The 122,737-nt window shown below is 34.4% G+C and overlaps 7 protein-coding genes, 2 long non-coding RNA genes and 1 pseudogene across 56 annotated transcripts; 9 read left to right on the forward strand and 1 right to left on the reverse strand.

Annotated features, from left to right (window-relative positions):
• Window positions 1-4,874, forward strand: part of LOC129872747 (nuclear pore complex protein NUP98B-like) — a 10,084-nt pseudogene extending 5,210 nt beyond the window's left edge.
• Window positions 4,875-14,644: 9,770 nt separating this feature from the next.
• Window positions 14,645-16,609, forward strand: LOC129873722 (uncharacterized). 3 transcript variants are annotated; one of them, XR_008762765.1, is made up of 4 exons: window positions 14,645-14,796; window positions 14,887-15,191; window positions 15,631-15,690; window positions 15,952-16,609. It is a non-coding gene; the product is annotated as an uncharacterized LOC129873722 (long non-coding RNA). The 3 variants fall into 3 exon arrangements; XR_008762766.1 differs by having other exon boundaries at window positions 14,931-15,191; window positions 15,618-15,690; window positions 15,952-16,608; XR_008762764.1 differs by having other exon boundaries at window positions 14,931-15,191; window positions 15,952-16,605.
• Window positions 16,610-22,078: 5,469 nt separating this feature from the next.
• Window positions 22,079-39,315, forward strand: LOC129873710 (nuclear pore complex protein NUP98B-like). 28 transcript variants are annotated; one of them, XM_055948854.1, is made up of 15 exons: window positions 22,080-22,452; window positions 22,625-22,722; window positions 25,650-25,713; window positions 25,786-25,859; window positions 29,275-29,339; window positions 30,086-30,240; window positions 30,328-30,382; window positions 31,148-31,320; window positions 32,947-33,085; window positions 35,620-35,879; window positions 36,104-36,296; window positions 36,389-36,570; window positions 36,683-36,737; window positions 36,854-38,680; window positions 39,202-39,315. In XM_055948854.1, exons 8-14 carry the CDS (start codon window positions 31,300-31,302, stop codon window positions 36,889-36,891), a joined length of 888 nt encoding a protein of 295 aa, XP_055804829.1. In that variant the 5' UTR covers window positions 22,080-22,452; window positions 22,625-22,722; window positions 25,650-25,713; window positions 25,786-25,859; window positions 29,275-29,339; window positions 30,086-30,240; window positions 30,328-30,382; window positions 31,148-31,299; the 3' UTR covers window positions 36,892-38,680; window positions 39,202-39,315. The 28 variants fall into 28 exon arrangements, with proteins under 28 accessions (XP_055804836.1, XP_055804829.1, XP_055804825.1 ...); XM_055948850.1 differs by having other exon boundaries at window positions 25,786-25,838; XM_055948856.1 differs by having other exon boundaries at window positions 25,786-25,838; window positions 30,110-30,240.
• Window positions 39,316-47,344: 8,029 nt separating this feature from the next.
• On the forward strand, window positions 47,345-52,554 carry LOC129873716 (DNA mismatch repair protein MLH3-like). 3 transcript variants are annotated; one of them, XR_008762761.1, is made up of 7 exons: window positions 47,381-48,347; window positions 48,827-48,878; window positions 48,986-49,033; window positions 49,539-49,692; window positions 49,782-51,157; window positions 51,357-51,571; window positions 52,306-52,554. XR_008762761.1 is itself a non-coding variant. In XM_055948881.1 (4 exons), the coding sequence occupies exons 1-4, from the start codon at window positions 48,304-48,306 to the stop codon at window positions 50,350-50,352; spliced, it is 276 nt and encodes a 91-aa protein (XP_055804856.1). In that variant the 5' UTR covers window positions 47,345-48,303; the 3' UTR covers window positions 50,353-50,644. The 3 variants fall into 3 exon arrangements, 2 of the variants coding, with proteins under 2 accessions (XP_055804856.1, XP_055804855.1); XM_055948881.1 differs by lacking the exons at window positions 48,827-48,878; window positions 48,986-49,033; window positions 51,357-51,571; window positions 52,306-52,554 and having other exon boundaries at window positions 47,345-48,347; window positions 49,782-49,826; window positions 50,320-50,644; XM_055948880.1 differs by lacking the exons at window positions 48,827-48,878; window positions 48,986-49,033; window positions 51,357-51,571; window positions 52,306-52,554 and having other exon boundaries at window positions 47,347-48,347; window positions 49,782-50,644.
• Window positions 52,555-56,470: 3,916 nt separating this feature from the next.
• LOC129873715 (uncharacterized) lies at window positions 56,471-58,751 on the forward strand. Its single transcript, XM_055948879.1, has 3 exons — window positions 56,471-56,648; window positions 57,335-57,460; window positions 58,077-58,751. The coding sequence occupies exons 1-3, from the start codon at window positions 56,486-56,488 to the stop codon at window positions 58,310-58,312; spliced, it is 525 nt and encodes a 174-aa protein (XP_055804854.1). The 5' UTR covers window positions 56,471-56,485; the 3' UTR covers window positions 58,313-58,751.
• A 2,235-nt stretch (window positions 58,752-60,986) lies between these two features.
• Window positions 60,987-62,758, forward strand: LOC129873724 (uncharacterized). Its single transcript, XR_008762767.1, has 5 exons — window positions 60,987-61,067; window positions 61,692-61,973; window positions 62,098-62,152; window positions 62,233-62,407; window positions 62,547-62,758. It is a non-coding gene; the product is annotated as an uncharacterized LOC129873724 (long non-coding RNA).
• A 3,075-nt stretch (window positions 62,759-65,833) lies between these two features.
• Window positions 65,834-93,220, forward strand: LOC129873714 (uncharacterized). Of its 17 annotated transcripts, none has more exons than XR_008762753.1 (7): window positions 65,843-65,916; window positions 69,938-69,992; window positions 70,770-70,942; window positions 72,210-72,350; window positions 72,576-73,139; window positions 74,709-74,951; window positions 78,093-78,273. XR_008762753.1 is itself a non-coding variant. In XM_055948878.1 (3 exons), exons 1-3 carry the CDS (start codon window positions 90,675-90,677, stop codon window positions 92,499-92,501), a joined length of 525 nt encoding a protein of 174 aa, XP_055804853.1. In that variant the 5' UTR covers window positions 90,660-90,674; the 3' UTR covers window positions 92,502-93,220. The 17 variants fall into 17 exon arrangements, 1 of the variants encoding a protein (XP_055804853.1); XR_008762748.1 differs by lacking the exons at window positions 74,709-74,951; window positions 78,093-78,273 and adding exons at window positions 74,148-74,318; window positions 74,432-74,596 and having other exon boundaries at window positions 65,847-65,916; window positions 72,576-73,125; XR_008762746.1 differs by lacking the exons at window positions 74,709-74,951; window positions 78,093-78,273 and adding exons at window positions 74,148-74,318; window positions 74,432-74,594 and having other exon boundaries at window positions 65,847-65,916.
• A 6,991-nt stretch (window positions 93,221-100,211) lies between these two features.
• Window positions 100,212-100,877, forward strand: LOC129872748 (secreted RxLR effector protein 161-like). The gene has a single exon (XM_055947661.1). It carries the CDS (start codon window positions 100,212-100,214, stop codon window positions 100,875-100,877), a length of 666 nt encoding a protein of 221 aa, XP_055803636.1.
• Window positions 100,878-112,996: 12,119 nt separating this feature from the next.
• LOC129873578 (uncharacterized) lies at window positions 112,997-115,043 on the forward strand. Its single transcript, XM_055948699.1, has 3 exons — window positions 112,997-113,696; window positions 113,940-114,125; window positions 114,499-115,043. The coding sequence occupies exons 1-3, from the start codon at window positions 113,208-113,210 to the stop codon at window positions 114,784-114,786; spliced, it is 963 nt and encodes a 320-aa protein (XP_055804674.1). The 5' UTR covers window positions 112,997-113,207; the 3' UTR covers window positions 114,787-115,043.
• A 4,683-nt stretch (window positions 115,044-119,726) lies between these two features.
• LOC129873486 (mitogen-activated protein kinase kinase kinase 20-like) lies at window positions 119,727-121,015 on the reverse strand. The gene has a single exon (XM_055948590.1). It carries the CDS (start codon window positions 120,885-120,887, stop codon window positions 119,805-119,807), a length of 1,083 nt encoding a protein of 360 aa, XP_055804565.1. The 5' UTR covers window positions 120,888-121,015; the 3' UTR covers window positions 119,727-119,804.
• Window positions 121,016-122,737: the final 1,722 nt, after the last annotated feature.

Below are 122,737 nucleotides of genomic sequence, written 5' to 3' on the forward strand. Positions count from 1 at the left end.
TAGAATAAGAATAGGTTTCATTGAAATTTGTTTACTTAGCTTTGGGATGTGGGGCAGCTGCATTTCTTTGTAAGTTTTCATTCCGCCTTTACTAAGAATAGGCAATTTTGAATTATTTTATAGTCGAAATAAACATAAAGTTAATTTTATTATTATTATTATTAATTTTTTCTCGATTTATTTCAAAAGTTATATTAATATGAGTGTTATTCAGAGGTCCCTTGTTTGGATGATCTCTGGTGAAAGACAGGCTTCTCAAATAAGGAGTCTCTATCTGAAACTATTTAGCAGCAAGAATTAGCTTTCTGTGATAAGGAAACCAATATGGGAGAGGTGGTGGGGCGGATGTATGGTGACACTATTCTTATACAAGACACAATGGGCGAGTAGGTACTCATCCTGAAAAGCAACTCTACTAAGCCCTTCTTTGTGAAACCACTACATAGTAATTTGCTTTCTACATAAAAGATCCTTTGTGAGGATATGATTGCTCTTTCTATACTTGATGAAGACAAAATATAATATAGATAAATCGACTGAAACATATGATAATTTGAATGCTGAGATTCTTAATGAATTGCTTGCTTCCTTGTCAAGATTGGACAAAAAATGTGTAGCACTTGAGAATAATATTTGTTTCTCACACTTTCTCCTTGATTTTGCCATTGTATGTCTATTACTAATTTCTTTGTTGTAGTAATTTCTCGCGTTTCTTCAACTTTTTTTGTTTCCACGTCAACTACTATTACTTTTGTTGCTTTTTTAGTTTCATGTTCTTTAATTCAGTTTTTTCTCCAATTTGTGGGAGTTTTATTCCTGCGTCTGTACAACATGTTGGATACTTATTCGCAAGTAACTCCTATTGGATTTCTTTATTTCATACCACTCTTTCAATTGTCTTCATCTTTTCAAGGTATCACAATATTACGTATGATTTTCTTGCACTTTTTGCACAAATCTTCTTCAAGCTCAAACTGGGTATCCATTTTTCTTAAACCTCTTCGTCTCCTTTTTGCTCAACCTGGGTATCCGTCTTTACTATCAATTTGTATGCCAAAGTGGGTTGCTTAACAATTGATGATAAAACCCTACAACTATTTAGACATATGTGTGTACATATATATACAGACACTTGATGCATGTGCCTTTTCATGTTTTCTTGTTCCATTTCCGTTTGTGGGTCTGCAACTCTGTGTAGAATGTAAACATGCTTGATTTTGAAGATTCAATTTATCTTTTTGGGAACCTTTTATGTAGTTGATTTTTGTATTCTTCTCTGGGCTAACTAACAGGAATTGCACTAGAACATAGATTCAATTGATCAAGATGTCACCTACAACTCTAAGAGTAACTTCACAATTGTGGAGGGGAAGGTAAATTTGCACTTCTATGAATAAATATAACTTCTAAATTGCAATTAAATGTGTTCAATCAATATGAAATGACTACATTCATCTACTTTTATGTCTACTTTTATAGCTATGAGTTTTGACAGTGCTTCTGACATTGAGAAGCGAAGTAGATCTCAGATATACCACTGTTTTGGTTGAACCTAAACTGTCCTAGATCTTTATATGATTTGCCTTTGGAGACTTCAAAGACCTTTGTGGAATTTAAGGTGAGATTTTTTATTGGAGTTTATGATTTAATTTGTTTTCGGGTTGGGAAACGAATGTGAGGCTTTGGATTTATTTTATAGAATTGAGTTTGTGTTAGTGTTTTTGTTTTGTGAGAATTGGTTTGGGTATTTTTTCAAAACACCTAATCATTTTTTGGAACTTCAATATGGGGGGAATTAATAAGTTAAAACTGGCTAAACATCATTATTTATTACTAATCATATAGGATTTCAAAGTATAAAAGAGGACCTCCTGATCGGCAAGGTTGTTGCATTACAGTTGCTCTCGTAGAACAAAATAATCTCCCTTTTTTATATGGGAGAGCAATACAAAACCACATTTCTAGCTTCTTTTGGTTGCAAAACCAAACAGGGCCAATGTTTACAAGGATGTGTCATACTTATTTGTTTTGCTGATTGGAGTATTGTATTTCGTATTACAATGTGTTTGCTGTTTTCCAAGACTGACAATTCTTCCAGTGTGAACTTAGTCTCCTGGTTTTTGCTTACCCAATCATTTCTGCTTCCCTTTAAATGGATTTTGCGTTTTTTCTGAAAATTTATGTCAATTATCATAGATCAGGGTACAGAGGTGGCTCATATTCTCAGATTGAAACATATCATCGACAATGAGCCTGATATTTGAGTGGGATCAGGGTAGAGAGGTGGCTCATATTCTCAGGTGACAATAGAATATACGGTAAATCTATAAGTAGGCGAAATACAATTCGCATCTCTTATTTAATAGGTCAGGGACTATCTTGATACTAACAGCTAGCATGATCTAATATTGGACATTAGTCAAGCACAGAGTGGGGAAACCACCTTAGTTTGCTTATAGTGAAAACATAAGAAACTGAATAGCACTGGAAGATTAGGCTAGAGAAGTTCCAGTAGATTGGAATCTTACCAGGAAAGTTGATGTTGTTGTTAGAAAAATGACCAGAAAGAGGCACTTCACTACAGGAATAATCACAGATAAGAGGCATGATGTTGTGGGAACGCTCCTCGGAAAGAGGCACGACCAGAAGATCATCGGAAAAGAGTCACGACTCTGTCAGAAAGTTATAGGAGAATGATTGTCGGAGAGAGGAACATCGCTAGAACTGTTACTGGAAAGAGGTCTTCTTGACCAATTGCCAAAAAGAGGCATGCTCTCTCTGGAATGACCACTGGAGAGAGATGTGATACTGAAGAGAGAAGGGCACCGAAAGTAAAGGGTGCCGGTCTTTGATGGGTGAGAGGGTGGGTTGTTGCCTGTTGGGGAGCAGTAACGCTAGTTGCCAGTATTGGCTAAGGCTGCCTGCCAGTAGGTGTAACCTGTATTAGATACAGTCCACATCTTAGAGGAACTAGCTTTGTTTGAACACTTTAACGCTACTCTAACGTTCTAACTGTTTTAATAAATACTAGCAATTATTTAATAGAATGTTAAACAGGTCTTAAATCAAAGGTCTCCTAGAGGCAGGGAAACATATTTTGAGAACTTCTCCAGGTGCAAAACTCAGAGCAAGGCATAACAGAGGTCAATTTTTTTGTCAGGAGATTCAGAAAAATCTTCATTAACCAAGGACATTCTAGATGAAGACGATCATCTTATGGACTTCGTTAAACAGACTTTAAATTATGGTTCTGGCCTGCTGTCCTTTAGTCCAGAACTGTATCCTCTGCCACCAGATCCTTCCGCGGGACCAGATTTTAAGATGTTAATCCTTACATCGCTAAAAATGGGATTGAAACTTCTGTTAAACATGAAGTTGGTGTCACGTATAATTTTGGAAAGATGATACATAATCTCTTGGTTCCTTTCATAAATAATTTAGAACAAAAGGACTGCTTGTTCCCAAATCCTGCAAAATTTGATCTCAATTTTTATGCTTGTTCTAGAGAGGATATGGGCATTATAGGAGGACTTGATCTGTGCGACGTTTATATTTCAGGTCCTTCTGAATTCAATTATGATGGAGATGATTTGTCACATATACATTCTCATGGTGAAGAAAATTTTAATAATTATTTGATACCACAAGCTATGCTCTCACCTCTAGGATGGGGACACGCATAAATGAATTGATGCTGGAAATCGAGGTAATACAGATGGGCTTATAAGGAAGAAGGAGAGTAGAAGGAGTCATTCAGCTCCTCCATTTTACCAAGGCAAGAAGAACTTCGCCGCGAGTGAGTCTACAAAAAAGGCAGAAGTATTAAGACTGCTCATGATGTGCCACTCATGCCAGGTAATTTGTCCTTGAGTGCTTGTTTGTGTTAAATAATTAACGACGACAGAAAATGTGTGCAACTAATTTATGTTCTTGTCCATCATGCAGAAGTTAAAGCTGTAAGGAGATTGCATCATTCTGCAGAAGCTTTCTGCTCGGAGCTTCCTCAGCAGTCTTCCCATTAATGTGATCAATCTTCCACCCCAAGTTGTGGTGACGGTGTATTCTCTGATGAAAGGTAATGTTATCAAATATCTTGGGAGGGTTAGGTCTCTTTCTGATATTATCTCAATCAAATATGTTAGTAATTCACACGACCTGATGTTTCTCTCTTCAGGCCAAGTGTTATAACATCTGGAATAGCTAATTACAAACTCAAGTGGAGTGCAAAGGTACACACGATGGGGCGTCAAAAGAAAATAAACCTTCCTGCCATTTGTTCCTGACCTGAATAGGAGCTGAATATTTCTTGAGCATGTTTCAGCTATTTAGCTTCATTTCTTTCACCCACTTTGCAAGATTATCTTAGACTGCATTCTTATTAATCATGAAAGCATTAGAGATTACAATGTCTCTTTCTAAGTCTCCTAGGCCACATAATCTCTTTCAAATTCCATGTTGCTTATGTTCTGATCTTTTAATTCATGCCTAACATTTTTTATTCATATTTTTAGAATTTGCACCAACAAAAACTCAAAGTTTCTTAGATTCTAGGACAAAATGGAGGGACTTCCGTCCAGAGGTTACAGTTGAGTACCTTAGCTATATATATCTCAGATGTTTTTGCAAAATCTTCTCTATTTTGTTAAGATGGACTTTTACCTTTTCCAATATGAGATGCATAGTGGTATTGGAACACAAAATCTTAAGAATCAAGATACTATACTTAATGTCACTTCTGGCGTCTTGCATTTTGTTGGTGACTCATTGGTTCCTGATACCATTGATATGATACCACAGATAAAAACTGCCTGGAGGGTGCCAAAGTTCTCCAACAGGTTGATAAGAAGTTTATTCCAATGGTGAACTTGCTATGATTGATCAGGTCTATTATGGCCTTTGCATAGTCCATGATGGCCATTCTTGGTTTCTCATGAATTTCCTTATAATTCATTTACTTTAAACGATTTTTTCTCTTGGGATTGTTTGGTTGGACTCATTAGCTAATATAAATCTTAGCATAAACTTCCGTATAAATAGTATCACATCTATTGGTCGCGTAAGGAAAAGTAATATCCGCATAACTTTATAGCTTTCAATTAGCCGCATAAGAAAAAATAAGCTTGACATAACTAATGCAACATTTTATTGGCGGTATTTAACTGTCGTTATTAATATCCTTATGACTTATGCAAGAATATATGTATTATTTTATGTGGGATAGATTATGGAATAAAAACACATTTGTCAACAATGCAAGGATATGAGCATTTACAGGAAAAAATCCCCTGTAATGTAGATAGTCCTTGCATAGCATTATTTATTATTCACCACGTAACAATCCCCACATTGTTATTTGAGTCTTGAAGCTTTTTATAATAAGTAACATTGATTTTGAGTGTTTGACCACCCTTTTGAAGGTCATGCCTGAAATTGGTTACCGATCACTACACAACTATGCTGACCAAATTCAAAACTGGGGTTGGATCTGCAACATTCCTTTCTCAAGCTTCAAGATCACTTTACACGTAAGTTACGATCTTTGTTTAGATTTTTATCACACTACCAGTCTATGGAACTTGATAAAAATGTCATTTACCAGAACGTCCATTGCACTAAATTTTGCAACGTTCATTAAAGTCAAACCTAGCTCTGAGCATGAAGTTAAATGTTTTGGTTAAAGCTGGAATTAAAATCTGATTCACAAGTAGCCAACGTCTGTCACACTTCTTGCAGTAACATTCTCTAATACTTGTCTCTGTCATATTATACATTCAAAAAGTTAAGTACATGTAAACCATTTGCAAATCAGTCTTAGAAAGGAAAAGTATAGTACTGATTGTAGTTGTTAATACAGGATTAGTTGCTCACCTACATTCTCAAACCTTTTACTACACTTTATAGCTTATTCTCTTCAACATTCATATTCCTCCATCTGATGGATATATGTCTGTCTAAATGTGGAAAACAAAGCATGACAAGCTCTTCTTCTTCGGCTACTTATTCCTTTTTGAGGAATCAATAACACAATTTATATCAGTTCTGTGCTCCATCTCATTGATAGCAAGATGGATTTTTGAGGGTTTAAGGCTTTCAAGTGTCATTTTGCCCATTGTTGCCCATTGTCTCTTAAGGTCCATTTTATGTTTTAATTGGGTTGATTATAGCAAGTGAATTATGAAATGTAACTTTTAAGGAAAGAGGTTTTTGTTCTTATACCATCAGTAACAAGACAATGCTAGAGGTTCTCTCTTTTTGTAGCTTGAATAGCTTTGAGCTTAATTTGGAAGACTGTTCATGACGTCATTCATGTTTTAGGAATACTCTACTAGCTAACAAGATTATCTTGCACGTATTTCATAAGAAAAACGGTTGTTTTCTTAATAGTACCGTAAAATCTCTATAAATGCATATGCTTGGGACCGGAAAAAAATATTCATTTATCGAGATTATTAGTTTATCGATAAATGCATAAAATATTTATTTATCGATAAATAAATATTTATTATTTTAGAGAGTATTTTGCAGTATGTGCCATAAGAAAGAAAAAAAATTGAATTAAGAATTTCAAAAGTTTAAATCTAGGAAATTAAAAAGTGTAGTCTTTGCATATTTATTATTTAAATCTAGGAAAGCTAAACGAATTTAGTGAAGTTTAATGTTTCTAATTGTATTCATGTATATAGAATATGAAGAGATTTTATGTTAACTATAAAAGGAAAAATCTAGGTGTTTAAAAATCATAATTCAAGTATAATGTCTTTTCATCATTTGAAAGGCGTACAAAAATCATCTTTAACCAATAAAATAAGAAACGCAATATGTGAGCATAAGAAAGAGAATTCAACTATTAGCTAAAAAGATTTGCAAGCATGGATGAAACAAAAGTTTGATTTGACTATTAGTCAATCAACAATATCGCATACTTTCAAAAGGTCGGCAGAGTATTTGTCAAATGAGATGAAAAATAGCGATGCCAAGAGGCATAAACCGGCAAAATACCCTGATTTCGAGAAAGTTTTGTACGAGTGGTTTCTTTAAATGCAAGAGAAAGTAAACATGTCAGGGGAAATTATCCAAGGAAAAACAAAAGATCTTTTCCTGAAAATGTATGGTGAAGTTAATCCAGAATTCATCTTCTCTTCTGGTTGGTTAGAACGTTTCAAGTCAAGATACGGAATCAAGTCTCACAGACGAAGTGGTTCAGTTATCATGGTGAATATTGAAAACGAATTGCCTAGCATACGGTCAAAACTAGATCAGTTTGAATTGAAGGATATTTATAATATGGATGAAACTGGACTATTTTATCGATTGAAAGCTGATCATTCACTTGCTACGAAGTAGCTTGAAGGTCGCAAAAAAGACAGAGATAATTACTCTTACTCTCTGTTGCAATGGTGATGGATCCGACAAAGTACCATTGTGGATTATTGGTAAGTTTGCAAATCCTAGATGCTTTAAAAATGTGAACATGAACGATTTTAATTGCATGTATAGATCCAACAAGAAAGTTTGGATGACTGGCTTGCTTTTCCAAAAATATGTTGGCTGGTTTGATAAGAGAATAAATGGCAGGAAAGTTTTGTTAATAGTAGACAATTGCCCAGCTCATCCAAAGATAGTTGAAGGCCTAAGAAATGTAGAGTTGTTTTTCTTACCTCCTAACACAACGTCTAAGATTCAACCATGTGATGCTGGAATTATTCGAGCATTCAAAGCTCATTATCATCGTCTTTATTTCAGCATCCTACAAGGCCTTGAGGTTGAAGCACCAAATACTGAAAAAATTAATGTTTTGAATGCTATTAATTTTTCTAACTTGGCTTGGAATTTTGATGTGAAAGAAATAACAATTGAAAATTGTTTTCGGCATTGCAAGATCCGATCGGAAGAAAACAATGTTCCCGAACCACAAGTTGGTGAATTACTTGAAGGTATCCAAGAAGTTGGTGAATTAGATGAAGGTATCCAAGAATTAAATGATGTCATCTCTAATTTAGCCTACAGAAATGTAATGGATGTTGAACATCTTTTGAACTACCCTAATGAGAATGATACAATTATGGAACCACCTACAGAGGAAGAGATTATTCAATCTGTAATGAATAATGATGATGAGAATGATCCTGAACAAGATGATAGTAGCATTGTCTCACATGTATCGTCAAAGGAGGCATTTCAAGTAATGACTACATTGTCAAACTATTTGGTACAACACGAACAAAATATTCCAGAAATTGTGTTCGCTCTTGAAAAAGTTAAGGATGAGATTAATTTTGGTTTTGATGGAAAGAAAAAACAATCAACTATAGAATCATATTTTAAAAAGAAATAGTTATTAGTCTAGTATTATTGACTGATTTAATATATATAAATTTTTGATGTATTCTAGTAATTACTTTATATTTTTCTGGTCCTTTAATACTTTATTTTTAATTATTATTTAATGCATTTAACGAGAATATTACCTTAATATAACTGGCCCAAGTCGGGACCAGAGAAAAATATTCATTTAGCGAGATTATTACTTTATCGAATATTACTTTGTCGAGGTTTTACTATACCGATTTCGTGTATTTTGGGTGTTGATCTAACTGATGTGGACACTAACTAGCTCTCATATTTTACTCCTTCATTTAAATGTAATCTTTCTCATGGAATCTTGCTTATGTTCTTGCTTAAATGCCATTTCATGTATAAATAATGTATTTGCAACCAACACCTTACTGATACAGATGGATCATAAATAGTACCCCATCAGTGTATCGGGTCCTGAATAACAAGTCTTGCAGGAGTAAATTAATCTTTAATTTTTGAATTTGGAGCCACCTTGATGCCCCCCTACACATGAAAAAGAGAAAGAATAGCGAATTAGAGCCAAACGTGATTTAAGATATTTTTCTTTATACCTAATGACTTTGTTTTCATTTGTGTTGGAACAATAACTCCGATATTGTTGGAGTGGAACAAATGCAGAGGAATGAGGATCAATATATCAGGCCAACTAATTTTAGGGGTGAAGAATAGCTGATGGATTGATTCATGATGTTGCCATTCTATTTATTTATTTCGTAGGTACAATTATGTTTCGAGATGCATAGTTGCCTTCAGAATGTTTTGTCATTGTTGAGGAGTTGAAGCAGACTTCATTGTGCAGCAAAGCGACTAAGATCAATCATATCCTAGTGTTAAAAAGCTCTCGAGGCTTTTGAGTATACCTAATTTGGTTCTGCTTGCTTAACTACCAAGCAATAATTTCGTTCTGAAGATACCCTGTTTGCGATCACCACATTGAAGGACAATCTGGATCCGAAGCACGGTACATCTATACATATTCAATATATAAATGTATGTACTAAATGTTACACTTGCTTTTGGTGGAATCATCTCTCTCTCTCTCTCTCTCGACACACACACATGCACATACATACACAAAAATTAATTTCCTTATATCACATTTACTTTAAACGATTGTTTCTCTCAGCACAAACTACCGCATAAATAGTAAAACATTTGTTGGCCACATAAGAAAAAATAATATCCGCATAACTATGTAGCACTCAGTTATCCGCATAAGAATAAATAAGCTCGACATAACTAATGCAACATTTTGTTGTCCGTATTTAACTGTCCATTATTTATATCTTCATGACTTGTGCCAGTATTATTTAGATAGGTTATGGAATAATAACACGTTTGTCAACAATCCATGGATATGACTATTTACAGGCAAAAATTCCATTTAATGTACATAGTCCCTGCATAGTATTACTCATTCATTATTCACCGCATATTAATCCCCACATTATTATTTACCACATAACAGATTTAACATTATTATAACCACATAACTAATACTTTAACAAATAATGTCTTACTCTCTTGTATTTGCAATTTTGTGATATTACTGAAGAAATGAAGAGTGATGTACAATGCTTTATCTTTTGCTTCATCACTTTGTGACCGTTTGGTGGAGTATATTCTTGTGTAGAAACCTAGGTCCATGGCAAAATAAATGTGTGTTCCTTTTTACATAGTCAAGGTTTATGATATTTCTTTTAATCCTGGCATTTATCTTCGTTTAACATTACAGTCATTGTCATGTTCTACAGCATGCTGCAGATGAGCGAATTCATTTTGAAGAACTGCGTGATAAGGTAATGATTGTGTAAAAATTCATTGAAGTTTCATTTCAACTTGGAATCTGTAACTAATTGAATTGTACGATTATTTTGATAATAGATAACATTGATTTTAAGTCTTGTGGGGATGTCTTGAAACTCTTTATCATAGGTAACATTGATTTTTGAGTGTTTGACCATGCTTTTGCAGGTCATTCCTGAAATTGGTTACCAATGACTACACAACTATGCTGAACAAATTCAAAACTGGCGTTGGATCTGCAACAATCGTTCTCAAACTTCAGGATCATTTACCAGGTAAATTATGATCTTTGTTTAGATTTTCATCACACAACCAGTCTATGGAACTTGATAAAATTAACATTTACCAAAAATTCCGTTGCACGAAATTTTACAGCATGCTTTAAAGTTAAACCTAACTCTGAGCATGAAGTTATATGTTTTGGTTGATGCCGGAACTTAAATCTGATTCACAAGCAACCAACATTTGTCACACTTCTTGCGTTACCATTCTCTAATACTTGTCTCTGTCATATTAAATTTGTATGTCTCAGTCTCTATCCCTTTCTTTTTTGATCCATTGCGTAACAATGGAGTAATTTTTTGGATCAAATTATTGACGGCGACAACATTTTTAAATCCAACTATTAATTGAGTTCATTTTTTGTTCATTTTTTAACTAGTTTAAGGATATTTTTGATCGTTTTCTGAATATAAAAAGATATTATTTTATTTGATTGATTTGAACTATAAGATTGGTAGGGGAAAGAAATATAAGATTGTCACATGAATTGAGAGAAAAGTGCAATAATTAACATTTCATGAAACTAAAAAGGAAAAGAAACGTTTTCCCAATTTGGTTTTATTTCATGTGCCAAATACCCATATAATATATTTAAATTATACATTTCCTTGCTATTTTGGCAATTAATTTCATAATTGACTAACGAGATGGAAGAATCATCTAGGATCAAATATAATACTAATTAATTTTTTTTTGTGAAATTTATATAAATAGATTGTATGATATTGATGGCCTAAGCACTCAATAGATTGAATGACTTTATTTGTAAGTGCTAAGATCAAAAGTTAGTAGGGAAATAATTTACGCTAAGGTCTCTAAGCAATTATTTAATAAAAAAGAAAATGACTGAACAATGACAATTAGGAAGTGTGTGCTTCTGTGATCGAACATTAGTTTTGGATGTCATACAAAAATTGTAAATTTATTAATATTTAAGTTAAATAAAATAATATTAAATATTTTAAAAGTTTTAAAATGAGATTATGATTGTTAGAGATAGATGTACAAATCAAGTGCGAATTCGAAATAGAGTTACTTGAGCTAAATTGTAGAAAGTCTTCCGCTGATCTGTCTGCATTTTTCCAGAAAGAACTTGTTGGCTTTTTGAAGTTACATACATTGGTATTCTCAATTTTCCCACCGATCAATCTGCTCAAGTAATGCTACTGTTCTTCCCACCCATTAAAAAGGAATGAAGGAAAATTTGAGAACTCGTTGAACCCTAAATCAGATTATCTTGGAATTCTTGGAACTCGTTGAACCCTAAATCAGATTATCTTGGAATTCTTATAAGTAGTGTACTCCTAGTTTGAACTTAACCCACTTTCCACCAGGTATCTATTGCTATATAGGCATTGGGACCTGCTATGTAAAGGTGGATGACAATGGTAAGTTTTAGTTTCTTTAACATTGATCTAATACATTTTGATGTGCAGAAAGTTCTGCTCAATTTATTATTTAATTCATCATCTGAAGTTGTACTTTCTTTTGAAGGATGTGGTGTTTCACGAGATGGACTGGTGGTGATTGGAGAAAAATATGGTGATCTTTTTGCAAAATGTTGGACTCCCACCAACTTTTCTATTGTATTGATGTTGCTGTACATTATTTCTTTTGCCTGACAACTATGATGTTCATAACTTGGACTGATTGTTGTAGTCTATAGGATTTCATTCATTACTCAACTGTTTGACGGTTTGTGTTCATTAGTTTTTTTTTCCGCAGATGTTCTTTTATGTATTGTTTTGTGGTTTTACTTGTATTGGGCAAAACTTGTATGGCTGTACACGACACAAAATATTGATGCTTACATTTTGGTTTTGCTTTTATTGTAAGATGTTCATGTACATCTCTTTCCTGGTGCTTCATTTGCAATAAAATACTTTCTTTACCCATACCGCCTCCCAAAAAGAAAAGGGGTAGCTTTGGGGGGGGGGGGGGAGAGGAGAGAGAGAGAGATGAAATATATTTTGGTTCTTAGGTACTTTTAGCCCAGCTTATGGAGACATTGACGGACTCCATGTTCTATTGTAATTCAGGTCAGTAGTACCTTCTAATCGATCTGCTCTGCTATAAGTAATATGCTCATGAAACCAAAATACAAATATAGATGAGCCCTTCTTATCTGTCTTCCAATAAAAAATATGTACTCGAGATTGAGCACATATAAAAACCAAGTTGTACGTGTTATCATTTAACAAAACCTTTAAATGTAATTGTGTTCCTTATGTCTTCAGGAGTCAGAAAAAGGATACTGGCATGTACCAACTGCCTCACAACTTGAATCTGAAGAGGAAAGGATGTGGTTGTACATTAGGTGTGCTAATTCACCTATGGCAAATCAAAATTCTGCCAGTGTAAACATATGTAAGTGCCTTTTACCCAAAAAATGGTAAATGGATATAAGATAGTCTTTTGTGAAATCTGACAGAGTGACCAAGTGACCTAAATGCCAAATTTGGCTCAAATATCCTCCAAAAATTCCATGTACATGTTGAGAATATCATATTCTCAATCTTACTGATCCCCATTCCTTGTTCTTGTTTTCTAGCTAAAAGAGTGAGATATCAAAAAGGACACTGTATATAGGATTTGAATGAGTAATTTGAACTCAAAAAATTTCAGACTTGTTGTATTTTCAAACTTCCCCTCCCCAACTTTATGAAATCTCAATTACTTATAAACTGATGTGTCATATACACCTTTCTATTTGTTGTCGGTTCTTCTGTTTTGTTGTATATGCAATATTGCGTGAAAGAATAGTTGGAGACTCTCTAATAAACAACTTTTGAGATGGAATGTTAAAAATAAACTTCATTTTAAGGTATCAATGTATTGGTAAACTGTTGTCTAAAAATCAACAACTTATGGGAGCTGAATCAGGTTCCACCCACAGGTATTTCCAATCAGCTAATTAATGTGAAATCAAATCCATGACCAAATCAGCAATAAAACACCGACGTGCACTTCAGAAATCAAGCAGAAAACTTCCCAAAATTCAAGATGTGGCAAAATCTATTCTGAAACACATGAACGGCTGAAAAAACAAAGGTAATTCCAGTGAGCTTCGTGATTCCAGATTTCTAGCAAGTTCAGTTCCTTATCTTTTCTGAATTTCATGAATACCTGTTAATTTTCATATGCAACCAATTGTGCAGTGGCTATGTTCTTTGTTATTTTTTACAGACGGTGGCTATGTTGCTCAAACTTCCAAACAATGTTTTGCTCACTTTCTCTAAATTACTTCCATTTCTCATTCCTTTACTTGCAATCTGCTTGGTTGATTTACTTCACTAATATCATCTTTTTACAAGTTTTCAGTGGTAAATTGGTGGCGCTTTTGCATCTCATATTAATGACTACTTTTAGGATTTGATCCACAAGGTATTCTTGGATTAGAAAAAATTCTGTAGTCACAAGATATTTCTCTTTTGGACACATGTGACATGCTTAAATCTGATCCAGGTTTTGCAGCAATTGGTTAGATTGAGAAATAGAGTTCTGACGGCGAGCAATTAATGGAAGTGTTATAGCTGCGTATCATAGTTTCTGTAAACTATACACAGATTTGAATATTTTTTGTCATGTATTCTTCTATATATTCATATTATTATAAGAATGCCCCCGTGATTGTTCTTATCTATTTTTTTGCATTACAGGAGTTACATTCTTAGAAGTTGGTCTATCTAATATTCTACCATCCAAACAACTGATGTGCAACATCTTCGAGGTAGGTTCTCTTTTCATTAATATGGAGATCCAGATTAGCAATGATGTGGCCTACTAGAAGTTAAATTAATATGAGTGTTGTTCAGAGGTCCCTTGTTGGATGATCTCTGGTGAAAGACAGCCTTCTCGAATAAGGAGTCTATCTGAAAACTATTTTGCAGCAAGATTTAGCTGTCTGTGATAAGGAAACCAATATGGGAGAGGTGGTGGGGCGCATGTCTGGTGACGCTGTTCTTAAACAAGACGCAATGGGCGAGTAGGTAGTCATGCTGAAAAGCAACTCTACTAAGCCCTTCTTTGTGAAACCACTACATAGGAATTTGCTTTCTACATAAAAGATCCTTTGTGAGGATATGATTGCTCTTTCTATACTTGATATTATTTCCTTAACTGCGGCAGGTAGGGAAATTTGTACAGCTGATATCAACATTCTTTGCGGGCTTTGTCATTGCATTTACTAAAGGCTGGCTTCTCACACTTGTTATGTTATCCATCATTCCTCTACTTGTCATCTTTGCTGGAGTGATGTCCCTCATCCTATCTAGGCTGGTGTCCCGTGGATAAGATGCTTATGCCAAAGCAGCAACGGTGGTTGAACAGACAATTGGCTCCTTTAAAATGGTATGTCATAAGTTTAAATCTTTGTGATGCCCATGCTCTGATGAAATTTATATTGGGAGTAAAACAATCTTTGTTTCACTTTCATTTCAGAAAATAACCACCAGTAGATGAGATGTATCTTGTTTCCTTCTCAGGCTGCATCTTTTACAGGGGAGAAGCAAGTTGTGGCCAGCTATAACGAGTCCCTAATTAAAGATTACCATTCGGGTTCAAATGAAGGGCTGGCAAGTGGATTAGGTCTTGGGTCACATTTTGCTATTATGTACTCCAGCTATGCGATGGCTATCTGGTACGGTACAAGGTTCATCTTGGAAAAAAGATATATTGGTGGTCAAGTTCTCAATGTTTCCGACGCGAAGCTTCTCCACTAAGTAGCAAGGGATTTACTTTTTAAGGTACACTAATTTAACTAAGCATAAATTTGAGAGTGATTATACTAGATGCACTTAGTGTTTTATAATAAACTAATAATAGTATAAGTGTACTAATTCGACGGGGCTCCTCAAAGCTTGCAGTACTGTACTTAACATGTGCAATGAGGATACTGTACTTAAAAAGAGAATAGATAAACCAGAGTAATACTTATAATTCTTTCTATTTCTCCTTTTGATCGATTCGTCCCTTCCCTCTAAGGACGTTAAAATAGGCGGAGCTGGAGAGTTAGTGAGAATTGAGGAGCATAAAATGATTTTTTTTTATTAATCCCTCTCCCCTTTTTTAATTCTTCTTTTCAATGTTGTAGTTTACAGATTCCTCCTTTTAGTAGCTTATTTCTTGAAATGTATTTAGCTTGAAACCATAACTCAAAATTTTATGATAAGTAAATTTATGTAGGGAGAGTTTTCTGCAAAAAGGTGTGATGCTGGTGGCGAATTGGCGATGCATGAGAGGAATGTAAGTTCCAAATTCTTTTTGTATGAACTATATTGATTTCTAAGACAGCCCGACGAACATTGCAAGTGCATGTGTTCTTTATTCTTTAACTTGCTTCCATTCAATTGTTATTAGAGTACGTCCACATAATATTATAGTCTCGTAAGTTCCGTAAAGCAGTTGCCAGTTTTTCAGCTTTTTCTCTTTGGGAACTATTTCTTTTCCAATTTTTTCCCAGAGTACTTGGTTGGATGAATAGGAAATTCTCGATCCATCTTTCAGGTTGAAGCCAAAGGAACTTTCTGTTTAGACGGCTTTTGCTGCAGGATGTAGAACTCCCGAAAATTGGAGAAGTGTAAGAGCAATGGGGGCAGTTAGGCTTGTTTTCAATTTGAAGCTGAAGTGCCAGAAAACAATACTACAAGAAAGGCTCTATGCCTATTCCTAACTTCTGATGTAAGTGCTTAAAAGTTGAAACTGAAGAAAGTTGAAGAGATGTGGAACCCCTATTCTTCACGGTTCAGATCATTTACTTATGTATTTGAACATTTGGAGAAGAGAGCGTGAAGGTGACATGCAAGAAGAAAGAAATAAGAATAAAACTGGAAATAAACCTGTGTTCTCTTTCAGTTTGATAGTGAGATTTCATTTAGTTTGTACCATAGTGCTATGTTTTTTAAAAAAATGAGAATACATAAAGGTATGATTAGCACTCCCTAAATCAGCACCATTTTTTTAAGGGTCACCAATTGGTTTGATCTATGCTATCTTTGTTTATCTCGTTAAATATATACTGACTTTAAGGAAGTTTTATGTTGTGCTTGATTGGTGGGACATCACAACTGATATCTTCTTCTCAGTTGGGAAAAACTTGGTCCATATAGTTGTATGCAACCAATGTGCTAAATGAAACTTACAGGATGACTGATTTATTACTTCAAAATAGCGTTTTTAGTTTACTCTTCTAAAATCTTCGTTCTTTTAAAGTGCATCTCCGTTCTCCAGGTTGTATGTACAGAAGGACCTGAGAAAATTAGAGAACTGGGTGTTTCGTTCGATCATGGGGAGGATGACAATCTGCATCTAGCCCGAGAAGGGGGCCACTCTCATCACCGAATTGTCTATGCTGCCGATATGATAGGTAGAGAGATGGAACGGGCCCTATTAGAGGCAGTTGTTAAGGATTTGAAAACCATTTTGCTATAGTTTTTTCACTAAAGAGATTTTGCATATTTTTTTTCTAAAATAAAATTGAGTTTTATTTTACATGTTCTAGGAATTTGCAAGGATGAGGTATATTGGAATGGTTTTCCCTTAATGCATTGATAGGCAACAACTCTTCAGTTGCATCTGCATTATGAAAGTCGGGTTCTTGATTAGCTTTGGTAGCTCTTCATTTGTATTTTTCCATTGCAAGATGAATTTATTGCAACTTGTGTGAGTATAGTGTTATAAATTATTGTTTTTTTGACCAAAGGCAAATTAATGAATAGAAATTGCACGTGTTTGTTCACTTGATAATCTTGACTAGGGTAGAGAATCTTTTGTTCGTGATCCAATTAGAAGTTTTTTCTCGGGAATTACATATTGTGGCTATTATGCTTCTTATATCCTACTTGACGTTTTGTGTAATGTACAATTTTAAGTTGAAGCTCTAAAGAACTAAAACTTAAGATTGAGTTCATCTTGAAATTGACCTTTTCATTGCAGTTTGAATAATCTTATACTTTTACAAATAAACAAAATCTCTGAAATAGTTGGATCCATGTTTTTTGGATTAAATTTATATTTAATTAAGAAATCTATTTGATATGTATAAAATATTAATTTATAAACTTTGGAATGAAATTTAAAATGATAAATTTCATATTCTGAATCAAACTATGAAAATTGCACAAGTTCATGATGATAAGAAATTTCACATTATCAATGCAAGAAACTCTTTTTATTTTTAATAAATAAGTACTAGAATAAAAATTTACAACAAAAAATATATTTTGTATGAATTAATTTTTCTTTTTCCCGCGTGTATTAACTAGAAAACTATAAAAGAGTCCGCTTATCATATACGCTAACGGCGCATCTTAGAGCACTCCGCGTTATTATGTAATTTTTTTCCGCGTGTTCGAAAACTATAAAACCGACAACACCTGTGCATTTTAGAAATCACCACCATCATATACGCTACCGGCATCTCAAGAGTATGCCACTGGATTGTTCCGGTGACGATGTCCGATCAAAGAGACACCATCTGCTCAGGTAATGCTACTGCTCTTCCCATTATCTTGCTATTCTTCCATCCATTTTAAAAAAGAAAGAGGGAAAATTCGAGAACTCATTATCTTGGAACCCTAAATCAGATTATCTTGGAATTTCTTGCATGCATATTTTAAGGAAATTGTAGTTTTCAAGAATATATTGGCATTGCACATATTAAGGAAATTCAAGAAATTCTTTAAAGAAAATTATGTTGTTATTCTTGCAGTGTGTGTTAAGGATGTTCGAGAATTTGTTTTTATTTTTTTAGGCTCACTCTCTCAGGGGTCATCTTGTATGATTCCACAAGGGTTGTTTAGGGGTTGGTTTTCAACAGCCATCGAGGTACAACCTTAAATCTGTTGCTATTCTTCCATCCATAAAAAAAAGAAACAAGGAAAGTTCGATAACTTGATATTATATTGTCACATTTTCTTGGAACTCTTTAAGAAAAAATACCCTTTCAAAGTTTCAATACTCTCTATGATTTTACTACGTATTGAATGGAAAGATGTGGAGTTGTTCTTGATTTGTCACTAAATGAACACACTCAATTTGACAGACTTTCGTAAACGCCCTCACTGGCCATTTTCCTTTACATGGTCTAGACTTTTTGACTTTGTTTGTTTCTTAAAATTGGAAGATAATACCATGTAAGAGAATGGAGAATTATATGGTTTTTCTTTTCTGATTTTGTTAATGTTTTGAGGATCAGTAGAGGTGGGCTGCTGAGAACATCATAGCTAAGTGACTAACGATGGCAAGTCGTTCTTTCACACAGTTTCAATCGTTTAGACTAATTGCACCTGCGAATTTTTGTGTTGCTTGCAAAAAAGGCAGCGACCGGTGAGGCTCTTCAATGAATTCTTATGTTCCCTTGTTTGCTGCTTCTGATGATGAGGGCGTATGCTTTATTCCCTTCTGATGACGTGAGCATATGGTTTAAAGAGGCGATGATGATTTTTGCCAATTTTATTCCCTTCTGAGCTGATTATTTGGGCATTTGAGGTTATCCGACCTGTATCTTGGCGGGTCATGCCACCAGATTTTCTGGTGATTTTTGCAGCCATGGCGTTGTTGGACTCTCTTTTTGCCTGAGCTTCACACAGATCTGAGCCTAACATTCTCTGTCAGTTTAGGGAAACTAACCGGTTGGGAAAATGAATAAAGAAAAATCTCAAAAGGGAAAGAATAAGGCTACAGATAGTTGATGATTTTTCATTGAATGGGTGATTGCTTCTCTCTGTATTCAGCCAATGATTTTTGCATTACTGTAAGAATCCCAACTATCCTTCTATCAATTTTATTGCAGGGAGTATATTATTAACAGCTTGCTTGGTTTGTTGTTATATATCGTCAAAGGGTTTCTATACCCTTCCACCCTTTTTTTTCTTTATTTTAATGCTTCCGCCAGAGCATTGAATGTTGCCAGTGGATCTGGTGGAAGCGATGAGGGTGATTATAATCAGACGGCTTGAAAGAGGTGATGATGATTTATGTCAATTTTTATTCCCTTCTGAGCTGATTAGTCGGGCATTTGACGTTATCCAACCCGTATCTTGGCGGGGCATGCCACCGGATTTTCTGGTGATTTTGCAGCCATGGCGTGGTTAGACTCGCTTTTTGCCTGAGCTTAAGCACAGATCTGAGCCTCAATTTACTGGACTCCCTTACTGTAAGAAACCCTATAACCCTTTTGTCAATTTTAACGGACGGAGTATTCTAACATCTTCAGGGTACTATATTAACAAAAGTTCTGGGAAATGAATAAAGCAAAAGCGCATAAGCGAAAGAATGAGGCTACAGGGAACTGAGGGTTTTGTTCCAATGGTGGTTGCCTCTCACTGAATCAACCAATGATTTCTCCATTATTGTCTCCTTTTTTGTACCTGATTTGATGCACTTGAGCCGAGGGTCTTTCGAAAATAACCTCTCTGCCTCCACGAGGTAGTGGTAAGGTCTGCGTATATTCTTCTATATATTCATATTATTATAAGAATGCCCCCGGGATTGTTCTTATCTATTTTTTTGCATTACAGGAGTTACATTCTTAGAAGTTGGTCTATCTAATATTCTACCACCCAAACAACTGATGTGCAACATCTTCGAGGTAGGTTCTCTTTTCATTAATATGGAGATCCAGATTAGCAATGATGTGGCCTACTAGAATGAGCAAAAGTTGTATGGGGACAATCCCTGTTGCATCAATATGATTTTCTTTGCATTCGCTCTGATAACTTTTATCTAGGACTACCTGTATTCCCTTCTTTCTTTAGCTACGGTGAGCAAAGATTTGAAATACAAAGTTCCATTCTCTGTTTTTTTGGTACGTTGGACTCATATTACAGGTTGCTACCAATGAAACATTTCATGTCTTCTTGTAATGTGCTATGGTGTGATATCTCCAGAGGTGTGACATATACCTTACTCACATCTAACTCCATTGGGTTGTTATACAATACCAAACACATTTAGAAGAAATGGAATAAGTAGAAGCTAAAATGATTGATATTTCAAATCTTACAAATTATATCATACACATTAGAGTTATGCCCTTGATGAGTTGCAAACACCCAATAGAAGCTATTCTGATACTGTCTTCCTTATATTGGCATTTTGTGGTATAGCTAAATATCCAATGGCTAATTTATGTCTTTTTTCTCGTTTTGCTTGCAATTGGACTCGCTAATGTAAATAGACCCGGTGGTGGAGTAATTCAATCCATTTATGGAATGCAGACTTATCAAGATAAAAGCCAGGAGGAGTTGAGGTTTGAGGACTACCATAAAGGTATCCTTAACATGTTTTCTTATCTGTAGATAACAAAGAAATCTACCTTGTATTTCATTAACACTTTTTATACTTCATGGGTGAATTTGCAGGTCAGAATTGTGGTTCTTCATTTAGTGTTTCCGGCACACAGGGATTTGGTGTCATCGACAACACGAGGCCTTTCAAATCACCAGTATTTAACCAATCAACTGTTGATCAACCTTTTTATTCCCATTTTCCGAGTACATTTGCAGTGGAAAGAACAGGGAATGACACTATCAAATGAAAATTCTACAGCAACTGCATCTACCCCATTTCCGAAGTCACAGCAGTCCATTTCCCATATATTTCTCCCCAATACATCATTGTTAAACTCCTGTGGCACTGGAAGTAGAGTGTAATCTAATGCCTCAGATGTTTCTTTTTCTCTGTGGATCCATTCAGGTCCGTTTGCACCTTTAAAACCAGCTTCCAATTCTTCCACTACCTCCACCTTTTCTCCATTAAGGAATCCATGGTCTTTATCAACATCTGCCCCTCTATCTCCATGTTCAGTCTCACCTTCCACATACCCTTTGTTAGCAAAACCATCCGCCCATGTTTTTGATCAAAAGAACTCTTTTTCTCCCATTCCTGTTTTAACTACAGGAGGCGCTCCACAATCCACATCATGCTTGAATTGCCTAAAGCAGTCTCAGCCTACTCCACCAGGACTTTGTAATGTTTCAAGCACTCCACTTGCTGCGAGTCAAAATACTGTAAGTGTTTGTGAACGTATATGCAATTAGATCTCTTTTATATATCTCTCCCATTTGCTTTCTGTCATAAATAATATAAAAGGCACCTTGTGGTCTATAAAATCGGTGAACCACTTCTATTTTGATGTTGTACATCTAAGTTGTTGCTACTCTGGCAGCCTCTGTTCTTTGGTCCTCTGCTTCCAGAAATGATTCCTAAAGTTGGAACAACATTTCCAACAACCAACGCTTCTCACCCATCAACTGGTACTTAGTGCAGTATGTTTTACTCTTTTTGAAGTTGATAGTATGTTGGATTGTAATCCATGTAACTAATCCTCCTGAATCCTGTTTTTTTAAGAAGGTGCTAGTTGCTCAAAAATTGGACAATGAGTTTGTCAGCCAAGTATCAATGACCAACAGTGAGTATCAAACTTAACCATCTATTGTTTTACTTTACTGCGTCTGTTATTAAATGACTAATTTTGACTTCTAGACTTTCCTGACATTCTCTTTATTTCCGCTGCCTCAGTTATTACTTCACAGTCCCGTTTTAACCTGATCGTTTTTTTTTGTTTTTTTTTTAAGTAAAAGAGTAGCAGGGTCAAGGCCCATCTATCTATAAGATAAATAAAAGAGTCTGTACATGGTCAGGTCCAAAAGTGACCCAGCCCAAATGAAATCAAGAAAAAGTAACAAACAAAACTACAAGAGGAAATGAAAGGAAAGTGAGCAGACAAAGGGTCTTCTCAAATCCTCATCTTCTAAGTCTTCCCATTCAGCTTCGATATCATCAGCTACAATCTAAGTTTCTCCAATCTCGATCTAAGCTATCAATTTCGGAGTTCATATCTCCAATTGCATCAGCTGAGCTCAAAGAGGAAAGAAAAATGAGCAGAGAGGGTCTTCTCGAGTCCTCATCTTCTGAATCTGCCCGTTTAGCTTTGACTAAGCTTCTCCAATCTCGATCTAAGCTTCTTTATTATCAATCTCGGAGATTAGAGCTTCCATTTCATCAGTTGAGCATAAATCGCAGAAACTCTCTCTCTCTCTCTAAAGCATAATCTTTCCATTTTTCCATAGATCAATGGGCTGAACCTCAAATGGGGTTAATACCACCATCAAATCTACAGATAAATGAAATTCATTGCTATTTTAGAGATGAATTAACTCTGTCCATCTTGATGCAGGTGATACTGAGATTCCAGAGCTGGGTTATGACAGGAAAGAGGCTAGATGTACCCATGACTTGGTTTGTTATCGAAGGAACACCCAGAAAATCTCACAGGTGCGGATACACAAATCTTATGAAATGTCTTCAGTCTTGAGTAGCAATCTAGGAGGTAAAACTGTTTTAACTTCAGTCTAGAGCATTAAATAGACCTGCACAAATATGTGAATCTGCTAGCTGTTAGATTTTGATATTACTTCAGAAAATTTTCTTATGTTAGGAGTTCCCACTTTATCTAGTTGAAGGATCCTTCTGCCTGTGTTAGGAATATCTTGATAATGATTAAATTGAAAATCACCTGCAAAACAGGAAACAAGATTAGCCAAAAAAATCAGCTAGAGTATTTCCTTCCCTAAAGGAATGTTGTACTCTTGCTGATATTATAGATCTTATGTTGTTAATACAGTTCACCTCCACTGAGATGCGCCAAGGGATTTCCCAATTTCCCTCTAACCTGATCGTTTTATTCTTCCCTCTAAAGCTGTACTCTGATCTAATCTGGTTTCAGATATGAAGCAATGTAAAATAAACCAAATTTGATACCTGAATATTCGGTTTGATACCCTGCTACTAATTCTTCTTCTGCTTTTGGTACATCAAAAGGTAATCTTTCACACTCGGCGAGAGAAGAAATTAGAAAAACGATAAATCCGACGGGAGAATAAATATAGAATAAGTGGAAAACAAAACTACAATTTACTTTAATTTACTTAGGTTTATTGAATCGATAATGGATTCAATCAAGTTAAGTGAGATAAAATCATTTTTTTGAAACTTTAATGTGGGTGAAATAAATAGGTTAAAACTGGCTAAACATCACTATTTATTACTCATATAGGATTTCAAAGTATTAAAAAGGACCCCCTAACAGTTATAAGGCCCTTGCGTCACAGCTATTCCCGGAGAACAAATTACTCTCTCCCATTGATTATGGGAGAACAATGCAAAACCACGTTTCTAGCTTCTTTTTGTTGCAAAACCAAACAGACCAATGCTAACAAGGACATGTCGTACATATTTGTTTTACTGATTGTGGTGCTGTATTTCTCATTACAACATGTTTGCTGCTTCTAAGACTGACAACTCTTCATGTTTGAACTTTGACTCCTGGTTTTTGCTTACCCAATCGTTTCTGCTTACCTTTAAATGGAATTTTGCAACCTTTTTTCCACATTTACCTCAATTTTCATAAATCTAGATATTTGCTACATCAATCTTCTTGGAGCCTTGCTATCTTTCGGACATGGTGACATCCAGCTGTATGTTGATTTTTGAGTGGGATCAGGGTAGAGGGATGGGTCATATTCTTAGAAGTTTCTAACTTGTAGGTCAATCTGGACCTTCTATTCTGATTTTGTTAATGCTTTGAGGATCAGTAAAGGTGGGCTGCTGAGAACATCATAGTTAAGTGACTAACGATGGCAAGTCATGCTTTCATGCTGTTTTAATCGTTTAGACTAATTGCACCTGCAAATTTGTGTGTTGCTTGCAAAAAAGGCAGTGATCGGTGAGGCTCTTCAATGAATTCTTATGTTCCTTTGTTTGCTACTTCTGATGACGTGGGCATATGCTTTAAAGAGGCAATGATGATTTTTGCCAATTTTATTCCCTTCTGAGCTGATTATTCAGGCATTTGAGGTTATCCGACCCGTATCTTGGCGGGGCATGCCACCAAATTTTCTGGTGATTTTTGCAGCCATGGCGTTGTTGGACTCTCTTTTTGCCTGAGCTTAACACAGATCTGAGCCTAACTTTCTCTGTCAGTTTAGGGAAACTAACGGTTGGGAAAATGAACAAAGCAAAAGCTCAAAAGGGAAAGAATGAGCTACAAAGAGGCAACAGCTTGCTTGGATTGTTGTTATATATCGTCATAGGGATTCTATGCCCTTCCGCTCTTTTTTTTTCTTTATTTTAATGCTTCCGCCAGAGCATTGAATGTTGCCGGTGGAAGCGATGAGCGTGAGTATAATCAGACGGCTTGAAAGAGGCAATGATGATTTATGTCAATTTTATTCCCTTCTGAGCTGATTAATCGGGCATTTGACGTTATCCGACCCGTATCTTGGCGGGGCATGCCACCAGATTTTCTGGTGGTTTTGCAGCTATGGTGTGGTCAATTTTGTTGGTGATTCATTGGTTCCTGATACCATTGGTAAAAACTGCGTGGAGGGTGCCAAAGTTCTCCAACAGGTTGATAAGAAGTTTATTCCTATTGTGGCGAATACTATAATTGATTAGGTCTATTCTAGCCTTTGCATAGTCCACTATGGCCATTCTTGGTTTCTCATGAATTTCTTTACAATGCATTTACTTTTAACGATTGTTTCTCTTAGGGATCGTTTGGTTGGACGCATTAGCAAATATAAATCTCAGCATAAATTTCCGCATAAATAGTATAACATTTGTTGGCCGCGTAAGGAAAGTTATATCCGCATAACTATGTGGCACTCAGTTATCGGCATAAGAAAAAATAAGCTCGACATAACTAATGCACTATTTGTTGTCTGTATTTAATTGTTCATTATTAATATCCTCATGACTTATGCAAGTATTATTTTATGCGGGATAGGTTATGGAATAAAAACACTTTTGTCAACAATGCATGGATTTGAGTATCTACAGGCAAAAATACCCTTTAATGTAGATAGTCCCTGCATAGCATTACTCATTTATTATTCACCGCCTAATAATCCGCACATCATTTTTTACAACATAACAACTTTTACATTTTTATAACCTCATAACTAATACTTTAACAAATAATGTCTTACTGTCTTGTATTGCAATTTTGTGTTATCACTGAAGAAAAGAAGAGTGATGTAGGGTGCTTTATCTTTTGCTTCATCACTTTGTGACCGTCTGGTGGAGTATAATCTTGTGTAGAAACCTAGGTCCATGTCAAAATAAATGTGTGTTCCTTTTTACATAGTCAAGGTTTGTGATGTTTTTTTAATTCTAGCATTTATCTTTGTTGAACATTACAGTCATTGTCATGTTCTACACCATGCTGCAGATGAGCGAATTCGTTTGGAAGAACTGCGTGATAAGGTAATGATTGTCTAATAATTCATTGAGGTGTCATTTCAACTTGGAATCTGTAACTTATTGAATTATCATCAGGTCGTATCAGAAAAACGAGGACAACAACCTATCCTGATTCTGAGTAAGAATTGGTACGATTGTTTTGATAATAGGTAACATTGATTTTAAGTCTTGTGGGGATGTCTTTGTAATGCCCTATAAGTTCCTAGGCTTCCAATTTCAGTAACTACAGACTTAATGACGTAATAAGATGCTAGAAGGATACAATACTTACATAAGTAAAGTAACCAAATATTATTTCCGAAGATAATTAGGCTGTATACCCTTAAAGCCCAAACTGTGATTAAATGAGATCATGAAAAGAGGGTTTGGCAAGGGTGTTTTAAGTCTTTCAATTCCAGTAAATGGAGAAGAGGGTCCGAGAGACTAGGACACATCCTTCTGTTGCAATTTCCTAAGACGCCTCATAGCCTCCTACTCATAAGTATGGCGCGCTTCACACCCATGAATAAGACTCTATTTGACGTGGCATGTTGGACACCCTAGGACACTTGAACTTTGCGCTCTGATACCAAGTTTGTCACGACCCGACCTAGGGCCTAATTGTAACACGGCGATCGAAACCCCGAAGGGCTTCAACCAAGTCTCTTGTACGTATCATATAAGCATACATAAGGTAAATTAAAATTGAAAACATCATAAGAAAATCTAAACCATGAATAGCAAATGAAGAATGTCACATGACAACATAGACTCGAAACATTTGTCCAACTAGATGCCTCTACACATGAACATTGGCGGGGGCTAAGACATGTCCCCAGCTCACCCTCAATATGAAACATAACAAAAGGTCTTTGAAAATAATAACCAACTCGCTGACTAGTCCTCGATAAATGAGGACTCACTACAAACACCGCCGGATAGGAAAGTTTAACTAGCCATGTGAACGAATATGACCTTCAACCTCAACCTCTACTTTATGAGATAATGTAGGCAAAAAAATATGCATTAGTACATTGGAATGTACTAAGTATGAGGGTATGACATGCAACGTAAATCATGAAATGCAATGGTCAAGTAAAACACATGATAAGATGAGATAAGTAAAGTCATGAGAAAATCATAATGACCAAAGCATTTGAAAAACATTATTGACATCATGAAAATACATATGATATCGTACATATGTGGGATAGGAACCATAACCGACAATAAGACCATGCAAGCTATAACATGGAATCCCGTTGCCTCCCCATACAACGAAGAAAAAGGGGAATCTACTTGCCAAGGTAAACTCTACCTCGCTAAGCGGGTCATACATACGTTATATGTGGATCCAATAGCTAGGCCAAAAGGGGAAATCCTACGGTGGCACTTAGTTGTCACGACCCAACCTAGGGCCTAGTTGTAACACGGCGATCGAAACCCTGAAGGGCTCCAACCAAGCCTCTTGTACATATCATAAGCATTAATAAGATAAAGTAAAAGAGAAAACATCATAAGAGAGTCTAAACCATGAATAGAAATTGAAGAATGTCACATGATAACATAGACTCGAAATATCTGTCCAACTAGATGCCTCTACTCATGAGCATGAGCGGGGGCTAAGACATGTCCCTAGCTCATCCTTAATATGAAATATAACAAAAGTCTTTGAAAACAATAGCCAACTCGATGACTAGTCCCCGATAAATGAGGACTCATCACAAACACCGCCGGATAGAAAAGCTTAATTAGAGATTTAGGTTAATTTATAGAGCTAAATTAGGTCATAAGAACGTCTAGGTTCATTAACTATCAATTAGAGAAAAGTCTAAAGTGCCCTTACTTAATTAGAAATTTAGGTTAATTTATAGAGCTAAATTAGGTCCTAAGAACGTCTAGGTTCATTAACTGTCAATTAGGGAAAAGTCTAAAGTGCCCTTACTTAAAACTGAATTCGGACAAAAACCATCGCCCTGGTCTGTGATGTGGAGGTGTTCCCTAATAGGCCAATTTTGAGCGAATGAGATTTTGACCAGATTTTGACTCGGGAAAAATTGCACTAAACGGGAGCAAGTCCGCGTCGTTTTGCGCAGTTTCTTTGAAAAATGTATCTTTCGATATATGGGTCCTAAAAATCCACCGAGGGCATTTTCCCCCAGGTTTTGTCCCCCTGATCGATATTCCGAATTCGGATTTGCCAAAAAGATTAAGGATAATGTATTACGTGAGCGGCCTATTCCCAAGGCATTCTTAAGACACTTGTGAGCATTTTGAGGAATGTTACAAGGTTAATAAAAACACCAAAGAAATGGGGGGAAGATACTTCTTTTCTGTGTTGGACGAAGCCATCAAATATTTTGGCGAATTTCAGACCTTAATAGAATTTCTAATTAGTCGAGTATATCTTTTGGGATGTAGATTATTAAAATAACCATAAGTCATTGGTATTAAGAACGTTATTGAGTTTTTGAGAATGGAAACTAGAGTTAGATTAGAAACATAATCATAAAAGTGAATGAAGTTCTCAATTAAGCTTTGAAGTAGTTTCAGAACTTGCTATTGTTAGTTGAGTATGTCTTGCTGATCTTAGCTCTATATTCGTAGCCTGTGAGCTGTTGAATACTCTCGAAACTTGAAGAAAGGGAATTGAATTTAAAGCTTTCAGGTGAGTTAAGACTTGTTCATACTAAAGGTCTTCCCTTACGAAGTCATGCTCATAAAGTGTTTGATTAAATGTTTCTTAAGGTTAATGTGAGTTTAATTGGAACGAGTAAGGTCATATTTCCTTATTATTAGTCTATTTGGTGCACTATGTACTCCCTGTTCTAGACTCATAAATCTATGACCTGGGATGGTCGGTTATTATTAGTCTATTTGGTGCACTATGGACTCCATGTTATAGCTCACATGGTTTATGTCGGTTAACGATCGCTCTCACAAAGGTACAAGGTCCCTCTCTCCATGTTTAAGATATTTACTATGATGTCTACTATAACGGTTCATCTCACAAAAAGGTAAAACGTCTCTCCCAAGATGATTAAGGTATTTTCTTACTATAGCGATATCTCTCACAAAGTAAAGTATGTGCTCTCACAAGGTTAAAGGTTTCTCCCAAAGGATTTATTGTACACTTCGTTACGATTCATGGTATTTTCAAAGTATATGTTTTCTTATAATAACTCATGATTTCCATTATGGTGGTTAAGTTCTTTTATGATTCATGGTGGTTCCTATATTGCATTGGACAAGTCTCATGGTTTCAAATAGTATTTCAAATGGTTTCATAGTTTTAAAATGGCCTATTATATCACCTTTTTGTATCATGGCATTCTATAAGGAAAATTACTTCTTACTTTGACTTATGATTATCACTATAGTGTCTATATTTTCATGTGACTCCATTATGGTTTCCAAATTGCATTGAGGGTGTTCATGAATTACTATCATGATTTAATGATTTACTTAGTATATTTTCTAACTTGATCAATTGCACATTATTATGACATGCATTGCATTGCTCACATACTTAGTACATTCAAAGTACTAACGCATACTCTTTGCCTACGTGATATCACCATGTAGGGATCGATGTTCCTCCTCGTCCTCCTCCACGTGGCTAGTTGAGATTGCTTGAAGGTTTCTTTTGGGTGAGTTCCCATGTTTCGGGGACAATACTCATTTTCTTTTAGTTTATGCTATGTTGAAGAACTTTAGACATCTACTGTGGTATTGTATGGTCACTTTATTTGAGGGTTAGCTAGGGACATGTCTTAGCCCCCGCCAAGTCTAAGACTAGAGGTATTGTTGGACAAATGTAAGATAAATATTGACTATGGATGTTTGCTATGATGATTTCTTTTAGTCCCTCTTTTGTTATTGATTGTCATAACCTATGAAAGGCTAAATGAATGCTAAGAGGCTTGTTTGAGGTATCTCTGGGTTCCTCAATCGTCGTGTCACGTCTAGGCCCTAGGTTTGGGTCGTGACAGTATCTTTTTACAGATGTTCTTTTATTTATTATTTTGTGGTTTTACTTGTTATTAGGTAAACTGGTATGCCTGTACACAATACAAAATATTGATGCTTATATTTGTTTTGCTTTTATTGTAAAATGTTCATGTACATCGCATTCCTGGTGCTTCATTTGCAATAAGATACTTTCTTTTCCTGTACCGCGTCCCAAAACTAATATTTTTGTTGATCACTACTGTATGTTGAGTTATTTTGATTATTTATTCTAGCTGAAGTTGAGTTGGAACATACATATAGGTGCTTAGGTACTTGTAGCCCAACTTTTGGAGACAGTATATGTGTCTGTTTCTTTCATCTTCTGTTATGCTTCCGTTTCATCTGGTCACTTTAACTATGATTTCGAATGCTTTCTTTACACCAGTGACATCAAAATACTGCCATTCAGATGATATGCATGCTATCCCAGAAAGCTTTTGCCTTAAAGGAGAGGCTCTGAGCTCTACTTCTGATGGTTCTTCGTTGGAAATTGTTACTAAAACTCACGGGAGGCCAAATGGGTATCGTGAGGTTTTGAAGGTAATTTTTTTGAGTTTTAGTTGGTAGTATCCATTAGGATAGGTATAAAACTACTAATTTGGTCTTTGTTCTTGCCATTGTATACAGGGCAAGTGTTTGCACCTTGGAATTGATGATTGTAGACAAGATGTTGGTAAAACAGGTAATTCTGTTGATACAAGAGTTGACTGTTGTTTGCTAATAAGGAAATTTGTTGGGATTTTTCTTTCCGCATTCATTGTTCGTGATGTATTTTACAACCAACGAGTTCGAAGAAAGCAAATGCACTCCAAGTACTTCTAGTTTTCTCACAATTCAAACAAATATATTTCTAAAGCTGTACTCTGTCCTGATTGATATTTTGGTTTGCATATATAAACTGGAAGCCCAAAGAGGGTCTTGCATTCTATGAAAGAGTCTTTGCTAAGGATCTTGTGCATCCCAATGTTTCATACAATTTTGTTGATATTGGTAGGTCTGTCTTTGTTATTTCCAGCTAACTTAAGGATATTTCCTGTCTGGTTTCTTAAGTTTTGTTCATTTTCATGGCTTTGCCCATGTGCTACTCCTTCTCTGTTTCCGCTATTGTCCAGTGGGTTTAGGGATTCATCTGAGTTCCCTTAACAAATTGAATGCAAGTGATGGTTCATTCAAACTCTCAGGATACATCTCAGTTCTTGATGTTTACACAGTGAATGATATACAGGCCCAAATTGATGGATAGGAGATGTGACAAGCTATCTTTTCTGCACTTTGTTTCCCTAATAACCACTGTTTAATTTGCAGGTCCTTCAATATTTTTGTATCCACTTATTTTAGTGTATTTTCCTGAACAAAGAAAACGGAAAACTAATCTTTGGTTAGCATTTACTATATCTGATGCTTGTTTTTTACGGTGTTTTTGTTTTCCTTGACCTCCGTAATGCAGATATCAATTCAAGATTTGCTTCCAAAGGACCAATACATAAATATTACTTAATAACATAGCAATGAGCAGCGAAGTCGATCTCAGATATATCCACTGTTTTGTTGAACCTAAACTGCCCAAGATCTTTATATGATTTGACTTTGGAGCCTTCAATGACCACTGTGGAATTTAAGGTGAGATTTTCTGTTGGTATTTATTATTTAATTGTTTGGGGTTGGGCAACGAGTGTGAGTCTTTGGATTTATTTTTGTAGAATTGAGTTTGTTTGTGTTAGGGCTTTTTTTGTGAGAATCGGTTTGGGTTGTTTTCTGTAAAAAATATTTCAAAACAGCTAACCATTTTTTTGAAAGCTTAATGTGGGTGATATAAATAGGTTAAAACTGGCTAAGCATCATTATTTATTACTAATCATATTGGAATTCAAAGTATTAAAAAGGACCCCCTGACCAGCAAGGCTCTTGTGTCACAGCTGTTCCCGGAGTCCATAGAGCAAAATAATCTTCCGGTTGTTATGGGAGAACAATGCAAAACCAAGTTTCTAGCTTCTTTTGGTTGCAAAACCAAACAGGCCAATGTTAACAAGGACATTTCATACATATTTGTTTTACTGCTTCGAGTGTTGTATTTCTTATTACAATGTGTTTGCTGCTTCTAAGACTGACAATTCTTCCGGTTTAAACTTTGTCTCCTGATTTTTGCTTACCCAATCATTCCTGACCTGACGGGTTTAGAGTTAAAACGTTAGTATATCCAATGCAGAGTACAAATTTACGTGTAAAAATTCATTACTTACAACCTTAAAAGTTGAATTCATATAGTTTTAAATCATGAATTCGCCTCATTAAACACTAACAATAAACATTTCAAGAGAGCAAAGGGTTTTGCTACATATTAAACTTTCTCCTAAGTCAAACTCTGGCGATCTATCAAAAAGAATGGAGAAAAAATAATACATGTTAATTGCGTGTTCCCCGATAATACAGAAACGATTTAGAGGATAAGATACAAGAACATGACAAAAATGAGACTACAACTGATTAACATGTAAAAAACTTGAGCATGAGTATGAAGCTACTGCTTTGTTTGATGGGCGAGAATGTATTACAACCAATAGTCGTATGAGAGCCAGTAGTCTTCATCAATATTATATTCTTGAATGGCTACACCTTTACCTTTGTTGTTACTTTTGCCGGTAGGTGTAGTAGAATCAGGTGTTGAACGATTCTTCACAGCAGGTGCTGAACTATCCTCCGTCGCCTTGTATAATAGTACTGGACTCTTTTGGGGTTTAGTGGTTCTTTTCTCATAAGTGATTTCATAGTAATAGGAGTTATTGACAAGCTGAACATCTAATTTGCCTTTCAGACCTTTATCCAATTACATTCTGCGCTTGAGTTTAGCTCGTCATCGTTCACGGTTACCTTGTCAATGCAGATGATGTCAAGAATTAACAACTAGTGCTTAGCTACATATTCCTCCCATCCTTTCCCTCCAAGATATTATCCCTTCTTCTCACAAACGGCAGTGACCGGTGAGGCTCTTCAATGAATTCTTTTTTTGGGCGACTTAAATAAGGTAGAGTTGCAGAATACTTTTCACCTTTATAGTTGAATTGGATATCATTGGATTAAATTAATTCAATTTCCTTTTGCTTCGTGGCTATCGTGAAAGTTAGTTTTGTATAATTGTATATATGTAAGTTGCAGTGTTGGGCCCATGCTAAGCACGGGCACATGCCATGTAATTTGGAAAGAAAATGGCGTTAATAGTGTGGCTAATGAACCTCTCATGTGGTCCAGGGATATCAATGTCTCAGACTTCTCCATTCTTGGATATCCAAGACTGCATTTGGTGTTCCAAGCAACTCACACTTTGGCCCCCCAAGATTTGATTCCTATTCCTTTGGCCAACCAGCAGTATCCATGTCCGGGAGCAAAGGTTTACTTTATTGTCATTTTCTCATGTATTGGAGCGGATGATATAAGATTATATACTGTTCAATATGCATTACTATATGCTCTACATTGATCTGAAATCCATGTTGCTCTTTTGTTAAATATTAGTACCAATGACTGTTCTTATTTTATATTTTTGGATATCCTAAATGTTTAATCTTAGATCAAAATAAGTGGCTAGCAACTGGATATGTTCGAACAATTGATGGCGCCCTTAGTCTCCTGGAGTGGTAGGTCGATGAAGCTTTACAAAAAGCAAAGACACTCCTGGCACAATCATGTGTTCTAACATATCCATTTGCTAGAAATTTAATTGGTCTGATCATTCTTATGTGGTTTTTCTGTTTAAAGATATCTGACGTTCACCATGTCTTAGCTAGAAAGATCATACTCTATTAGGTAAAATTTGAAATTTAAGAACCTTTTTAGAAACAACTAAATTCATTGTACTATGATGCTTTCCTTCGTTACCAACTTTAAAGGGGATTGAAGTTGGTTTGTTCATGATTATTTTTTCACTCTGCTTTCATCAAGCTGAATAAATCAGAGAGTAATTACTGATTACCGGTATCGAAATGAGAGGCCTACTGGCAGTTTTGGTTTATAAATTTATTTTTGTGTTTTCTTTATGCTTTTAGTAAAATGCTACTGATCTCTTCAGGTCTGAGTATTAGCCTGCCACGGCAGGTCTAAATTGGTTTTGTGACAAAATAAATTACTCTTTAACATTGGCACAATTATGACTGAAGGGAACGGTTTGAAGGGAAATACAGGAGTCAATGAAGCCTCCTCATAATCAGGAGGGCAAATTCTGGCTGAAAACAATTCAGGACAACAGGATGCGGACAAGACCAAACAAACGGAGACAGTTACTTTTTACAAGCTCCTCCTTTTAAATAATCTAAATATAATACATTTTCTGTATTAAAAAAATAAAAAAATAAATTAAATATGTTTACTCATATATCAAACGGACATAATTTAAAAAGAATATCAAATAAAAAAAATTCAATCTGGCTTAAACGGTAAGCTACACGCTTGCGGTTAAAATCTGCCCAGAGATTATGCAACCGGCATCTCTTCTTCTCTATTTATACCACCATTGCCATTTATTCACACGTCGGAAAACAATAAATACTTCTCTTCTTCTTTGCTTTCTGTGTCTCAAAAATGTCGATATTTTCCTTATGCCTTTTATATTGTCCTGTGTTTCTGGGTTTTCTCAATGTAAGTAATTTTTCTTGATAACTGAATTTCGTGCTTCTCTGGAATCTTGCATGTTGGTTCTAGCATATCCATGATTCTTGACAACAAGAATTTTTTCTCATATATTGACAAACACACTTTTTTCTTGCATTCTTGCATATTCTTGATAACTGAATCTAGGCATGTTCCTCTTTTTTTTTTCTTGTTTCCGTGTTTATGCTTTCTTTGTGGGTCTTGCATATTGGTTCTAATTAGTTGATATATTGTTTATGTGGCTTAATTTCACCTTCTTATCTGTTTTTATATATTGCCAACTCTTCTTACTTTCAGCAACTTCCCATGTTTTAGTATCGCGAAGAAGTACGTTATTGGTAGTAATCCCTACACAGAGACTACCAGGTGGATAGATTATATTGGGTGCACTCGGATTACCCCGGAATACTAGTAGTAATCTTTATTTAACTGTTGTTGAAAAGAAAGAAGAAAAACTGTCCTTAGACGGTTAATAATTAAAGTTTTAAAGCTTGGTGCAATCTTTTGAAGTCCTTTAATTTTGACCTAATGTCCTAATTAAGAATTTGATAACCTATTGTCACGGTATTTAATTTAGTCATCTTATGTGTATTCAAATTCTCCTTCTTCAAATCTGTAATTGCTACTACAATATGCATATTATAGTTGTCTTCTTGATTCCTGTAATTTTCTCAGAAAAAAAGTCGCTATCATCAACATATTTTCTTTGTGCAACTTTCTGCAGTTAAAAACTGCCTCTGTTTCTAGGTTGATTTTGAAACATAGATGTCTTATCAATTGAAGTTTCCATAAAATGCTCTCTCATCTATGTCTAAACACTCTCAGAAGAAAAACCACTTAAAGCTATTTCATGGGAATAACCCATAGACACCATTTGAATAAGTTGTTCCCATGATTTCTCTGCCAAATGGATTAAGTACAGCTTTCTTTCTCGCCTGTGGTCCAGGTAAGGATTGGCATATAATATAGATGCTACACTTAATACTGCCAATTATATGAAAGAAGAGATATCATACTTACTTTTCTAGAGCAGCGTGGCGGCTTTGGAATTGGTTGAAAAGCTAAATCTGCTCCTTGTGAAAGTAGCTGTGCACATTGAGCTGTACTCTTCTCCAAAAATTTTAAAAGTAATAACTGCAATACCTCAGTGGGATTTCTTATGGTGTGCAGTGTTATTGCTAACTATTTCTGAAACCGATCTTGAGCCAGCTATTGATGCTTGTAGTTGTCTTTAATTAGCGATTAGGAGATCAATTTAATCTGCTTTCTGAACTGCAGGAACATTAGCCTTTAATGCAACAATGAATGCTACATCTGGTCAAACACAAAACGTATCTTCGAGCTCGTCCACTTTATCGACATTTGGAAAGAGATATGACGTTAATAGTGTGGCCAATGAACCTCTGGTGTGGTCCAGGGATGTCAATGCCTCAGACTCCTCCATACTTGGATATCCAAGAGCTCCTGAATTTGGTATTTCAAGCAACTCACACTTTGGCACCTCAAGATCTGATTCCTACTCCTTTGGCCAACCAGCAGTATCCATGTCAGGGAGCAAAGGTTTACTTTATTGTCCATTTTCTCATGTATTGGAGCAGACTAATCAACATTTTGAGGGAGAATTTTGTTCTGTAATCTATATGCTCTTATATTGATCTGAAATCCTTGTTGACCTTTTATTAAATACTACTAAGTACTATTTATTTCTACTTCATATTTTTGAATATCTATGTTTTCAATCTTGATTAAATTTGCAAACCAGAAAAAGAAAGTACACCACCTTTTCTCAAGAGCTCTGGTTTTGGAAACTCAGCATTTGGCATCATATATTGCAACTCCAGAGAACTATATCCCAGGAAGTGGTGGAAAAATTCAATCCATTTGTGGAATGCAGACTTATAAAGATAAAAGCCAGGAGGAGTTGAGGTTTGAGGACTACCAGTTAGGTGATAAAGGTATCCTTAACTTGTTCTCTTATGTGAATTCAAATTATGCCTCTTCAATTATGTTATTGCTACCTTTATATGTGCATATCTTCCTGTTACAGTTACCTTTTACAAGCCCTTCTCCTTTGTTGATTCCACTGATATAGTTTTGATGATCATTGGAACTATTGCAACTATCGGCAATGGATTGTCCCTGCCCAATATGACAGTTCTTTTTGGAGAATGGACCGACTCCTTTGGACAAAATCAAAATAACAAAGATGCGCTTGGGGTAGTCTCCAGGGTTATGCTTTGAACATTTTAAAAATATTCCAAGTCCTTATTTTATTTATTGTTGATTGAGTAGTACCCTCCTGAAAATGAGATCTTCTAATTATCTGTGTAATTTCATATAGGTTTCATTGAAATTTGTTTACTTAGCTTTGGGATGTGGGGCAGGTGCATTTCTTTGTAAGTTCTCATTCCGCCTTTACTAAGCATAGGCAATTTTGAATTATTATTTAAGTTATATTAATATGAGTGTTATTCAGAGGTCCCTTGTTTGGATGATTTCTGGTGAAAGACAGGCTTTTCAAATAAGGAGTCTCTATCTGAAACTATTTAGCAGCAAGAATTAGCTTTCTGTGATAAGGAAACCAATATGGGAGAGGTGGTGGGGCGGATGTATGGTGACACTATTCTTATACAAGACGCAATGGGCGAGTAGGTAGTCATGCTGAAAAGCAACTCTACTAAGCCCTTCTTTGTGAAACCACTACATAGTAATTTGCTTTCTACATAAAAGATCCTTTGTGAGGATATGATTGCTGTTTCTATACTTGATGAGGACAAAATATAATATAGATAAATCGACTGAAACATATGATAATTTGAATGCTGAGATTCTTAATGAATTGCTTGCTTCATTGTCAAGATTGGACAAAAAATGTGTAGCACTTGAGAATAATATTTGTTTCTCACACTTTCTCCTTGATTTTGCCATTGTATGTCTATTACTAATTTCTTTGTTGTAGAATTTCTCGCGTTTCTTCAACTTTTTTTGTTTCCACGTCAACTACTATTACTTGTGTTGCTTTTTTAGTTTCATGTTCTTTAATTCAGTTTTTTCTCCAATTTGTGGGAGTTTTATTCCTGCGTCTGTACATACTTATTCGCAAGTAACTCCTATTGGATTTCTTTATTTCATACCCTCTTTCAATTGTCTTCATCTTTTCAAGGTATCACAATATTACGTATGATTTTCTTGCACTTTTTGCACAAATCTTCTTCAAGCTCAAATTGGGTATCCATCTTTCTTAAACCTCTTCGTCTCCTTTTTGCTCAAACTGGGTATCCGTCTTTACTATCAATTTGTATGCCAAAGTGGGTTGCTTAACAATTGATGATAAAACCCTACAACTATTTATACATATGTGTGTACATATACAGACAGTTGATGCATGTGCCTTTTCATGTTTTCTTGTTCCATTTCCGTTTGTGGGTCTGCAACTCTGTGTAGAATGTAAACATGCTTGATTTTGAAGATTCAATTTATCTTTTTGGGAACCTTTTATGTAGTTGATTTTTGTATTCTTCTCTGGGCTAACTAACATGAATTGCACTAGAACATAGATTCAATTGATCAAGATGTCACCTACAACTCTAAGAGTAACTTCACAATTGTGGAGGGGAAGGTAAATTTGCACTTCTATGAATAAATATAACTTCTAAATTGCAATTAAATGTGTTCAATCAATATGACATGACTACATTCATCTACTTTTATGTCTAGACACTTATGTTGTTCAGATTCCACTCCCACATTCATGTCGGTATTTGATTAGGATGCAGATTTAGAGGTTGGATTGTTCATCACATAAATTTAGGACTGAAAAGTAAGGATTCAAGTGCAGATACGAGTGCTGGGTTAGGACAAATAAATGTATATTACGACATATAAATAATATTCTCATGAAACCAAAATACAAATGCCGCATGTTCTTGACCGAAGGTGCATTTCAGTTTTCACTGAAACAGGTCCAGTGTTTCTCATGCCACCTTCATGTTCTATTGTAATTCAGGTCAGTAGTACCTTCTAATCTATATGCTCTGCTATACAATAGGTAATATGCTCATGAAACCAAAATACAAATATAGATGAGCCCTTCTTATCTGTCTTCCAATACGAAATGTGTACTCGAGATTGAGCACATATAAAAACAATGTTATACGTGTTATCATTTAACAAAACCTTTAAATGTAATTGTGTTCCTTATGTCTCTAGGAGTCGGAAAAAGGATACTGGCATGTACCAACTGTATCACAACTTGAATCTGAAGAGGAAAGGACATGGCTGTGCATTAGGCGTGCCAATTCACCTATGGCAGATCAAAATTCTGCCAGTGTTAACATATGTAAGCGCTTTTTACCAAAAAAAGGGTAAACGGATATAAGATAGTCTTTTGTGAAATCTGACAGATTTGGCAAGTGACCTAAATGCGAAATTTGGCACAAATATCCTCCAAAAATCCCATGTACATGTTGAGAATATCATCTTCTCAATCTTATTGATCCCCATTCCTATTCTTGTTTTCTAGCTAAAAGAGTGAAATATCAAAAAGAACACCATATATAGCCTTAGGATTTGAATGAGTGATTTTGAACTCAAAAACTTCAGACTTGCTGTATTTTCAAACTTCTCCTCCCCATCTCTATGAAATCTCAATTACTTATAAACTGATGTGTCATATGCACCTTTCTATTTGTTTTCCGTTCTTCCGTTTTGTTGTATATGCAATATTGCATGAAAGAACAGTTGGCGACTCTCTAATAAACAGCTTTTGAGATGGAATGTTAAAAATAAACTTCATTTCAAGGTATCAATGTGTTGGTAAACTGTTGTCTAAAAATCAACAACTTATGGGAGCCGAATCAGGTTCCACCCACAGGTATTTCCAATCAGCTAATTAATGTGAAATCAAATCCATGACCAAATCAGCAATAAAACACCGACGTGCACTTCAGAAATCAAGCAGAAAACTTCCCAAAATTCAAGATGTGGCAAAATCTATTCTGAAACACATGAGCGGCTGAAAAAACAAAGGTAATTCCAGTGAGCTTCGTGATTTCAGATTTCTAGCAAGTTCGATTCCGTATCTTTTTTGAATTTCACGAGTACCTGTTAATTTTCATATGCAACCAATTGAGCATTGGCTATGTTCTTTGTTATTTTTATAGACAGTGGCTATGTTGCTCAAACTCCCAAAAAAATGTTTTGCTCCCTTACTCTAAATTACTTCCATTTCTCATTCCTTTACTTGCAACCTGCTTGGTTGATTTACTTCACTAATATCATCTTTGTACAAGTTTTCAGTGAACGCTCATGTGACTGGTAAATTGGTGGCGCTTTTGTATCTTATATGAATGACTACTTTTAGGATTTGATCCCCAAGGTATTCTTGGATTAGAAAAAGTCTGTAGTCTCAAGATATTTCTCTTTTGGACACATGTGGCATGCTTAAATCTGATCCGGGATTAGCAGCAAGTGGTTAGATTGATAATTAGAGTTCAGATGGCGAGCAATTAATTCAATCCATTTGTGGAATGCAGACTTATAAAGATAAAAGCCAGGATGAGTTGAGGTTTTTGAGGACTACTAGTTAGGTGATAAAGGTATCCTTAACTTGTTTTCTTATCTGTACCTAACAAAGAAATCTACATTGTATTTCATTAACTTTTTTTTTACTTCATGGATGAATTTGCAGGCCAGAAATGTGGTTCTTCATATGGTATTTGCGGCACACAGGGATTTGGTGTCATCGACAACACACGGCCTTTCATATCACCAGTATTTAACCAAGCAACTGTTGATCAACCTTTTTATTCCCTTTTTCCAAGTACATTTGCAGTGGAAAGAGCAGGGGTTGACTCTCTATCAAATGAAAATTCTACAGCAACTGCATCTACCCCATTTTCGAAGTCGCAGCAGTCCATTTCCCATATATTCCCCCCCAATACATCATTGTTAAACTCTTGTGGCCCTGGAAGTAGAGTGGAATCTACTGCCTCAGGTGTTTCTTTTTTCTTCGTGGATCTATTCAAGGCTGTTTGCACCTTTAAAACCAGCTTCCAGTTCTTCCACGACCTTCACCTTTTCCCCATTAAAGAGTCCATGGTCTTTATCAACACCTGCCGCTCTATGACTTACCCAATCTCCAGTTTTTTGGTTCTATGTTTATGCTTCTTTGTGGGTCTCATGTGTTGGTTCTAGTTAGTTGATATATAGTTTATGTGGTTTTATTTATCCTTCTCCATATCCATGATATATACTTGAGAACAAACATGAAGATCTGTTTCAATAAATTGAGAACACTTTTTACTTTCAGCAATTTCCCATGTTTATTATCGCGAAGAGTTCTTGGTATTATACTCTCTCCTTTTCAATTTGTTTTTTTGGTTTTGACTTGCTGCGGAGTTTAGGAAAGTAAGGAATACTTTTGAAATTTTGTGGTCTTGGACGAAAGATATATAGCATATACTGAAATGTCTTTTAATCTTTTGGTCTTAATCGTGCCATGTGAAAGTTGGAATTATAGAGTTTCCAAAACAGGATAGAAGCATTCTTGTTTAAACGAACTAAAAAGAAAAGTTAGACAAACAAATTAAAACGGAAGAGGTACGTAGACAATCATAAATGACCAGGTGGACAGATAGATAGTGTGCATTCATATTACTCTGGAATACTAGTATTCTTCTTATTAAACTGCCCTTTGAAAAAAACTATCCTTAGACTTCAAACAATAAAAGTTTTAAAGCTTGGTGCAATCTTTCGAAGTCCAAGTAACTTAATTAAAAAATTGACAACCTGTTGTCACGGTATTTATTCATCTTATGTGGATTCAGATTCTGCTTCTTCAAATATGTTAGTGCTACCTTTTTATGTACACATCTTCCTGTAATTAAGTTGATTAAACGAATTCTTTGGCTCTATCCAAGTAGACTCTGAAGAAAGACCACTTAAGCTATTGCATGGGAATGATCTACAGATACTCTTTGAATATGTTATTCCCATGATTTCTCTGCCAATTGGATTAAGTACAGCTTTCTTTCTTTCCTGTGGTTCAGGTGAGGATTGACATATATAGATGATGCACTTAATACTGCCAATTTAATGTAAGGAGATATCATATTTACTTTTCTAGAGCAGCGAGGCGGTTTTGGAATTGGTTGAAAAGCTAAATCTGCTCTTTGTGAAAGTAGCTATGCACATTGAGCTGTGTATTCTTCTCCATAAATGTCAGTAATAACTGCAATATCTCAGTGGGATTTCTTGTGCCAACTATTGATGCCTTGTAGTTGTCTTTAATTAGTAATTAGCAAATCAATTCAATCTGCTTTCCTAACTGCAGGGACATTAGCCTTTAATGCAGCACCGAATGCTACATCTGGTCAAACACAAAACATATACTGACTTCAAGGAAGTTTTATGTTGTGCTTGATTGGTGGGAAATCACAGCTGTTATCTTCTTCTTAGTTGGGAAAAACTTGGTCCATATAGTTTTGCTTCTTATGCAACCAATGATCTAAATGAAACTTACAAGATGACTGATTTATTATTCCAAAATAGTGTTTTTAGTTTTATTACTCCAAAATAGTGTTTTTAGTTTACACTTTTAAAATTTTCATTCTTTTAAAGTGCATCTCCGTTCTCCAGGTTGTGTGTACTGAAGGACCTGAGAAAATTAGAGAACTGAGTGCTATGGGTGCTTCGTTCGATCATGGGGAGGATGGCAATCTGCATCTAGCCAGGGAAGGGGGCCACTCCCATCGCCGAATTGTATATGCTGCTGATATGATAGGTAGAGAGATAGAAAGGGGCCCTATTAGAGGCAGCTGTTAAGGATCCTAATAGATATGTGTTTCAACACCATTTTGCTATAGATTTGTTGACCACTCAGGTAAGTTTATTCCTTTACAACAACTGTTTGCATTGGTTATTATGGTGAAAACTTTTCTGTTCTAGCATCAATTTGGTCCAAAATGAAAGGTTGTTGCTTTAATCTAATTAAACTTGGCATTATTCTTTTGCTTATGTGTCATAGTTTACTCAAATGACATGCATTCAAACAATTACTGTGTTGGTGATCTCTGGTTCTTTCACCATTAACTTTTATCGTTCTTTGGGCTTAAAGACATTCATGTATTTATGATGTATGAATTTGTGTAGTTGCATTGTTCATGATTCTGAAGATGTACCAATGGCATTTAACAAAGTTGCAACTTGACTACATTTGATCTGTATGTTGTGAATACTGTACAGAGATTTGCATATGCCAATGTTTGTGATACTTGACTTCTTATAGATACCTGAAAAATTTACTTTTAATTAATATGCCTTAAAAATAAGTTCTCATCAAAATGGGGATTTAATGAGTTGTTAAACTTGTGCTTGTCTTACATTTTTATTTTCCGATTGGTTTATCTTTTTAAAGATTCACTGTCCTTTTCTGATGAAAGTTGTTGTCAATAACTTTAAACCTGAAAACTTGATTCCAACAGATATACTTAGCACATGGTAAGTAACAGAGAAACTTTATGATTTTGGGAAAACTAGAGCTATTAGAGTTAGCAATTTCTATATTGAAAAACTGAAGATCTTCTCGAAATAGCTCTTATTCCTCTTGTTATTAATCAAGTGGAGTGCCAATGGTTTGAAGTTGTGAAGTCTGTCAGGGAGCCAAAGTTGTGCTTTTGTTGTAGTTATAACTTATTATTAATTACAGCTGCCTACAACTATGGCTATAGTATTATTGATGTAGTTACTTTGTGCAGAAGGCTATCATCCCACTGTAGTGATAATTAAACTAGTTTAATTACTAACTCTTTCTTTTTATGAAATCAACAGAATTTTTGGTGTAGTTGTACTTGGTAATTTTCAGGTTTTGTAAAATATGAAACCTTTATTTTTTTCTATTTTTGATTTGCTATTTAGATTTTATTTGTTAAGTGAAAAATGTTGCCGCATTTATGCTATGCTTAGTTTGTGGGCATTAGTTCAACGAAGCGTAGCAGTTGTCCCTATTCTAGAACTTGAATGGTAAATTCGATATTTTACACTGTTAAACTTATATATTATAAGCTTAGCTAAATAGGAGGATACCTGTTCATCATGTGGGAAACATAAAAACTAGAAATACTCAAGAATGAACTTAAGCAGAAAAATAAAGATTCCTCTGTAGAATGTAGCTTCATTCTTTGTTTCTTACATAAATATTTCTAAGTTAGGTCCCTGGGGAAGGCATCTCCCCCAGAGCTTGTTTTCATCACCTATTTTTTGTCAATTTGGCAGCAATGTGTGATACTAAAAGGAACTCAATGAGAATAGAAGGCTGATATGTGAACAAAATTCTCAAAGGTCATTAATGCATTTGTATTCTATCGTCTTAACATTTATCTTCTATTTTACTAAAAAAATCTCCATCTTTTGAGTTAGTTATGTTGAATATCCATTTTATTAACATGATATTAGAACTATACCAACACGTCCATGTTGTGATTATCAATGTTTGTCTCCCTGTTGTGTCGGTGTGTAGGGTGCCTCCATAGATTTTCAGAGTGGCATGTCGTCTACAAATGATAGATAATAATATCATTTAAACTTTAGTTGTTTATTAATAATTGAGAATGCTAATACTAAGTTCATACTTGCTTCACATGATGAGGCCTCAAGGACATTAGTAGTCTGTAAAGAGCTTGTTTTCATGATTTCTGGCTATTTCAGTGTCATCATCTTGATGGTACCCACAGGTCCTTGATAACACCAGTTTCTTCTCAAAGATTTATTTTTGAAGATATGCCAAATATCATTCTTTCCCTCTTTAATTGATCACTTTACTTGTGTTCTATTATCTTTTGCTCTTGTTATAATATGCAATGAATTAGTCATGAACAAACACATTATTTGAAAATATTGATGATTTATGTGTCAATTGAGTTGATGCATTAACTTAATTAGCTAGATCCTTTTAAAATTATGAGCAAACACATTCTCTGTAAAAAAACAATCAATGAACATGAAAAAAAAAATGTTTGTAAATATTTATGATTTATGCGTTAATTGTGTTAGTGCATTAACTTAAGCAATTTGATCCTCTTTGTTGACCATCAAAATTTTTGAGGAAAAACGATGAGATGGTACACCACTTGAAGGATAAGCAAGAGAAATTTCTTCCTCTTTCTTGGTCCAATATGATATTTTGGGATTTTGAGAGTAAGACATCATGTCTCTAGACCATGAATGATATGGAGCCAGTTGTCTTCTCAGATCCTCCTATTTAATGTCCATTCACCATTCTATCCAAAATAAAAAAATATTGTCACATATTTTAAGGTTTCACAATAGCCGCAATAATATAATATGGCTAAATCAACTGAAATATATGATTGAATGCTGAGATTCTTAATGAAATGCTTGCTTCGTTGTCAAGATTGGACAAAAAATATGTAGTACTTGAGAATAATATTTGTTTCTCACTCTTTTTCCTTGATTTTGCAATTGCAAGTCTATTATTAATTTCTTTGTTGTAATTTCTCGCATTTCTTCAATTTTTTTTGGTTCCACATTAACTACTATTACTTTTGTTGCTTTGTTAGTTTCTTGTTCTTTAATTCAGTTTTTTCTCTAATTTGGGAGACTTTTATTCCTACGTCTGTTCAACATGTTGGATACTTATTCGCAAGTAACTCTTATTGGATTTCTTTATTTCATACCACTCTTTCAATTGTCTCCATCTTTTCAAGGTATCACCATATTAGGTATGGTTTTTTATACATTTTTTGCACAAATCTTCTTCAAGCTCAAACTGGATATCTTTCTTAAATTTCTTCGTCTCCTTTGTGCTCAAACTGGGTATCCGTCAGTTCTATCAATCTGTATGCTAAAGTGGGTTACTTAACAGTTGATGATAAAACCCTACAACTCTTTATATATGTGTGTACATATATATACACACACTTGATGCGTCGTCTATTTTGACAAAACACCGTTTCTTATTTGTTGAGTGAAAAAGTTACTACCTCTTAATATATATATATATATATATATTGACAAAACACCTTTTTTATGTGGGAATAGAAATTTCCGAATTGGGAGAGGATATTCTTTCTACTGTGGGAGGTCGTGATGAGTGCTATTATTTTTCTACTCTCTATTGACTTTCTACTTAAGTTTATTCTTGAATTGTAAGTAAGTTCAAATAAAATTTGTGAATAGTTCATAATCTATTAGAGAGGAAGAAATCAGTTTAAATCCTTAGATAGTTGCAAAGGCGGATATTTTTAATCAATAAATAATATTATGGATTTCTTAGATTGGTATGTGATAACTTTTGGCGTTACTATTGATATTATTAAAAGTGAGTTATTTTTCATGCTTTGTATTCTCTGTACAATATACGCATTATTACAACAACACGACTAAGTTGAAATTATTCATTTTGCAATGACATATATAGACTAATTATTTATTTTGTTAAATTAAATCATATGTCTAAATTCACAAGTAGTTTATTATACTAAGGTCATGGTAACACAAATGGTCGTAGAGTATGTACATGGATTAGTGGTGGTATTATGTATGATTACTCAACTAATTAAGATTAGTTATCTTAGAAAATTACTCAATTATTGGTTTTATTGACCCTCCCAACTTGATACGTACCTAAAAAATTATATGGTCGAATATATTTACCAAGACCTTTTTATTTCAGAGAATTTTACATCATAAGCGTTATTCACTGTGTCCGTATGGAGTAATTCTTTATATGTTTAAGCTGATGTTTAACTTTACAACTATTCTTCATTTCACTTTTTCATGTGTACTATTTCAAATATATATTTTCCTTTTACTTGTCATATTTTACATATCAAACAATATTATTTTATCCATTACATTAATTGCACATTTCTCAAATTACCAAAGATATAATACTAAACAACAATTAATAGGAATGATCAAGTAAAGTCGTCTTATTGATTATTAATTTTTATAAATATATTAATTTAAATATGACAAGTAAAAATTAACCAAAAAATATTAGCAAAAAGGTGTATTAATGACAATGTACCTTCATTTGATGATGATTGAGAATACTAATGACATCTAGCACTTTAATTATCATATAAGTCTTTATATTTATTTGGACTCAAATTAGTCATAGACTTTTTTTAGTGGAGCCTTAGCACGTGAATCCATAGGAACAGGGCCCTCTTCTTTGGAGGTTTGTTAATTACTATAAACGACGCTACTTGGATGCTTAAAAGGAGTTGATTTGAAATATTAAAATACATTCGATTATTTTGTGTTTTCTTATCGCATTAAAAAACTTATTTGTAATTGTTATAATATATTACTCATCACGTACATGTTTTCATAGAATATTAATTATTCTAACAAATTTATAAAAAATTATATGGTGTTGCACCTGTTCATAAACTAATTGTTTTATATAAATACTACGTAACATTTAAAATGATTATAATACTTAATTAAATAAAAAATATTTAATTTGTTTTTGAGCAAATCGCTGACTATTTTACTAGTTTAAGTTAAATAAAATAATGTTAAATATTTTGAACGGAGATTACTGTCATCAAAGATAAATGTATGTCCGATTACAAATTTGAAATACGGATATTTGGACAAAAAATATATATATTTTTTAAGAAATCTATTTAATATGTACAAAATATTAATTTATAAACTTATAACAACAAAAACAACAACAACAACAACAATAACCCAGTGAAATCTCACAACGTGGGTCTGGGGAGAATAAAGTGTACGCAGACCTTACTCCTATCAAAGTAGGACGGCTGTTTTCGAGAGACCTCGGCTCAAAAAAAGCATAAAAATCGTCAGATAACTTAGGATTAAAATTTCGAACCATAAATTTCATATTCTAAATCACTATGAAAATTGTATAAGTTAAATAATTTAAATTATACGAAAGCCCTATTTTTTCCCTTTTTCCTCTGCTTTCAAATTACGAAAGCCCGTTTATCATATACGCTATCGGTGCATCTTAGAGTACTCCCCGCGTGTATTAACTATTTTTCTCCGCGTGTATTAAATAGTTCGAAAACTATAAAAGAGACACCACCTGCGCATTGTAGACTCACCACCATCATATTGGGGAAGCCCGCTTATCATAGACGCTACCGGCGCATACGCCACCGGATTGCTGGTCTTAACTGTCCGGGTGACGATGCCCGATGACAACCCTTAATCAATTTTACCGGCGATCAATCTGCGGAAGTAATGGTACTGTTCTTCCCATTATCTTGCTATTCTTCGAAGGAAAATTCCAGAACTTGGCACATGTAAAGGAAATTCAAGAAATCTTGGAATTCTTGCATGTATTCTTCTTAAGAAAAAATGTAGAACAGTAAGCGATTGGTATTCTTAAACGTATATTTTAAGGAAATCAAAGAAGTTGTAGGTTTCAAGAATATCAAGGAAATTCAAGAAATTCTTGCAGGGTATATTAAGAATTTGTTTTCTAGTTTTTTAGGGACCTCAATTCGGTCACAGGGGTTGTATTGACGTCCGATCAAAACCCTAAACCCTAAATCAATTTTCCTGCCGATCTATTGGTATTCTACTGCTCTTCCCATTATCTTGGTATTCTTCCATCCATTAAAAAGAAAGAAGGAAAAATTCGAGAGCTTGATATTGTTAGTTTTCTTGGAATTCTTGCATGCAAGCTTTTAAAAGAAAAGTTCAAGAACTTGTTGGCTTTTTGAGGTTATATATTTACTCTCATGGAACATATCCAGGAAATTCAAGAAGTCGTCTAGAAAAAAAACTTATGTTGTATGTTAAGGATGTTCAAGAATTTGTTTTACATTTTTAGGGAGATAGGAGCATTAAGCGAATGCCTAACGCTATTTGGAGTTCGGGGAGCGGGGAGCATTAAGCGAATGCCTGAGGCTATTTTAAGTAGTTTAATTAAAAGAAGTTGTGATTTGTAGTATATGAATGAAGACGCTCAATTGGACAGACTTTCGTAAACACCCTCACTGGTTAGTTTCTTTTACTTGGTCTAGACTTTTTCATTTTTATTGTTTCTTAAAAGTTGAAAATTGTTCCATGTAAGAGAATGGGGAATTATATTTTTATATCTGATTTTGTTAACGTTTTGAGGATCAATAGAGGTGGCTGCTGAGAATATGGCAAGTCGTGCTTTTATGCCATTTTAATCGCTTAGACTAGTTGCACAAAAGGCAGTGATCGCTGAGGCTCTTCAATGAATTTTTTGTTCCTTTGTTTGCTACTTCTGATGACGAGGGCATATGCTTTATATGAAAATTGATATACCTTTTCTCCTCTTAGTATGCTCCATTCTACTATCATAAGTAACTTTTTTCCAAATGAATATTCTTATATCGCAACTCTATTTCTTTTTTCCATGAGACTTACTTCCTTATAGGACTGTTCTTTTTATGTTTGTTATCTTATAAGTAGTGTACTCCTAGTTTGAACTTAACCTAGTTTCCACCAGGTATATGTTGTTATAGGCAGTGGGACCTTCTATGTTAAGGTGGATGACAATGGTAAGTATTAGTTTCTTTGACATTGATCTAATCCATTTTGATGTGCAGAAAGTTCTGCTCTGTTTATTATTTTACTTCATCATCTGAAGTTGTACTTTCTTTTGAAGGATTTGTTTTTTCATGAGATGGACTGGTGCTGATTGGTGAAATATATGGTAATCTTTATTCAAAGTGTTGTACTGACATCATCTTTTCTATTGTATTGATGCTGCTGTGCATAATTTCTTTTGCCTGACAACTATGATGTTCATAACTTGGAATGATTGTTGTAGTCTATAGGATTGCATGCATTACTCAACTGATAGGCTGTTTGACGGTTTGTGTTCATTAATATCTTTTTTCAAATGTTCTTTTATTTACGGTTTTTGTGGTTTTAGTTGTAATTGGGCAAACTTGTAGCTGTACACAACACCTGGTGGCTTCATTTGCAATAAAATACTTTCTTTACCTGTACCTCCCCACCAAAAGAGAAAGGGGGGAGGGGATAGAGATGAAATATATATTTTGCTTCTGAAGTTGAGCTGGAACATGCACATTGGCGCATAGAACTTTTAGCCCAGTTTATGGAGACAGTATATGCGCATGTTTCTTTCATCCTCTGTTATGTTTCCTTTTTGTCGGCCATTCTAACTATGGTGTCGTATGTTTCCTTTACACCAGCGACATCAAAATACGGCCATCAGATGATATGCATGCTTTCCCAGCAAGCTTTGGCTTCAAAGGAGAGGCTCTGAGCTATACTTCTGGCATTTCTTTGTTGGAAATTGTTATTAAAACTCACTGGAGGCCAAAAGAATATCGTAATGTTTTGAAGGTAAAGTTCTTTTGAGATTCAGTTGGTAGTATCCATTAGGATAGGTATAAAACTACTGACTTGGTCATTGTTCTTGCCATTGTTTACAGGACGGCAAGTGTTTGTACCTTGGAATTGATGATTGTAGACAAGATGTGGGTACAAGTATAGGCCTACCTGTGTTGACTGCTGTTTGATAATAAGGAAATTTGTTGGGATTTTTCTTTTTGCATTCATTGTTGGTGATGTATTTTACAACCAACCAGTTCAAAGGATCAAATGCATTCCAAGTACTTCTAGTTTTCTCACAATTCAAACAAATGAAAAATATTGATTTACATACTTTACTTCTAAATCTGTACCCTGTCCTGTTTGATCTTTTGTTTTGCATATATAATCTGGAAGCCCAAAGAGGGTCTCGTATTCTCTGAAAGAGTCCGTGCTAAGAATCGCCCTTGTGCATCCCAGTGTCTCCTTCAAAATTGTTGATATTGAGAGGTCCATCTCTGTTATACAAGCTAACTCAGGATATTTTCCTTCTGGCTTCTTAGATTTTGTTCATTTGCATGCAGTGAGGATGACTTGCTTCGCACACATGCTCCATTTATTATTTTACTTCATCATCTGAAGTTGTAATTTCTTTTGAAGGATCTGGTGTCTCACGAGATGGACTGGTGCTGATGGAGAAAGATGTGGTAGTCTTTTTGCAAAATGTTGGACTGACATAATATTTTTTATTGTCTTGATGCTTCTGTACATAATTTATTTTGCCCGACAACTAGGATGCTCATATCTTGGAATGGTTGTTGTAGTCCGTAGGATTGCATGCATTACTCAACTAATAGGTTGTTTGACCATTTGTGTTCATTAGTATCTTTTTACAAATGTTCTTTTATTTATTATTTTGTTGTTTTACTTGTTATTAGGTAAGCTGGTATGGCTGTACGCAATACAAAATATTGATTACATTTGTTTTTCTTTTATTGTAAAATGTTCATGTACATCGCATTCCTGGTGCTTCATTTGCAATAAGACACTTTCTTTTCCTGTACCGCGTCCCAAAAATATTATTTTTGTTGATCACTACTGTATGTTGAGTTATTTTGATTATTTATTCTAGCTGAAGGTGAGTTGGAACATACATATAGGTGCTTAGGTACTTATAGCCCAGCTTATGGAGACAGTATGTGTCTGTTTCTTGCATCTTCTGTTATGCTTCCATTTCATTTGGTCATTTTAACTAGGGTTTCAAATGCTTGTTTTACACTAGCGACATCAAAATACTACCATTCAGATGATATGCATGCTTTCCCAGCAAGCTTTGGCCTTAAAGGAGAGGCTCTGAGCTCTACTTCTGATGGTTCTTCGTTGGAAATTGTTACTAAAACTCATGGGATTTCAGTTTCAAGCGCCTCACAATTTGGCACCCCAAGATTTGATTCCTCTTCCTTTGGCCAATCAGTAGTATCCACGCCAGGGAGCAAAGGTTTACTTTACTGTCCATTTTCTCATGTATGGAGCAGACTAATCAACATTTTGAGGGAAAATTTTGTTCTGTAATCTTATGCTCTATATTGATCTGAAATCCTTGTTGACCTATTCTTAAATACTTCTAAGTACTATTTATTCCTACTTCATATTTTTGGATATCTATGTGTTCAATCTTGATCAAATTTGTAAACCAGGAAAAGAAAGTATACCACCTTTTCTCAAGAGCTCTGGTTTTGGAAACTTAGCATTTGGCATTTATGAGAAAGGAAGTAGAATAGCATCATATATTGCAACTCCAGAGAACGATATCACAGGACCCGGTGGTGGAAAAATTCAATCCCATCTGTGTAATATAAAGATAAAAGCCAGGAGGAGTTGAGGTTTGAGGACCACCAGTTAGGTGATAAAGGTATCCTTAACTTGTTCTCTATGTGGATTCAGATTATGCTTCTTCAAATATGTTATTGCTACCTTTATATGTGCATATCTTCCTGTAATTAAGTTAATTGAACAAATTCTTTGGTCTCTGTCCATATAACTCAGAAGAAAGACCACTTAAGCTATTGCATGGGAATGATCTACTGACACTATTTAAATATGTTATTCCCATGATTTCTCTGCCAAGACGCATCAAGTACATCTTTCTTTCTCGCCTGTGGTCCAGGTGAGGAATAGCATATATAGATGCTGCACTTAATACTGCCAATTTCATGAAAGGAGAGATATCATACTTGCTTTTTGAGAGCAGCGAAGCGGCTTTTGAATTGGTCGAAAAGCTAAATCTTCCTCTTGTGAAAGTAGCTATGCACATTGAGCTGTACTCTTCTCCAAAAATGTTAGTAATAACTACAATATCTCTGTGGAATTTCTTATGGTGGGTAATGTTATTGCTTACTATTTCTGGAACCAATCTTGTGCCAGCTACTGATGCCTTGTAGTTGTCTTTAATTAGTGATTTGCAAATCAATTCAATCTGCTTTCCTAACTGCAGGAACATTAGCCTTTAAGACCAAATACATTCAGAAGAAAGACCACTTAAGCTATTGCATGAGGATGACCTATAGACACTCTTTGAATATGTTTTTCCCATGATTTCTCTGCCAAATGGATTAAGTACAGCTTTCTTTCTCACCTGTGGTCCAGGTGAGAATTGACATATATAGATGCTACGCTTAATACTGCCAACTTCATGAAAGGAGAGATAATATTAACTTCTCTAGAGCAGCGAGGCGGCTTTGGAATTGGTTGAAAAGCTAAATCTGCTCCTTGTGAAAGTAGCTATGCGCATTGAATTGTACTCTTCTCCAAAAATTTCAGTAATAAACTGGAATATCTCTGTGGGATTTCTTGTGTCAGCTATTGATGCCTTGTAGTTGTCTTTAATTAGTGATTGACAAATCAATTCAATCTGCTTTCTCAACTGCAGGGACATTAGCCTTTAATGCAGCAACAAATGCTACATCTGGTCAAACACAAAACATATCTCCGGGCTCATCCACTTTACAAACATTTGGAAAGGAATATGACGTTAACAGTGTGGCCAATGAGCCTCTGTTGTGGTCCAGGCCTCCAGGGATGCCAATGTCTTAGACTCCTCCATATTTGGATCTCTAAAACCTACTTCATTTGGTGTTTCAAGCAACTCATACTTTGGCACCCCAAGATTTGATTCCTATTCATTTGGCCAAGCAGCAGTATCCATGTCAGGGAGCAAAGGTTTACTTTACTGCCCATTTTCTAATGTATAGGAGGAGATGATATGAGATTATATACTATTCAATGTGCATTACTATATGCTCTACATTAATCTGAAATCCATGTTGATCTTTTGTTAAAAATTAGTACTAAGTACTATTTATTCCTACTTTATATTTTTGGATATTTTAAGTGTTTAATCTTTAGATCAAATTTGTAAACCAGGAGAAGAAAGTACAACACCTTTGCTCAAGAGCTCTGGTTATGTAAAGTCCGCATTTGGTATTAATCAGAAAGGAAGTAGAACAGCGTCATACATTGCAACTCCAGATAAAGATAGCACAATACCTGATGGTGCAAAAACTCAATCCATTTGTGGAGTGCAGACTTATAAAGATAAAAGCCAGGATGAGAGAACTACTAATTAGGTGATAAAGGTATCCTTAACTTGTTTTCTTATCTGTAGCTAACAAAGAAATCTACATTGTATTTCATTAACTTTTTTTATACTTCATGGATGAATCTGCAGGTCAGAAATGTGGTTCTTCATTTGGTATTTGCGGCACACAGTATTTAATCAAGCAACTGTTGATCAACCTTTTTATTCCCTTTTTTCCAAGTACATTTGCAGTGGAAAGAGCAGGGGTTGACTCTCTATCAAATGAAAATTCTACGCAACTGCATCTACCCCATTTCCGAAGTCACATCAGTCCACTTCCCATATATTCCCCCCCAATACGTCATTGTTAAACACTTGTGGCACTGGAAGTCGAGTGGAATCTACTGACTCAGATGTTTCTTTTACTCCATGTTCAGTCTCACCTTCCACATATCCTTTGTTGGCAAAGCCATCCACCCTTAATTTTGATCAAAAGAACTCTTTTTCTCCCACTCCTGTTTTAACTACAGGAGGCGCTCCACAATCCACATCATGCTTGAATTGCCTAAAGCAGTCTCAGCCTACTCCACCGGGCCTTTGTAATGTTTCAAGCACTCCACTTGCTGTGAGTCAAAATACTGTAATTGTTTGTGAATGTATATGCAATTAGATCTCATTTATGTATCTCTGCCATTTGCTTTCTCTCATAAATAATATAAAAGGCACCTTGTGGTCTCTAAAATCGGTGAAGCACTTCTATTGTGATGTTGTACTTCTAAGTTGTTGCTACTCTTGCAGCCTCTGTTCTTTGGTCCTCTGCAGCCAGAAATGACTCCTAAAGTTGGAGCAACACTTCCAACAGCCGACGCTTCTCACCCATCAACAGGTACTTAGTGCAGTATGTCTTGCTCTTTTTGAAGTTGATAGTATGTTGGATTGTAATCCATGCAACTAATCCTCCCGGCACCTGTTTTTTTAAGAAGGTGCTAGTTGCTTAGAAATTTGACAAGGAGTTTGTCAGCCAAGTATCAATGACCAACAGTGAGTATCAAACTTAACCATCTATTGTTTTACTTTACTGCGTGTGTTATTAAATGCCTAATTTGACTTCTAGACTTTCCTGACATTCCCTTTATTTCCGCTGCCTCAGTTTTTACTCCACAGTCCTGTTTTAACCTGATCATTTTATTCTTATTTTGTCTCTTCTTTTTCTTGCCTCTGTCATCCTTCTATTTGTACTTTCTCATGCACCAGCTATACCCTAATATATTTTCAGGTTTTACTTTCTGAGAATCATGGAAAGCTAATCTGCCACCAATTATGCCTCCTGCTGAAACACAACCTTTAGTCCAAATCTTGTTTGAGCACCCGAATTTGGCAACATCCATCCAGTATGGACTTTCTAGTTTACCTGTAAGTTTCACATTTCTGAACAACTAATTATAATTAATGTTGCTGCTGGATGTGTTCATTGGTCTCGAACCAAGTATCATACTCACTAGCAGTTACATGATGTTACTGGGATTTCTCATTACTATTGCTATAAATGTTATGCACCTTGAAATATATTTATTACCTTTATTGTGTTGTAATTACTGATGCTTTCCTGTCAAGGATGTAACTGCGTCTAGTTGCTGGCCTTTGGTTTTATATTTGTTCTTTTTACTGCATCAAGTAGGTTTATATAAATTAATTCCAGTATTTCTCCAATAAGATATAAACATCAATATAGTTGTCCAAGTTCCAAACGAACTCTTCAAAGTATCAGGCATGATTATGTTTTTATAGCTTCACTATGATTTTTAAACTCATATTGTTTATGTTTAAGGTGAAAACAAAAGTTGTAGGCTATTATGAAAATTCTCCTGTTGTCGGTTGCAGTTTCTAGCAGCCCTTCTCCGATCAGACAAAGATCTTTGTTGATAATTCCACATTCATCTCTAAGTCAGCATAGGTTGCCACCTTAGAAATACAAATCAGACAATTTGCTCATTTTGAGACGGTTGCATAATCTCTACGCAAACTAGAACTCTCTCTCTTCTATGCACTTTGATCCCCGTTGATCCAAGTTGTTGTGGATCAATGTGGTTATAGTCTGCGTTGAGATTATGCAACCGTGTCTCTTCTTCGAGTGAACTAGCCAATAGATCCTCCAATTGAAAATATAACAAAATGCGTAAGTCATAGGAGGAGTTAAAATACATATACGTATGATATATCACTTAATTACCTTATTTACTATTTCTCATTACGGAGAAGAAAGAAAATTAAGGAACCTACAAATATTGGAAAAACAAAAATTATAGTTATCCAGGAAAATAATTAATCTTAAAGAAAAAATATAGGAAAATAATTGGTCGTAAAGGAAAAATATACTTGGAGCATAATAATAATAATTTTGTTAGTGATTCTTCAACTTAGGTATGTAGATTTGTAAATATTATTCTATAATTGAGGTATAATTTTTAAATAATTTAAATATAATACATTTTTTGTATTAAAACATGTATTAATACAAAACAAATTCACATAATTAAACAATTTCTGAAAATAGAACTTATGGTTTACTTCCTTCATACATCTTTACTTATTTATTGTATATTAAAAATAGTTATCCAATAATACTTATTTAATTTGAAAAATTAAGAGATAATTTACCTCTTTATATCTATTCTACCTTTGCTATTAAATAATATTCAATATCTAATACATTTTTTAAAGCATTAAATTTAAATTTAATATATTCAAAAAATATAGTAGAAAATAAAATGACCCATTCTAGGTAATTCTGATAAAAAACATCTATTTCTCTTATGTTTATTTGATTTTTTAATTTATTTTTTTTCGTTGTTTTGAATATTTTGTCTTTTTGCATTGTGGTTTGGTGAGCTCCTTTTTCTTCTACATATATTGTTATTTGCCTACATTTATCGATTTATAGTTTTTGTAATATTTAATTAATGTTAAATAATTTAATTTTTAATTAATCCACTTTTGATTTTTCGATTAATGATTCTTCAATTTAGCTATGTACATTTGTAAATGTTATTCTATAATTGAGGTATAATTTTTAAATAATCTAAATATATTTAAAAAAATAAATTAAATATGTTTGCTCATATTATATCAAAAGGACATAATTTAAAAAAATATCAAATTAAATAAAAAAAATTGGGGAGGAAAAAAAAGGTGTTTAATGTGGCTTAAACGGTAAGCTACACGCTTGCGGTTAAAATCTGGGCAGAGATTATGCAATCGGCATCTCTTCTTCTCTATTTATACCACTATTGCCATTTATTCACACGTAGGAAAACAATAAATACTGCTCTGCTTCTTTGCTTTATCTGTCTCAAAAATGTCGATATTTTCCTTAATCCTTTTATATTGTCCTGTGTTTCTGGGTTTTCTCAATGTAAGTATTTTTTCTTGATAACTGAACATCTGGGTACTTCTCTGGAATCTTGCATGTTGATTCTAGCATATCCATGATTCTTGACAACAAGAATTTTTTCGACAAACACACTGTTTAATTTCTCCACTTTCTTGCATTCTTGCATATTCTTGATACCTGAATTTGGGCATGTTCCTCTCTTCTTCTTCTCTTTTTTCTCGGTTCCGTGTTTATGCTTTCTTTGTGGGTCTTGCATAGTGGTTCTAGTTAGTTGATTTATTGTTTATGTGGCTTATTTTCTCCTTCTAATCTCTTTCTATATATTGCCAACACTTCTTACTTTCAGTAATTTCCCATGTTTTAGTGTCGCGAAGAGTACGTTCTTGGTATTAATTACTACACATAGACTACCAGGTGGATAGATAGTATTCTTTATTAAATTGTTCTTGAGAAAAAAAGAAGAAAAACTGTCCTTAGACTGTTAACAATTAAAGTTTTTAAGTCCTTTAATTTTGACCTAATTAAAAATTTGATAACCTATTGTCACGGTATTTAATTTATTCATCTCATGTGGATTCAAATTCTGCTTCTTCAAATATGTAATTGCTACGACAATATGCACATAGTAGTTGTCTTCTTGATGCCTGTAATTAAGTTGATTAAACAAATTCTTTGGTTACATAATTAATATAGAGATCTTTTGACAGCTTCAAGCCCGTCATGTAGCAACATAAACCTATTTGGTTCTACATCCGGAATTCAACAGACTAGCAATTCCAGTGTGTTTGGAACAATAACCTCATCTCCTTTTGGAAGCTCAACATCTTTTGGCGGTAAAGACTTTTTTTATGACATTTTTCAGCTTGCATGATCACATCCAAACCAAAAGGAATAGGGTGTACAATTTTTCAGCTGCCTCTGTTTCTAGATTTATTTTGAAACATTAATATGTCTTATCAATTGAAGTTTCCATAAAATGCTCTCTCATCTCTGTCTAAATATGCTCAGAAAAAAACCACTTAAGCTATTTCATGGGAATGACCTATAGACACTATTTGAAATAGGTTGTTCCCATGGTTTCTCTGCCAAATGGATTAAATACAGCTTTCTTTCTCGCCTGTGGTCTAGGTGAGGATTGGCATATAATATAGATGCTACACTTAATAATGCCAATTTCATGAAAGGAGAGATATCAAATTTACTATTCTAGAGCAGCGAGGCAGCTTTGGAATTGGTTGAAAAGCTAAATCTGCTCGTTGTGAAAGTAGCTGTGCACATTGAGCTGTACTCTTCTCCAAAAATGTTAAAAGTAATAACTGCAATACCTCAGTAGGATTTCTTATGGTGGGTAATGTTATTGCTTACTATTTCTGAAACCAGTTATTGATGCTTGTAGTTGTCTATAATTAGTGATTAGCAAATCAATTCAATCTGCTTTCCTAACTGCAGGACCACATGTCTTTAATGCAGCAACGAATGCTACATCTGGTCAAACACAAACGTATCTATGGGCTCGTCCACTTTACCGACATTTGGAAAGAAATATGACGTTAATAGTGTGGCCAATGAACCTCTGGTGTGGTCCGGGGATGTCAATGTCTCAGACTCCTCCATTCTTGGATATCAAAGATCTCTCCTGCATTTGGTGTTCCAAGCAACTCACACTTTGGCCCCCCAAGATTTGATTCCTATTACTTTGGCCAACCAGCAGTATCCATGTCCGGGAGCAAAGGTTTACTTTATTGTCATTTTCTCATGTATTGAAGCGGATGATATAAGATTATATACTGTTCAATATGCATTACTATATGCTCTACATTGATCTGAAATCCATGTTGCTCTTTTGTTAAATATTAGTACCAATGACTGTTCTTATTTTATATTTTTGGATATCCTAAGTGTTTAATCTTAGATCAAAATAAGTGGCTAGCAACTGGATATGTTCGAACAATTGATCGCGCCCTTAGTCTCCTGGAGTGGTAGGTCGATGAAGCTTTACAAAAAGCAAAGACACTCCTGGCACAATCACTTGTTCTAACATATCCATTTGCTAGAAATTTAATTGGTCTGATCATTCTTATGTGGTTTTTCTGTTTAAAGATATCTGACATTCATCATGTCTTAGCTAGAAAAATCATACTCTATTAGGTAAAATTTGAAATTTAAGAACCTTTTTAGAAACAACTAAATTCACTGTACTATGATGCTTTCCTTCGTTACCAACTTTAAAGGGGATTGAAGTTGGTTTGTTCATGATTATTTTTTCACCCTGCTTTCATCAAGCTGAATAAATCAGAGAGTAATTACTGATTATCGGTATCGAAATGAGAGGCCTGCTGGCAGTTTTGGTTTATAAATTTATTTTTGTGTTTTCTTTATGCTTTTAGTAAAATGCTACTGATTTCTTCAGGTCTGAGTATTAGCCTGCCACGGCAGGTCTAAATTGGTTTGTGACAAAATAAATTACTCTTTAACATTGGCACAATTATGACTGAAGGGAACGGTTTGAAGGGAAATACAGGAGTCAATGAAGCCTCCTCATAATCAGGAGGGCAAATTCTGGCTGAAAACAATTCAGGCAACAGGATGCGGACAAGACCAAACAAACGGAGACAGTTACTTTTTACAAGCTCTTCTCCTTTAAAATAATCTAAATATAATACATTTTCTGTATTAAAAAAATAAAAAAATAAATTATATATGTTTACTCATATATCAAAAGGACATAATTTAAAAAGAATATCAAATTAAATAAAAATGCCGAAGCTCCAACGTGCTGATTACTACATAGTTCCTCCTATGGAGGAGTTGATATCAAAGGAGAAGGAAGAAACTGGTTTTTGTTGCCACGTGAAGGACTTTATGGTAGGAAGACATGGGTATGGAAGCATCAAGTTCTATGTCCGGAAGCTTGATCTTGATTCTTCTGTCAATTTCAACTGTCGTGAGCTGATCACTCTTCTTAATATCTAATTAATCTATATGGATGAGAGCAAGAAACCTTCAGTTGGACAAGGCCTAAACAAGCCAGCTGAGATAACTCTTCTTAATGTCAGATGCATCAACAAATCGATTGGGAAGGAGTACAGAGATGGACCAATGGTCAATAAGTACAGAGGCTTATTAAGAAAACAGTAGAGGAAGATGCTGAATTTGTTTTTTATGATCCAGTGGAAGTGGAAATTTAGGGTGTCACACTTCTAATTGTGAGTTCAAATTTTCGTTTCTAAAAGCTCATTTGAGGCAAGTTGATTCTGTCACACGAGTAGTATTCTCAGGATTTTCTATCTTATGTGGAATATGTAGTAGTAAGTCTTCCACCTTCTCCTCGTCCATGAACATAAGGGTGTGGGCCATTAAACTTTCAAATAATTTTAAAAAGATACGCTCAGTCCAATAAATTAGTAATTAGTATTTGTAATATATACTATCTTTCTTTTATATGATACAGATAATCTTTTCATTTTGTTTTGTAAAATTTAAAATTTTGGGCCCTTTTTTTAATATAAAATATAGATTTATAGGATGTTGTGTGGTTTCGAATAAATATCTCAAATGATGTAATAAGTTTTATTGCTGGAAAATAATTATTTTTAATATGAACAAAATAGTGAAATAAAGAATAAAAAACTCAAATAATGTTAACCTATTTTAAAAATTATTAATAAAAAGGGCATTTTTTTATAGCTATTGTATTAGTTGAAGGATCTTTTTTAGCTAAAACTCTAATGACAAAAATATTTTGAACAAAAAATATAGTAAAGGGATAATGCATAAGTATTTTTGAACTATGACTGATTTGTTTTCTGTATTTTCGCGTACTTTTTGTACTGATGTACCGCCTTCAACCAAGTAAGTTAGATGTGTTTGTATACACGTGTTCGTCACAGCAGTAAATTTTATTTTATTTTTTAACAATTAATTTTTTAAAACCTTCTTATTTTCTTTATCTTGAAATTAATACACGTAAAAAAAATTTAAAAAAATTTCCTTGTATTTAAACTTCTTTTTAATTTTTTTTTTATCATCATTCATTGTCTTTTTATTTTTATTTTTCTATTGATTTTATTTACGCCTTTTATTTTCTTGAATAATATCGATCCTTTTTCTTCTACATATATTTCTATGCTGACTAATGTTAAATTATTTAATCTTTAATTTATTCACTTTTGATATTTCTGATAGTGATTCTTCAATTTAGCTACATATATTTATAAATGTTATACTATAATTAAGGTGTATTTTTTAAATAATGATATAATTTGAAAAGGGTATTAAGCTAAATAAACTTTGCCCAAAGATTAAACTCTATTTATATACCACCATTCCAATACATTGCCATTTATTTGCTTCCTCTGTCTCAAAAAAATATTGCTCTTCTTCTTTGCTTTCTCTGTCTCAAAAAAATGTCGATATTTTCCTTGAATAATACCGCTCCAAGTAAGTAAAATATTGTCTTGTGTTTCTGGGTTTTCTCAATGTAAGTAATTTTCTTGATAACTGAATCTTGTGCTTCTCTGGAATCTTGCATGTTGGGTCTCTCGATAACCATGATTCTTGACAACAAGAAATTTTTCTCATATTTTGAAAAACACATTTTTTCAATATATTCTTGCATATTCTTGATAACTGAATCTGGGCATGTTCCGTGTTTATGCTTTCTTTGTGGGTCTTGCATAGTTGGTTCTAGTTAGTTGATATATTGTTTATGTGGCTTAATTTCTCCTTCTAATCTGTTTCTATATATTGACACAACTTTTTATCTTCACCAATTTCCCATGTTTTAGCAACACAAAGAAGTACGTTCTTTGTTTAAAGATATCTGACGTTCACTAGGTGTTTGAGAAAATGTCTTAGCTAGAAAAATCATAATCTATTAGGTAAAATTTGAAATTTAAGAACTTTTTTAGAAACAACTAAATCCATTGTACTGATGATTTCCTTCAGGTCTAAATTGGTTTTGTGACAAAAAAAAATTACTCTTCAAGTCTGAGTATTAGCCTGCCACGGCAGGTCTAAATTGGTTTTGTGACAAAATAAATTACTCTTTAATTATGATTGAAGGGAACGGTTTGAAGGGAAAGACTCAATGAAGCCTCCTCATAATCAGGAGGGCAAATTCTGGCTGAAAACAATTCAGGATAACAGGATGCGGACAAGACCAAACAAACGGAGACAGTTACTTTTTACAAGCTCCTCCTTTGTTAGTTTACTGATATAGTTTGGATGATCATTGAAACTATTGCAACTATCGGCAATGGATTGTCCCTGCCCATTATGACAATTCTTTTTGGAGAATGGACCGACTCCTTCACACAAAATCAAAATAACAAAGATGTGCTTGGGGTAGTCTCCAGGATTATGCTTTGAACATTTTTTAAATATTCTAAATCCTTATTTTATCTATTGTTGATTGAGTAGTACCATCCTGAAAATGAGATCTTCTAATTATCCGTGTAATTCCATATAGGTTTCATTGAAATTTGTCTACTTAGCTTTGGGATGTGAGGCAGCTGCATTTCTTTGTAAGTTCTCATTCCGCCTTTACTAAGCATAGGCAATTTTGAATTATTATTGAAGTTAAATTAATATGAGTGTTGTTCAGAGGTCCCTTGTTGGATGATCTCTGGTGAAAGACAGCCTTCTCGAATTAAGGAGTCTATCTGAAAACTATTTTGCAGCAAGATTTAGCTTTCTGTGATAAGGAAACCAATATGGGAGAGGTGGTGGGGCGCATGTCTGGTGACGCTGTTCTTAAACAAGACGCAATGGGCGAGTAGGTAGTCATGCTGAAAAGCAACTCTACTAAGCCCTTCTTTGTGAAACCACTACATAGGAATTTGCTTTCTACATAAAAGATCCTTTGTGAGGATATGATTGTTCTTTCTATACTTGATATTATTTCCTTAACTGCGGCAGGTAGGGAAATTTGTACAGCTGATATCAACATTCTTTGCGGGCTTTGTCATTGCATTTACTAAAGGCTGGCTTCTCACACTTGTTATGTTATCCATCATTCCTCTACTTGTCATCTTTGCTGGAGTGATGTCCCTCATCCTATCTAGGATGGTGTCCCGTGGATAAGATGCTTATGCCAAAGCAGCAACGGTGGTTGAACAGACAATTGGCTCCTTTGGTATGTCATAAGTTTAAATTATTGTGATGCCCATGCTCTGATGAAATTTATATTGGGAGTAAAGCAATCTTTGTTTCACTTTCATTTCAGAAAATAACCACCAGTAGATGAGATGTATCTTGTTTCCTTCTCAGGCTGCATCTTTTACAGGGGAGAAGCAAGTTGTGGCCAGCTATAACGAGTCCCTAATTAAAGATTACCATTCAGGTTCAAATGAAGGGCTGGCAAGTGGATTAGGTCTTGGGTCACATTTTGCTATTATGTACTCCAGCTATGCGATGGCTATCTGGTACGGTACAAGGTTCATCTTGGAAAAAAGATACATTGGTGGTCAAGTTCTCAATGTTTCCGACGCGAAGCTTCTCCATTAAGTAGCAAGCGATTTACTTTTTAAGGTACACTAATTTAACTAAGCATAAATTTGAGAGTGATTATACTAGATGCACTTAGTGTTTTATAATAAAATAATAATAGTATAAGTGTACTAATTCGACGGGGCTCCTCAAAGCTTGCAGTACTGTACTTAACATGTGCAATGAGGATACTGTACTTAAAAAGAGAATAGATAAACCAGAGTAATACTTATAATTCTTTCTATTTCTCCTTTTGGTCGATTCGTCCCTTCCCTCTAAGGACGTTAAAATAGGCGGAGCTGGAGAGTTAGTGAGAATTGAGGAGCATAAAATGATTTTTTTTGATTAATCCCACTCCCCTTTTTTAATTCTTCTTTTCAATGTTGTAGTTTACAGATTCCTCCTTTTAGTAGCTTATTTCTTGAAATGTATTTAGCTTGAAACCATAACTCAAAATTTTATGATAAGTAAATTTATGTAGGGAGAGTTTTCTGCAAAAAGGTGTGATGCTGGTGGCGAATTGGCGATGCATGAGAGGAATGTAAGTTCCAAATTCTATTTGTATGAACTATATTGATTTGTAAGACAGCCCGGTGAACATTGCAAGTGCATGTGTTCTTTAATCTTTAACTTGCTTCCATTCAATTGTTATTAGAGTACGTCCACAGAATATTATAGTCTCGTAAGTTCCGTAAAGCAGTTGCCAGTTTTTCAGCTTTTTCTCTTTGGAAACTATTTTTTTTCCAATTTTTTCCCCAGACTACTTGGTTGGATGAATAGGAAATTCTCGATCCATCTTTCAGGTTGAAGCCAAAGGAACTTTCTGTTTAGACGGCTTTTGCTGCAGGATGTATAACTCCCGAAAATTGGAGAAGTGTAAGAGCAATGGGGGCAGTTAGGCTTGTTTTCAATTTGAAGCTGAAGTGCCAGAAAACAATACTACAAGAAAGGCTCTATGCCTATTCCTAACTTCTGATGTAAGTGCTTAAAAGTTGAAACTGAAGAAAGTTGAAGAGATGTGGAACCCCTATTCTTCACGGTTCAGATCATTTACTTATGTATTTGAACATTTGGAGAAGAGAGCGTGAAGGTGACATGCAAGAAGGAAGAAATAAGAATAAAACTGGAAATAAACCTGTGTTCTCTTTCAGTTTGATAGTGAGATTTCATTTAGTTTGTACCATAGTGCTATGTTTTTTTTTAAAATGAGAATACATAAAGGTATGATTAGCACTCCCTAAATCAGCACCACTTTTTTAAGGGTCACCAATTGGTTTGATCTATGCTATCTTTGTTTATCTCGTTAAATATATACTGACTTCAAGGAAGTTTTCAAGGAAGTTTTATGTTGTGCTTGATTGGTGGGACATCACAAATGATATCTTCTTCTCAGTTGGGAAAAACTTGGTCCATATAGTTGTATGCAACCAATGTCCTAAATGAAACTTACAAGATGATTGATTTATTACTCCAAAATAGCGTTTTTAGTTTACTCTTCTAAAATCTTCGTTCTTTTAAAGTGCATCTTCGTTCTCCAGGTTGTGTGTACAGAAGGACCTGAGAAAATTAGAGAACTGGGTGCTTCGTTCGATCATGGGGAGGGAGGATGGCAATCTGCATCTAGCCCGAGAAGGGGGCCACTCCCATCACCGAATTGTCTATGCTGCCGATATGATAGGCAGAGAGATGGAACGGGCCCTATTAGAGGCCGTTGTTAAGGATTTGAACTCCATTTTGCTATAGTTTTTACACTCAAGAGATTTTGCATATTTTTTTTTCTAAAATAAAATTGAGTGTTTTTTACATGTTCCAGGAATTTGCAAGGATGAGTTAATATTGGAATGGTTTTCCCTTAATGCATTGATAGGCAACAACACTTCAGTTGCATTTGCATTTGCATTATGAAAGTCGGGTTCTTGATTAGCTTTGGTAGCTCTTCATTTGTATTTTTCCATGGCAAGATGAATTTATTGCAACTTGTGTGAGTATAGTGTTATAAATTATTGTTTTTTGACCAAAGGCAAATTAATGAATAGAAATTGAACGTGTTTGTTCACTTGATAATCTTGACTAGGGTAGAGAATCTTTTGTTCATGATCCAATTAGAAGTTTTTTCTCGGGAATTACATATTGTGGCTATTATGCTTCTTATATCCTACTTGACGTTTTGTATAATGTACAATTTTAAGTTGGAGTTCTGAAGAACTAAAACTTAAGATTGAGTTTCATCTTGAAAATTGATCTTTTCATTGCAGTTTCAATAATCTTATACTTTTACAAATAAACAAAGTCTCTGAAATAATTGGATTCATGTTTTTTGGATTAAATCTATATTTAATTAAGAAATCTATTTAATATGTATAAAATATTAATTTATAAACTTAGGAATGAAATTTAAAATCATAAATTTCATATTTTGAATCTAACTATGAAAATTGCACAAGTTCATGATGATAAGAAATTTTACATTATCAATGCAAGAAACTCTTTTTATTTTTAATAAATAAGTACTAGAATAAAAATTTACAACAAAAAATATATTTTGTATGAATTAATTTTTCTTTTTCCCGTGTTTATTAACTAGAAAACTATAAAAGAGTCCGCTTATCATATACGCTTACGGCGCATCTTAGAACACTCCGCCTGTATTAAGTATTTTTTTCCGCGTGTTCGAAAACTATAAAAGCACACAACCTGCGCGTTTTAGAAATCACCACCATCATATACGCTACCGGCATCTGCCCAGGTAATGCTACTGCTCCGGTGACGATGTCCGATCAAAGAGACACCATCTGCCCAGGTAATGCTACTGCTCTTCCCATTATCTTGCTATTCTTCCATCCATTTTAAAAAAGAAAGAGGGAAAATTCGAGAACTCATTATCTTGGAACCGTAAATCAGATTATCTTGGAATTCTTGTATGCATATTTTAAGGAAATTGTAGTTTTCAAGAATATATTGGCATTGCACATATTAAGGAAATTCAAGAAATTCTTTAGAGAAAATTATGTTGTTATTCATGCGGTGTGTGTTAAGGATGTTCGAGATTTTTATTTTATTTTTTTAGGCTCACTCTCTCAGGTGTCATCTTGTATGATTCCACAAGGGTTGTTTAGGGGTTGGTTTTCAACAGCCATCGAGGTACAACTGTCCTGGTGACGATGTCCGAACAAAACCCGAAACCCTAAATCTATTGCTATTCTTCCATCCATAAAAAAAAGAAAGAAGGAAAGTTCGATAACTTGATATTATATTGTCACATTTTCTTGGAACTCTTTAAGAAAAAAATACCCTTTCAAAGTTTCAATACTCTCTATGATTTTACTACGTATTGAATGGAAAGATGTGGAGTTGTTCTTGATTTGTCACTAAATGAACACACTCAATTTGACAGACTTTCGTAAACGCCCTCACTGGCCATTTTCCTTTACATGGTGTAGACTTTTTGACTTTGTTTGTTTCTTAAAATTGGAAGATAATACCATGTAAGAGAATGGAGAATTATATGGTTTTTCTTTTCTGATTTTGTTAATGTTTTGAGGATCAGTAGAGTGGGCTGCTGAGAACATCATAGCTAAGTGACTAACGATGGCAAGTCGTGCTTTCACACAGTTTTAATCGTTTAGACTAATTGCACCTGCGAATTTTTGTGTTGCTTGCAAAAAAGGCAGTGACCGGTGAGGCTCTTCAATGAATTCTTATGTTCCCTTGTTTGCTGCTTCTGATGATGAGGGCATATGCTTTATTCCCTTCTGATGACGTGAGCATATGGTTTAAAGAGGCGATGATGATTTTTGCCAATTTTATTCCCTTCTGAGCTGATTATTTGGGCATTTGAGATTATCCGACCTGTATCATGGCGGGTCATGCCACCAGATTTTCTGGTGATTTTTGCAGCCATGGCGTTGTTGGACTCTCTTTTTGCCTGAGCTTCACACAGATCTGAGCCTAACTTTCTCTGTCAGTTTAGGGAAACTAACCGGTTGGGAAAATGAATAAAGAAAAATCTCAAAAGGGAAAGAATAAGGCTACAGATAGTTGATGATTTTTCATTGAATGGGTGATTGCTTCTCTCTGTATTCAGCCAATGATTTCTGCATTACTGTAAGAATCCCAACTATCCTTCTATCAATTTTATTGCAGGGAGTATATTATTAACAGCTTGCTTGGTTTGTTGTTATATATCGTCAAAGGGTTTCTATACCCTTCCACCCTTTTTTTTCTTTATTTTAATGCTTCCGCCAGAGCATTGAATGTTGCCAGTGGATCTGGTGGAAGCGATGAGGGTGATTATAATCAGACGGCTTGAAAGAGGTGATGATGATTTATGTCAATTTTTATTCCCTTCTGAGCTGATTAGTCGGGCATTTGACGTTATCCAACCCGTATCTTGGCGGGGCATGCCACCAGATTTTCTGGTGGTTTTTGCAGCCATGGCGTGGTTAGACTCGCTTTTTGCCTGAGCTTAAGCACAGATCTGAGCCTCAATTTACTGGACTCCATTACTGTAAGAAACCCTATAACCCTTTTGTCAATTTTAACGGACGGAGTATTCTAACATCTTCAGGGTACTATATTAACAAAAGTTCTGGGAAATGAATAAAGCAAAAGCTCATAAGCGAAAGAATGAGGCTACAGGGATCTGAGGGTTTTGTTCCAAGGGTGGTTGCCTCTCACTAAATCAACCAATGATTTCTCCATTATTGTCTCCTTTTTTGTACCTGATGTGATGCACTTGAGCCGATGGTCTTTCGGAAATAACCTCTCTGCCTCCACGAGGTAGTGATAAGGTCTGCGTACATTCTACCCTTCCCAGACCTCACTTGTGGGATTTCAGTTGGTATGTTGTTGTATTGTTCGTGATGTATTTTACAACCAACCAGTTCGAAGGAAGCAAATGCACTCCAAGTACTTCTAGTTTTCTCAAAATCAAACAAGTAAAAAATATTGATTTACATACTTTACTTCTAAAATATCCACTATTTTTGTTGAACCTAAACTGCCCAAGATCTTTATATGATTTGACTTTGGAGCCTTCAAAGACCTCCGTGGAATGAAGGAGTGATTTTTGTTGGCATTTATGATTTAATTTTTTTGGGGGGTTTGGGAAACGAATGTGAATCTTTGGTTTTGCTTATGTAGAATTGAGTTTGTGTTAGGTTTTGTTTTGTGATAATTGGTTTGGGTTGTTCTCTGTAAAAGTATATTTCTAAACAACTAAGAAGGGTTTATTCGACCTAATTGTACCACGTAATCTTTTAAAAAGCGTTCTGAGTGAGTTATTTAAGCTCCACGCCTTATTTATGCCAAATAACTCAGGAACAAATATGTACAGAATAGAAAGATTCTAACCTCCCAAATAAAGAACTGTTACAAATAATGAAGAAACTAGTAGATTTAGATATGAAGCAATGTAAAATAAACCAAATTTGATACCTGAATATTCGGTTTGATACCTTGCTACTAATTCTTCTTCTGCTTTTGGTACATCAAAAGGTAATCTTTCATACTCGGCGAGAGAAGAAATTAGAAAAACGATAAATCCGACTGGAGAATAAATAAAGAATAAGTGGAAAACAAAACTACCATTTACTTTAATTTACTTAGATTTATTGAATCGATAATGGATTCAATCAAGTAAAGTGAGATAAAATCATTTTTTTGAAACTTGAATGTGGGTGAAATAAATAGGTTAAAACTGGCTAAACATCACTATTTATTACTCATACAGGATTTCAAAGTATTAAAAAGGACCCCCTAACAGTTATAAGGCCCTTGCGTCACAGCTATTCCCGGAGAACAAAATACTATCTCCCATTGATTATGGGAGAACAATGCAAAACCACGTTTCTAGCTTCTTTTTGTTGCAAAACCAACAGACCAATGCTAACAAGGACATGTCGTACATATTTGTTTTACTGGTTGTAGTGCTGTATTTCTCATTACAACGTGTTTGCTGCTTCTAAGATTGACAACTCTTCATGTTTGAACTTTGACTCCTAGTTTTTGCTTACCCAATCATTTCTGCTTACCTTTAAATGGAATTTTGCAATCTTTTTTTCCACATTTACCTCAATTTTCATAAATCTAGATATTTGCTACATCAATCTTCTTGGTCCGAGAGACTAGGACACATCCTTCTGTTGCAATTTCCTAAGACGCCTCATAGCCTCCTACTCATAAGTATGGCGCGCTTCACACCAATGAATAAGACTCTATTTGATGCAGCATGTTGGACACCCTAGGACACTTGAACTTTGTGCTCTGATACCTAATTTGTCACGACCCGACCTAGGGCCTAGTTGTAACACGGCGATCGAAACCCCGAAGGGCTTCAACCAAACCTCTTGTACATATCATAAGCATACATAAGGTAAAGTAAAATCGGAAACATCATAAGAGAGTCTAAACCATGAATAGCAAATGAAGAATGTCACATGACAACATAGACTCGAAACATTTGTCCAACTAGATGCCTCTACTCATGAACATTGGCGGGGGCTAAGATATGTCCCCAGCTCACCCTCCATATGAAACATAACAAAAGGTCTTTGAAAACAATAACCAACTCGATGACTAGTCCTCAATAAATGAGGATTCACTACAAACACCGCCGGATAGGGAAGTTTAACTAGCCACGTGGACAAATATGACCTTCAACCTCAACCTCTACTTTATGAGACAATGTAGGCAAAAAAGTATGCATTAGTACGTTGGAATGAAAGGTTTTGAAGGTAAATTTTTTGAGTTTTAGTTGGTAGTATCCATTAGGATAGGTATAAAACTACTAATTTGGTCTTTGTTCTTGCCATTGTTTACAGGGAAAGTGTTTGCACCTTGGAATTGATGATTGTAGACAAGATGTTGGTAAAACAGGTAATTCTGTATAAGCCTACCTGATACAAGAGTTGACTGTTGTTTGCTAATAAGGAAATTTGTTGGGATTTTTCTTTTCGCATTCATTGTTCGTGATGTATTTTACAACCAACGAGTTCGAAGAAAGCAAATGCACTCCAAGTACTTCTAGTTTTCTCACAATTCAAACAAATATACTTCTAAAGCTGTACTCTGTCCTGATTGATCTTTTGGTTTGCATATATAAACTGGAAGCCCAAAGAGGGTCTTGTATTCTATGAAAGAGTCTCTGCTAAGGTTCTTGTGCATCCCAATGTTTCATACAATTTTGTTGATATTGGTAGGTCTGACTTTGTTATTTCCAGCTAACTTAAGGATATTTCCTGTCTGGTTTCTTAAGATTTTGTTCATTTTCATGGCTTTGCCCACGTGCTACTCCTTCTCTGTTTCCGCTATTGTCCAGTGGGTTTAGGGATTCATCTGAGTTCCCTTAACAAATTGAATGCAAGTGATGGTTCATTCAAACTCTCAGGATACATCTCAGTTCTTGATGTTTACACAGTGAATGGTATACAGGCCCAAATTGATGGATAGGAGATGTGATAAGCTATCTTTTCTGCACTTTGTTTCCCTAATAACCACCGTTTAATTTGCAGGTCCTTCAATATATCTGTAACCACTTATTTTAGTGTATTTTCCTAAACAAAGAAAACGGAAAACTAATCTTTGGTTAGCATTTACTATATCAGATGCTTGTTTTTTACGGTGTTTTTGTTTTCCTTGACCTCCGTAATGTAGATATCAATTCAAGATTTGCTTCCAAAGGACCAATACATAAATATTACTTAATAACATAGCGATGAGCAGCGAAGTCGATCTCAGATATATCCACTGTTTTGTTGAACCTAAACTGCCCAAGATCTTTATATGATTTGAGTTTGGAGCCTTCAATGACCACTGTGGAATTTAAGGTGAGATTTTCTGTTGGTATTTATTATTTAATTGTTTGGGGTTGGGCAACGAGTGTGAGTCTTTGGATTTATTTTTGTAGAATTGAGTTTGTTTGTGTTAGGGCTTTTTTTGTGAGAATCGGTTTGGGTTGTTTTCTGTAAAAAATATTTCAAAACAGCTAACCATTTTTTTGAAAGTTTAATGTGGGTGATATAAATAGGTTAAAACTGGCTAAGCATCATTTTTTGTTACTAATCATATTGGAATTCAAAGTATTAAAAAGGACCCCCTGACCAGCAAGGCTCTTGTGTCACAGCTGTTCCCGGAGTCCATAGAGCAAAATAATCTTCCGGTTGTTATGGGAGAACAATGCAAAACCAAGTTTCTTGCTTCTTTTGGTTGCAAAACCAAACAGGCCAATGTTAACAAGGACATTTCATACATATTTGTTTTACTGCTTCGAGTGTTGTATTTCTTATTACAATGTGTTTGCTGCTTCTAAGACTGACAATTCTTCCGGTTTAAACTTTGTCTCCTAATTTTTGCTTACCCAATCATTCCTGACCTGACGGGTTTAGAGTTAAAACGTTAGTATATCCAATGCAGAGTACAAATTTACGTGTAAAAATTCATTACTTACAACCTTAAAAGTTGAATTCATATAGTTTTAAATCATGAATTCGCCTCATTAAACACTAACAATAAACATTTCAAGAGAGCAAAGGGTTTTGCTACATATTAAACTTTCTCCTAAGTCAAACTCTGGCGATCTATCAAAAAGAATGGAGAAAAAATAATACATGTTAATTGCGGGTTCCCCGATAATGTAGAAACGATTTAGAGGATAAGATACAAGAACATGACAAAAATGAGACTACAGCTGATTAACATGTAAAAAACTTGAGCATGAGTATGAAGCTACTGCTTTGTTTGATGGGCGAGAATGTATTACAACCAATAGTCGTATGAGAGCCAGTAGTCGTCATCACTATTATATTCTTGAATGGCTACACCTTTACCTTTGTTGTTACTTTTGCCGGTAGGTGTAGTAGAATCAGGTGTTGAACAATTCTTCACAGCAGGTGCTGAACTATCCTCCGTCGCCTTGTATAATAGTACTGGTCTCTTTTGGGGTTTAGTGGTTCTTTTCTCGTAAGTGATTTCATAGTAATAGGAGTTATTGACAAGCTGAACATCTAATTTGGCTTTTATATCAGTGACCTTTATCCAATTACATTCTGCACTTGGTTTAGCTCGTCATCGTTCACGGTTACCTTGTCAAAGCAGATGATGTCAAGAATTAACAACTAGTGCTTAGCTACATATTCCTCCCATCCTTTCCCTCCAAGATATTATCCCTTCTTCTCACAAACGGCAGTGACCGGTGAGGCTCTTCAATGAATTCTTTTTTTGGGCGACTTAAATAAGGTAGAGTTGCAGAATACTTTTCACCTTTATAGTTGAATTGGATATCATTGGATTAAATTAATTCAATTTCCTTTTGCTTCGTGGCTATCGTGAAAGTTAGTTTTGTATAATTGTATATATGTAAGTTGCAGTGTTGGGCCCATGCTAAGCACGGGCACATGCCATGTAATTTGGAAAGAAAAATGGCGTTAATAGTGTGGCCAATGAACCTCTCGTGTGGTCCAGGGATATCAATGTCTCAGACTCCTCCATTCTTGGATATCCAAGACTGCATTTGGTGTTCCAAACAATTCACACTTTGGCACCCCAAGATTTGATTCCTATTCCTTTGGCCAACCAGCAGTATCCAGGTCAGGGAGCAAAGGTTTACTTTAGTGTCCGTTTTCTCAAGTATTGGAGCAGATGATATAAGATTATATAATGTTCAGTGTGCATTACTATATGCTCTACATTGATCTGAAGTCTATGTTGCTTTTTGTTAAATATTAGTACCAAGTACTATTTGTTCTTATTTTATATTGTTGGATATCCTAAGTGTTTAATCTAAGATCAAATTTGCAAACCTGGAAACGAAAGTACAACACCTTTGCTCAAGAGCTCTGGTTTTGGAAAGTCTGCATTTGGTATTAATCGGAAAGGAAAGTAGAATAGCATCATACATTGCAACTCCAGAGCTAGATAGCACCAGACCCGGCAGTGCAAACATTCAATCCATTTGTGGAATGCAGACTTATCAAGATAAAAGCCAGGAAGAGTTGAGGTTTGAGGACTACCAGTTAGGTGATAAGGGTATCCTTTACTGTTCTCATATATTAACAACATACTTTTTAATTTCCCCACTTCTGTGCATTCTTGATAACTGAATCTGGGCATGTTCCTCTCTTCTTTTTCTTTTTTGGTTCTATGTTTATGCTTCTTTGTGGGTCTCATGTGTTGGTTCTAGTTAGTTGATATATAGTTTATGTGGTTTTATTTATCCTTCTCCATATCCATGATATATACTTGGGAACAAACATGAGGATTTGTTTCAATAAATTGAGAACACTTTTTACTTTCAGCAATTTCCCATGTTTATTATCGCGAAGAGTTCTTGGTATTATACTCTCTCCTTTTCAATTTGTTTTTCTGGTTTTGAATTGCTGCGGAGTTTAGGAAAGTAAGGAATACTTTTGAAATTTTGTGGTCTTGGACGAAAGATATATAGCATATACTGAAATGTCTTTTAATCTTTTGGTCTTAATCGTGCCATGTGAAAGTTGGAATTATAGAGTTTCCAAAACAGGATAGAAGCATTCTTGTTTAAACGAACTAAAAAGAAAAGTTAGACAAACAAATTAAAACGGAAGAGGTACGTAGACAATCATAAATGACCAGGTGGACAGATAGATAGTGTGCATTCATATTACTCTGGAATACTAGTATTCTTCTTATTAAACTGCCCTTTGAAAAAAACTATCCTTAGACTTCTAACAATAAAAGTTTTAAAGCTTGGTGCAATCTTTCGAAGTCCAAGTAACTTAATTAAAAATTTGACAACCTGTTGTCACGATATTTATTCATCTTATGTGGATTCAGATTCTGCTTCTTCAAATATGTTAGTGCTACCTTTATATGTACACATCTTCCTGTAATTAAGTTGATTAAACGAATTCTTTGGCTCTATCCAAGTAGACTCTGAAGAAAGACCACTTAAGCTATTGCATGGGAATGATCTACAGATACTCTTTGAATATGTTATTCCCATGATTTCTCTGCCAATTGGATTAAGTACAGCTTTCTTTCTTTCCTGTGGTCCAGGTGAGGATTGACATATATAGATGATGCACTTAATACTGCCAATTTAATGTAAGGAGAGATCATATTTACTTTTCTAGAGCAGCGAGGCGGTTTTGGAATTGGTTGAAAAGCTAAATCTGCTCTTTGTGAAAGTAGCTATGCACATTGAGCTGTGTATTCTTCTCCATAAATGTCAGTAATAACTGCAATATCTCAGTGGGATTTCTTGTGCCAACTATTGATGCCTTGTAGTTGTCTTTAATTAGTAATTAGCAAATCAATTCAATCTGCTTTCCTAACTGCAGGGACATTAGCCTTTAATGCAGCACCGAATGCTACATCTGGTCAAACACAAAACATATACTGACTTCAAGGAAGTTTTATGTTGTGCTTGATTGGTGGGAAATCACAGCTGTTATCTTCTTCTTAGTTGGGAAAAACTTGGTCCATATAGTTTTGCTTCTTATTCAACCAATGATCTAAATGAAACTTACAAGATGACTGATTTATTACTCCAAAATAGTGTTTTTAGTTTACACTTTTAAAATTTTCATTCTTTTAAAGTGCATCTCTGTTCTCCAGGTTGCGTGTACTGAAGGACCTGAGAAAATTAGAGAACGGGTGCTATGGGTGCTTCGTTCGATCATGGGAAGGATGGCAATCTGCATCTAGCCAGGGAAGGGGGCCACTCCCATCGCCGAATTGTATATGCTGCTGATATGATAGGTAGAGAGATAGAAAGGGGCCCTATTAGAGGCAGCTGTTAAGGATCCTAATAGATATGTGTTTCAACACCATTTTGCTATAGATTTGTTGACCACTCAGGTAAGTTTATTCCTTTACAGCAACTGTTTGCATTGGTTATTATGGTGAAAACTTTTCTGGTCTAGCATCAATTTGGTCCAAAATGAAAGGTTGTTGCTTTAATCTAATTAAACTTGGCATTATTCTTTTGCTTATGTGTTATAGTTTACTCAAATGACATGCATTCAAACAATTACTGTGTTGGTGATCTCTGGTTCTTTCACCATTAACTTTTATCGTTCTTTGGGCTTAAAGACATTCATGTATTTATGATGTATGAATTTGTGTAGTTGCATTGATCATGATTCTGAAGATGTACCAATGGCATTTAACAAAGTTGCAACTTGACTACATTTGATCTGTATGTTGTGAATACTGTACAGAGATTTGCATATGCCACTGTTTGTGATACTTGACTTCTTATAGATACCTGAAAAATTTACTTTTAATTAATATGCCTTAAAAATAAGTTCTCATCAAAATGGGGATTTAATGAGTTGTTAAACTTGTGCTTGTCTTACATTTTTATTTTCCGATTGGTTTATCTTTTTAAAGATTCACTGTCCTTTTCTGATGAAAGTTGTTGTCAATAACTTTAAACCTGAAAACTTGATTCCAACAGATATACTTAGCACATGGTAAGTAACAGAGAAACTTTATGATTTTGGGAAAACTAGAGCTATTAGAGTTAGCAATTTCTATATTGAAAAACTGAAGATCTTCTCGAAATAGCTCTTATTCCTCTTGTTATTAATCAAGTGGAGTGCCAATGGTTTGAAGTTGTGAAGTCTGTCAGTGAGCCAAAGTTGTGCTTTTGTTGTAGTTATAACTTATTATTAATTACAGCTGCCTACAACTATGGCTATAGTATTATTGATGTAGTTACTTTGTGCAGAAGGCTATCATCCCACTGTAGTGATAATTAAACTAGTTTAATTACTAACTCTTTCTTTTTATGAAATCAACAGAATTTTTGGTGTAGTTGTACTTGGTAATTTTCAGGTTTTGTAAAATATGAAACCTTTATTTTTTTCTATTTTTGATTTGCTATTTAGATTTTATTTGTTAAGTGAAAAATGTTGCCGCATTTATGCTATGCTTAGTTTGTGGGCATTAGTTCAACGAAGCGTAGCAGTTGTCCCTATTCTAGAACTTGAATGATAAATTCGATATTTTACACTGTTAAACTTATATATTATCAGCTTAGCTAAATAGGAGGATACCTGTTCATCATGTGGGAAACATAAAAACTAGAAATACTCAAGAATGAACTTAAGCAGAAAAATAAAGATTCCTCTGTAGAATGTAGCTTCATTCTTTGTTTCTTACATAAATATTTCTAAGTTAGGTCCCTGGGGCAGGCATCTCCCCCAGAGCTTGTTTTCATCGCCTATTTTTTGTCAATTTGGTAGCAATGTGTGATACTAAAAGGAACTCAATGAGAATAGAAGGCTGCTATGTGAACAAAATTCTCAAAGGTCATTAATGCATTTGTATTCTATCGTCTTAACATTTATCTTCTATTTTACTAAAAAAATCTCCATCTTTTGAGTTAGTTATGTTGAATATCCATTTTATTAACATGATATTAGAACTATACCAACACGTCCATGTTGTGATTCTCAATGTTTGTCTCCCTGTTGTGTTAGGGTGCCTCCATAGATTTTCAGAGTGGCATGTTGTCTACAAATGATAGATAATAATATCATTTAAACTTTAGTTGTTTATTAATAATTTAGAATGCTAATACTAAGTTCATACTTGCTTCACATGATGAGGCCTCAAGGACATCAGTAGTCTGTAAAGAGCTTGTTTTCATGATTTCTGGCTATTTCAGTGTCATCATCTTGATGGTACCCACAGGTCCTTGATAACACCAGTTTCTTCTCAAAGATTTATTTTTGAAGATATGCCAAATATCATTCTTTCCCTCTTTAGTTGATCACTTGTGTTCTATTATCTTTTGCTCTTGTTATAATATGCAATGAATTAGTCATGAACAAACACATTATTTGAAAATATTGATGATTTATGTGTCAATTGAGTTGATGCATTAACTTAATTAGCTAGATCCTTTTAAAATTATGAGCAAACACATTCTCTGTAAAAAAATAATCAATGAACATGAAAAAAAACTGTCTGTAAATATTTATGATTTATGCGTTAATTGTGTTAGTGCATTAACTTAAGCAATTTGATCCTTTTTGTTGACCATCAAAATTTTTGAGGAAAAACGATGAGATGGTACACCACTTGAAGGATAAGCAAGAGAAATTTCTTCCTCTTTCTTGGGTCCAATATGATATTTTGGGATTTGAGAGTAAGGCATCATGTCTCTAGACCACGCATGATATGGATCCAGTTGTCTTCTCAGATCCTCCTATTTAATGTCCAAGTTTTATTCACCATTCTATCCAAAATAAAAAAATATTGTCACATATTTTAAGGTTTCACAATAGCCGCAATAATATAATATAGCTAAATCAACTGAAACATATGAATGCTGAGATTCTTAATGAAATGCTTGCTTCGTTGTCAAGATTGGACAAAAAATATGTACTACTTGAGAATAATATTTGTTTCTCACTCTTTTTCCTTGATTTTGCAATTGCAAGTCTATTATTAATTTCTCTGTTGTAATTTCTCGCATTTCTTCAATTTTTTTTGGTTCCACATTAACTACTATTACTTTTGTTGCTTTGTTAGTTTCTTGTTCTTTAATTCAGTTTTTTCTCTAATTTGGGAGAGTTTTATTCCTACGTCTGTTCAACATGTTGGATACTTGTTCGCAAGTAACTCTTATTGGTTTCTTTATTTCATACCACTCTTTCAATTGTCTCCAGCTTTTCAAGGTATCACCATATTATGTATGGTTTTTATGCATTTTTTGCACAAATCTTCTTCAAGCTCAAACTGGATATCTTTCTTAAATTTCTTCGTCTCCTTTGTGCTCAAACTGGGTATCCGTCAGTTGTATCAATCTGTATGCTAAAGTGGGTTACTTAACAGTTGATGATAAAACCCTACAACTCTTTATACATATGTGTACATATATATGCACACACTTGATGCGTTGTCTATTTTGACAAAGCACCGTTCTTATTTGTTGAGTGGAAAAGTTACTACCTTTTAATATATATATTGACAAAACACCTTTTTTAGGTGGGAATGGAAATTTCCGAATTGGGAGAGGATATTCTTACTACTGTGGTTGGTCGTGATGAGTGCTATTATTTTTCTACTTTCTATTGACTTTCTACTTAAGTTTATTCTTGAATTGTAAGTAAGTTCAAATAAAATTTGTGAATAGTTCATAATCTATTAGAGAGGAAGAAATCAGTTTAAATCCTTCGATAGTTGCAAAGGCGGATATTTTCAATCAATAAATAATATTATGGATTTCTTAGATTGGTATGTGATAACTTTTGGCGTTACTGTTGATATTATTAAAAGTGAGTTATTTTTCATGCTTTGTATTCTCTGTACAATATACACATTATTACAACAACACGACTAAGTTGAAATTATTCATTTTGCAATGACATATATAGACTAATTATTTATTTTGTTAAATTAAATCATATGTCTAAATTCACAAGTAGTTTATTATACTAAGGTCATGGTAACGCAAATGGTCGTAGAGTATGTACATGGATTAGTGGTGGTAATATGTATGAATACTCAACTAATTAAGATTAGTTATCTTAGCAAATCACTCAATTATTGGTATTTCACCTAGAAAGCCACCAACCAGTTTAAATAATTTTTCATTAAATTTTATCATTATGAAAAGATTTTTTTAAGCTAAATTTTTAGGACATAAAAAGATATATATTTTAATCATTTTATTGACTCTCCCAACTTGATACGTACCTAAAAAATTATATGGTCGAATATATTTACCAAGATCCTTTTATTTCAGAGAATTTTACATCATAAGCGTTATTGACTGTGTCCGTATGGAATAGTTCTTTATATGTTTAAGCTGATGTTTAACTTTACAACCACTCTTCATTTCACTTTTTCATGTGTACTATTTCAAAAATATATTTTCCTTTTACTTGTCATATTTTACATATCAAACAATATTATTTTATCCATTGCATTAATTGCTCATTTCTCAAATTACCAAAGATATAATACTAAACAACAATTAATAGGAATGATCTAGTAAAGTCGTCATATTAATTATAATTTTTTATAAATATATTAATTTAAATATGACAAGTAAAAATTAACCAAAAAAATATTAGCAAAAAGGTGCATTAATGACAATGTACCGTCATTTGATGATGATTGAGAATACTTATTACATCTAGCACTTTAATTATCATATAAGCCTTTACATTTATTTGGACTCAAATTAATCATAGACTTTTTTTAGTGGAGCCTTAGCACGTGAACCCATAGGAACAGGGCCCTCTTCTTTGGAGGTTTGTTAATTACTATAAACGACGCTACTTGGATGCTTAAAAGGAGTTGATTTGAAATATTAAAATACATCCGATTATTTTGTGTTTTCTTATCGCATTAAAAAACTTATTTGTAATTGTTATAATATATTACTCATCACGTACATGTTTTCATAGAATATTAATTATTCTAACAAATTTATAAAAAATTATATGGTGTTGCACCTGTTCATAAACTAATTGTTTTATATAAATACTACGTAACATTAAAAATGATTGTAATACTTAATTAAATAAAAAATATTTAATTTGTTTTTGAGCGAATCGCTGACTATTTTACTAGTTTAAGTTAAATAAAATAATGTTAAATATTTTGAACGGAAATTACTGTCATCAAAGATAAATGTATGTCCGATTACAAATTTGAAATATGGATATTTGGACAAAATCTATATTTGTTTTTTAAGAAATCTATTTCATATGTACAAAATATTAATTTATAAACTTATAACAACAACAACAATAACCCAGTGAAATCTTACAACGTGAGATCTGGAGAGAATAAAGTGTACTTAGACCTTACTCCTATCAAGATAGGACGACTGTTTTCGAAAGAACTCGACTCAAAAAAAGCATAAAAAGACATTAGATAACTCAGGATTAAAATTTTGAACCATATATTTCATATTCTAAATCGAACTATGAAAATTGTATAAGTTAAATAATTTAAATTATATGAAAGCCTTATTTTTTCCTCTGCTTTCAAATTACGAAAGCCCGCTTATCATATACGCTATCGGTGCATCTTAGAGTATTCCCCGCGTGTATTAACTATTTTTCTCCGCGTGTATTAAATAGTTCGAAAACTATAAAAGAGACACCACCTGCGCATTGTAGACTCACCACCATCATATTGGGGAAGCCCGCTTATCATAGACGCTACCGGCGCATACGCCACCGGATTGCTGGTCTTAACTGTCCGGGTGACGATGCCCGATGACAACCCTTAATCAATTTTACCGGCGATCAATCTGCGGAAGTAATGGTACTGTTCTTCCCATTATCTTGCTATTCTTCGAAGGAAAATTCCAGAACTTGGCACATGTAAAGGAAATTCAAGAAATCTTGGAATTCTTGCATGTATTCTTCTTAAGAAAAAATGTAGAACAGTAAGCGATTGGTATTCTTAAACGCATATTTTAAGGAAATCAAAGAAGTTGTAGGTTTCAAGAATATCAAGGAAATTCAAGAAATTCTTGCAGGGTATATTAAGAATTTGTTTTCTAGTTTTTTAGGGACCTCAATTCGGTCACAGGGGTTGTATTGACGTCCGATCAAAACCCTAAACCCTAAATCAATTTTCCTGCCGATCTATTGGTATTCTACTGCTCTTCCCATTATCTTGGTATTCTTCCATCCATTAAAAAGAAAGAAGGAAAAATTCGAGAGCTTGATATTGTTAGTTTTCTTGGAATTCTTGCATCCAAGCTTTTAAAAGAAAAGTTCAAGAACTTGTTGGCTTTTTGAGGTTACATATTTACTCTCATGGAACATATCCAGGAAATTCAAGAAGTCGTCTAGAAAAAAAACTTATGTTGTATGTTAAGGATGTTCAAGAATTTGTTTTACATTTTTAGGGAGATAGGAGCATTAAGCGAATGCCTAACGCTATTTGGAGTTCGGGGAGCGGGGAGCATTAAGCGAATGCCTGAGGCTATTTTAAGTAGTTTAATTAAAAGAAGTTGTGATTTGTAGTATATGAATGAAGACGCTCAATTGGACAGACTTTCGTAAACACCCTCACTGGTTAGTTTCTTTTACTTGGTCTAGACTTTTTCATTTTTATTGTTTCTTAAAAGTTGAAAATTGTTCCATGTAAGAGAATGGGGAATTATATTTTTATATCTGATTTTGTTAATGTTTTGAGGATCAATAGAGGTGGCAGCTGAGAATATGGCAAGTCGTGCTTTTATGCAATTTTAATCGCTTAGACTAGTTGCACAAAAGGCAGTGATCGCTGAGGCTCTTCAATGAATTTTTTGTTCCTTTGTTTGCTACTTCTGATGACGAGGGCATATGCTTTATTTGAAAATTGATATACCTTTTCTCCTCTTAGTATGCTCCATTCTACTATCATAAGTAACTTTTTTCCAAATGAATATTCTTATATCGCAACTCTATTTCTTTTTTCCATGAGACTTACTTCCTTATAGGACTGTTCTTTTTATGTTTGTTATCTTATAAGTAGTGTACTCCTAGTTTGAACTTAACCTAGTTTCCACCAGGTGTATGTTGTTATAGGCAGTGGGACCTTCTATGTTAAGGTGGATGACAATGGTAAGTATTAGTTTCTTTGACATTGATCTAATGCATTTTGATGTGCAGAAAGTTCTGCTCTGTTTATTATTTTACTTCATCATCTGAAGTTGTACTTTCTTTTGAAGGATTTGTTTTTTCATGAGATGGACTGGTGCTGATTGGTGGAATATATGGTAATCTTTATTCAAAGTGTTGTACTGACATCATCTTTTCTATTGTATTGATGCTGCTGTGCATAATTTCTTTTGCCTGACAACTATGATGTTCATAACTTGGAATGATTGTTGTAGTCTATAGGATTGCATGCATTACTCAACTGATAGGCTGTTTGACGGTTTGTGTTCATTAATATCTTTTTTCAAATGTTCTTTTATTTACGGTTTTTGTGGTTTTAGTTGTAATTGGGCAAACTTGTAGCTGTACACAACACCTGGTGGCTTCATTTGCAATAAAATACTTTCTTTAGCTGGACCTCCCCACCAAAAGAGAAAGGGGGGAGGGGATAGATATGAAATATATATTTTGCTTCTGAAGTTGAGCTGGAACATGCACATTGGCGCATAGAACTTTTAGCCCAGTTTATGGAGACAGTATATGCGCATGTTTGTTTCATCCTCTGTTATATTTCCTTTTTGTCGGCCATTCTAACTATGGTGTCGTATGTTTCCTTTACACCAGCGACATCAAAATACGGCCATCAGATGATATGCATGCTTTCCCAGCAAGCTTTGGCTTCAAAGGGAGGCTCTGAGCTATACTTCTGGCATTTCTTTGTTGGAAATTGTTATTAAAACTCACTGGAGGCCAAAAGAATATCGTAATGTTTTGAAGGTAAAGTTCTTTTGAGATTTAGTTGGTAGTATCCATTAGGATAGGTATAAAACTACTGACTTGGTCATTGTTCTTGCCATTGTTTACAGGACGGCAAGTGTTTGTACCTTGGAATTGATGATTGTAGACAAGATGTGGGTACAAGTATAGGCCTACCTGACACATGAGTTGACTGCTGTTTGATAATAAGGAAATTTGTTGGGATTTTTCTTTTTGCATTCATTGTTGGTGATGTATTTTACAACCAACCAGTTCAAAGGAACAAATGCATTCCAAGTACTTCTAGTTTTCTCACAATTCAAACAAATGAAAAATATTGATTTACATACTTTACTTCTAAATCTGTACCCTGTCCTGTTTGATCTTTTGTTTTGCATATATAATCTGGAAGCCCAAAGAGGGTCTCGTATTCTCTGAAAGAGTCTGTGCTAAGAATCGCCCTTGTGCATCCCAGTGTCTCCTTCAAAATTGTTGATATTGAGAGGTCCATCTCTGTTATACAAGCTAACTCAGGATATTTTCCTTCTGGCTTCTTAGATTTTGTTCATTTGCATGCAGTGAGGATGAATTGCTTCGCACACATGCTCCATTTATTATTTTACTTCATCATCTGAAGTTGTAATTTCTTTTGAAGGATCTGGTGTCTCACGAGATGGACTGGTGCTGATGGAGAAAGATGTGGTAGTCTTTTTGCAAAATGTTGGACTGACATAATATTTTTTATTGTCTTGATGCTTCTGTACATAATTTATTTTGCCCGACAACTAGGATGCTCATATCTTGGAATGGTTGTTGTAGTCTGTAGGATTGCATGCATTACTCAACTAATAGGTTGTTTGACCATTTGTGTTCATTAGTATCTTTTTACAAATGTTCTTTTATTTATTATTTTGTTGTTTTACTTGTTATTAGGTAAGCTGGTATGGCTGTACGCAATACAAAATATTGATTACATTTGTTTTTCTTTTATTGTAAAATGTTCATGTACATCGCATTCCTGGTGCTTCATTTGCAATAAGACACTTTCTTTTCCTGTACCGCGTCCCAAAAATATTATTTTTGTTGATCACTACTGTATGTTGAGTTATTTTGATTATTTATTCTAGCTGAAGTTGAGTTGGAACATACATATAGGTGCTTAGGTACTTATAGCCCAGCTTATGGAGACAGTATGTGTCTGTTTCTTGCATCTTCTGTTATGCTTCCATTTCATTTGGTCATTTTAACTAGGGTTTCAAATGCTTGTTTTACACTAGCGACATCAAAATACTACCATTCAGATGATATGCATGCTTTCCCAGCAAGCTTTGGCCTTAAAGGAGAGGCTCTGAGCTCTACTTCTGATGGTTCTTCGTTGGAAATTGTTACTAAAACTCATGGGATTTCAGTTTCAAGCGCCTCACAATTTGGCACCCCAAGATTTGATTCCTCTTCCTTTGGCCAATCAGTAGTAGCCACGCCAGGGAGCAAAGGTTTACTTTACTGTCCATTTTCTCATGTATAGGAAGAACAACCGTTTTACTTTGGCACATGAGGTGATGGAGCAGACTAATCAACATTTTGAGGGAGAATTTTGTTCTGTAATCTTATGCTCTATATTGATCTGAAATCCTTGTTGACCTATTCTTAAATACTTCTAAGTACTATTTATTCCTACTTCATATTTTTGGATATCTATGTGTTCAATCTTGATCAAATTTGTAAACCAGGAAAAGAAAGTATACCACCTTTTCTCAAGAGCTCTGGTTTTGGAAACTTAGCATTTGGCATTTATGAGAAAGGAAGTAGAATAGCATCATATATTGCAACTCCAGAGAACGATATCACAGGACCCGGTGGTGGAAAAATTCAATCCCATCTGTGTAATATAAAGATAAAAGCCAGGAGGAGTTGAGGTTTGAGGACCACCAGTTAGGTGATAAAGGTATCCTTAACTTGTTCTCTATGTGGATTCAGATTATGCTTCTTCAAATATGTTATTGCTACCTTTATATGTGCATATCTTCCTGTAATTAAGTTAATTGAACAAATTCTTTGGTCTCTGTCCATATACACTCAGAAGAAAGACCACTTAAGCTATTGCATGGGAATGATCTACTGACACTATTTAAATATGTTATTCCCATGATTTCTCTGCCAAATAGATTAAGTACATCTTTCTTTCTCGCCTGTGGTCCAGGTGAGGAATAGCATATATAGATGCTGCACTTAATACTGCCAATTTCATGAAAGGAGATATCATACTTGCTTTTTGAGAGCAGCGAAGCGGCTTTTGAATTGGTCGAAAAGCTAAATCTTCCTCTTGTGAAAGTAGCTATGCACATTGAGCTGTACTCTTCTCCAAAAATATTAGTAATAACTACAATATCTCTGTGGAATTTCTTATGGTGGGTAATGTTATTGCTTACTATTTCTGAAACCAATCTTGTGCCAGCTACTGATGCCTTGTAGTTGTCTTTAATTAGTGATTAGCAAATCAATTCAATCTGCTTTCCTAACTGCAGGAACATTAGCCTTTAAGACCAAATACATTCAGAAGAAAGACCACTTAAGCTATTGCATGAGGATGACCTATAGACACTCTTTGAATATGTTTTTCCCATGATTTCTCTGCCAAATGGATTAAGTACAGCTTTCTTTCTCACCTGTGGTCCAGGTGAGAATTGACATATATAGATGCTACGCTTAATACTGCCAACTTCATGAAAGGAGAGATAATATTAACTTCTCTAGAGCAGCGAGGCGGCTTTGGAATTGGTTGAAAAGCTAAATCTGCTCCTTGTGAAAGTAGCTATGCGCATTGAATTGTACTCTTCTCCAAAAATGTCAGTAATAAACTGGAATATCTCTGTGGGATTTCTTGTGTCAGCTATTGATGCCTTGTAGTTGTCTTTAATTAGTGATTGACAAATCAATTCAATCTGCTTTCTCAACTGCAGGGACATTAGCCTTTAATGCAGCAACAAATGCTACATCTGGTCAAACACAAAACATATCTCCGGGCTCATCCACTTTACAAACATTTGGAAAGGAATATGACGTTAACAGTGTGGCCAATGAGCCTCTGTTGTGGTCCAGGCCTCCAGGGATGCCAATGTCTTAGACTCCTCCATATTTGGATCTCTAAAACCTACTTCATTTGGTGTTTCAAGCAACTCATACTTTGGCACCCCAAGATTTGATTCCTATTCATTTGGCCAAGCAGCAGTATCCATGTCAGGGAGCAAAGGTTTACTTTACTGTCCATTTTCTAATGTATAGGAGGAGATGATCTAGATGATATGAGATTATATACCATTCAATGTGCATTACTATATGCTCTACATTAATCTGAAATCCATGTTGATCTTTTGTTAAAAATTAGTACTAAGTACTATTTATTCCTACTTTATATTTTTGGATATTTTAAGTGTTTAATCTTTAGATCAAATTTGCAAACCAGGAGAAGAAAGTACAACACCTTTGCTCAAGAGCTCTGGTTATGTAAAGTCCGCATTTGGTATTAATCAGAAAGGAAGTAGAACAGCGTCATACATTGCAACTCCAGATAAAGATAGCACAATACCTGATGGTGCAAAAACTCAATCCATTTGTGGAGTGCAGACTTATAAAGATAAAAGCCAGGATGAGAGAACTACTAATTAGGTGATAAAGGTATCCTTAACTTGTTTTCTTATCTGTAGCTAACAAAGAAATCTACATTGTATTTCATTAACTTTTTTTATACTTCATGGATGAATCTGCAGGTCAGAAATGTGGTTCTTCATTTGGTATTTGAGGCACACAGGGATTTGGTGTCATCAACAACACGCGGCCTTTCATATCACCAGTATTTAATCCAGCAACTGTTGATCAACCTTTTTATTCCCTTTTTTCCAAGTACATTTGCAGTGGAAAGAGCAGGGGTTGACTCTCTATCAAATGAAAATTCTACGCAACTGCATCTACCCCATTTCCGAAGTCACATCAGTCCACTTCCCATATATTTCCCCCCAATACTTCATTGTTAAACACTTGTGGCACTGGAAGTCGAGTGGAATCTACTGACTCAGATGTTTCTTTTTCTCCATGTTCAGTCTCACCTTCCACATATCCTTTGCTGGCAAGACCATCCGCCCATGTTTTCGATCAAAAGAACTCTTTTTCTCCCACTCCTGTTTTAACTACAAGAGGCACTCCACTATCCACATTGTGCTTGAATTGCCTAAAGCAGTCTCAGCCTACTCCACCGGGCCTTTGTAATGTTTCAAGCACTCCACTTGCTGTGAGTCAAAATACTGTAATTGTTTCTGAATGTATATGCAATTAGATCTCATTTATGTATCTCTGCCATTTGCTTTCTCTCATAAATAATATAAAAGGCACCTTGTGGTCTCTAAAATCGGTGAAGCACTTCTATTGTGATGTTGTACATCTAAGTTGTTGCTACTCTTGCAGCCTCTGTTCTTTGGTCCTCTGCAGCCAGAAATGACTCCTAAAGTTGGAGCAACACTTCCAACAGCCGACGCTTCTCACCCATCAACAGGTACTTAGTGCAGTATGTCTTACTCTTTTTGAAGTTGATAGTATGTTGGATTGTAATCCATGCAACTAATCCTCCCGGCACCTGTTTTTTTAAGAAGGTGCTAGTTGCTTAGAAATTTGACAAGGAGTTTGTCAGCCAAGTATCAATGACCAACAGTGAGTATCAAACTTAACCATCTATTGTTTTACTTTACTGCGTGTGTTATTAAATGCCTAATTTGACTTCTAGACTTTCCTGACATTCCCTTTATTTCCGCTGCCTCAGTTTTTACTCCACAGTCCTGTTTTAACCTGATCATTTTATTCTTATTTTGTCTCTTCTTTTTCTTGCCTCTGTCATCCTTCTATTTGTACTTTCTCATGCACCAGCTATACCCTAATATATTTTCAGGTTTTACTTTCTGAGAATCATGAAAGCTAATCTGCCACCAATTATGCCTCCTGCTGAAACACAACCTTTAGTCCAAATCTTGTTTGAGCACCCGAATTTGGCAACATCCATCCAGTATGGACTTTCTAGTTTACCTGTAAGTTTCACATTTCTGAACAACTAATTATAATTAATGTTGCTGCTGGATGTGTTCATTGGTCTCGAACCAAGTATCATACTCACTAGCAGTTACATGATGTTACTGGGATTTCTCATTACTATTGCTATAAATGTTATGCACCTTGAAATATATTTATTACCTTTATTGTGTTGTAATTACTGATGCTTTCCTGTCAAGGATGTAACTGCGTCTAGTTGCTGGCCTTTGGTTTTATATTTGTTCTTTTTACTGCATCAAGTAGGTTTATATAAATTAATTCCAGTATTTCTCCAATAAGATATAAACATCAATATAGTTGTCCAAGTTCCAAACGAACTCTTCAAAGTATCAGGCATGATTATGTTTTTATAGCTTCACTATGATTTTTAAACTCATATTGTTTATGTTTAAGGTGAAAACAAAAGTTGTAGGCTATTATGAAAATTCTCCTGTTGTCGGTTGCAGTTTCTAGCAGCCCTTCTCCGATCAGACAAAGATCTTTGTTGATAATTTCACATTCATCTCTAAGTCAGCATAGGTTGCCACCTTAGAAATACAAATCTACAAGTGATAAACCAAACGTGAGAAGTATAATTTTATGTGAGACTTGTTTAGTAGTTCGTGGCATGCTTTGGTTGACGGACCTAAAGGTAAGTTAATTAAGATAAACACAGATCATATGCAAAGATTGCAAGTACAGGTATCCTTTTGGTGAAAAAATACAGGAGAAGTCCATATTTTTCTCTAATCCGAGTAAAACACTGGAAAAAGAAAACGTTTCTGGTGTACTAAGGATAGAAGTCATCATCATTCCAAGGGACTGTGTTCGTCCTACCGCAAAATTTCCACTGGGGGTTGATTCATCTATGATCAGTAAGCTTTCTTTGTTAGCTTTCTTTGTTAATGAACATATGAATGCATGCCTTCCTTTCGTTGATTAGTTAAGCCAGATTCTAATAGATGCATAATTGAATTATCATACTAACATGTAATGTTTTAGTAGATTACTTAATATCTGGTACCATTTTATGTCTTCTCCATCAAGATCCCATTTCCTAAAGCTCTAAGCCTGGAATATCTAATATTTCAAATTAAAACCAATTAACTTCACGGATTGGTGATTCTTTACAAGACTTTGGACACTAGAAAAATTATCATATGTTATCTATTTGAGTATATCCAAGGATATAAAAGTTGACTTGCTATTTACATGTTCCAAGAATTAAGAACCAAACTAACCAAGTTTGCTATTTAATTGCGTAATAATTCATTTTTATGTTTAAAATGTAGGGATGCATGACAGAGACAAAGCTTGGTGATAAGCCCAAGTTAGAGCCTGAAGAGATGCATCATGTTAATTGTGGCGATGATAAGGATGTGGATGGGATAATACCGAATCTCCAACGTACTAATTACTACACAGAATCCTATGGAGGAGTTGATATCAAAGGAGAAGGAAGAAGCTGGTTTTTGTTGCCACGTGAAGGACTTTTTGGTAGGAAGACATAGGTATGGACGCATCAAGTTCTTAGGAAAAACAGATGTCTGGAAGCTTGATCTTGATTCTGCTGTACAGTTCAATCACTGTGAGGTGATCAACTATTTGGATGAGAGCCAGAAACCTCCAGTTGGATAAGGCCTTAACAAACCAACCAACTGAGATAACTCTTCTTAATGTAAAGATGCATCAACAAATTGACTAGGAAGGAGTACAGAGATGGACCAATGGGAGGGCAGTGAAAATTTAGGGTACCACACTTCTAATTGTGAGTTCAAATTTTCTTGGTTGATTTTGTGGCATAACCAAATGTTTGAATTGCAAAGATGTCTTCCAACTGATAGATTTTTACAATTTGCTCATTTTGAGACGGTTGCATAATCTCTACGCAAGCTAGAACTCTCTCTCTTCTATGCACTTTGATCCCCGTTGATCCAAGTTGTTGTGGATCAATGGGGTTATAGTCTGCGTTGAGATTATGCAACCGTGTCTCTTCTTCGAGTGAACTAGCCAATAGATCCTCCAATTGAAAATATAACAAAATGCGTAAGTCATAGGAGGAGTTAAAATACAAATACGTATGATATATCACTTAATTACCTTATTTACTATTTCTCATTACGGGGAAGAAAGAAAATTAAGGAACCTACAAATATTGGAAAAACAAAAATTATAGTTATCCAGGAAAATAATTAATCGTAAAGAAAAAATATAGGAAAATAATTGGTCGTAAAGAAAAAATATACTTGGAGCATAATAATAATAAGTTTTTTAGTGATTCTTCAACTTAGGTATGTAGATTTGTAAATATTATTCTATAATTGAGGTATAATTTTTAAATAATTTAAATATAATACATTTTTTGTATTAAAACATGTATTAATACAAAACAAATTCACATAATTAAACAATTTCTGAAAATAGAACTTATGGTTTACTTCCTTCGTACATCTTTACTTATTTATTATATATTAAAAATAGTTATCCAATAATACTTATTTAATTTGAAAAATTAAGAGATAATTTACCTCTTTATATCTATTCTACCTTTGCTATTAAATAATATTCAATATCTAATACATTTTTCAAAGCATTAAATTTAAATTTAATATATTCAAAAAATATTTTGAGCAAAAAATAAAGTAGAAAATAAAATGACCCATTCTAGGTAATTCTGATAAAAAACATATATTTCTCTTATGTTTATTTGATTTTTTAAATTTTTTTTTTCGTTGTTTTGAATATTTTGTCTTTTTGCATTGTGGTTTGGTGAGCTCCTTTTTCTTCTACATATATTGTTATTTGCCTACATTTATCGATTTATAGTTTTTGTAATATTTAATTAATGTTAAATAATTTAATTTTTAATTAATCCACTTTTGATTTTTCGATTAATGATTCTTCAATTTAGCTATGTACATTTGTAAATGTTATTCTATAATTGAGGTATAATTTTTAAATAATCTAAATATATTTAAAAAATAAATTAAATATGTTTGCTCATATATCAAAAGGACATAATTTAAAAAAATATCAAATTAAATAAAAAAAATTGGGGAGGAAAAAAAAGGTGTTTAATGTGGCTTAAACGGTAAGCTACACGCTTGCGGTTAAAATCTGGGCAGAGATTATGCAATCGGCATCTCTTCTTCTCTATTTATACCACTATTGCCATTTATTCACACGTAGGAAAACAATAAATACTGCTCTGCTTCTTTGCTTTATCTGTCTCAAAAATGTCGATATTTTCCTTAATCCTTTTATATTGTCCTGTGTTTCTGGGTTTTCTCAATGTAAGTATTTTTTCTTGATAACTGAACATCTGGGTACTTCTCTGGAATCTTGCATGTTGGTTCTAGCATATCCATGATTCTTGACAACAAGAATTTTTTCGACAAACACACTGTTTAATTTCTCCACTTTCTTGCATTCTTGCATATTCTTGATACCTGAATTTGGGCATGTTCCTCTCTTCTTCTTCTCTTTTTTCTCGGTTCCGTGTTTATGCTTTCTTTGTGGGTCTTGCATATTGGTTCTAGTTAGTTGATTTATTGTTTATGTGGCTTATTTTCTCCTTCTAATCTCTTTCTATATATTGCCAACACTTCTTACTTTCAGTAATTTCCCATGTTTTAGTGTCGCGAAGAGTACGTTCTTGGTATTAATTACTACACATAGACTACCAGGTGGATAGATAGTATTCTTTATTAAATTGTTCTTGAGAAAAAAAGAAGAAAAACTGTCCTTAGACTGTTAACAATTAAAGTTTTTAAGTCCTTTAATTTTGACCTAATTAAAAATTTGATAACCTATTGTCACGGCATTTAATTTATTCATCTCATGTGGATTCAAATTCTGCTTCTTCAAATATGTAATTGCTACGACAATATGCACATAGTAGTTGTCTTCTTGATGCCTGTAATTAAGTTGATTAAACAAATTCTTTGGTTACATAATTAATATAGAGATCTTTTGACAGCTTCAAGCCCGTCATGTAGCAACATAAACCTATTTGGTTCTACATCCGGAATTCAACAGACTAGCAATTCCAGTGTGTTTGGAACAATAACCTCATCTCCTTTTGGAAGCTCAACATCTTTTGGCGGTAAAGACTTTTTTTATGACATTTTTCAGCTTGCATGATCACATCCAAACCAAAAGGAATAGGGTGTACAATTTTTCAGCTGCCTCTGTTTCTAGATTTATTTTGAAACATTAATATGTCTTATCAATTGAAGTTTCCATAAAATGCTCTCTCATCTCTGTCTAAATATGCTCAGAAAAAAACCACTTAAGCTATTTCATGGGAATGACCTATAGACACTATTTGAAATAGGTTGTTCCCATGGTTTCTCTGCCAAATGGATTAAATACAGCTTTCTTTCTCGCCTGTGGTCTAGGTGAGGATTGGCATATAATATAGATGCTACACTTAATAATGCCAATTTCATGAAAGGAGAGATATCAAATTTACTATTCTAGAGCAGCGAGGCAGCTTTGGAATTGGTTGGAAAGCTAAATCTGCTCGTTGTGAAAGTAGCTGTGCACATTGAGCTGTACTCTTCTCCAAAAATGTTAAAAGTAATAACTGCAATACCTCAGTAGGATTTCTTATGGTGGGTAATGTTATTGCTTACTATTTCTGAAACCAGTTATTGATGCTTGTAGTTGTCTATAATTAGTGATTAGCAAATCAATTCAATCTTCTTTCCTAACTGCAGGACCACATGTCTTTAATGCAGCAACGAATGCTACATCTGGTCAAACACAAACGTATCTATGGGCTCGTCCACTTTACCGACATTTGGAAAGAAATATGACGTTAATAGTGTGGCCAATGAACCTCTGGTGTGGTCCGGGGATGTCAATGTCTCAGACTCCTCCATTCTTGGATATCAAAGAGCTCTCCTGCATTTGGTGTTCCAAGCAACTCACACTTTGGCCCCCCAAGATTTGATTCCTATTACTTTGGCCAACCAGCAGTATCCATGTCCGGGAGCAAAGGTTTACTTTATTGTCATTTTCTCATGTATTGAAGCGGATGATATAAGATTATATACTGTTCAATATGCATTACTATATGCTCTACATTGATCTGAAATCCATGTTGCTCTTTTGTTAAATATTAGTACCAATGACTGTTCTTATTTTATATTTTTGGATATCCTAAGTGTTTAATCTTAGATCAAAATAAGTGGCTAGCAACTGGATATGTTCGAACAATTGATCGCGCCCTTAGTCTCCTGGAGTGGTAGGTCGATGAAGCTTTACAAAAAGCAAAGACACTCCTGGCACAATCACTTGTTCTAACATATCCATTTGCTAAAAATTTAATTGGTCTGATCATTCTTATGTGATTTTTCTGTTTAAAGATATCTGACGTTCACCATGTCTTAGCTAGAAAAATCTTACTCTATTAGGTAAAATTTGAAATTTAAGAACCTTTTTAGAAACAACTAAATTCATTGTACTATGATGCTTTCCTTCGTTACCAACTTTAAAGGGGATTGAAGTTGGTTTGTTCATGATTATTTTTTCACTCTGCTTTCATCAAGCTGAATAAATCAGAGAGTAATTACTGATTACCGGTATCGAAATGAGAGGCCTGCTGGCAGTTTTGGTTTATAAATTTATTTTTGTGTTTTCTTTATGCTTTTAGTAAAATGCTACTGATTTCTTCAGGTCTGAGTATTAGCCTGCCACGGCAGGTCTAAATTGGTTTGTGACAAAATAAATTACTCTTTAACATTGGCACAATTATGACTGAAGGGAACGGTTTGAAGGGAAATACAGGAGTCAATGAAGCCTCCTCATAATCAGGAGGGAAAATTCTGGCTGAAAACAATTCAGGACAACAGGATGCGGACAAGACCAAACAAACGGAGACAGTTACTTTTTACAAGCTCTCCTTTGTTAGTTTATTGATATAGTTTGGATGATCATTGAAACTATTGCAACTATCGGCAATGGATTGTCCCTGCCCATTATGACGATTCTTTTTGGAGAATGGACCGACTCCTTTAGACAAAATAAAAATAACAAAGATGTGTTTGGGGTAGTCTCCAGGGTTATGCTTTGAACAGTTTTTAAATATTCTAGGTCCTTATTTTATCTATTGTTGATTGAGTGGTACCCTCCTGAAAAGGAGATCTTCTAATTTTCTGTGTAATTTCATATAGGTTTCATTGAAATTTGTCTACTTAACTTTGGGATGTGGGGGGAGCTTCATTTCTTTGTAAGTTCTCATTCCGCCTTTACTAAGCTTAGGCAATTTGAATTATTATTGAAGTTAAATTAATATGAGTGTTGTTCAGAGGTCCCTTGTTTGGATGATCTCTGGTGAAAGACAGGCTTCTCGGAGTCTCTATCTAAATCTACTTTGCAGCAAGATATAGCTTTCTGTGATAAGGAAACCAATATGGGAGAGGTGGTGGGGTGGATGTCTGGTGACACTGTTCTTATACAAGACGCAATGGGCGAGTAGGTACTCATGCTGAAAAGCAACTCTACTAGGCCCTTCTTTGTGAAACCACTACATAGTAATTTGCTTTCTACATAAAAGATCCTTTGTGAGGATATGATTGCTCTTTCTATACTTGATATTATTTCCTTAACTGCGGCAGGTATGAAAATTTGTACAGCTGATATCAACATTCCTTGCGGGCTTTGTTATTGCATGTACCAAAGGCTGGCTTCTCACACTTGTTATGTTATCCATCATTCCTCTACTTGTCATCTTTGGTGGAGTGATGTACCTCATCCTATCTAGGATGGTGTCCCGTGGACACGATGCTTATGCCAAGGCAGCAACGGTGGTTGAACAGACAATTGGCTCCTTTAAAATGGTATGTCATAAGTTTAAATTATTGTGATGCCCATGCTCTGATGAAATTTATATTGGGAGTAAAACAATCTTTGTTTCACTTTTTTTCCAGAAAATAACCACCAGTAGATGAGATGTATCTTGTTTCCTCCTCAGGCTGCATCTTTTACAGGGAGAAGAAGGTTGTGGCCAGCTATAACGTGTCCCTAATTAAAGATTTCCATTCAGGTTCAAATGCAGGGCTGGCAAGTGGATTAGGTCTTGGGTCACATTTTGCTATTATGTACTCCGGCTATGCTTTGGCTATCTGGTATGGTGCAAGGTTCATCTTGGAAAAAGGATATATTGGTGGTCAAGTTCTCAATGTTTCCGACGAGAAGCTTCTCCATTAAGCAGCCAGCGATTTGCTTTTTAAGGTACACTAATTTAACTATGCATAAGTTTGAGAGTGATTATACTAGATGCACTTAGTGTTTTTATAATAAACTAATAATAGTATAAAGGGCAGCCCGGTGCACTTAAGCTCCCGCTATGCGCAGGGTCCGGGGAAGGGCCCGACCACAAGGGTCTGTTGTACGCAGCCTTACCTTGCATATCTGCCAGAGGCTGTTTCCAAGGCTTGAACCCGTGACCTCCTGGTCACATGGCAGTAACTTTACCAGTTACTCCAAGGCTCCCCTTCAAACTAATAATAGTATAAGTGTACTAATTCGACGGGGCTTTTCAAAGCTTGCAGTACTATATTTAACATGTGCAATTGGGATAATGTACTTAAAAAGGGAAGAGATGAACCAGGGTAATACTTATAATTTTTTCTATTTTTCCTTTTGGGTGATCATCCCTTCCCTCTAAGGACGTTAAAATAGGCGGAGCGGGAGAATTGAGGAGCATAAAATGAAATTTTTTGATTAATTCCACTCCCTTTTTTAATTCTTCTTTTCGGTGTTGTAGTTTACAGATTCCTCCTTTTAGTAGTTTATTTCTTGAAATGTATTTAGCTTGAAACCATAACTCAAAATTTTATGATAAGTAAATTTTTGTAGGGAGAGTTTTCTGCAAAAAGGTGTGATGTTGGTGGCAAATTGGCGATGCATGAGAGGGATGTAAGTTCCAAATTCTATTTTTATGAACTACATTGATTTCTAAGACAACCCGGTGAATATTTCAAGTGCATGTGTTCTTTAATCCTTAACTTACTTCCATTCAATTGTTATTAGAGTAAGTCCACAGAATATTATTGTAATAACCCTTTCATTTAATGAAGGGTTAATTAAGTGGGCTGCATATTTAAATGAAGGGTCAATTGGTAATTTAACCAATAACTTTTATTATTAAAAGAACCAAAAGGAGTGGCTGTCCTTTTCAGTTAAAAGGATTCGTTTCTCCTCACAGTCCTATAGAGTAGAATTTTAGGACAGATTTTGTTTCTTTATTTTTAGAAGAAAACAAACAACTCATAGAGGAGACTCTTTGGAGTTCTGGTACAGCAAAGAAGAGTTCTCTAGACCATTGTTTTGGGAGATGATAAGCTTCAAGTAATGACATTAAATTTGTTCATAGTGGCATATACTTGTACCCCCTTTAAAATTTGCAGAAAGTAGTAATCTCTTTTTACTTTTACCATAGCTCTTAAGAATAATTGAAGCAATGATTAGAAATCAATGTTGTGATAGTGATTATGGATTGAAAATAGTTAGGCAACTATGATTCTAAGAATTTTAAGGAAATTGGAAATTTAAGCCATTTGTTTTGGCAGCAAACAGAACTGCTGCTGCTATGGCTTGGTGCAATTTTTTTTTAATATTTAATTCATGGTTTAAGGGTGAAATATTAAGGTTTAGCTCTAAGCTTAAAAGTTAGGAATATTGACACTTTACCCGACTAGTATAATTGATGTCATTAATCAATATTTTGCATAGATTGAGGCATTTGGGGGCTGTTTGGTTGGTGTTCTACGCGTGCAAGGTTGTGGAATTTTTCATTAGTGAGGTAAGTGAGACTTTAAGCTTTAGTGCTTGCTTTTCATACTTGCTTTGAAAAATGTTTTTTCTCTGCCTAGTCCATGTGTTTGGACAAGCATGTGCTTGGCAGAATTGGTGGTTTTGGATCAACCATAGATAAGCTATTTTGTGAAGAATATCAAATATTTTTATAAGTTATATGTGGTGTGATATTGAATATCTTTCTTCATTAGCGTGATATAGCTACTAGGGGCATACATAGTTGCCGTAATATGTTAGGGGCATACCTATGCTGCCGTAATATGTTGGGGGCTTTGTACATGTTGTTGTAGTATACTTTGGGGCATTATATATGCTGTCGTGGACTTGTCGGGGTGATGGGTTGATCTCCTTCACTGCCGTTTATGACAAGCTTAGAGTGTGGATTGAGTGGAAACATGTAATGCCCTTTTTGGAACATTTGGTTAGACTTATTGAGCTTTATGTTATGAAATACATTCTTGTGCATATCATTATGTGTTTATGGTATAGATGTATTTTCTAACTCTTGTTCTAGGGGTATTAGAGTAGCGAGTTGAGGATCTTACTGGGTTATATTTATATGTAGCTCATTCCTTACTTGCATGTCTATGCAGATACTGTAGCAGAGGGTGAAACTAGTGGCTAATTAGTTCGTTTGGGTGGATTTTGTCACTGAGGTGAGCCTTTGCATTGATTGTGGAGGCTACTATTTCATCTCTAGTTATTTATAGCTTACATCTTCTTTTCTTGGAGTTTGCATGCCCGACGGTTGAACTCATGTAACTCTATTAGATGCTCCATGGTTTTACTATGGGATTTGGGCTAGATATACATTATTTAAGTGTCCATTCTATTCATAAATTGATATACGATTTTGGTTTGATAACTATTTCATTTTGAGGAGTATTGATGAGTTTTGGAGTTGCACATATTTTATCTCAGTGCTTAGATAATTTGGTTAAGTGTATGGATATTTGGTTCGCCCGACAGGTGGTGATAGCTGGTGCCAGTCACATCTAGGGGGTATTTTGGGACGTGACAATTATAATCTCTTCAGTTCCGAAAAGCAGTTGCCAGTTTTCCAGCTGTTTCTCTTTGGAAACGATTTCCCTTTTCTTTTCCAATTTTTTTTCCAGACTACTTGGTTGGATGAATAGGAAATTTCTAGATCTATCTTTCAGGTTGAAGCCAAAGGAACTTTCTGTTTAGACGACTTTTGCTGCAGGATGAAGAACTCCCAAAAATTGGAAAAGTGTAAGCGCAATGGGGGCAGTTACGCTTGTTTTCAATTTGAAGCTGAAGTGCCAGAAAGCAATACTACAAGAAAGGCTCTATGCCTATTCCTAACTTCTGATTTAAGTGCTTAAAAGTTGAAACTGAAGAAAATTGAAGAGCTTGAAAAAGAGTTTCCTTATGTATTTGAACATTTGGAGAAGAGAGCATGAAGGTGACATGCATGAAGGAAGAAATAAGAATAAAACTGGAAATAAACTTGTGTTCTCTTTCTGTTTGAAAGTGGAATTTCATTTAGATGTACCATATTTGATAGTCCTATGTTGTTTTTTTAAATGAGAACACACAAAGGTATCATTAGCACTTCCCTAAATCAGCACCACTTTTTTAAGGGTCACCAATTAGTTTGCTCTATGCAATCTTTGTTTATCTCGTTAAATATATACTGAATTCAAGGAAGTTTTATGTTGTGCTTGATTGGTGGGACATCACAACTGACATCTTCTTCTCATTTGGGAAAAACTTGATCCATGTAGTTGCTTCTTATGCAACCAATGTTCTAAATGAAACTTACAAGATGACTGATTTATTACTCCAAAATAGTATTTTTAGTTTACTCTTTTAAATTCTTCATTCTTTTAAAGTGCATCTCTATTCTCCAGGTTGTGTGTACTGAAGGACCTGAGAAAATTAGAGAACTGGTTGCTATGGGTGCTCGATATGGCAATCTGCATCTAGCCAGGGAAGGGGGCCTCTGAATTGTCTATGATGCTGATATGATAGGCAGAGAGATAGAAAGGGCCCTATTAGAGGTAGTTGTTAAGAATCCTAATAGATATGTGTTTCAACACCATTTTGCTATAGATTTGTTGATCACCCAGGTAAGTTTATTCATTTATAGCAACTGTTTGCATTGGTTATTATGGTGAAAACTTTTCTGTTCTAGCATCAATTTGGTCCAAAATGAAGGGTTGTTGCTTTAATCTAATTAAAGTTGGCATTCTTCTTTTGCTTATGTGTCATAGTTGACTCAAATGACATGCATTCAAACAATTGCTATGTTGGTGATCTCTGGTTCTTTCGCTATTAACTTTTATCGTTCTTTGGGTTTAAAGATATTCATGTATTATGATGTATGAATTTGTGTAGGTGCATTGATCATGATTCTGAAGATGTACCAATGGCATTTAACAAAGTTGCTACTTGACTACATTTGATTTGTATGTTGTGAATACTGTACAGAGATTTGCATATGCCACTGTTTGTGATACTTGACTTCATATAGATACCTGAAAAATATTAGATGTTATACCTGTAGAAGTGCTCCCTGAAGCTCTATTATGTTTTAAATATAATTTCTCATCAAAATGGGAATTCAATGAGTTGTTAAACTTGTGCTTGTCTTACATTTTTATTTTCCTATTGGTTTATCTTTTTCTTTTTAAAGATTCACTGGCCTGTTCTGATGAAAAATGTTGTCAATAACTTTAAATCTGAAAACTTGATTCCAACAGATATACTTAGCACATGGTAAGTAACAGAGAAACTTTATGAAAAGGTACACAGGAAATTATTTCCTAAAAGTGCTACCTGGAGGACAACTGAAAAACTTGAATTAGTTCACACGGATGTGTGTGGACCTATACAGACATCATCTTTAGGACGAAACAAATATTTTGTTCTCTTTATTGATGACTTAACAAGGATGACTTGGGTGTATTTTTTGAGTAGCAAGTCTCAAGTATTTTCAGTTTTTAAGAAATTTAAAGCTTTTGTTGAAAGACAAAGTGGTTGTAAGCTGAAGTCTTTAAGATCAGACAATGGTGGTGAATACACTTCAAATGAGTTCAATAAGTATTGTGAAGATATGGGGATTGATCACAAGTTGACATTAAGTTATTCACACGAACAAAATGGAGTCTCGGAGAGGAAGAACATGACTGTTATTGAAATGGCTAGATGTTTATTGCTTGAAAAGAAACTACCGCAAAGCTTTTGGGCAGAAGTTGTTTATACTTTAGTGTATTTGTTAAATAGGCTACCAACTAAAGTTTTGGATGAAAAAACTCTTATTGAGGTTTGGAGTGGAATAAAACCATATGTCAAACACTTAAAAATCTTTGGTTCGATTTGCTATTCTCATGTTCCTTCAGTCAAAAAAAGCAAACATGAACCAAAAGGTGAATTGGGGATCTTTATTGGTTATTCATCGCAAGCCAAAGGTTATAGAGTTTTCAGCTTGCAAAGAAAAAGTATTTCCATCAAAAGAGATGTAGTAGTAGATGAGCATGCTTATTGGAATTGGGATGAGGAGCAAATTGAGAAAGATAATGCAGATTTTCAGAACTTGCGTCCGCTGCATGAAATCCAATCATTTGGCTCTGAAAATTTGGAAAAAAATGAAGAATCAGATGGGGAATCCTCACTTGATTCGCCCATTTTAAAAACAAAGTCCCTTTCTGAGATATATGAAAGATGTAATGTTGCAATCTCGAAATCAAAGACATGAAGTTTGGATTGAAGCTATGAAAAAGAAGATTGGTATGATAGAGAAAAATGACACTTGGAAGCTGATGGAATCTTCATTTCACAAAGAAAATATGCATGGGATATTCTTAAAAGATTCAAGATGGAGAGATGCAAACCTGTATTGACCCCATTGATTCACAATAAAAAGATTTCAAAGTTTGAAGAAGGTGATAGGGCTGATCCTGCAGTTTATAGAAGTTTAATAGGTAGTTTGCTGTATTTGACAGCAACAAGATATGATCTCATGTTCGCCACAAGTCTTCTGTCTAGATTTATGCATGCTCCAAGTCAAGTTCATCTTGGTGTCGCTAAGCAAACATTGAGGTATATCAAGGGAACTGTTGATTATGGTATTTGGTTTAAAAAGGAAGAGCAAGGGAAATCGATGGGTTATTCAAATAGTGATTGGGTAGGAAGCGTTCATGATATGAAAAGCACTTCTGGATATGCTTTTACACTTGGTTCATGCATGTTCTCATTGAATTCAAAGAAGCTAGAGGTGGTAGCTCAATCTTCTGCAGAAGTTAAATACATCGCTGCTGCTGGTACAACAAATCAGGCTCTATGGTTAAGAAAGATTCTATGTGATCTGGAGCAAAATGACATTGAAGCTACTATCATTAAGGTTGACAACAAGTTAACAATATCTATGGCCAAAAGTCTTGTGCAACATGGTCGTAGCAAGCATATAAATGTGAAGTTTCACGCTATCATGCAAGCAGAGAAGGATGGCGAAGTTAAACTTGTTCATTGCAACTCAGATTAACAGATTGCAGACATCATGACCAAGGCTCTTTCTAAGGGGAAATTTGAAGTTCTAAGGCTCCAAGAAAAATCTCAAGGAGAAGTGTTAGAAAATGAGATTTTTTTAGATAGTCTTTATTCTAATAGTTCTCTTTTTGAATATTATGTTTAGTTTGTAAAGGAAAGATAGTCCTTGTTTTATGGAATATGTTTTGTAAGAAAGTCAATAGTGGTTGGATAGGTATGGTCTCTACTTTTGAAAAGATTATATAGTTATATGTTTCTAAGCCTTTTGTAATATACCATATGAATGAAAAAAAGTTCTGTTGAACCTTATTTTTCTTATAAGTTTAAAAGTCTAACACAAATGAGCACCCGAATTTGGCAACATCTATCCATTATGGAATTTCTAGTTTACATGTAAGTTTCACATTTCTGAACAACTAATTATAGTTAATGTTGTTGTTGGATATGTTCATTGGTCTCAAACCAAGTATCATACTCACTAGCTGTCACGATCCGACCTAGGGCCTAGTCGTAACACGGAGATCGAAACTCCGAAGGGCTCCAACCAAGCCGCTTGTTCATATCATAAGCATATACAAGGTAAAGTAAAAGCAGAAACATCATAAGAGAGTCTAAACCATAAATAGAAGATGAAGAATGTCACATGACAACATAGACTCGGAACATTTGTCCAACTAGATGCTTCTACTCATAAACATGGGCGGGGGCTAAGACATGTCCCTATCTCACCCTCAAAATGAAACTTAACAAAAACTCTTTGAAAACAATAACCAATTCGACGACTAGTCCCCGATAAATAAGGACTCACCACCTACACCGCCGGATAGAAAAGTTTAACTAGCCACGTGGATGAATATGTTCTTCAACCTCAACCCCTACATTATGAGACAATGTAGGCAAAAATTATGCATTAATACGTTGGAATGTACTAAGTATGATGGCATGACATGCAATATGAATCATAAGATACAATGATCAAGATATACGTGATAAAAAGGTTAAGTAAAGTCATGAGGAATACCGTGATGATCAAAGCATTCAAAGGACATAGTTAAAGATCATAAAGTAGCATAATAGTCATTAAACATATGTGGAATAAGAACCATAATCGACATTACAACCATGCGAGCTATGACATGGAATCTCATTGTCTCTCCATACAACGAAAAAAAGGAAATCTACTTGCCAAGGTAAACTCTACCCCACTAGGCGGGTCATACATACACTATCTATGTGGATCCACTAGCTAGGCCAAAAAGAGAAATTTGATGTTGACACGTAGTTATGAGTAGGGGTGGGCGTTCGGTATTCGGTTCGGTATTTTCAAAATTTAGATTCGATAATTCGGTAATCGGTAATTCAAAGTATATACCAAATACCGAACTTTCAAACTTTGGTTCGGTAATTCGGTAATCGGTAAATAAAAATTCGGTTCGGTACGGTATTCGGTAATACCCAAATTTCTGCATCTTATAAGATCAACACAAATGCAAGCACCTGAAGATGAAATGAACAATAATTCTGCACAGGAACAAGTTAACATAAACAAAATGAGATCAAGTACGAGTCATCTGCGATTGACAGTACTTTGCATTAATAATAGATATACAAAAGTCATCCACTTCCTACAAGCTGGCTTGAACTTTCAGGCTTGTAGATGAAATGAACAATAATTTTGCACACATTTCTAGTAACCCCTTATACTCCAAACACTATTACAGAGTAATCCATTGTTCTCACCAATCTAGAAAGAAACAAATCGAGTGAATTGAGGTGAGTGAGCTACTTCACAAAATAATGTACTTCTAAATAAATTCAAATCCATATCAATGCAGTGAGCTCCCTAACAATTAAAATTCATTTTCAAAATCTTTCTGCAGAGTAACATAAATCATGAAAATGACAAATGAACAAAAAAAGGCCACACAGCTAAGAACCATTATAATATACATATATATTACACGAGTTAAAACTTCGACGCAAAAGATCAACCAAGACAAAATTCAAATCATTCTCCGTGTTGGCCTTTGAGTGTTTGTTATGGAATGAATCACTGTGCCATATTTAACAGTCAACAGCACTTGCAACAGCATACAACATGCAACAACAACAACAACAATGATTCAGCTGCAACACACAACAACAACAAACAACATAAGCTGCAACACTACCTGCAGCAGCAGCAACTACACACAACAACACCACCAGCTGAAGCAGCTCCAAAATCAGAAGTCAGAAACAGTAGCAGCAGAGGAAATAGAGTCCAAAATTTGCTTTTACTGTTTTTCAGCTTGAACAATGCAAGTCAATATCATCCATAGCTAAAAAGAATTTAAAACGTGTCAACAATTAAACAAAGTAAAAAAATATAAAAATAAAATACAAAAACTGAAAAACATACCAAGTTCAAGTTTCATAAGATCATTAAAATCTTCTTCAACATTTATGGGATAAGGCTCATTTCGATGCCAATCTTGAAGACAAATAACAGCTTGCACCAATTTTGGAGTCAAAGAACTCCTAAATGAATCAAGAATACGGCCCCCGGTGCTAAAGGCACATTCCGATGCCACACTAGAAATTGGAATTGCCAACACATCACGAGCCATCTCGGAAAGAATTTTATATCTAGGGAATGAGCTTTCCACCACGACAAGATATCAAAATTGTCGTCATCATCATTCGGCTCTAGTTCTTCACTAAGATACTTTTCCAACTCCGACTTACCACCCAAACCTGCACCATCTTGTTTGTTCCTCTTCATTTGGATCCTATTTCTCACTTTTGTTGATTTTGTGCTATTGTTAGATATAGATAAATCCGATGTCTGACCCGATAAATCAAAAAGAGAAGATGAGCGTCGAGATGCATTAGAGAATTTTGCTACATACTCTTCAAACATAGATTTCATGTAAGTCACCATTTCATCTTTTATTTCATTCCCTTTATCATCTCCAAACATATCCTCAAGTGCGTCGCCAACATACTCAAGTTTGTTACGAGGATCTAAGATAGAGGCAATAAAAAGCACTTTATTCATTTTTTCAGGAGCACCCCAATACTTGACAAACTTTTCTTTCATTTTTCTCCCATTTTTGCCAAAGAAGGATCATTGTCTTCCATACACTCTCTTAAATGATTGTGAAGCTCAACTATATCTTCAAAGTGACCATTAGAAGTGACGTAGAGTGAACCTGAAACCTTCTCAGTTAGATCATAAAACCTTTTAAGAAATATTATCATATTTCTCACCTTTTGCCAATCATCACTTTCAAGTACACCTGCAACACTTCCATCTTCACAAACATGATTAGCAAGATAAGTTGACAATCCACCATCTTCAAGATCAAACCTATCAAATGCACTCTCAAAATATTGTGCGGCATCCAACATCAAGTAGGTCGAATTCCACCGGGTTGAAACATCTAAACATAATGACTTCTTACTGTCTATATTTTTTAATTCACAACATTCCGCAAATTTTCTAATTCTTGTGGCAGATTGTCTAACATATTTTACCATTTGCCTAACACGTTTGATAGATGGACCAACTTCTTTCATGCCATCTTGCACAATAAGATTCAAAATGTGAGCCATACATCTCACGTGTAAATGGTTGCCACATTTCATGTTAGATCCCCAATTAACCATTTGTTTGTGTAACTCTTTCACCATGACATCATTAGAAGAAGCATTATCTACAGTTATAGTGATTATTTTCTCCAATTTCCAATCAAGCAAACACTTACTAATACAACGGGCCATTTCGTCACCCTTATGACTCGTAACAACCTGAAAGTTTAAAATTCGTTTATGCAAAAGCCAATCACTATCAATAAAGTGTATTGTCAAACACATATAATTTATTCTCTGTATAGAAGTCCATGTGTCGGTGGTTAGACAAACTCTCGGTGATGTTTCTTTCAAATACTTCATAAACTTTTGTCTCTCTTCACCAAAAACTACATAACAATCCCTAGTCACTGTTCTACGAGAGGGAACTCGGAATAAAGGTTGGGTTTTTTTCATAAACATCTTAAAACCTTCCTTTTCAACAAAACGAAAAGGAAGCTCATCAAGGATTAACATCTCAATTAAAGCCCTTCGAGATACCTCTTGATCAAAAGTCCAAATTGTCCCATCACGCATTTCACCTTCTAATGGAAAGTTTAAATTTGATTGTTTATACTTAGAATTGGAAGTGCTAACCTTATTTGGATTTTTAGGACAAGTTTTCAAATGTTTATTCAGTCCACTTGTTCCATTTTTAGTTGAATCAGCTAAGAGAACTTTACCACAATGCTTGCACTTTGCTTTATTAATTCCATCTTCTATGAGCTTATCATAATGCGGCCAAGCAGCAGATCTTGATTCAATAGCTTTCCTCTTCACAGCCACTGATTCCGGTGTTGAATCAAGAGACTCAGTAAGAGCCAGAGGTGCGACATTGGTTGTTCGACTTGATTTATCTTCCATCTAAACATAAAAGAGATTACAAATGTTATAAGACATAAATTGGAAGTGTAAAACAAATTAAAAAAAGAACAGATATCATCTTGCTCACCTCTGAATAGTGAATTCTGATAGAACAATTTGCGCTAAACCTATGAAATTATTAAACACAATATGTAATTATTTCCCCGGACCCTGCGCATAGCGGGAGCTTAAGTGCACCGGGCTGCCCCTTTAATATGTAATTATTTCAAAATATAAGGAGAATTAGTAAATATAGTATAAATATTTGCGTAATTATGTAATTTTTCCTATAAAAAGTTGTGAAAATTTATTATGTGTAGCATCTGCTTATGGTCATAAAACACTAAAAGAACAAAAAATGACTATTGACAAGTGATGCCTCACTGTAATGATTCTGTTAATTAGGAAAGGTTAGCTAAAGGTCAATTTCTTTTGCTGCTAATAAAAAGGAAAAGCTCATAGTGAGTTTTTATTCACTTGTAAGCAAGAAGTTCAGTTAAATATCAGTGTTGGTCAATAAGCCAAGGGGATTATACAAGGAAGAAACTTTACAATCTCTGCTCGTGAATCACTAAAAGTCAGGAGAAAGATTCAATTATAGAAAGGAAAAGGAAAATAAAATTGAATGTTGTTACTGTGTAGCATAGTATGCTAATGCAACTAATCTCAATCTCTCAGGGAAAGAAGGCACTAACCTGTCACCTATATACCTTTTCTGTGTGAAATAGCCAAGAAAAAGCTCCTCAGCAAGATTATTTTGCTTGTCAAGCCCCTGTTGTCCTGCGAAATATAGTAGCCATGTCAAGAGAGGCAAAACTGTGACTGCAGTGAATCTCAATTCCTTTTGTTCAAGCTTAATGTCCTTTATCTTTCTAAACCAAAAACCTTTTCTCTAGTAATAACAAACTCACAGTAAGAATCAGGCAGATGTGGAGCAAAAGCAACGCGTATAAACCTCCGAGTTTGTGTACTCTCCAACTCTCCAAAAGCTTTGGGGTCGGTACAGTATTCTTTAGAGTACTCTCCAACCAGTCTGAAAATTGAGAAATCATGGAATATGTCAATCCATAGACATATGAAGACTGAAGAGTGGTCGGAAGTTTCTAGTTTGTATTTGTCATTTGTGAACTATGAAGACTGAAGAGTGAAGTGGGCGTTCACTTAGGGAGTTAGGGACTTAGGGTTACTTAGGAGTTAGGAGTTAGGATTTAATTTGGGTTTGGTCTTTGGACCTAAACATTTATGGATAATGGGCCTTTTGCCCTTTTCTATACTCCTTTAGGCTTTAGCCCAACAGAATATATCAATATAATGGGCTGCTAATTCTCATTTAAATTCGGTATTCAGTAAATTACCGAATACCGAACGGTATAAAAATAAATATCGAATACCGAACCCGAATACCGAAAATATTATTTTTGGTACCGAATACCGAACCGAATTCTCGAATTATCGAATACCGAAATACCGAATTAGCCGGTTCGGTTCGGTAATTCGGTTTTCGGTATTTTATGCCCACCCCTAGTTATGAGACAAGAGACTTTATATAAGAACCCTATATTTCGAGCCCCACCTCAAGTTCACATTCGATGCTAAGTCAAATCTCACGAAATACATACATAGCATAGAAATAGTAATGAACATATATCATAGTCATGACCATAGGTTTGAAATCATAGAGTAGCTCATTTTCATAACATAAGTGCAATGCGGGTATTGTCCTTCCACATTACAAATCATGCATACATAATTCATATCATAAGGCCTTAAGTCACCTTTTTCCCAATTTGCATGAAGAAAGCATAATTTGAAACATACTTGAATGGTCATACTTGAAAGCAAGTTCATGTAATGGAGGAGTAATTCATGCTTGGTTGAGAGGTTAAATCATAATTGAAATGTAATTCATGCACTTCGATGAGTAGTTGATGAGAAATAAGAATCAACAAAAAAAAGAATTTTATCACATACGTTGCATTTGGTGAATGCGTTTTATAGAAAACTGGGTGATGGTGCTATAGTGGCGTGTCGCGCCAAGGTGTGAAACACTGGGCGCTCTGCATGCACTATAGTGGCACGTCGCACCGGGGAGCAAACTATAGAGACACATTCCTGACGCGATAGGGCGCGCCGCCCCAGTATTTTTCCAGCAAATAGTTTTCATCCCCTATAATGAGATCCTAAACCCCAATTAACAATATAATGAATATATATGAAGACTCTACCAATCCCAAGCAATTATCAATTAATTTATACCAAAAATGGATTTGAATTCACAAAATACATCATAGCTCATGTAATTGAAGTTGAAATTAAGAAGATTCAAAGTTTTAATTGAAACTCATGAAAGATTTAAGAAATTCTTTGGGCTCCATAGGTGAAAGGTACTCATGGATGAATCCCACGTACCTGGAATACAAATTATGAAGAAAACTTGAAGAAGAACTTGAAGATCAAATGGAGAATTTAAGAAGATTCTTGTTAGGTCTTCAATGGAGGTCTAGAGAGCCCTTTTGTAGAGAGAAGATTTTTAGGATGGGTGATTAGTGAATGAATGAGGAAAAATTAAGAGCTTTGGGAATTAAATAGGTTGGAACCTAGCCCAAAAACTGTCTAGATTCATTCCTCCTATAAAAATAGGGAAAAGACTACTTTGCCCTTAATGAAAATCTCCCTTATCCTACCAATGGATTCACCAAAGCTAATTATTCATCTTATTATGCCGTACTCTATCTTTCTCACACTCGGGATATTACACTAGTAGTTACATGATGTTGTCACAGCCACCCCCGATGTCGATCTGCAGTATTAGTTTGAGAAAATCGTTTGGTTTTTAACCTAGAGCGAGGGTTCAATCCCCGTCATTCGCCCATCAATAAATGGGTTGTTTGTTTCGGAATCCCTAGTATTTTACATTAGAGTTTACTAGCGATAGGTAGCACACCCAGTTTGTTGGTCACATGATGTTACTGGGATGTCTCATTACTATTGCTATAAATGTTATGCACCTTGAAAGATAGATTTATTTATTACCTTTATTGTGTTGTAATTACTAATGCTTCCCTGTCAAGGTAGATGTAATTGTGTCTAGTTGCTGGCTTTCACTTTATATTTGTTTGCTTTTTACTGCATCAAGTACTATATAAATAAATTTCAGTATTTCTCCAATAAGATATAAACATCAGTATAGTTGTCCAAATTCCAAACAAACTCTTCAAATTAAAATATCAGGCATGATTATGTTTTTTATAGCTTCACTATGATTTTTAAACTCATATTGGTTATGTTTAAGGTGAACACAAAAGTTTTAGGCTATTATGAAAAATTCTCCTGTTGTTGGTTGCAGGTTTCTAACAAACTTGCTCCGGTCAAACGAAGATCTGCTTGATAATTCGACATTCATCTCTAAGTCCACATAAGTTGCCACCTCAGAAATACAAACATACAAGTGATAAACCAAAGGTGAGAAGTATAATTTTATGTGAGATATTTAGTAGTTCGCGGGCATGCTATGGTTGATAGACCAAAAGTTTAAATCAAATAAGATAAACACAGATCATATGTAAAGATTGCAAGTATGGGTATCCTTTTGGTGAAAATGCTATTGAATCTTCTTGTTGAAGGGCATTTTAGCAACATGGGGGCTGGGGGGAGCCTTCCCCCAAGGAAAACCTATAGTCCATATTTTCCTCTAATCCAAGTAAAACACTGAAAAATTTAACATGACTATAATATTTATTTATGTAGGCACCTTTTTTCATGGATAAAGAAAACGCTTCTGGTGTACTAAGGTCAAAAGTCATCATCATTCCAAGGGATTGGGTTCGTCCAATCGCAGAATTTCCACTAGGGGTTGATTCATCTATGGACAGTAAGCTTTCTTTCTTAATGAGTGTTCCTTTCGTTTATTGGTTAAGTTGGATTCTAATAGATGTATAAGTCGATTATCATAGTTACATGTAATGTTTTAGTGGATTACTTAATATCTAGTACCATTTTATGTCTGCTCCATCAAGATTCCATTTTCTTAAGCTGAAAGCGTGGAATCTCTAATAGTTCAAATTAAAACCAATTAACTTCATGGATTGGTGATTCTTTACAAGACTTTGGACACTAGAAAAGTTATCATTTTTTATCTATTTGAGTATATCCAAGGATATAAAAGTTGACTTGCTATTTTACAAGTTCCAAGAATTAAGAACCAAACTAACCAAGTTTGTTATTTAATTGCGTAATAATTCCCTTTTGTGTTTAAAATGTAGGGCATGACAGAGACAAAGTTGGCGATAAGCCCAAGTTAGAGCCTGAAGAGATGCATCATGTTTATTATTATGGTGATGATAAGGATGTGGATGGCATAATGTTGAAGCTCCAACGTGGTAATTACTACGCAGTTCCTCCTATGGAGGAGTTGATATCAAAGGAAAAGGAAGAAGTTGGTTTTGTTGCCATGTGAAGGACTTTGTGGTAGGAAGACATGGGATGAAAGCATCGAGTTCTTGGGAGAAACAGATGTCCGGAAGGTTGATCTTGATTCTGCTGTACAGTTTAATCACCGTAAGGTGATCTTCTATATGGATGAGAGCCAAAAACCTCCAATTGGACAAGGCCTCAACAAGCCAGCTGAGATAACTCTTCTTAACGTCAGATGCATCAACAAATTGACTAGGAAGAAATACAGGACCAATGGTCAACAAGTACAGAGATATGCATATTAAGAAAACAGTAAAGCAAGATGCAGAATTTGTTTCTTTTGATTCAGTGGAAATTTAGAGTATCACACTTCTAATTGTGAGTTCAAATTTTCTTGGTTGATTTTGTGGCATAACCAAATGTTTGAATTGTAAAAATGTCCTCCTAACTGATATATTTTTACAATTTTGCTACTTTGATGTTGTCCCACTAGTATTTTACGCACTTTGGTTCCTGTTGATCCAAGTTATTATCACTAGATTTCTTTCAAAGTTTATTCATTTTGTGGGTCTTGCAAAGTTTTCAGCTTGATTGTGTTAAGTTATATCTCCAATTAATCTTTTCTTTATTGTATTTGTTTGTGCGTAAATAGTTATAATAAATGCATTCTGGTCCCAACTAAATATTCCCATGCAAGTTGTCAAAGACTGTTTACTTGCCTTAGATTAAAATTCAATTGGTTGACTATGTGAATTTTGACCTCGTTGATGAGGGCTAGATTTTCACCCTTGTAATTCCCTCTTATGTTTCCCTTTTAAGAAGAAAAAAAAATTGAAAAGTAGTTTGCTACTCCCTCCGTTCCAAATAAATATTGTTTTACGTAATCACGAAGAATTAATTTCTTTTCTTTCAAAATTACCCTTGTTTTAATACATGAAGTTTCACACCATTAAAGAATCAGTTCTTTCTTCAAGGCATTTAATTAAGGGTAATTAAATGTAAGTAACAAAACACTTTATTTTCTTGAAATAAGTAGTTTTCTTGTGGAGTATGTCCAAGTTAAAACATTACTTATTTTGAAACATACAAAATATATTAATTGTAAGGCAACAATTAGATCTTATAAAAGTTGCACAAAAAAATCACTTACAAACCGATATTTTACGTGAAAACGCCTAGCTGAAAACTTGCTAAGAAAATATTCCCTCTATTCCATATTAAATGAATTTCCAAGGTAATGCACACATATTAAGAAAAACATTGAAAGACAAAATTAGAATCATATTTTTCTCTATTACTCTTTCATAAAGATGATTAAATGTGAAATCATAAATACAAATAGTCCCTTATTGGAGTATAATTTTGTGAGTAGTGTAGTTTAACTCCTAGAAAATTACAAAACATCATTAATGTAAAAGGTAAACATAAAAAAAGATTCAAATATTTATCTTAAACTTTGAATAATTTAATTATTTTAAATAATAAAAAAAAGTTCTAAAAATTCGGTTAATATGAAATAGCGAGAGTATATAACTTAATTGGTGATTTCAATGAAACATCTATTCAGTAACAGCCCAACAATGATAAATCACAGCCATCCTGTCTTGCTAATCTCATGGCTCCAAAACGAATTCACATGATTAAACAATTGCTTAAAATAGAACTTATTGGTTACTCCCTTTGTTCATTTTTACTTGTCCTATTATATTAAAAATAATTGTTCAACATTATCAAGAGATAATTTATCCCTTTATGTCTATTTCATTTTTGCTATTAAATATTATTTAATATCTAATACATTTTCCAAAGAACTAAATTTAATATATTCAGAGAATAATATAATAATATTACCCCTATTATTAATTATTTCTTAAGATATGTGACAAATAAATAGTGAACAACTATTATTGGACCCAAAAAATAGTTTCTATACATATTTTATGGTACATGTTCCTTTCTATCAATACATGTATGTATTGAATACTTATTCCAAAATAGTTATCAATTTAAATAATTAAGAGAGAACTAATTAGCTTTTTTCTATTTTGTCTTAGTATTAATTATTTTAAAATTAAGAGGCACATATATAAATAAAAATTAAATAATTAATAAAAAATATATTAATCAAGTAATGTTTTTAATTAATTTTTTTTTAAGGATTATGCCAAATCTTATAATAACAATTAAAAAAAACGAAGAGAATATAACTTTGTTCATTAATATTTTTATCTTTGTTATAATTTAAACATGAAACTTCATAATTCTCCACCCATTTTTATCTTTGCTGTAATTTAAACATGAAACATCTTAGCGGCTGTAATACTATTTTTCTAAAAAGAAAAGGAAAAAAAATAAAGGAAGCTACCAGTCTATTGCCATCAAATCCATTATTTTAGATAGTAAAATTGACCTTTCCTAGGTGTGGTTTAGCTGGAAACACAAATAATAAAGACAACACTAATGAGTTTATTAGTACTTTCTCAGTTATTTTTACTTTGTTCATTTAAAAAATTAAGAAATAATTTATTATCACATAGTAATTTTTATTCATTATTAAGTATTACTCCTATGTTCATTTTTATTTACCTATTTTGAATTTTGCTATATTAATTGATATATAGACTTAGATTTTGAGAAATGGTTTGAGGAATAAATGATTAGTATATATGAAAGGTAAATAAAAAAAACATTATATTTTTTTGATATGTTAAAACTATCTAAATAAAAGTAAAAATTTATTCTTAAACTATTGGACAAGTAAAAGTGACGGAAAAAGTAAAAAAAATTAATTCATTTTCTAATGAATGAGATGAATTATAGTAAAATTAGAGGTCAAATAGTAAAATTATCATACTTCACTATTTATTATTCTCTCCATTTTAAAAAAATGGCCTAGTTTGAATTGACACAGAGTTTAAGAAAATAAAGAAAACTTTTGGTCCTAAATTAAAGTTATGTCAAATATACCAAAATGTCTTTTAATCATATGTCTTAAATAAGTCACGTACAAAATTGAAATTAAAGTATTCCAAAAAAAAAAAAAAATTGAAACAGCCTAAAAAAAAATATTTTTTTAAAACAAAGGGAGTATATCTTAAATGTATGTCAAATCAAATATGAACAAATATAATCAAAACTCCAAACGGCACTTGATACAAAAAAAAAAAATTAACATTTATTTTTTCGTGTGAGAGATACTCTTGTCTCCTATCTCCATGTCCTTCAGTCCCTCAATTAACTGCACTCGCACGCAATATTTTGCATACAAAACAAATAAACAAACTAGGACCAACGTGGGTGTTGGACTTTTTTTATTACTACTACTTCATTATTTCCTTCTTAGAGTCAGTAGTGATCATCCTAGATCTACTCATCTCTATTATTTCTCCAATTCCTCCTCCTCTTCCTTCTCAAGAATTTATTACATCAATTAACAATGTCGTCGACGCATCATGTTAAGACAGATTCAGAGGTGACGAGTTTAGCCCCGTCATCTCCGAATCGGCCCGTTTACTACGTCCAGAGCCCGTCAAGAGATTCGCATGATGGGGAAAAGACTACCAATTCGTTCCATTCAACTCCCATATTAAGCCCGATGGGCTCACCGGGCCGACAATCTCGTGACTCCTCTTCCACCCGTTATTCGGGCTCGCTCAAGCCCGGTTCGACGAAGTCGAGCAATGGGTCTAGAAGTAACAGTGGCAGACACCATAATCATCGTCCTCGGAAGGGAGATAAGCAGCAATGGAAAGAATTTGATGCTATAGAAGAAGAAGGACTACTTGATGACGATGCTTATAGTAAGGGTGTCCCTCGCCGCTGTTATTTCTTGGCTTTTGTTGTTGGATTCTTCTTGCTATTCACTTTCTTTTCTTTGATCTTGTGGGGGGCCAGCAGAAATCAGAAACCTGTCGTTACCATGAAGGTAATTCATTTTCTCACTGTAGTGCGTAAAAAATATTTATACAATTAGATCATCAGTACATTATTACAAGTAAATTTGGATCAGAGAAACAATAATTGGTAGACCGACAAAATTATCGTACTAATATGCTATCACGTGATAAACTACATTTATGATGTATATAACTTAAATCCGTACCTAGATCCGATTGTTTCATTGTATTCTTTATAAAAAATAAAATGAGTGATTTATAAATATGTGCAGAGTATTTCATATAATGAATTTGGGGTTCAAGCGGGCATGGATTTCTCGGGAGTTGCAACAGAGATGGTATCAATGAACTCTACAGTGAAGCTGATATTTCGTAATACAGGCACATTCTTTGGGGTGCATGTAACTTCTACGCCTCTCGTTCTTTCCTTTTCACAACTCACTGTTGCTACTGGAACTGTAAGTAGTCAATTACCTCTTAGTATTATTTTTCAATTTATATTGTGCCTTGATTGATGTACTTAGAAAACAATAATTAATTTATATACATATTGGTAGAGTTTTACTTACTATATCATGATACTTGTCTTATTTTTTTATGCGTTTAAGTTCTATGCACTAAAAAATATTTACACAATGATACCTACATTTAAATCTCTTGATAAGTATTACTTGGTCTCTAGTTAAATTGTAACTAACAAGTAAAAATATATAGATGGTGTAAATTTTACATATTGTCTGTGTAAAAAACTTTAAAAAAAAAATTCATATTACTTTAATTACAGTCTTTATGAATTAATTTACATGTTGTGAATGTGTTTGACTAGAGCAGATAAAGAAGTTTTACCAAGGAAGAAAAAGTCAGAGAACAGTATCGGTGAGTTTGATAGGAAGTAAAATTCCATTGTATGGAGGAGGAATAGACTTGATGAGCAAGGAGGGTAAACCAACAGCACCAGTTTCGTTGACCTTAGATTTCAAGGTTCGAGCCAGGGCTTATGTTTTGGGAAGAGTGGTGAAGCCCAAATTCTACAAGAGGGTTCAATGCTCCGTTGTAATGAGCCCTAAGAAAATGAACGTTCCAATTTCGTTGACGAAATCCTGCACCTACGACGTATAAATTATTAATCAACAAAAACAACTTGAGAAAATTATATAGGCAAGTGCTTGCTAGCTGCCAAGTTTTTATTATTTTTCAAATGTTTAAATTATTAAATTATAGAGGAAAATGAGGTGTTGCTGCCAGGTAATTTGTCGCTTATGATTGTGGTATTGAGTGAATTATAATATAAATGCCCGTTGAGGAAAATCATAAACCTAGAAACTGATGTATTTATATTTTTTTATATTTTTACATGTTTTGGTTAATTCAAATGAGATCTGTACTAGTAATGAGTAATTGCATATGTATGGTTTGCATGCTATTCTTAATATTTCTACCAGGTTGATTGGAGAACTCGTATTGCCAAGTCTACAAGTCAAATTGATGAATGCAAGTAGTAAAGTAGGAATAATATGTATTTTCATTTTAATTTTTAATGATTTTTAAGGTTAAATTGCTCAATTTAATATAAATAACTAGTAGAAAAAGTCATTTTTAATGACAACCTCATTATTGATTGTCATTTTGAGTTTGCTTACAATCCCTTGGGCTTGAAAAGAGATCATATGAGAAACTTTCTATCATATTTATCATACGTAGCAGTATCATTTTGTTTATCGAAAATAGAAAGAAAAAAAATCGGATCTTCTTCCCTAATTTACGCCGAATTTTTCTGATCAATCCAAAAAGTCTTCTTCCCCAATTTTTTCCACAATGGTCGTCTCTTAATCAATTTTGATACCACTATGTATGCTAGCAGAGCCACTTGCATTTAATGTGAATGTCAGTTGCAATCTTAACCAATTATCGAATTAGATCAGCGGCAGAATCAGTTTTTTATTAAGAAGTGTCAAAATATAGAATAAAAAAATATATGGTGCTAGCAACGGTTGAATTACAGCTTAAGCAATTTCTACAATCACTTAACCACTACAGTAAATCTTCAGCTTGTGTCAAAAAATGTCAATAATTGTATATTTATTTTGTTTGTGGACAAACGATATTCGATCAGGCCTATAGCTGGATCCTTTTAGATCTACGGGCCGGCCGACCCCGGCCATTTACAATCACTCTGGATCTTCCTTTTGGGGGGCTACAACTTCGCCGAGCCGACTAGCATCCCTTTCTGCTATGCATTTTTCGAACAGAGAAGAAAACTATAGGATCGAATTCGCTCTTCAAGAAACTGCTTGTTCCATACCTTTTTTATTAAATTAAATTTTGACCTATATATACAATATAATTTTCTGACGAAGGGGTGTCACTCGGGCAACCAGAGCTCCGCCCCTGATTAGACCGATCTCTAGGGATGAACCACCAGAGCAGATGAAGCTTCATGCTTAACTTTTCTCTTATTACAGACATAAATATACACTGGAATAGCAAGGAAACCCAATAATTAGGAACCACAGCTATGGCTATATTACACTTGCGAGTCCTCTTTTTTTTTCCGGTTTAACAATCACCATCAATCAATAGGTAGGTTGAAGGTTCGCAGGGGTCGTGCTGTTGTTTGGTGAAGGGGTAAAATTTGGATTTCCAGTTAAAAAGAGTTAATGCGGATAAGTAAGACTTGCTCTAGCGGTTCAATATCAATGGATAGGTAGGCGGAAGAATAAGTGGAAATACTATTAATATGAAGTAAAGAGGGGGGGAAATTATATGTGGTGGTAGATTTAGGCAGAGGTGGGAAAATTCTGTTATTACTTAAATTAAGAACAGACATATTTCAAACTAGTTCATAAATTTTGTATAAAGTTGAGGTAAAAACTAACTTAAATCTTAGATAAATAGCCACAAATTTTAGATTTGAGCCCCTCTCGATATATCAGTTTTTTTGAAATATCATCCGCTCAAAACCATTTTGTTGTGTGATTTTTCTCTGATATAATCCTTTCTTGTTCAACTAATGGCCTAATTTATATTTGTAATGCTATGGCCTTAACGTCCCCACCTCTACATCTAGTTGACTCCTACTCAGAAGTTGGAAATATACACTGGACCGGGCATTAGGTTCGGCCCATAATAGATAATCCAAAATATTGGGCCAGTATAGAAATGTGGGAGGAGGAGGCAGTGGGCCAAGGGCCTAAAATATTTGGAACGCTTGTTGCAAATAATAAGCCAGAAATGGGTCACTCGCACAAATGTTTCTATTTTGGAGTTCTTTCAATTTTATCCTTGAATTTGATGTTTTTTAAATTTTTGCCGTTCATTCTTCAATCAAGTGGACCAAAATAGATGCAAACATTAGTATGGCAATACGGGCATGTATTTATCTTGGTTTTAAATAAGGACCTAATATACTTCAATTCATCCAAGAGGTCATGCCAATATAATAATACGTGTGAACAATTTAACAATACTAATAGAATGAAGACAGCACCAAATCATGTTAGTCTGATATAATTTGTGAATTGAACAATATTGACTAGACTTACCATTGTGTGACTTGTGAAAGATATGTAGAAAGCATATTGTACTTAAAAGTAGTTGATCCACTAGGCATGGCTTGCAGACACGGTAATTTTGTCAATCTAGTATGACTTGTGAACAATTTAAAGATAGATAGAATGAAAATTGTACTCAAAGTTGTTGATCCACTTGACATGGCTTGAAACAAGGCAAGTTCGTCAATCTGGCACTACTTGTGAACAATTTAAATATAGACAGAATGAAAATTATACTCAAAGTCGTTGTGGCGCCCAACATGACTCATGAACAATGCAAGTGTCTCAATCTGACATGACTAATAAACAATTCAAAGATGGGGTAGAATACATATTATACTTAAACTCATGATTCGATTAGCATAACTTGTAAAAGAGTAATTTTTCACTCTTTCGAATATGTAATAGTAAGGTTACTTTTAACACAAATTTCATAAACTCAGGCAAATGTTAAATGCAAATAACCCCCAAGTAAATTGACTTCCAAACAAGAATCAGAGTGATGCTTGAGGAATATTCTTTAGTTCGTGTTCTCAAAGATTAGAATTGGGTATTTTAGTCATAATAATGGTGGAAAGTTATCTTATTCTTGTAGGACGGAGGCTAGTAATAAATGTAAAATTAGTAGTAACATGTGAAGATACCCAATTGAAGGGTTTCAACTTGCAAAGATTCCTAGTCTAATTGTCACATCATTAAATATGAAAATTAACTTCCTTTTAGGAGTAACAGATAAAAAAAATGGAATTGTTAAATTCAATCCTGACATCTTGCAATTTGCACAAAGACATAGCTTCCACTTGCAACTGCAGGAAAAAATTCATTCTAATATCATTTTTGCAACCAACTAATGTATTCCTTTCTTCAAAACTGATTGTGCAACTTGACCTTTTTTTTTAATTCAGGATAAAATAAAGAATATCCATTATCCCTTCTCACGTCACATTTCTTGCCTTTTGGAAGAAGAATTGCATGGCTTCCGTAATTGATGATCATAGGCAATCGCGAAATTTAAAATTTTCAATAAAAAAATTTAAAAAGATTTAAAAAAAGTACACAAATGAAGAAATCGAGAAAATAATTATGAATTTGTATATATAATATAATTTTTTAACAAAAAAGATTAATTTTGACCAGATGACTTTTTTAACTCTGATACTTTCAATAAGTGTGGATTAGTTACTTGGTATCTCTGATAGTGAACGAATGTGCGAGAAAGTTGATTGCTGTTGTAAGAAATAGAAGCTGAGGTGCCAATTGAATATCAATTTCTACTTGATCCCTCCACATTTATTTTAATTTGGTATTCATGTAATTTTGAATACATGACATGTAAATATTTTAGGAAAAGAATTCCATTATCATTTACACACTTTTTCTCCTAAATAACTAATTTTATCCACTACTAATATATAAGTGTGGATAACCAGCGGCAGACCAACATGTCTGCTTGTATTGTTTGTTTGTATATCAGCAGCTGCTTGCTTGTTTCCACTTACCTATATATTAGTAGCTAGCTTGTTTCCACGTATATATTAGTAGTAGCTAATTTTCTTAATAAATTATAAATGAAATTATTGTTAAATTTTCTTAATAAATCCTAGATGAAATTATGTTAGATTTTCATCTTCTATGTATATTTTGTACTTATTTTTAGTTGTCCACTTCAAATTTTGTATGCTTTCTAAATTAATGATTAATTTGATTGATATATAATCTTAAATTTTGAAAAATAATTTGGGAATAATTTATTAATATATAAAGCAGAATGAACTGTTTATCCAAAGGACAGAGAAAATTTGGCTGAAACAATTGCCGTGAAAAATTGAAATGTAATTTAAAATTATGTTTCAAATTTGAAAAACAACTTTATAACTTGCTTTCTAACTCATTTTTAAAATAGTAGTACATTCAAATATAAATATTATTTCATATATTGTAAAAAATATATTCGATTATTATAAATATTAATATTATTGAGCCGGTGCATAACACTTATTATCATCACTATTATATTATGATTAAGGGAGACAAATACAAAAGAGAGAGGCGGATAGAATCTAGTCATGAATTTATTGTCATAATCTAAAGGACTGCAACTTATGCCGAAAGTTTTTTATCCATTTATTAGTTGATGAAGCACTTTGTACTATGTTTGATTTTCGGCTATTGAGACAATGTTTTTAATGGGAGAAAATTGCAACTTGCAAGAGATAAACAGAATGATTGCGTATGATTTTATTGATCATTGTTAGCCCAAAAAAATAACTGTAGCTCATCCACTGCCAATCTACAATTCCCGTTTTTCCAAGTAACCAATTTCACTAAAAACGGCTATTAAAAGATTTTTAAAAAACTCTTCATATTGAAAAGTGATATCCTAAATCCTAATTAAAACCTATATATGTACAATGAACTTGATTTCTAATTACAGATAAACAAGTAGAAAAAATTGACCTGAGAAAGATATTAAAAAGAAAAAAAAAACAGAGCTGATATAAAAAAATCTTCAGTACTCTTGAAAATCTAAATACTACTCTGGCTATTTTATTACTCAATTTAATAATAATTTGATAGAGATAGACATCACCGAATTCTGACCCAGTCCTCATCAACATCGGACCATTCAGATTGTCTGAGTTCATTCATTAATCCCCTTAGTCGCTCAGCCGGTGATGTGGATAATGACCCGCCGCTAAAATTGAGTAATTCTTGAATCGCCGGCGAAGGCAGAGACGTAATTTGACATGTTGCTGATGATTCAGCAGAGTCATCAGATACCCAATCGGGGAAATCAAATGGGCACCTAGGAGATGTTGAAGGGGTGCTACTGTAGCATCTTTCGTCGTTCAATGTAACAGTGTCATCTTGATCAGCAACAAAGGGATGTTTTAAAAGCATCTCAGCCGTCCATCTCTTTCTTGGGTCCTTCACGAAGCATTTTTCTAGGAAATCTTTTCCTTCTTCCGATAACTTCATGGGAAATTCAGGCAACTCATCACCAACTCCAATTTTCATTAATAATTGGGTTAAATCAGAGTATCCCCAGACCGGAACTCCTGCTGCCATCTCAGCAATTACGCACCCAAGTGCCCAGATATCGGCCGGAGTGTCCTGTTCGCCGGCGGTAACCATTTCCGGCGACATGTACAGTGGGGTACCCCTCAATTCACATCGCAATTTATCATATTTTATTGATTCGGCTCTCTTCGCCAACCCAAAATCAGCGATTTTGACTTGGCCATCTTCGCCTAAAAGAATGTTCGGAAGTTTAATGTCGCAGTGAACATAGCCACTCTTGTGAATATAGTGTAGCCCTTTCAATAATTCCCTGGTGTATTTTCTGATTTCAATCTCCGGCAACTTACGATCACCGGAATTCTTGAGCTTGTCAGACAGAGCACCCCCTGAAGCATACTCCAACAAGACATTGTACAATTTTTCTCCTTTTTCGTATGTATAGCTGTGGCCAAAACAGCGAATAATGTAGGGGCAACAGTTAAGGTCATCCAATATCAACTTCTCGTTAATGAGGGTAGCAGAGGAGGAAGCTGCAGATGACTTGACTACCATTGGTGGAAAAAGATGAGTGCTGTGGAATTTGGGGATTGCAAAATTGACTTTGCCGAAGCTACCATGCCCTACTGCTTCACCTCGAACCCAATCCATTGATGTATTTGCGTTGAAATTTTGGTATTTTTAGGCTTTCTGTTAAACAAGGAAAAAGACGACAACAGAGGAACGCGCAATTAACCGCGAACTTTGTTTAGCACAGGGGACTTCTATATATAGCGCAGGGGGGATTATTTTTTATTTTTTTTAATTTATTGTGTTTTCTTTCTAGAATGAATTTAAATTTAAAAATGTTCCCATAACGAGTGAACAGTAACGAGTACACATGTGACCAGGAGGTCACGGGTTCAAGCCTTGGAAACAGCCTCTGGTAGAAATGCAAGGCAAGGCTGCGTACAATAGACCCTTGTGGTCAGACCCTTCCCCGATCCCCGCACATAGCGGGAGCTTTAGTGCACCGGGCTACCCTTTTAGTTCTCTTATAAATAGTTCAAAGTTGTGGGAGAGATAATAACAATAAAAATATACGGAAAAAAAAGAAAATATAAATAAAAAAGGCACGTGGTTGGGGTAAAACAGCGGATATCAACGTGGTCTATTGAATTATTGGTTTTGAAGTTACGTAGTTACCAACTCCCTCCTCCGTTTATTTTACTGGTTTATTATTATTTTTAATCTATTACAAAAGATAATTTATTATTTTTTTAATATTTTATTCTTAATATTAATCATTTTTTTTTCAAATTATTTTTTTAAGATTTGGCATTAAATATTAATTAATAGGGGTAATGTGTTAAAATAGTTAGATAAATTATTATTTACTTAATATGTGTGTCAAATTTAAATATATCAAATAAAAATAAATAAAAAAGTTATTATTTTTTAATAAATATTTTAAATTTAAATATAGCAAGTAAAAATGAATGGAGGGGTAAAGTATTGGCAACAAGAGATTTCAATTTTTCCATAGAAGTGTGAAGTGCTTATGGTGAGTTTAATCCAACTTTTCGACCCGAGATATTTTTATAGGAGTATATACAAATATATTTTAAAATGTAAAAGAATTCACTCGTTAAATCAATAGTTGAGAAAATTGGACCCCACGAGGATCGGATGGTGATGGTTATGAAATCTCCCAAATGACCACTCTACCGTTAGTTATATTTATATTTATATTTTATTACGAATTAATAAAATTGACGATCTTTTATAACATCCCTTGTTAACCAACAAAATACCAAAAAAAAAAAAAAGTTCAGTTTTCAATCAGAGAATAAAGTGGACGGTTTCTGTCACGATTAAATTGTGAATTAAATTTGAATCATACAAAATTGTTTGTACAAACATAAAAAAGTCGCAGCCTTTTTTGGTCATGGCTCTTGTGGGGCTCCTTTCTCATTTTACTATATTTCAACCTAAATTGCATTCAATTGACTATTCATAATAATAATAAAAATCTACTAATTATTAGTATGTGTTATTATTTGTTATGAATCCTGCTTTTCAAATTGTATGTATCATAAATTATATAGTTATGATACGTTTATGACATTCAAATGAGTTTTTGTTCTTTTGGTACCTTGCGTCTAGAAACAAAATGACATGTATAAGTTTATTGAGATAATTCGATTTAACATGCTCAAACAAACAAAATAGTATTAATTTTCTAAGACCAATTTCCTTTAATATTGACCGTGTATTGCTTGTGTTTTTATACTAGTTAATGTGAATTGATAAATTTTGTCAACATGAATACATGTTTCGGACTTTAGAATAATAAAACATTTGTTTTGCATAATTTGTGAACCAAAAATCGCTAATATCTAGATGAAAAAGTTTGACGAAAGATCCACCGATAGTAAGTTATTATTGTTCACGCTAATCAATAAATGCATAAAACCTAAGAAAAACTACATAATTACACATATTTTATTATCATATTTACT

The sequence above is a fragment of the Solanum dulcamara genome, chromosome 11 (genome assembly GCF_947179165.1).
Source record: "Solanum dulcamara chromosome 11, daSolDulc1.2, whole genome shotgun sequence".
In the NCBI taxonomy this organism is placed as follows: Eukaryota; Viridiplantae; Streptophyta; class Magnoliopsida; order Solanales; family Solanaceae; genus Solanum; species Solanum dulcamara.

Bases quoted from the DNA above. Each gene is read 5' to 3' on its own strand.
- LOC129873578 (XM_055948699.1), top strand. From the start codon at position 113,208: ATGTCGTCGACGCATCATGTTAAGACAGATTCAGAGGTGACGAGTTTA. The intron at 113,697-113,939 runs GTAATTCATTTT...AAATATGTGCAG, and splicing joins AACCTGTCGTTACCATGAAG to AGTATTTCATATAATGAATT. The intron at 114,126-114,498 runs GTAAGTAGTCAA...TGACTAGAGCAG, and splicing joins TCACTGTTGCTACTGGAACT to ATAAAGAAGTTTTACCAAGG.
- LOC129873486 (XM_055948590.1), bottom strand. From the start codon at position 120,887: ATGGATTGGGTTCGAGGTGAAGCAGTAGGGCATGGTAGCTTCGGCAAA.
- LOC129873710 (XM_055948861.1), top strand. From the start codon at position 31,300: ATGACCACTGTGGAATTTAAG. The intron at 31,321-32,946 runs GTGAGATTTTCT...CATGTGGTCCAG, and splicing joins TGACCACTGTGGAATTTAAG to GGATATCAATGTCTCAGACT. The intron at 35,880-36,103 runs GTATCCATGTCA...TTTGCAAACCAG, and splicing joins ACTCCTTTGGCCAACCAGCA to AAAAAGAAAGTACACCACCT.
- LOC129872748 (XM_055947661.1), top strand. From the start codon at position 100,212: ATGGAGAGATGCAAACCTGTATTGACCCCATTGATTCACAATAAAAAG.
- LOC129873716 (XM_055948880.1), top strand. From the start codon at position 48,304: ATGAAGACGCTCAATTGGACAGACTTTCGTAAACACCCTCACTG. The intron at 48,348-49,538 runs GTTAGTTTCTTT...CCTTTACACCAG, and splicing joins TTTCGTAAACACCCTCACTG to CGACATCAAAATACGGCCAT. The intron at 49,693-49,781 runs GTAAAGTTCTTT...CATTGTTTACAG, and splicing joins AATATCGTAATGTTTTGAAG to GACGGCAAGTGTTTGTACCT.
- LOC129873714 (XM_055948878.1), top strand. From the start codon at position 90,675: ATGCAATCGGCATCTCTTCTTCTCTATTTATACCACTATTGCCATTTA. The intron at 90,838-91,523 runs GTAAGTATTTTT...ATCTTTTGACAG, and splicing joins TGTTTCTGGGTTTTCTCAAT to CTTCAAGCCCGTCATGTAGC. The intron at 91,650-92,265 runs GTAAAGACTTTT...TCCTAACTGCAG, and splicing joins AAGCTCAACATCTTTTGGCG to GACCACATGTCTTTAATGCA.
- LOC129873715 (XM_055948879.1), top strand. From the start codon at position 56,486: ATGCAATCGGCATCTCTTCTTCTCTATTTATACCACTATTGCCATTTA. The intron at 56,649-57,334 runs GTAAGTATTTTT...ATCTTTTGACAG, and splicing joins TGTTTCTGGGTTTTCTCAAT to CTTCAAGCCCGTCATGTAGC. The intron at 57,461-58,076 runs GTAAAGACTTTT...TCCTAACTGCAG, and splicing joins AAGCTCAACATCTTTTGGCG to GACCACATGTCTTTAATGCA.